At 42.1% G+C, this 103,870-nt stretch overlaps 2 protein-coding genes and 1 pseudogene across 12 annotated transcripts; 1 reads left to right on the top strand and 2 right to left on the bottom strand.

The window, feature by feature from the left end:
* Window positions 1-2,886: 2,886 nt before the first annotated feature.
* On the top strand, window positions 2,887-10,966 carry Tp53inp2 (tumor protein p53 inducible nuclear protein 2). 3 transcript variants are annotated; one of them, XM_028888908.2, is made up of 4 exons: window positions 2,887-3,072; window positions 6,296-6,470; window positions 6,999-7,167; window positions 7,524-10,966. In XM_028888908.2, the coding sequence occupies exons 2-4, from the start codon at window positions 6,347-6,349 to the stop codon at window positions 7,777-7,779; spliced, it is 549 nt and encodes a 182-aa protein (XP_028744741.1). In that variant the 5' UTR covers window positions 2,887-3,072; window positions 6,296-6,346; the 3' UTR covers window positions 7,780-10,966. The 3 variants fall into 3 exon arrangements, with proteins under 3 accessions (XP_028744741.1, XP_028744740.1, XP_037061235.1); XM_028888907.2 differs by having other exon boundaries at window positions 2,888-3,072; window positions 6,879-7,167; XM_037205340.1 differs by lacking the exon at window positions 2,887-3,072 and adding an exon at window positions 3,132-4,006 and having other exon boundaries at window positions 6,879-7,167.
* A 1,075-nt stretch (window positions 10,967-12,041) lies between these two features.
* Ncoa6 (nuclear receptor coactivator 6) lies at window positions 12,042-101,375 on the bottom strand. Of its 9 annotated transcripts, none has more exons than XM_028888976.2 (16): window positions 101,192-101,375; window positions 78,204-78,273; window positions 69,213-69,313; window positions 65,271-65,550; window positions 62,091-62,246; window positions 59,245-59,367; window positions 50,185-50,313; window positions 48,331-49,209; window positions 46,156-46,302; window positions 40,913-42,023; window positions 37,887-38,008; window positions 31,709-34,699; window positions 28,674-28,742; window positions 24,486-24,522; window positions 19,352-19,500; window positions 12,042-12,595 (listed from the first exon to the last, which is right to left on the bottom strand). In XM_028888976.2, the coding sequence occupies exons 4-16, from the start codon at window positions 65,503-65,505 to the stop codon at window positions 12,552-12,554; spliced, it is 6,192 nt and encodes a 2,063-aa protein (XP_028744809.1). In that variant the 5' UTR covers window positions 65,506-65,550; window positions 69,213-69,313; window positions 78,204-78,273; window positions 101,192-101,375; the 3' UTR covers window positions 12,042-12,551. The 9 variants fall into 9 exon arrangements, with proteins under 9 accessions (XP_028744809.1, XP_028744814.1, XP_028744813.1 ...); XM_028888981.2 differs by lacking the exon at window positions 101,192-101,375 and adding an exon at window positions 85,484-85,537 and having other exon boundaries at window positions 46,156-46,266; XM_028888980.2 differs by lacking the exon at window positions 101,192-101,375 and adding an exon at window positions 85,484-85,537 and having other exon boundaries at window positions 46,156-46,269.
* LOC114706538 lies at window positions 52,549-54,071 on the bottom strand (annotated as a pseudogene).
* Window positions 101,376-103,870: the final 2,495 nt, after the last annotated feature.

Here is a 103,870-nt window from a genome sequence, read left to right on the forward strand (position 1 = left end):
TCAGAAAGGTCATCAGATTCCCTGGAACTGGAGTTAAGATGGTTGTGAGTTGCCCCGTGGGGTTCTGGGAGTCAAACCTGGGTCCCCAGAAGACCAGTCAGTGAGCTTAACTTGTTGACCCAGATCTCCAGTCAGATTGAAAAAAATACTTAATGTATGTGGGTGCTTTGTCTGCATGTCTGTCTGTATACCAGAAGAGGGTATTACATACCACTATAGACAGTTGTGAGCCACTGTGTGGGTGCTGGGAATTGAACTCAGGACCTGTGGAAGAGCAGCCAGTGCTCTTAACCACAGAGCCATCTTTGCAGCCCATCCAGCTAGATGATTTTATTTTTAATTGGGTCTCTCTGAGTATGGTGACACGACACCTGTCTTTAATCTCAAAACTTGGGGGGCAGGGGCAGGTGGGTCTCTGTGAGACCAGGCCAGACTGATCTACAGAGTGAGTTCCAGGCCAGCCAGGGCTACATGGTGAGACCCTTTCTCAAAACTCTCTCTCTCTCTCTCTCTCTCTCTCTCTCTCTCTCTCTCTCTCTCTCTCTCTCACACACACACACACACACACACACACACAGAGCATATGTGTGTACTGAACTCACATCGTTGCCCAGGCTGTTCCTAGGCATTGAGTAGGTAGAATTACAGGTACAAGCTGCACACTCAGCTGCTTACCATTTATTGAACAAACAAATGAGACTGTCCATCAAAGTCGTCACTGACACATGAGTAGGGTAAGAGTGGCTTCCTCTGAGAAGCAGTAGAAGAATTTTGGGGGCAGGAAAGAATGTTAGAAGGCACGAAGAAGGCATTCCAGGAAGAGAAGAAAGCTTAAGCATAATCACGGAGGTGAGAGAGGTTTCAAAAGACAAAGGAGTTTTTCTAGCACATGGTACACTGAGAAGGAAGAAGAAGATGGTGCTGGAGAGAACCTGGTTTGGGTTATGAAGAGTCGTGAATGCTGTTGGGATTGTGGGGCATTGTGAGAATATAAGGTTTTGGAGCAAACAAGCAGTGTAACAGGAGGGACATGCTAGGGATTAGTTTGTCGCAAGGAGGTCAGTGGAGGGTGTGGGATTAGTGGGAAGTGGCTGTGCTAGGCAGAGGCTCAGGTTTGTACAAATGAGAGCATGTTGGAAACCCTAGTATAAGGAACACCGTGCTAATCGTCTGCCCTCAAGCCTCTGGGTATTATTTTCTGGCTCTGTCCTCTGCCTGGTAGGGCTCAGTCTTCTCTTAGGGCCTTCTGGCCAGGCTGGGGCAGGGTTCTTGAAGTCACCAGAGCATGGAGCTCTGGACTAGTTAGTTCCTGCTGGCCAAATGGGCAACTCTCAGAGCCTCATCTACCAGATCCGTTCTACTTAGAGATTCAGAAGCTCCAGCCTGGAAATCCCCGGGATGGGTGTTTGCAGTTTGTCTAAGTATCTCACAGGCCATTGCAAGAGCTGGGGCCTGGAGTATCAACTTGGCAGAATCTTGGGGATGAAAAATCTGGAAAACTCTGACTCTGCTAGCTCTAAGTTTGAATGTGTGTGTGTGTGTGTGTGTGTGTGTGTGTGTGTGTGTGTGAGAGAGAGAGAGAGAGAGAGAGAGAGAGAGAGAGAGAGAGAGAGGAGAGAGAGAGAGAGAGAGAGAGAGAGAGAGAGAGACAGAGAGAGAGAGAGAGAGAGAGAGAGAGCAGGACAGATAGACTAAGGCCCAGAGTAGTAAGGACTTACCAGGAATCACACAGTTGAGACACAGGACTAAAGCCAGATCTCACTGGAGAGACTTTAGAATCCCGAGTTCAGACCCTCTGGTGCAGATAGAGTGATCCTGTGAGTTAAACTCCTGACTCTGCCACGGACTATGGCTTAATTACTTTGGGAAGTTAGATTCCCAACAGTGAAAGGCGGATACGACCTCTTTTTTGGGGTTATTGTGAAGATTAAAAGGCAGCGGAGTGCTTGGCATATGGTAAGTGTTCGGTGTCAGCCGGAGACCTGGCAGAAGCAATAGTAGGTGCCCCTCCTCTCCCTGTTTCCAGAGTCTCCTGTAGCTCAGGCTGCCTTTCAACTCTCGAACCTCATGTCTGCACACCAAGTGCTGGGATAACAAGCGTGTGCCTGTATTCTCCTTTTCCACATGTAAATCAGGACCAACAATCCCTGTCCTGTCACTTCTCTGCCCTGTTCCGGTAGCAACGTGGACTGAATAAGGTGTGTAAACGTTCTAGGGCTGAGCGCTCTCCAGGTCAGTGTTTATTCAGCTTAGAGCAATTTCTTTCCAAGGCCTACTCTGGCCAGATTTCCTGTCAGCCCCACCAACTCCCGCACACTCGCAGGTGCTCTTTTGTAACTGCGGCAAGGGAAAGGTCCGCTCAAGCCCAGCGGAAAAAAGGAGAGCTGGGAAAATAGAAAACGTGTAGGGATGAGATGAGACAGAGGGAGAGCAGACCAGAGAGGCAGTGTGGGGAAGAGCAGCAAAGGACTAGGAGAGGGGTAAAAGGGACTTACAGATGGAGCGTAGTGGGGGTGGGGGTGGGGTCCTCCTGTACCTAAGGTGCAGGCGAAGGGATGTGCGGAGCACTGGGGCAAGTGAAAGAGCAAGGTTATGTGCAGAAAGAGCAGCGAGATCGGATCCTTGCAGAAGAACGGGGGTGGGGTGGGGTCGTCTTCGTTGCGAGGTCCTTGGGTGACTGGGGGCAGGGAATTTGGGCCGTCACCGTCACCTCCACTCGGCCCGAGGTTCGGAGCGCCGATCCCGGGCTGCAGCCACCCGCGGGCGAACCGCGGAGGGGCGGGGGAGAGAGGTGGGGGGAAAGAACATTCGACGCCTGCGATTGGCCGCCGCTCCGACGGCCGCTGACGCGAGCGGGCGGGCCCCTTTGTGACGTCACAATCAGCTGTTGGAGCGTTCGGATTTGTGCCCTGAGCCCCGGCGCAGCGGCCGCAGCAGCTCCGGGCGTCCGATCGCGAGCCCCGCCGTCTCCCGGCCAGTCCCCGGTATGCGGCGCCGGCTGTGAGCACCGGCGCCCCGGGGACGCCCGGCCGCACAACTACCTCAGCGCACCGGTTGCCGCAGCCGCCCCAGGTGAGTCCCGACCGCGGGGCTAGGGGCTCCGGGCGCCCCAGGACACGCCCTGCGCCCCCCTCTCCGGTTCTTTGTCTGTCTCCGCCGGCGGCCGCTGGAGCTGCGTTCTCGGCTCCCTATTGGTTGCCCCAAGCCGGTGGGCCATGACGTCGCTTATTTGCATATGACATTGAGACGTCACCAAGGCCAGCCCCGCCTTCCAGGCTTGCTTGGGTGCTTGTCCTCTGCTGACCCGGTGGGCTCGGTGTCGAGCCCGGCTGAGGGTTGAGAGACGTTGAAAGGCAAGCGGGACCCGAGGGGACTCGGCGGTTTCCGTGTTAATCTAGGGACTGGGGTCGGGCCTCTCATCCGCTTTTTTCTTGCGACCTGAGGAAGGGTCGGAGGGCATGCTCGATCTAAGTTGAGAGGGTGGTAGGTGGATGAAGGAGGCTTCAGACTCCAGGTCCCTGAGACAGCACCAGATGGCAGCGGATGCCCTCTGTCTTCAGGCTCCGCCCCCAACATAATAACATCCTTCTAATCCCCGACATGTGTGCAGAGCCTTAGTTGATGTCATTTTCAGCCTACAGATATTGAGGGTCTTAAACCCCACTTCATGGAAGGTGAAACTGAGACCCAGAGAGACATAGCTTACTGGAGATCTCAGCCAATTAGAGTCACACTCAATGAGTGACAGGACAGGTTCCTTAGCTGTGGGCAAACGCATAGTACAAGCTCAGTTCAAATAAAAAACTATATATCCATTTACTGGGGACCCTGTCTTGGGCTCAGCACCATACCAGTTTGACAGGGTGTTTCGGTCTTCTCGATTCTGGGCATTTTCCCAGGAGGTCTCTGAAGATTGGGTCCCTTTCAAGGCCCTGACCACCTCTGCATTCTCTCTACCTTAGAACCCAATAAATTGCTGTCTCCCAGCTGTTTTGACCACAGAAAGGTGAGTCACTAGTTGCCTGCCTCCAGGTGTCTCCAGGGCAGATGTTGTTGAGAATGAGTTGGGAGTTCCCTCTGTTAGCCTCTCATCACCTTGTAGATCCAAGCTGTCAGCTAAGAGGAACCCAGACCTCCCCTAGCACTGGTGATTGCAGAGTTTATGCAGCAGAAAGAATGTTTCTTACTTTCCAAGTGAGTAGATACGGAGGCTGGATCTGGAGCCTCTTCCCAGACTGGGGTTTGTTCAAGAATGGCCTGGGCTAGGGGTGGCTTAGGGCTCAAGTGCTATTCTGGGCACAGCTGCTGTAGTATTAAGGGAAGGTTCTTCTTGGAGCGGAGCCAGGAATCTGAGAACCAGGAAGCCAGCAGGCTAGAAAAGAAAACCCAGGAGACTCTCCTAGTGGTCAAGGGGGAGAGGGGTGGACTTGCCATAGCTGGCTGTCACCGACTCCTGTATGATCTCCACCAGGGAGCTTCTCTGCTGTGCCTCTCTTACCTCACTCAACATGTCCACAGCTGAGGCTCATTGCACGGTCTGATACAGTGGGAACTCTGGGAAATGCATGTTAAAGCTCGATGCCAGATCTCCGCATCTCTCTCTGGAAAGGCAGAAAGGTGATGGCTGTATCAAGGCACTTGTCTGGTCTCCCTGTCTCCTGTGTATCCTTATATTCTTGGATAGTCTCTTTTCTGATTATATATGTTCTGCACTGCCCCACCACCACTAAGCTGTAGCTTTTTGGATAGATTAATGTTATCACTTCAAGGTCTCCATTCCTAGAACAGGAGACTTCTTCCTTGTCTTGGTCAAAGGAAGGATTGTCTGAAGGCTTGGATCTCGGTTCAACCCTTGCATTTATGCTTAAGGGCTCCTTGGATCTGACTGCTTCCTTTTTCCATCATCATCTACCACTGATAGGTGGTTTTCCGAGGGCCAGGCGACCCAATATTCTCTGTTGTGGCCAGAGATGGCTGTCCTTGAACAAGAGTCTGGGGGAAGGGGGTTAGAGTCGGGAGGACCTGTGGACATAGGATCTTACACCTCATCTGGATTACCTATCTGTGGGTTGCCCAATCCCATGGTGAGGTTGTAGCAAGAACTGTGAGGTTCCTATTATCTAGCACTTTTCAAACCACACAGGGTCCTTATACTTCTTGGTCGCTGGGGTCAAAGATTGCTGCTTAGAAAATCTTGCTGAAATCCAAGATCATTTTCCTATAAAAATACACCTAGACACAGCCCTAGTTACCAAGTTTAACATGTCTAATCTAGGCAGATGCCCAGAAAAGACAGGAATGGACTGTAGTGATTATGGATGCCACTAGCTCTTTGGAGTCAAATACTACCTGTGTCTTTTACTAGCTGTGGGACTTTGGACTTACCTCTCTGAGCCTTGTTTTATTTCGTTCTTTACCAGAAAAAAAAAAGGAGTAGTTATTCCCCCCCCCCCCCCCCCCCCCCCCCCCCCCCCCCCCCCCCCCCCCCCCCCCCCCCCGCTCACGTTGTTCCTTTTGGCGGATCTCATATAGCCAAGGACTGTTTATTTATTTATTTTCTAGGTAGGGTCCCATGTAGCTCAGACTGGCCTTAAACTCCCTCTGTAGCCAAAGCAGGACTTGAATCCTCTTGCCTCCACCTTGCTAGGATCATCATGTCCGACTTTGAACTTTTTGATCCTCTTGTCTCTAGCTCCCAAGGCTTGCACCCTCATACCTTGCTCTGGTTCTGTTTTGTTGTGAGGACTACAGAAAGTAAAATAGATGAAGTTGCTTAGTATAGTACCTGGCACACGAGTGTTAATTTTATGATGATAATAGTAAGGGCAGGCTCTTCCCTCAATGGAAATTTCCTGTTTACTTTTCAAAGCCCAACTTGGCTGTTTCATCCTCTAGAGACCTTCCCTGGCAAAGCTTGGTCACAGATATCTCTTCTTCCATATCCCCGAAGTAACCTGTAGTAATGGCAAGTTTATTGACTTATTGGATGCTTACTGTGTGCCCAGGCACTGTTCTGGACACGTTTTAAGTGTTTAGCTCATTTAGTTTTTTATTAGGGTGTCACTGCTGTTGTTTGACAGATAAGAAAACAAAGACACAACAGTTTCCTAAATTCACACTGGAAAGCCTACTGAGTGCGGAGGGGCACACATCAGAGGCATGTTTCCCCATTATCACTGCTCTGGGTGCTGGGGGGCTGGAGCCCTCTGTCCCCCCCCCCCCCCGTCCCCCGTCCCCCCCCCCACCCAAGGGTAGACTTCAGTCTCTGGTTCTAATGGCTTTCTATGCTTCCCAGGTTTTTGCACTGCCATAGGGCGCCCCCTTGAGGTTGCTTCACCCGCTGACCATGTTCCAGCGCTTCACCAGCCTTTTCTTCAGCACCCCTTCGCCTCCTGAAGACTCCAACTGCCCCGAGGCCTTCGTCTCAGAGGAGGATGAAGTGGATGGCTGGCTCATCATTGACCTGCAGGGTGAGGCCTGACTCGGGGGCAAGCACTCTGATTCCTGAGCCTATGACGGCACCATAAGGACAGGAGGTCCTGCAATATGGAAGGGGATATTTGGGAATTGGAGTCCCCTAGGCCTCCTGGGCAGAGTGAAGTTGAGGTAGTGAGCCTTGAGGTGAGGTGACTTAGACCCTTCTCCTGAAAGCCCTGTCTCCTGATTTGTTGGGGCATACAGCTGGGACCCCTAGGGCGGCAGGGTAAGGACCCTGGCCCTCAGGTGCTCTCTGGGCACGATGGGCAGGGTTACAGGTCTGACTAACGATGCCCTTTCTCTCCCCATCCCCCGTGTCCGGTATGTGTGTATGTGTGACCCACCCCCGACCCCCGCTGCTCCCTTTCCTCCGCATGGCTCCCCACTCCCAAACCCTATAGATAGCTACGCAGCTCCCCCAAACCCTGGGGCCTCTCCAGCTCCTGCAGGCCGCCCTCCACCCGCGCCCTCCTTGATGGACGAGAGCTGGTTTGTTACCCCTCCCGCCTGTTTTACTGCAGAGGGGCCCGGTCTTGGGCCGGCCCGCCTCCAGAGCAACCCCCTGGAGGACCTCCTCATTGAGCATCCCAGCATGTCCGTTTATGTCACCGGCAGCACCATAGTGCTAGAGTCTGGGCCACCTTCCCCTCATCCGGACGCTGCCTTGCCCGATCAGGACCTCAGCGATGGGTGAGTGGATTGAGGGTAGAGACTGGAGGCTAGGGCTTAGGAGCCTGCAGGGCAGGGAGTGTCCTTGAGACAGGGTGGACCAGGTGGATAGTCACAGTGGTCTTGTGGCTAAGGTGGGGCTTGGGAGAGCGAGTCTTGGCTCGGAAGATTGGGACTAGCTTCAACTGCTAGGCCAGAGCGCAGAATGGGGCTTGTATTGAATGGCGGTTGGAGCTCCGGCCCTATCCTGTCTAGTTTAGCTGCCTCAGGGGCTGGAGTCTAAGAAACATCTCTAACTGGGATTGAGGGAAGAGTTGGTACCCATCAGAGAGCATCATGCACTCTGCCCCCCTGACGTTTGTACTCTGTCCCTGCAGAGAGTTGGCGCCTGCTCGCCGGGAGCCCAGGACCCTGCACCACGCAGCTGCTGCTGTGCCGGCGGCGCGAGCTGTGTTGCTGGAGAAGGCCGGCCAGGTACGGAGGCTGCAGAGGGCCCGGCAGCGGGTAGAGCGCCACGCCTTGAGTGCTAAAGTGCTACAGCGGCAGAATCGCGCTCGGGAGAGTCGTTCGCGCCGGCCCAAGCACCAGGGCAGCTTCATTTACCAGCCGTGCCAGCGCCAGTTCAACTACTGAGCGCCCCTGCTACACCTCCAGTCCCATGCAGACTCCCGGGCCCCATCTGCCTCCTCTGCAGCAGCCAGTGTGCTGCTCGAGGGGTGTCCAGGGTCCGCCTGCCTCCATCTGGATACCACAACCTCCCTCCTTCCTAAGTGTTTGAGGTGGGATGATGGCCCTCTACTCCCTGATTCCTCAGTTTCTTCTAACTCACCTGCTGACCTCTTTCACCGCGGGTCACCCTCCCCACCTGTTTCTGATTTCTCACCATCACACTCCCACTCCTGCTCTCCCATGCTTCCTTTCAGACCCCCTGTTCTTGTCTCTCACCCCTTCACTTTGTCCTCCTAGCCCACCGATTTCCAAGAGCCTCTCCCACCATGACCTGGCACCACGATTCCCCACTTTCAGCCCCTACTTTCCAAGACCTCCCTTCTTCATTCCCGGCAATTCCCTCCCAACCCTGACCAGGTACAACCTGCCAGGCCTGGGCCATTGTTCTTACAGCCCTGTGGTCAGGTGTCAGGCACGGGGTTTTGATTTCAGTCATCCCGCCCACCCACCCACCCGCCCGCCCGCCCTGGGGGTTGAGCTCCTTGGACTGCTTAGGCCTGGAAAGTTTAAGTATGTGGAGGAGGACAGTGAGTTGTAAGTTAGATAGGGTGAAGGGAATGGAAGGAAACAGGCAGCCTATCGGGATGCAGACAGGGACAGATGGGTTGAGAAACAGTTGGGAGCAGGGCATCGTGAGAGCTGGCACTGTGCTTGGTCAGAGGAGTTAGGCCTGGTCTTAGGCTTGAGCCTGGAGCCTGCCCCCATTTCCTTTTCCTATAATCCTGCCCTCCAGGACTTTTCCTGAAATCTGTCCCCCTTCAGGAGTAAAACCCCCCACCTCCCGGTGAGTCTAGAGTCCGAAGGGCTTGTACCTTGTCACCTTACCTTGACATGCCACCCCAGGAGTAGAAGCTGGGTAAGGCCTCCGACATTCTGGTCATCTTTGTTCATATGCCCAAGGTGCTAGAATTAGCTTAGGAGAGATGCCGGCCAGAGGGCTTCCAGGCAGGGAAAAGGGTACAAACCCCAAGGCAAGAATGCAGAGGGATGATGCTAAGGAGGACAAGTTTGGGGTAAAGCCATCCCTAGGCTGATAGCTCTGCCTTCATCTTGCCTCTGGCCTTATATTTCATACTTTGCTCAATATGTCTGGCTAATAAACACTCCTGGGTAGGAGGCCAGGAGCCTCACTGTTCCAATTCCCAAAATTTTTTCTTAGAGAAGTTCAGGGCCTTCAAGGGACTTCTTAATGTTCTCCCACAGGGCTCTTCCTTTCCGAGTGCCCTGTGGTCTCTCTTCCCTTTCTAGTTAAATATCTGGAGTAAGGAATTCTTGGGTAGAGCACAGGGATGGGGTAGCCAGCTTTTCCCTTCTTGTGGTGGGGCTCAGACACCAGCATCAGCCTCTTGGGATGCCCCAAGTTGTTTCCAATTCTTTCTAGCTGTCCTTTTTTAAGTGTGTGCTCTTCCTTCCTCAAAACTTTTAGATTTCCTGTTACATATTAACACAGGTCTTCCCTTTCACTCCAACTCCAGGTTTCCAGGCCTCAGAGCCACGTCGGGGTTGGAGAAAACTGCATTCCTATGAGGGTAAAAGTAGCTGCCCTCTCTGATCCTTTCTCACCAGGCTTTACGTGGGGATGGGAGAGGATGTCCCCAGGATGGGGACAGAGGAAGCCCTGCTAGGGTCTCCTAGCTCAAGGATAAGCCAAACGCAAACTATACGCTGATCAAAACCTCACACCAGCTTATCAGGGCCCTAGTAATTGATAACCTCGTTCCTGTCCCAAGCTCTTCAGTTATAACTTAGTAACTTACTCTTCCTGCTATCCTAAGGCCAGCTTAGGATCTTCAGCACTTCCAAGAGCTGAAACTCCTTCCAGCCCTTCTATCTAATCCTCACTGCCAGATGGGGGCCTAGGCTCAGTGCTGGGCAAGTGCCCATGATCCAGATGGGGGCCTAGGCTCAGTGCTGGGCAAGTGCCCATGATCCAGATGGGGGCCTAGGCTCAGTGCTGGGCAAGTGCCCATGATCCAGATGGGGGCCTAGGCTCAGTCCTGGGCAAGTGCCCATGATCCTGCTGCTGTGGGAAGTTTGATAGGGCATTTGGCTCAAATTTCAAAAGGCCTCACTCCTGACCTGTATTTCTAGAAGCTCCTGTAGTTCTAGAACCCTCCAATCTCTCATCTGACTGGTTGCAAGGCTTATTTTTCTTTTGTACTTTCCTATAGATTCTGTAGCATTTGAGTGTGGCAATATTTTAATTGTGTATAGATTTCTCAGTCTCCTGCTAGTCTGACTCCTGAAGCATCAGCCCCTGTCATACTGTATTGACTGTGTATGTGCCTTTCACCTTGAGCATGCTTCAGGATTTTTTTCTTAAACCACAGAACTTGAATACACAAGGGAACCAGAATTCACAAAGTCCTATGCAACCCTAGACAGGAGGAGGTTAGAGAGTCTGTCTTGAGTGATGATTTCAGAGACCCTGGAGAAATTTGTACCAGTTTGTATTAATGTCAGTACTACCAGCACTTTGCCAAAACTAAGGATGTCAGAGGGACCTGTTTCTAGAGTGAGTCTCCATTACATCAAAGGGCAATTTCCAGCTTTCTCCAATAAGTCTGAGTGGTTCTCTTGAGCTGGTGTCACTTTCTAACCTTTGCCAGTCTAGCCCCAGTAGGGCACTGTGTGTGTGTGAGTGCAGTTTGGTGCTGTTTTGGAGTATGCCTGCTCCCCAGCCTGGAACCCTCTGATCAACTTGCTGTGACCTATAATGTCTTAGGTGCAACAAGGACCCTACCAGAGCTCCTGGGCGGCTTTCAAGATCCATGTAGCTTTGTGTGAGGGGACTGAATGCAGACAAACCACAGCCTGCTCTAATAACTTCTTACCCTACCACCTAGTTCCAAATGGAACCAACAAGTTGAGTGCATCTTTGTTGGGTGTTTGTGTTGAGACTGGCTGAAATGAAAAATCTTTGACTGACCATGTTGTGATGTGTCGACAGACTCAAGGACACAACCACCTCGACCTGGTCATGTGGCATGCCTGTGTATGTGTGTAACAGGATTCTGAATGTTAGATTGTAATGCTATTCCTGTATGGGAGAAAAAATAATATAAACAAATAAAAATCTATTTAAAGCACATTATGCTTTCTGCCTGAGTTGAGCTAAAGTATAAGAAACACTATAATCTCAAGTATAGTCAGAGCGGAGGGTATTATTAGTAGATTGGCTTTGGCTCTGATTTGTCATACAAGAGAGGAAGAGGGTAAGTTTGTTCTTTGGAAAGAGACAATATAGGGTTTGACTCATAAACTATTTTTAGAAGATCCTTGTAAGACATGTATATGAAGATATCTGAAATATAGGAATGAGAATGGAAGCACAGTGGAGACACTGGGCCATTCTTTAGTCCCAGGCACTGGGTTATAGCAACGAGGAGGAGCTGCCCATTTAACTGCACAGCTGCGCTAAGACAGTCTGGCTGGCTAGTCTGAGCACCTCTGAATGGAGCAGTACAGGCATGAGGTGGGGGAAGTGCTATCTATGCTGCGGACAGCCTCTTGCCTCTAAAAGTCCTGGGTGCCTTTGATGAAAGGTTGATTCTACTTTCTGAGACAAGGTCTTAGGTAGTCCATCCTGGTCTCAAACTCTATGTAGCTGAAGATGACCTTGAACTCATGATTCTTTTTGGTTTTTCCAGACAGGGTTCTTTGTGTAACAGCCCAGGCTGTCCTGGAACTCACTTCATAGCCCAGGCTGTCCTCAAACTCAGAAATCCGCCTGCCTCTGCCTCCAGAGTGCTGGGATTAAAGGTGTGCGCCACCACTGCTTGGCTAACTCGTGATTCTAATGCCTCTACTTCCCAAGCACTATGATTACAAGTGTGTGGCACCATACTTGGTGATTATTTGCAAACAAATAAAATTAGACACATATGCATATACATATATATGCATATATGCACTATACATACACACATTCTCATATATATATGTGTATATACACACACATATATGAAATCTCCAGTATGTTGTTAAAACAGTTCTGGTTTGTTCAAAGCCAAAAATGAGTTGGGGGAGCAAGTGGATACATTTTCCTCATCTTGCTGGGTGGGCATTTCAGGTGGGAAGTATCTGAGTTACAAAGAAGGTTGTGTCTACTTATCTGTGACCAAAAAGAAAATCTTGCTTACCCTTCCCAATAACATACTTTTAAGTTCTATGACAAAGACATTTATTTAACACGTTCAGTATTTCACATTGTACAAAGCCTTAGATTCTCTTTATTCACTGGTCCGTTTCTACAACAAATACATCCAAAACACTATATAATAAAATTATTTACAACATTTCCAAACGACGGGATTGCTTTTGCCCCACTACTGCTATTCACACACAGTACTTCCACAGCACAATACATCATTAGAAGATCTACAAATGCTCACCCTGTACTCTAGGCTGCTTAAGAAATGTGAAACTAATAACATTTATAATGGCATTAGCTCCTTTCAATACATGGCAACATTTTAGAAGCCTTGAACTTCATTTTGCAACACCAAAAGGGCTGCCACCGTTGCACTTTATGAGACAGGTTTCAGGGACTAGGAAAAGGACTGAGTTATTAAAATGACTAACTGTACAGAAATAGATTTAAAAAGTCACAGCTGAAAATTGCTCTTTGTAAAATTCACACACATTTACAAGTATCAAGTCATCTTCCAGCTTGCTTACTTGGATTTTCTTCGCTTGGATTGCACTGCACCAGTTATATCTGTTGGGGAAAAGTAAGGACATGGTCAACGAAGGTGGCCGCGCCCTTTAGGTGTCCACACTGTCTGGAATTGACACAGTAGAGCCCTACGAGGCTCTAAATTCCTTTAAGGGACACATGGTCTGAAAACCGTCACAGCTTTGTCTGCTGACTTACGTGGTAAAAGAGTGTCCCTGTCTGTCAGGACCTGCCAACTGGGGAAGCGGGGTGAGGACCAGTAAGTGGCTCAGTGGGTAAAAGCACTGGCCACCAAACCTGACAGGTAACCCGAGTTCAGAGTTCACTCCACACGGGGGCAAGAGACGCGCACGATAAAGGAAGAGAAGATGCACCTGGCTAGAAAGACTGGCAGTGTTATGGTAGGGAAAGCCTTTATTTTATGTTTGTGTGTGTATGCCTTGGCATGTGGAGGTCAGAGGGCAACTTGGGAGTCAGTCCGTCCGTCCGTCATCCGTCATCCGTCCCCCCCCCCCCCCCCCCCCCCCCCCCCCCCCCCCCCCCCCCCCCCCGCTGGTTCAAAGGTTGTGTGGCAAGCACTTTCACCTGCTTTATCTCTACCCTGCCTCAACTACCTGATCCCTTACAAGCTGTACAATCAACTTCACAATCTCCCTCACCAATTCCCATCACTCACTGAAGTTAAATACACACTAACAGTGCTTCTGGTGAGAAGTCAGCGAGTGAGTGAACTGCACCAGAAACCAGTCTTTGGCTCTTTTGTAGCCAAGCCATTATTCTGCAGTAAGGAACTTGTCTTGGTATGCTACAGCTCAAGTCTCTAAACTACAGGACATGGATCTTAGTCAAGGGCTTCTGTGGCCCATGTATACCGATGCTTTGGAGGGCTGGGGTTACCAGCTCTATCAGCAGAACTCAATCTCAAGTACCACACTCCCCTCCCCCAAAACAAACCATTGGCACATAGACACATGGAAGCATTTCAGAACAGCTAACACCGTCCCTGAACCTGAAGGCTGCATAGGTGGCAATGAGTGATTGATCACAGTGACAGTGACACAAAAGGGAAAGACTGCTTTAATTTTCTAACTTCCCATATATATCAATGTCCTAAGTCAAGCTACTCTTACCTCAGACTTTAATCATGTTTATTCACAACTTTTCCAGTCTTCTATAGCAGAGTACAGTAATACTGAAGCTCTGCAAATGTAAATGTTTCTTTAAAGTCTAATTTAGCCGGGGGGTGGTGGTGGTGGTGGTGGTGGTGGTGGTGGTGGTGGTGGCGGCGGCGGCACATGCCTTTAAATCCCAGCACTTGGGAGGCAGAGCCAGGAGGATCTCTGTGAGTTCAAGGCCAGCCTGGTCTACAGAGCGAGATCCAGGACAGGCACCAAAACTACACGGAGAAACTCTGTCTTGAAAAACAAACAAAAAACCACAAACAAAAAAAGATAAAATCTAATTCGTTGTATTGACTTATTTTTCATGCTGCTACATGATATTTTAGCTTCAATACAAAATAGTATTTTATCTCCGTATTGTGGCACAGGCCTTGTAATTACACCTGCCCCTCAGTACTTGTAAGGTACAGCAGGCAAGGGGTCTTGAGGACAGCCTTGGGGCTATATAAGATGTTATAGATAACAAAAGCAAATTCCAAACCCAAACCATGTTTTAAATATCTTTATCGAGGTTAACAATTGTTTCTCATACATTAGTTCAAAAGATGAATCAGATTCAACTATTTCTGGATGGAATGAATTTTCTGATGCTACATTACCAGGTTCAGTGTTCTAAGCAAAACTGTGTTTCTTTCCTTTTAAATATTTTGAGAACCCAGGTCACCAGAAACAGATGAGAAAAGCAAAAATTTTACTGCTGTTACCTCTGGTCATTGTCACAGAGGCCTATATGATTTTCTAAGAGGGACCAATGAAGTAATTCCAGGCTTCTGTTAGTGACAACTCCAGTATGTTTTCTTTTTAGGTGGTCATATTGCTAGTGCCATGTGGGAGAGTATCTCCAAATATTTACAAACTAAGAAGGACTTTAATAATTGTGGTTTTTTTTTAATTTATATAAAAGAACTGAGTTTTACATAGCACAGACAACTCCTCATAATCAACTATTTATTAATTTATACAAGGTCACTCTGCAGTCTAGGCTGCGTGGAACTTACTACTAGTGCAGGCTAGCCTCAAATTTGTGGTCCATCCTCTTCCCTCAGCCCCTCAAGTGCTGGAATTTTAGGCAGGGTCACTCTCCTGTCCCTATAATCAACTCTTCATGTCCAATTCTCGTTTGATTCTCACTGCAGCAAGCTTGTTGTTTGGAGTGAAAACATACAGAGCCTTATCTTGACACTGTTCACCCTTAGAAAAGCACTTGGGCTGGGAAGGTGTTTCCGTGGTGAAGAGCTGGCTGGCAAGCATGAAGCGCTGAGTTAGATCCCAGCACCATGTGAAAAGTCAGGGCAGCAGTGCATGCATGTAATCCCTGGAGCTCGCTGGCCAGCTAGTCTGGAACAATTAGCAAGGTTCAAGTTCATTGAGAGAACACTGTCTCAAGAAAATAAGATGGAAGGGCTGGAGAGATGGCTCAGCAGTTAAGAATATAAGCTGCTCTTCCAGAGGACCCAGGTTCAATTCCCAGCTACCACATGGCAGCTCATAACTGCCTGTAACTTCAGTTTCAGGGGATCCAACACCTTCACACAGACGTATGTGCAGGCAAAACACAAATGTTCATGAAATAAAAATAAACTATTAAAAAAAATAAGGTAGAGAGTAGCTGATATTCAATATTGACATTTGGTTTCCATATGTATGCACATACACATGTACATACCTGAAAGAACATATATACATATATGAAAATGAAAAAAAAAATTTAAAAAAATCTATCAATTAAGTCAACTTTAGAAACATCTCCCTCATGTACAAAGAATCAAATGGTGGCTGGGTGAGGTGGTGCACATCTTTAATCCCAGCACTTAGGCAAAGGCAGGAGGATTTCTCTGAGTTTGAGGGCTGTATGGTCTATGTAGTAAGTTCCAGAACAGCCAGGACTACCAAAAAAGACCCTACCTCAAAAAAAAAAAAAAAAAAAAAAAAAAACAAACCAAAAACCAAAAAACGATGTATCTGAGACTTGGACAGACGTGGCTGGAAATTGAGGTGGTAGAGGAAGGTGAGCAATGTCAGGCTCCACCTCTTTTCATTCTCAAGTCAACATATTAGAAAACTGCCTTTAATTAATATATGATGCCTTCAGTAAAGGTGGTGATATATTTTTATAAAAATATCTTTTAGCCCCCCTTCACAAGACTGAACTTTTGGTAGACCTTACAGCAATACTAGTAATATCACTTGAAGCCATTTAAGACTATTTATTTATTTAGGTTTTTTGAGACAGGGTTTCTCTGTGTAGCCCTAGCTGTCCTGGAACTAGTTTGGTAGACCAGGCTGGCCTTGAACTCACAGAGATCCACCTGCCTCTGCCTCCTGAGTGCTGGGATTAAAGGCGTGTGCCACTTACTACCTTACTGTGTACTCAGCATATTTAACTTGCCTTTAAGAAAACAATGTAACCAGTTAGTCGGTGGTGGCCCATGCCTTTAATCCCCACTAAGGAGACAGAGGCAGGTGGAGCTCTGAGTTGGAGGCCAGCTGTTCTACAGAGCAAGTTTCAAGACAGCTAGGGCTACACAGAGAAACCTTGTCTTAGAAAACCAATATATATATATAAAAAAAAAAAGTTAAAAAAAAAAAAGAAAAAGAAAAGAAAACAATGTAACTCACCTTACTATGCCTTGGATTTCCCACGAAATCAGCTTTTGCAATCTAAGATAACTGCATAGCTTTAATCTTAAATTATGTGCTCTTCTGTGCCCTTGGTCCAGAATGTGTGTGTGTATGTTCATGGTGTGGTAATCATTGGCTGAAAACAACCTTAAAATAAATACCCACCATAAATGTTGCAAACGTGTGCTATAGGTCGACAATGTCTGTCTGCTGTGTGGAGTGCTATGTAGTGAGGTGCTGTCAGGAAGTTAGGTGACTTCTTCCCTGGTAAAAACCCGTCAAAGACTTGTGTAAAGAACCTCGTTCCTTTCCCATGCCGTGTTTCCTGTGCTTTTCAATAGATATGGAGCAAAGTCCTTTGTTAGGAACAAGGACAACTAACTGCTGGGGCACAGATTCCGACTCACACAGCAGACTGATTACGGATATGCCAGAGATACAGACAGACAAAAGACACGGGGAGACAAGTGGAAAATTCAAATTTGGCCTCACTCTTGGTCAAATTAATTCAAGAGGAAGTGGCTTCATGTCCACTCCTTAATAAGATATTAACACATTTGGTGTTCTTTGAGGTTATCTTTAATGCATTAACCGTGTAAGTAAACAAATGACTTAGGTTAGAAAGTGAAAACAATCTTTGAAGACTGGTGGATGATGAATGGTGTATCTTTATATTATCATAAGATATAAAATGTTTGTTTTTGGAAATGGAGTCTCCCTATGTAGTCCAGGTTGACCTAGAACTTGTCCTATGACCCAGTCAGGCCTTGAATGTATGATCTTTCTGCCTCAGCCTCCTAAGTGTTGGGATTACAAGTATGTACCAAAATGCCTGGCTAAAATTTTTTTTCTTTCCAGTATTGTGACACATGCTTTTAATCCTAGCACTTGGAAGGCAGAGGGAGGCAGGTGGATCTCTGTGAGTTTGTGGTTCCCTTGGTCTATATATAGCAAGTTTCAGGCCAGCTAGAGATACATAGTGAGGTCCTGTCTCAAACAACAAACAAACAAAACCCAAATATAAAATAAAATTTTCCTTTTTCTTTTATCAGATTTTGAAGTCCCTATCACATCCTCTGGAGGGGGTGGGGAACAACTATTCTGGACTATAGAGAAAAGTCATTTTCCATTTCTTTAAATATGTCAATTTGTACTCCCTCCAAATGTTACTATTTCTAGCACCCAACACAATGAGAATCTAGAGGCAAGTGCTGTATCACTGATCCACACTCCCAGACTTTCGTTATCAATTGTATGTGTATGGATGTTTTGATTACATGTATGTCTGTGTACCACATCCATGCAGTAACCATGTAAGCCAGAAGAGGGTATTAGATCTCCTGGGACTGGAGTTAGAGAGTTGCCATGTGGGTGCTGGGAATCAAACCTGGGTCCTCTGGAAGAACAGTCAGTGGTCTTAACCACTGAGCCATTTCTCCAGCTCCCCATTCAAAACTTTTAAGATGTATTGATTCTGCAGTAAGCTATTTCTACGATTCAGGTACCCAACATTATACATGCCTCCACAGCAAGTGGTGTTACATTTAAGGCCTCTGTCTTATCTATAGATAACTGGTAGGCCTGTGGCTTACTCTTCTAGGGACTCTTTGTGAGGCATTATGACATTCCTTGCCAGCCACAGCTGAGTCCTCCTATCAGTGTCTGATGTCAGTGCACCAGAATCTGCCCTTCTATTGGGATGGGTTTTGTTGGTTTATTTTTTGAGAAAGAGTGTCCTGTAGCCCAGGCTGGGCTCAAGCTTGCTCTGTAGCTGAGGATAAAATTAAACTACTGGTCATCTTTCCTCTGCCTCCTAAGGGCTGGGATTACAGACATGTGCCATTCGGCCTACCTTTCAAGACTGAACTATAAGGCCAGCATCTATGAAAACTAAGGAGTTTCCACAGAGGTAGCAGAACATGACTAAGAGTTCTGGATCACAGAAGTCAAGAACAATTAATTAAAAAAAAAATAAAGAGTAGGGTTGGGGGATTTAGCTCAGTTGGTAGAATCCTTGCCTTGCATCCATTAGGCTACAGGTTCAGTCCCCAACACAGGAGAAGAAAAAAAGAAAAGAACAGTAACTTGGATGGGTGGATTGTCAAATTCATGGACAACAACCTGGGCTACAGAGTGAGATTCTGACTTAAAACAATCTCCCCTTCCCAAATTACAGATAGTTTTCACAGAGAAAACTGGTGATGTAAAGCTGAGGTCATAGCAGAAGTTATTATGAGGCACGGATGGAGGTACTCGGCTTCAAGCTGAAGAGGAGTCACTGCTCTGTCATAGTAGTCTACTTAGATTAATATCTTGGTAGTGTAAATGGAGTGTCCTACTTTTTCTAAGAAGATGTGAGAGCCCCTACCAAGATAGAGCAGAGAATGTTGGGGTAGAGGTTTAAAAAGTATGGAGAAGTCAAGTGTAATAATGAATGCTCTAATCGCAGCACTCAGGAGGCTGAGGCATAGGTTTGAGAGTTAAGGACAACATGGCTAAATAAGAAGACCCTGTCACAAAGGGGGATAAAGGAGTAGACAGTATGTAGAAAAAAGTACTTGACTTCAAAAAGAGAAGCTGGGTCATATTCAGGATTTAACTGAAGTGAGTGATCATGAGCTTTCTAGTGTGTGTATGTATGTTTTTTGACACAGGACCTCATGTAACTACCTCAAACTCCCTATGTAGCTAAGGATCCTTAAACTCTCACCTCCACCTCACTAGTGCCACAATTACAGGTGTGTGCTGGCACACTTAGGTGCAAACATGAGCTTAAAATGAGACCAACCTAAGTCCCCCGTTCTTCCGGAACGGTCATTGCTCTTGTGTACACAGACAGGAACCACGATGCTAATGGACTGACAAGGAAGAGAGGACAAAGCCAGAGAAAGCAGACTGACCTGAGAGGAGGGGGGAGGCTCAAGCCCCTGCTGCTGTCATGAGGACCCTAGCTTTCACTCCCCCCCCCCCCCAAAGCATAAGCCCCACTGCTAACCTTTTGTAGAGCTGGAGGCTGAAGCAGGCCGAGAGGATCGTTTTCGATGTCCATTTTCCACGCTCTCAGAAGCCACAGTTGGCTCCTCAGTTCGAGAGTTTCTTCGGCTCGGGGTTTTGGACTTCTCAACTATCTCTTTTGGCTCACTGCTGACAGAGGGAAGTACCAAGTTTCCAAGAAGGTTAAGGGCATCAAGACACACAAAAGAGACACACCTTAAGTACAGTTTCATTCATAAAGTTGAAGGTAATTAGCAGCTAGTCAGGGCCAGGGATACACAGCTCAGTCTATCTAGCATGTACAAGTCCTGGGTTTGATCCCCAGCACTGAAAACAAAAAAAAAAAAACAAATCCGTCATTATAGATAGAAATGGGACAATGCTGTTGAGAACGTAAAAGTGAGTCTAGCTTGTTACATTAGAAAAATAAAATAGGCCAAGTGGCAGCGGTGCATGCCTTTCATCCCAGCACTCAGGAGGCAGAGGCAGGCAGATCTCTGTGAGTTCAAGGCCAACCTGGTCTACAGAGAGAGTTCCAGAACAGCCAGGGATACACAGAGAAACCTGTCTCAAAAAACCAAAAAAAGAAAAGAAAAGAAAAGAAAAGAAAGCACAGTGCTGGTGGGATTATGGAAAAGCAGGTGAGAGACATAAAGAACTGAAACAGCTCCCCTAAAAACCCTCACTTATTTTCCTAAGGCAATAAATAATATATCCCTTTAAATATTATTCTATAAAACTTCAGCTATAAAATGTTTTTAATGGATGTTTGAAAATTTATACTACCCCAAAACAGTATCTAAAAATCTAGATATGGTGGTTACCCCTCAATTCCAATATCTGAGGGGCAGAGGCAGGCTGATCTCCATTAGTTAGAGGCCAGCTTGGTCTACATAGTGAGTTCTGGTACAGCCAGAGCTATATAGAGAGACCCTGTCTCAAAAAGAAATTATTATTTGGGGGGGGGGTTACTAGGCAAATTTGAGCATATATTGATATTAGATAATGGAATAGTACATTATCATCTAAATAAGGGGAATACATTCATCATCCACTGCATGCATCCATGAATACATGCATCCAACCCTGGCATTTAGCAGGCAAATATTAAAAACTGGTAATACTGTTATTAAAGACACAGGGACAAACCATTTTCATATACTTCTGATAGAGTATAAATTGTGTAATCCAAAGACTCTCAATAAGGAGTCTTTGTGAACAGTAAGATACATTCCCAGCTTTGGACACATTTTTTTGATTGTTGTATTTGGGAAGTGTCCCACTGGCATCTTTGGGTAAGCATTCTATGATACAAAGGCAGGCTCTTATAATAATTATCTGATCCAGAAGTCAGTAATGTTGAGGTGGAAAAACTTGGTGTTATCCTCTACCTCATTTCTATTAACTCCATTTCTAGATGCCTAAAGAAATCAATCTTGCCAGGCGGTGGTGGCGCACGCCTTTAATCCCAGCACTCGGGAGGCAGAGCCAGGTGGATCTCTGTGAGTTCGAGGCCAGCCTGGGCTACCAAGTGAGTTCCAGGAAAGGCGCAAAGCTACACAGAGAAACCCTGTCTCGAAAAACCAAAAAAAAAAAAAAAAAAGAAAGAAAGAAAGAAATCAATCTTGAAACATACGTGTGTGTGTGTGTGTGTGTGTGTGTGTGTGTGTGTGTGAGAGAGAGAGAGAGAGAGAGAGAGGAGAGAGAGAGAGAGAGAGAGAGAGAGAGAGAGAGAGAGAGAGAGAGAACAGCCAGCCAGACTCTTTTTTTTTTTTTTTTTTTTTGGTTTTTCAAGACAGGGTTTCTCTGTGTAGCTTTGTGCCTTTCCTGGAACTCACTTGGTAGCCCAGGCTGGCCTTGAACTCACAGAGATCTGACTGGCTCTGCCTCCCGAGTGCTGGGATTAAAGGCGTGCGCCACCACCGCCCGGCTGCCAGCCAGACTCTTATTGTAGCTCAGACAGGCTTGGAACTTGGAATATGTAGCTGAGTCTGACTTTGGACTCAAGGCAACCCTCTTTTGTTTCCTAAGTGCTATGATTATAGCTATGAATTTCTACAACTCACTGTAAAGAAATCCTTTTATATAGCTTTGATTACAACCAACAAAGTTAAAAATTAATCTAAGTAATGGGAATATATTCATAATCCACTGCAAATATACTGAATGTCCCAACTCTAACCCTGGAACTTTGGTAGGAAAAGATTTAAGATTGGTAATAACTGTTTAAATAACAGACACAGGGACAAGTTTACAAAAGACATAGAAATGCCTAATGATAATAGTTAATTATGGCAGATCTACATGCAGTCTTAAAGAAATTCTGTGAAAGACTACTCTATGACAAACTGTCCATGCTACATGAGCAAACAGGTCTGACAGACACATCTGCAATAGGACCTCTCTATATATTCAGTGAAAAAGACTACAAGATGAGTTATTCTCTGCAATTCTCTGATGTTTCCTTTCTTTTCTTCCTTCCTTCCTTTCTTTTTTTTTTTTTTGTTTTTTTGTTTTTTGTTTTTTGTTTTTCGAGACAGGGTTTCTCTGTGTAGCTCTGCGCCTTTCCTGGAACTCACTCTGTAGCCCAGGCTGGCCTCAAACTCACAGAGATCCCTCTGCCTCTGCTTTCTTTCTTAAAGACAAGGTTTCATGTAGTCTAGCTTCAAACTTAATACATAGTTGAGGATGACCTTGAATTTTTTTTTTTTTTTTTTTGGTTTTTTGAGACAGGTGTCTGCCCTGGATCTCGCTCTGTAGATCAGGCTGGCCTCGAACTCAGAGAGATCCACCTGGCTCTGCCTCCCAAGTGCTGGGACTAAAGGTGTGTGCCACTGCTGCCCAGCTGACCTTGAACTCTTGATTCTTTGGCCTGTACCTCTCAAGTGCTAGGATTACAGGCATGTGCTACTATACCTAGATTTAATCCTGATATGTATCTGGAAATTTCTTTAATAAACTTTTTACTATATCCATGGTTCAGAAATGATTATTAAGATCATTTTAAAAATCTGATTAAATTTGATTGCAAGGCATAGAACTGAAAAATAATGCAACAGAACAAGTTAAAGCCTGCTTCTTCTGGGAAGACTTCCATGCCCTCTCTCCTCAGGGACTTGCCTTTTCTTCTCTTTGGTTCACAGTCTATATATATGATCTTCCAAAGAGTCAACTGAGCGTTCTATTATCTGAGGTGTTTAAAGATTTATTTATTTATTTATTTTAAAAGATTTATTTATTTATTATATATACAGTGTTCTGCCTGCATGAATGCCTGCAGGCCAGAAGAGGGCATCAGATCTCATTGTAGATGGTTTTGAGCCACCATGTAGTTGCTGGGAATTGAACTCAGGACCTCTGGAAGAACATTCAGTGTTCTTAACCTCTGAGCCATCTCTCCAACCCCCTAAAGATTTATTTATTTATGTGTATGGGCATTCTGCCTGTGTGTATGCCTATGCACATGTGCGTGCAATGAACTTGGAGGACAGAACAGGATGTTGGATCTTCTAGAACTGGAGTTACAGACAGTTGTAAGTCACCACGTGCTGGAAATTGAATCCAGGTCCTCTGGAAGGGCAGTCAGTGCCCTTAGCTGCTGAGCATTCTCTCCAGCTCTGGATGTTCTATCTTGTGCCTTTCATGAGACCATGAGCTCCTCTAAGGTATAAATCATGGTGTGACCATCACTACTCTCCTGTTGACTCCTGCCAGATAACTCTTTGCTGGTAACACTATGGTTGGGAACTGAGCCATAACTGTTCTTTCATTACCTCTGCTTTATAGAAAATAGCTATCCTGTATCACACCAAAATCCAAGCAAAGTCAGAGAGGCCAAACTGGAGCTAGGGTGGAATTACAAGTAAAGAGGTTGACATATCCTTCTAGGGGTTCTAAAGATAATTTTCTGTTTGAGCCCAGAAAATAGGCCAATTTTCTGAGGACAATGGTGGAACCCCTTTCTCTTGGCAAAACAAAACAAAACAGCCATAGCAACACGACCCTTGTGTTTGTGTGGTCAATGTATAGGCAGCTCTGCAAACAGATACCTATGAGGTATATCTGAACTCTATAGACCCTTTTTATAGACAGTTGGCATATATTTGGGAAATTCAAATATTAGTTCAATTCAAATAAAAACAGATGGGCAGAGTGGTAAATAGGAATAACAATGAATTTGGCATCAGATTATATGGGTCAGGGAGGAACTGTACATTTATCAGCTACAATATTGAACTCTTTATCCTCTAGAGTCTAGACTTTTATCTATACATCTCTAACTTGTCTACTGTAATACATAGGTCAAATGTAAGGGCCAAAAGATGGGTTTGAATCTCAATTTCACCATTTGCTGTATCTGTGACCTTAAGCAATTTAGTTAAAGCTCTCTGACCTTTAGTTTTCTCAACTATATAATTTATTATCATAATGGATATTGTGAAAAATCAAGAGAGGTAATACATCTAGAGTGCTTGTAGTCCAGAGTATGGCAAGGAGTAATATTCAAATAATGTTAGTTAATATGAAGAGCTGATATAAGGGTTTAATGAGAAAATGGTATTTTACAAGCTAAATTTCTACACAAATATGAGACATTCTTTAAAATATTATTGTATTCCTTCACTTAAAAAGGGAATGATTTTTAGCCTTTCTAGCGCTAATGAGGTTAAGCCACAGATGTACTTCATCTGTTTTGCTAGGATATCTAGGGTAGCACAGTTAACAGACAAAGCATGGGCTTGGGGTTACACTCTACCTACCTGGCTTTCTCTTTCACCTTTGAGGATCAAACAGCTATACTTAGAAGATATATTCAAAGACCATCAGTAAGGAAGGTGGTGCTTATACACAGAACACTTATTTCTTCACTTATGTTGAGTGCTGAATATGTTATCAGTTTTCAACAAGCATAATAGATAGAAACTTAATCATCAAGCTTTATTAAGTGAAATGTTACCCTGGAGGAGTGAGGGCTCATAGAAGCTCTCTATGTGAGCAGTCTCTATGTCTAGCAGACTGGTGCTAGAGTACAGAAGGACAAGGTGAGGAGATGTTTAAAGACAGGATGCTGATAACTTTCAAAGAAGCTCATGCCACAGATATGCTAAGTCTGAAGATAGGGTCATTCTTCTTACCTTTGTCCAGAGACTATGGCAGCATTTGCCTCAAGTTCTGTAAAAAATAAAAAGGGGAAAATGAGATATGGAAGCTAGAAGTCTACAGAATGCTGTATTTAGACAAACAAGTCTCCATGTCCTGCAGGAGTCTCACCCACTCTATGTGGTATGGAGACAAAATCGGCACTGACCCAATTTGGTTTGTTTGGGAATGTAAGATACTACTTGGTTTATTTTTATTTCTAGTTCACACTATGAATAATAATCCTGTTGGGACCAACAAAATGAAATTCACATTGCCTAGTTCATATTTCACCCAGCTAAAACTAGTAAAAGAAGCCTCTTCCTTTCATGTTGAAGAGACTGTTTTTATTCTTAAAATATCACCACCTCCTGCATTTTCTTTTCAAAGGCAATTATCTTTAAATATAATAGTGTCTATTAAAGATTCATTCCCCCCCCACAACATTCTCAATTTTAGAGGGCAGAGAGCTGTGCTTTGAGATACTACCCAAAGACTATATTATATCTGTTTCTGAGACACTTCATAGACGTCATCAGCCACCGAGCAACGTCCTACAAACAAGTAAAACAGTCTGTCTAGCAGGGCTGGGCCAGTGAGCCATTCCCTGGGCTTACCAGACACTTCTTTTCAGCACCAGCAAAAAACAAAACAAATTTTCTATTACTTGTCTCTAGGTAGCTCCATCTCTTACAAAGGCCGTTCCCTAATATACCAGACATACAACCGTGTCTCTTGTCACTGGCCTACCCCTGTACCCGTTTTCCCACGTGGAGAACCCAGTGCCTCATGCTTAATATCTAAGCTGCCCGAAGGCAGAGTACCTAGCTTAAATTTTTTTTTTTTTTTTTTTTTCAAAGACAGGGTTTCTCTGTGTAGCTTTGTGCCTTTCCTGGAACTCACTCTGTACCCCAGGCTGGCCTTGAACTCATAGAGATTCGCCTGCCTCTGCCTCCCGAGTGCTGGGATTAAAGGTGTACACCATCACTGGCTGGCTCTTAATTTTTTTTTTTTTAAATCTCAACTCTTCATCTTTCTTCCTTCTTCCTTCCTTCCTTCCCTCCCTCCTTTCCTCCTTTCCTTCCTTTTCAGTGTTATGGGAGCTTGTGACAAGATTCTCATTTCGTAGCCCATGCTGCTCTGGAACTCACTATGCAGCCTTGACTGGCCTAAAACTCAAGGCAATCCTCCTGCCTTAGCCTAAGTGCTAGGATTACAAGGAATGAACTACCATCCCTACCATATGTCATTTTTTTTTTATTATCCATGTGTTTATGTGCAAATTATTTGCCTTTTTAGGACTCAATGCCTCATATGTGAAGTACAGGTGACTGTATTATCTGCTTTAATGTTAAGATTAAATTTTAATAATACACATGAGTTTTAATATAGTACTTGGTACTTAATAATAAATCAATATTAGCTGTTATTATTTGTTGCTATGATGGTCACTTTGTACTTTTCCTGTGAGGAGGCTGGACTTCACTGCCTTCAATGCAAAATTCTGGCAGAGGGAATCTTTGCTTCCTGTCTTCTGCTTAGCTCCCAGAATCTCTCCTATTAGACCTGAAATACTGCCACGAGAAACAGACACTAACTCCTTCTTGGGTCTCTATTTCCTTGCTGGGTCAGCTGGAGCACAGAAATCCACCTAATATATGTTCAATAATAAAACTGGGTCAAACAAAAAGCCGTGTTAACCTTGAAGAGCTGCCACCCCCACCGGTCCCCAGCACCCTCCTCCATAGCACAAGCTGCCTGGAGCTCCATATGTAGCCTGCTTGGGCCTCATACTAGTAATCCTCCTGTCCCAGCTTCCCGAGTGCTGGGATTCTCTGTGTGTGCTACAGCAGGCTAGTCTGCTCTCTTAGTTTTAAATTAATTAATTCTGTTTGTGTTTGGGACAACATCTCTCTATGTAGCCGTGGCTGTTCTGGAACTTATTATTTGAGGAGGCTGACCTCAAACTCACAGAGATCTGCTTGCCTCGTGCTAGGATAAAGGCATGTGTGACTGCCCAGCTTGTGTGTTCTTTTGAAAGATGACACAGAAGTTGATTTTGAGAACTTTTCCACTAATTTATAGAAGTGGAAGGTTCTGGGGGTGTTATAGTTCTATGTTTTTGAGGCAGAGTTCCATGAAGCCCAGGTGGCATCAACCTTATTTTGTAGCTAAGGATGATTTTTGAATTCCTAATCTTCCTATCTCTGCCTCTTGAGTGCTGGGATTAGAAGTATATGCTACCACACATGGCTTCTGAGGTGATTTTAAAGAGATTAATATAAATTAAATTTTAAAAAGGAATAGGGTTCCCTAGCCAACCACTCTGATAAGAAAGAAAAACAGTAATATCCCATTTTCTGGGGTAAAGAGTCAGGGCAACATCATGGATTAGGGAGGTGCTCATGAGGCTCCACCTCTACCTGAGGAGCTATTGACAGATTATGGCTGCTGGTGGGCTGTGGGGGTCAGTTTAATTCAATGGTGTAGTCACTGGTAAGCTATTCATGTTTCAGTAAATAACGACACAACCGTGCTTATAGCAAGAAGCCCAAATTAAACTCAGTGGGTCATTAAAACAAAGGTTCATGAGAGTAGGAAGAGGGCCTGTGGGAAGAGGGGAGTTGGGTAAGAGAAGGGAGGGTGTAAGTATGATCAAAATACATTATAAGCATATATAACGAACTGTTAAAGAAGAATATTTAAAAACATTTGCGGCAGGAAGTGGAATTTCTTTCCCATTTCTAATTGGCCTTTTTGCTAGAAAAAAAAAAAAAGAATATTACTACAGAACCCCTTTTCTTAACAATTTCTCTGTTCCAAAACGCACAGTACAATGTTAGTTATCATGTAGGTGGTTAGGAGCAAGGGAAATAAAATGTGGTGGCTGACATGTGTTTTGCACATTTATTCTTTTCACAGTATGCAGGAAAGCCATTCATATAGGGCATAGAAACGTGAGGCAAGTTTTAAAATACAAATTATACCTTATTTTTATTGGCTTACACTCACAAAGTAATTTTTCTTAAAAATTTGGTCATGTGTATACTTTCATTTTTGATTTTTTTTCCCCCCGAGACAGGGTTTCTCTGTGTAGCGTTAGAGCCTGTCCTGTAACTCACTCTGTAGACCAGGCTGGCCCTGAACTCACAGAGATCTGTCTGCCTCTGCCTCCCGAGTGCTGGGATTAAAGGCGTGCGCCACCACTGCCTGGCATGTGTATATTTTCAATAAAAAGTTTTACTTGTTTTATTTTTTATTTAAGTGTGTGTGTGTGCATGCGACATGTGTGATATGCATGAGGGTATCCAAAGAGGAGGCCAAGGAGACCTCAGATCCCTTGGAGCTGGAGTTATAGGCACTTATGAACCACCAGATGTGGGTACTGGGACCTGAACTCTGGTCTTCTGAAAGAACATTAAGTGCTCTTACCTACTGAGCCATCAGCCCAAGTTTATACTGCCAATGATATTCTAAATTTCTTTGGGAACCAGCCATACTTTCTTTTTTGTACCCTTCAACAACTTGTGTGACTAAGAACCAAGTAAACTAAACACATCCCATGATACTTATCTGCTCTGGTGGTCTAAGGCAGAAGTGTTCTTATTGCCATCAAGATACTTGTGTGTTCAGAGCTGATCCAGCATGTCACAGCAGCTATCTGTTAGATTACAACTGACTCCTCCTTCCAGAAACACCACTCCTAGTACTATTTACTAGGGCTACTTACAATATCTTGGCCACAGGGAGCAATTTAAAGCCATCCAGAGATGGCTGGAATGAGTCACTGTGAGCAGAGGGGCTCTACATCTGCCATGATAATCCAGCTATATTTTGGTGCATTCATGCTTGCCACCCCAGCAAGCAACCATATGCCAACTAGTTGGCTGCCAGCCATGGATAGCAGGGCCATGGAACAGAGGAAACAACTCAGGGTTGGATGGCAGACAATGAGTACAGATATGCCCTTCTTGAGCTCTCTGGCTAACACAACAAATGTGAAAAAGAACAGGTTGGTTGGGAAAAGTGCTACACAAGTTCCCCCACTCAACTCAAATTGGCTTGGAAACAAGTAGGTAGACAGTCCCAGGTACTTACTGGCATGAGAACACGAGACAGTGAGGACAGCACTGACTCCTTCCCATGTAATCCACTCCAAGAAGATATTCTAGATGGCGCCTTACCTGGTCTGGCAACAGGCCCCTGCAGTGCTGTGGCTGCAATCTCCTTTGGGACTAAAGTCTGTGAAGGGGCTGAGGCAAGAAACAAACAAACAGGTCTTTTACTTTTTTTTCTAACTAAACCAGAAAGCATTAACCAAGCAACTAAGTCACTGCTGAGCCACCACGTTCTTAGACAGCAGTGCTTGAAACTGACCTTCACTATGCCCTTAACAAAGCAGCCGATCTAACCCTCAGCAGCAAGGACTCCCACTCCACGGTTTGTTCCTTCTTTGTGCAGATATAAAGAAGCAGTGAGGGAAGGGCACGAGAACAATAGTAATCACAATTTTAGGGCCAATTTCAGGTCATGACTCCTTTTCTTTTTGTTTGGTTTTCAGACAGGGTCTTACTCAGTTTCCTCAGAGTGGTCTTAAACTCTTGATCCTTCTGCCTCAGCCTCCACAGTACTGGGATTATAACATGTGCCACCACACTAGGCCTGACTGCTGTTTTCTTAGTAAGCAACCTAGCTACTTTTAGAATACACCAATCCCTCAACATTTAAAAACTTCTGACTTATCCCTCTAGAGACTAAACATACTTCTTGATTACTAAAACACACCATTCTGTACTTTTCTATAGCATCTAGCAAGAGTGATGGGCATAAAACAGACAATAAATTTATACCTAAATGAATAAATCAATATGGTATTATTTACTTTTCTAACAAATAGTTTTAAGAACTTTCTAGAGGCAAGACACTGTGCCAGGCATCCTCAGAGATTCCGTCTTTTTGCATATCAGAAATTCAGCCTAGTATTGAAGATAAGATAAATACATGTGGTACACTGCACTATGATGTCACATGGAAAGAGATACATAAAGTGTAAAGTGCCATGGGAGTACAAAGCAAAAAAATATGCTAGGCTGAAAATGTAAAGGAACATTAAAGATAGAAATTAGTCTTTGAAAGGCAGAAAGAACTTAAGATCCTTGAGAACAAGAATACACGTACACTCTAGAACAGAACCTTCCTAGATCATTCAGTAAAGATTTAAGGCTCGTCTGCCAGAGCTGTCAAGGGTGTGTCCTCTCATCTTAACACTTCAGCCTCAAATTTGTGGCAAACTACAAGAATAAGTTTTATCCTTTGGTGGAAACTGAATTTTGTAGATTTCTCTCTGTGCTTAGTAATCAAAGAGTTTATTCTGGATGCTTCTCTGATGAAGCATAAAATTATATCTTAATATCTACTTAACTTCAGATTGGTTTCTCACATTTTTCAAGATAAAAGCACAGACGTCCCTTGGAAAAGAGTAGAACCAACTACAGCAGAGTAGGTGGTCTTAACTAGAACGGAACCCTTTCTAATTGCCAGCTTATCTCCCGAAAGCTTACATGTTCATTATTATCTGTGACCCAAATAGAAACATTTTCTAATTACTTCATCATTATTCTCTTCGTATCAAAGGGAAAAGTTCCCTGAAAGGAAACGGAAATGGAAATATTTAGCAGCAGAGAACATGGTCTCATGTAGCTTAGCTTGGCCTCAAACTCAGTATGTAGCTGAGGATGGCCCTGCTCTTGATCTCCCTACATCCTCCTCCCAAGTGCTATGATTATAAGCGTGCATCGTTATGCTCAGCTTTCTTTTAAATTCTTATAGTTACCTACATCAACAAAATTCAAACTTGAAACACAGAGCCCTCTCTAGCAAAGTCCCTCTCTCCTATAAGGACAATGAACTCTTTGCAGGCCTTACCCCTCCCTGCATCTCTAACACTGAGGTAAGCAGGAGAAAGAAGGGAAGGAACCTTTCCAGATCTCTATCTGAGGCAGTAGGCTGGCACTCGATATTCAAGTTCTCACTGAATCCTACATATTCTGGGAGGTAGAATTACAATCTCCACTTTACAAGTCAAGTACAAGGAACTCACTAGACTGTAACTGGCAACCAGTGGAACTAAAATTTGAGCTCTGATCATAACCTAAAGCTTGTATTTCTGTTCCTTCTCCTAATTAGTAGGCACTCAAAGTATTTTAACTGCATAAATACAAGTGGTATTATTAGCTGGCTTAGATATGATAGAGGCCTCTTAAGTATGGGCACCATTAAGACTGACTAGTAGTCTCTTAGAACATGCATGGCGCTTCTGCATCATTTGAGCCTCAAAGGAGTAAGGAGCTGTAGGGACAACTAGGCTTCCAGTATTAACTCCCTCTGCAGTACACAGGAAATGACCTGAACTGGATATCCATTGATGGAAATTACAAAGAGACCATGTCCAAAGGAAATGGGCAATAACACTTAAACCATGGATGATCAATTACCATATTTTAGGTCCTATGCTAAGCATATCACATGCATTACCTCATTGAAATCTTGTAACTCTTATTGTCTCCACACTACAAAGGAGGAAAGTAAAACTTGCCCCAGCCCATCGAGCTGGCAAATGCTGGTACAGTCATCAACTCAAGCCTATCTGACTCTTCCCGACTTGGATCTTTTTTTATTTATCATGAAACCTGGTTTTCTGGTAAGATTTTCTGGAGCAGCCCAATCAGAAAGGTCCCTGAGTTAGTACACTATGAGGACAGGCAAAGAGAACAAGTAAGTCTTCATGATGGGAAAGGGTATAGAGAAGTCTTTGTTCATACCCAAGGGACCACGCCAGGCTGGAGACTTACAGTATAGGCTCAACAAATATTAAGCATTTCTGAGCTTCAACCTTTTCACCCATAAGAAGGAGTAAGACTACATGACATGGTTGGTATAAAGATGATGTGAGACAGTGTGTATGAAAATGCTTCATATATATATATATATATGGAAATGAAACATGTCATCAGTTTAGAAGCCAGGAAAGAACCATGTTAATGAATATAAACAGAACACGGGATTTAAAAGTATATTTTTCAATGTCCTTTCAGTTAGTAAGTCTACGACTATGGCCATTTTTCTTCCTTTAAGTAGAAAAAGGGCTCATGCTTTCTCTCTTGTGGGACAGGCCAGCAAAAACTGACACGAGGAGCTGATGCCAAGCTCAAGTACATACCTATGCTGGGTAGAAGCTCTGGATGAGATCCCACCTTCTCCTCCACTAGGCCACCTGCAAGTGGCTCAGATGCTACGCCACCAGGATTGCCTTTTGTGGTTGGCGCTGTGGAGATGAGCTCAGAGGGTACCAGTGTGGTTACTATTGAGCGTACACTGGTGGAGAGAGCACCGCCAGGTAAGATGGGTCCTGTTGAGGTGGAGCTTGGGCCCATGGGGCTAGAGGTCATTTTTAGTAGCGTGGGTGCAGAGGGTGTTGGGGTTTTACTGTCCAGCTCCGTGGAGCACTGTTCTGTTCCCATTAGCCCAGGAGTTGTGGTCTCTAGCCCTGGGCCTTCAGACTCTCCATCTGCACCATACTGTTCTTCCCCTTTCTCCAGAGAGCCTGTAACTTTCTTACAAGCCTTGGTCAGCAAAATCTGGCCAATTTTGTCCACTTTTCCTTTGCCCTTACTGGATGAGACTGGGCTTCGCCGATTGGCAGAGGAGCCTGGACTATTGGTCAAAAGGGGAGAAACTACTGTGGTTGACTGTGAAGAGAGCAGAGTGCTCTGATCTGCTGAGGTGTTCATCTGAGGACTAGCCTCATCTGGATTTAATTCTTTTACTTGCTGGATAGGATTAGGAGCGACGACTGAAGAGGATGTACAAGGAGGGGAAGGCAGCTGAACAGGAGTGGCTCGGGAGCTAAGGACCAACGGCCGGCCTGTCTGTATGTTTGAAGCAGGGCTACTGGAGGGGACACTGGGGGCCACAGGAGCTGAAGAGAATTTTATGTTCTGAGGTATGTGTAAAGGTCCAACAACTGCGACGGAGGGAGGCATCAGGCCACTGTTGGTTGTCAATGGGGTTGCAGGAATTGTGCTTGGCTGTGATCCTTTCATAACCTGAATTATTGAAGATGAATTAATAAAGACAGGTGTAATGAACTGAGGCCGGGCGTTAGACTGAGCAGCAGACTGTCCCTCAGAAACCATAACTTTGTTACCCACGTTGGGCATTGTGACGACTGTTGACATCAATGCAGAATGCAAGTTTGTTGGCAGGGCTGCTGATGTGTTAGATGAAGTGGTTATGGGATTGGAAGTAACAAATACAGTTATTTGGTTTGGGGGCAAAGGAGTAGAAATGGAGGAAGAGCTGACAGGTCTTGACATTACTGGAGGGATGCTTGGTGCAGCACTAGAGCTGACCTCACTCAATTCTGGATGCGGAAGGGTTGAGCACGGCTCATTACTGTGAGGTAAATTTAAGGAATTAGAGGGTTCTTTAGAAGACGGATCCTGCAGTGTGGGAATGACAGATGCTTTTTTGAGGTCCTCCCCTGAAACTACTGGAGGTGCTACTTCCAGGTCTGTAAGCCCAGGGGGTTTAATGGTCACATTAGGAGCTCCAGAGTTGTCAAGAAGTTGGCTTAATGATGTTGGTGCTTCTCTCATGGCAGGAGACATCAAAGTTTTATTCTCTTCAACACTGGGGAGTTTGTTAGGATCCAAAGGTTGCCCGTCCTTTTTTGATTGATCTTCAGGAACAACCATTTTAGCTTCTTGGGTAGGGACTACTTTCAGCTCAACGTTTACCTGCTCTTTCCTGCCCTGGGAACTCTGGCAATCACTGTCCTGAGGAAGGTTCAAGCTCTCCTTGTTATCCTCAAGTACAGCTCCCACTGCAGGCGCAGGCACGGCAGGATTCTGGGGATTAAGCCCACTACTGTTAGGAAAGCTTCCAGACACAGGGGGAGTGGTAATCGGAGTGGGACTGACCAACACATTTCTAGGCAGCTCCATGTTCTGCAACAGGGTTGTGCTTGGTTGAGAAGCCAGAGTAAGTTTAGGGGCTTTTGAATTTTGCCTTCCAGGACTTGGGGTAGTTTTCCTACTGGACCCAGGACTAGACCTGCGACTGTTGCTTGGGCTTGCCCGTTTTGTTGTCCCAGGATTAGACTGTTTTCCAGAATTCACCGCTACAGAATCTACTTTATGAGACTGTGGGGCAGCAAAGTTAGGAGGATTATTTATGGTAAGATTTGAAGGTGCTTGCCCAATGGCCTTCAGAGTGGTTGGATTCAAGCCCTGTTGATCAAAGCCCCTATTTAAATTTGGCCTGGGAGGTAAAGGAATATTAATCTGTGGAGGGAAGAGTCCTGCTATGGAGGCATTGAGTCTTTCTGGTGACAGACTTATTTCTGAAGGTTCTGTACTGGGAGGGCGGTTGTTGGGTGTCTGAGGATAATAGGGTCTGGGGCTGGCTCTGTTTGGAGTTTTAGGCCTAGATGTCTGGGTTGGAGCAGCAACGTTTGGAAAGTGGTGGCCATGGGAGCTGGGCAAGGAATTTACAGGAGGTTGCTGGGGAGTTGCACCTTGAGTTGCTGAAAGGGGAGATGGTCCAGATTTGGGCCCTGTCATCATTAATTGATTCTGAGAAACTACTAAGTGTGAGGGTATGTTATTTGGGCCTCCTGAAACAGATGGCACTTCACTGCCACTAGCTTCAGGAAGTGAGGACATCTCTCCTAGTGGTGAGCTAGAAGAATTCTGTGGGTTCTCCTGGTATACCATTTTCCTTGAATTACTTCCCAAGGGAGTATTCACAGACATTGGCATTCTTTGTTTATCAGGTGATGGTGGCACAGAAGCAGGTCCTTGCAAACTAACCATGACAGGTACATTGCCACTCTGCTGCATGGGCATTCTCTGGGAGTCTGGGTTTAGAGGACCCCGTGGAGGATGGACATTTTGGGAGACTGGAAGCCTAATGGATTTAGGATCTTGCTGCATCATGAGCATCATCATCATTTGTTGTTGTTGTTGTTGTTGCTGTTGCTGCTGCTGTTGAGACTGTGGCTGACTAGGTGGTGGTGGCTGCTGCTGCTGCTGAGGCAGTTGTGGTTGTGGCTGCTGCTGTGGTGGCTGTGGTGGGGGTGCCACATGCTGCATGAGTTGAGGAGGCATCTGCTGCAGTGGCCTCTGTTCAACTGGTTGAGTAGGATAACCTAAAACAAGCCCCCCAAAAATCAGGGAAGTTAGATTTTTCAGCAAGAAAACTTTGCTACCTTTAGAGTATAGCTAAGCAGTACTCATAGGTAGCAGACTGTGCACAAACAGCTCAGGCATGCTGCTCCCAGGACAGCCCCTTATTATCTGACACAAGCAAGGGGGCACACTGCTTAAGGAAGCAAAAAGCAAAGCATTAAGAACATGAAGCCCCTTGGGGTTTAGGCTGCAAATGAAGCATTACTGTATTAAGACTGTGTTATGCACTATAAATGGTTGAATCTACAAGGTGAACATGAAAAGAAAAAAACTCTATCAACAGCAAATGGGTGGCTGCCCAGTATTTAGGTCTCATGTAGAAATAATCAGTATTTCATTGTGCATGGGAAATAAAATATTTAGAAATCACTTTCTTTTCATAGCAGAGGACTTGTTTTTCTCAAGACTTGGTTTTGATGAAAACAGCCTTTTTATTCCTTCAATATAAGTAAAAGACATAATTCTAGGATTGAGTTCTTTGAAATGGGATTTCAATTACTCTGGTTCATGGTCTCCTATGGACTATGCTGTATCCTCTGGGTTCCATCCTTTGGGGAAAGGTGAATGTACTGTATTGGCCCTAGGTTGCATCAGTTTAATAAACAGAGAACAATTATGTTGAAATAAAATGAAGTACTAAACTTTTTATGCATATTCATCTCTATTTACTTTTGTATATTGAAATCTTTATTTGGAAAAGTATTATCTATGAATCCACAATTGGAGAATAAATAAGCCAGGAGAACAGACCTTAGGAATAAAACATAATTTGAGGACAAAAACTTTGAGGAACAATGCCTTCCAGATCTGAAGAAGACAACCTCTATATGATTCCCTCTTTCGTAATGATTTACTTGAAATTTCTGAATAAAAACCATATACAATCAGCTTAAAGAGAAGGAAGATTCAAATTAAACCAAGAATAAAGGTGGTTCAGTGTAGGAAAGTGGGGATGTGATTCCATTATTATATTATATTATATTTATTTCACTGTTGCATGAAAAATAATTTGGAAGGTTTCCAGAAAGTGCAAGAACATGAATAACTGGCTCTGGCAGCTGGAAGAAATTCTGGGTCAAGATTTTCTCAGAGCGGCTACCAACGCTTTGGTTAGACTCTGTGCTCAACAGAGTTACTGTCTTCTGGAAAGATCTCCACGGTACCAACGAGCAGAGTCCAGTTCTGAAGTTGTTTTTATTTGTTTGTTTGTCTTTGTTTTTCGGTGACAGGGGGTCCCAAGTATCCCAGGATGGCCTTAAACTCATTATGTAGCTGAAGATGGTCTTGAATTGCTAACCTTCCTGCCTCCACCCTGCAAATGCTGGGAATATAGATAGGCCTGTGCCACCACACCTGGCTCAGTCTTGAAGATTTTCTTTAAAATCCTTTGTTTTGTTTTGTTTTGTTTTAGGCCCAAGTAACTTTTTGACATTTATAAATCTGGCATTCCAATAGGTCAAACACAACGGGTTCTTATATAGTCTGGGGTTCCTACATTAAGACAATTGTAATTTCTGAAAAAGTTTGTTTGGGTCAGGGCTATAAGACAGATACTTTTCATCTTTAAAGTGAGTTTATCAGACAGCACAGTAAATACCAAAGACAGTAATAGAGATGACACAGCAGCCTCTCAAAAGTCAGAGCTAAAGGCTTAAAGGGTCCAGAAGCTAGAGGAAACAGTCCCAGTGGGCTCAATGATAGGAAGACAGATTGGGGTCGAGAGGGAAAGCCAGGTATATACAATGTCTCATAACACAATCAATAACTACATTTATTAGTCAAGGGATACAAAGCCTTGAAGCCTTTAGGGGCCAGGCAGAAGTAAAGAAGAGAAGTTAGGCTGCATAAACCAGCAGGGTTCTGTGGACACTGCCCAACTGCAGAGCAATCGCTTATTTCTAAAGTCAATTAAACTCAGGTATTTGTTTAGACACCAATAGCAATTCAAATCCATTAAAGGCCAAATTCAGCCTGCAGGTTCCCAGTTTGCAGAAAAGAGGCAATAATGTTTGAAGTAATTCTGGAATCCACACAAGAATTAAGATATGCCTGAGGTAAGAAGGACCTACCTTCCTGCTCACAATGTCTTCTGAACATACTCACCAAGGACTAGGGACTACCTAGCTTCACTAGTGCTGCTGTGACTCACTAGTGACAACTATAGTATACTAAGCAATTTGTAATAAGGAACATCAAGTCTTGACATCATAATGAATGAACTTTTGAAATATATAAATTAAAGGTAGACTAAAGGTTAGCCCTAAAAATAGTATCACTTTTACTATGCCAAAAAGGAGGTGAAATTACTCAGGAGGAAGAAATAAAGCATTAACTCTTCCCCCCTTCGGTTTTTTGAGACAGGGTTTCTCTGTGTATCCCTGGCTGTCCTGGAACTTACTCTGTAGACCAGGCTGGCCCAATTAACTCTTTATATCCATAGGAGAGGGCTTGGGAAACTTTGACTGTCATTCTGGAATAAAGTTATAAGTCATTGTTTAGGCCAAGAAAAAACAGGTGTAGATATATTGTGGTATCTGGTTTTGGTTCCATTATACCTGAATGAATTTTAGATTTTCATAAACCTACGTCCTTCAACATTTTAAAGAAAACATTCTACAATCAAAGAAGGGGCTCCAATACTATTGGCACTGTTCATTATGAGCTACTAAGCTGACAGTGGTCACATGGGCATGCATTTTGTTACTTTTCATATCCTACTTATGTCTTAAAGAATCACAAGCCGTCATCTTGTTTTGAATCCTAGTAGTAGTTCTCTGCTTTGAGAAAGTCTATGGAAGAAAGAACTGCAGGCAAGCAGGATACAATGAAAAGTTCTCTATATTATTATATTTTATTCTGATGCCAACTAGAACTACCATGCTGACCAAAAAAAGCCCCTTTCCATTCAGTTTGATTTGCGGACTTCTAATGAAGCCAATTAAGCAGGTGTGCAAGTGTGAATTTACATGTATGTCTACAGAAGTTAAACTTGAAGGATTTACTTAAATATCAGTGCAGAGCTGACACATTCAACGTCTGAAGCAGACTAGTTAGCAGACAAAGCATTATCGCTTTCTTGAAGAGAAAGAAGCCTGGTAAAGTGTATATGCAATGCAAAGGATGTAATTTTAGATAGTATTTTATTACCTGGTGGCCGGTTTGAAAATTCTGGCAGTTTAGGGCCTGTGTTGTCCAAGTTGATTCCTTGTTCTCCAGGTAATGACTGTTGGTCAGCCTCCTCTAGACCAGCTGTACGATTATCTGGGGTGCTAAAAGATAAGTAGTACCAACCGAGTAAGTTGTATAAGAAACACATGAACCTACTCAATCTCTTCCCTCCTACAACTACAATATGTTTACATATCATTCTCATCATTATTTATATCTTTCTAGTGTGGACACTCAATATTGACATAAGAGTAAACTGGCCATCTCATTAAGCCTTAAAATTCACTTAATCCTAGCATTGTACTTACTGATTGTCTCCTTCTAATTCCTGATACAATGTTTTATATAATGACACACTCCTTAGGTGTTTTAAAGACTGATGCGGATTTTGAGCTACCACTATTTTGAAGTGCTATTCCTGAAAAACAAGTATTCAGTGTGGCTAGTAAATTAAAATCAGGTACCAATGACTCAACAATTATAAGGTAGAGATAGTATTGAGAGGAAAGGTGGAGACTACCACAACAAAGTTCCTTAACACTACTACAGAATAAAGACTGGAGACATAACCATTGGCCTTAGGATTCTTTTTGTAACTTATTAGTAGGAAAGTAAAAAAATGAAAACTTTCTTTTTTCCTACTAACATACATTTTTGTTTAGCTTTTTGAGACATTTCTCTGTGTAGCTCTGGCTGTCCTGGAAATTGCTCCATAGACCAGGCTGGCCTCAAACTCACAGATCCATCTGCCTCTGCCTCCCAAGTGCTGGGATTAAAGTTGTGCTCCACCACTGCCTGGCTTAACATGCACATTTTTGAGAAACCATGGTGCTTACATTCCTTATTTGGTGTGTTTCTTATTCCCAGTTGTACCTTTCTTTCCTACCATCGTTTCCCTTTGATCTGATTACAGTCATCCACTTTTAGATAGTATTTTGTCCCATTATACTCTATGTAGTTTTATAAACCACATACATTCCTTTTAAAGAAAAACACCAGCAGTAGCACAGGGCTGGAGAGATGGCTCAGAGGTCACGAGCACTGGCTGTTCTTCTAGAGGATCCAGGTTCAATTCCCAGTATACCCATGGTGGCAGCTCCCAACTGTGTCACTCCAGATTCAGGAAACAAGACACCCTTTTCTGGCCTCTTGTGGCACCAGATACACATGCATTTGTGCACAGACATACTCACAGCCAAACTACCCATACACATAAAAACTAGAGAGGGAAAAACCCCAAACTCCCTGCACATAACAGCTCCTAAAGCACAACCCAATCACTGTGCCACTTTGTTCCTTATATAACTACCTACTTACTTCAAAGCACAAACGAGGAGTCTGTGCTATCTTTCACTTAAAAAAAAAAAAAACAAATTTATAACTAAAAGAGAGAAAGAGAGAAAGGAAGGAAGGAAGGAAGGAAGGAAGGAAGGAAGGAAGGAAGGAAGGAAGGAAGGAAGGAAGGAAGGAAGGAAGGAAGTCCACCAAAATTCAGTTATCTGCCCCCTTGGTTATGGATGAGAAAACAAAAGCCCTAATTGTATAAAACAGGCTTCACAGTAAGCTAACAGCAGAACTGGAGGCAGGTTATCTTCCAATTCAGCCTGCTGTCTCTTCTTCCTAGGAACCCGGATGTTGTACAGGTACTTTTAAAAGTCTGAATGAACAGTTACGATCTCTCAGAAGGCTGGTGACATCAGCACAAAAGCATAATCATGGAAAATGAGTAACTGCAAGTTTACTTGCAGCCTATGTGAGGGAAACTATCACCAGAAAAACATTAATCAGACAGGCTGATAACAGTAGGAATTGAACTGAGGACCAGGACTAAGAAAATGAGGTAGTGTTTAAGTCTGAATTCACAAAAATATATGTTGTTAATATACAAGGATTGGCTTTTAATATTTAATAATCAAGAAGTAGCAGATACTATAGTAGGTTAAAACCAAAGAACATTGTAGGTTTGGATGAAGGAGCTGGCTTTATATTTAAGCTTATTTCAACAAAGCTCCCTTGTTTGAGTTTTCTGTTTCTGGTCTACATCCTCAGCCTTTCCCCCTTCTCTCCAAGGTCTCACTATGTAGCCCAAGCTAGCCTCCTATCTTAGCTTTTCTTCAGTATTGAGATGAAAACTTCAAGTCACCATACTTGGCCTAGCAATTTGTCAAAAACTGTTTTATGTTCATTAGTCTCTGTTAATAACGTCCCTGAACTCCAGCTTTATGATTAAAAGGCTGAAAATCCACCTCAAACAATATTCCTTCAAGAAACATTTAGTCAAAAGTCAGAAACATAACTGAGTATGTAGTTTTAGGGTATGAAATGTAGTTGTTAATTACCTTTCCTGTTGTATCTTATGAAAGAGCTCCTCTGGGGAACTTTTACTGAAAGGGAAACTGATTATAAAAGAACTATCTTTATCATTTAGAGTGGCACTGACATCTTTACAAAGCAAATTTACCTTAAAATAAACAAAAAGACAACGGGAAAGAGGACAGATGAAGACAAGATAAACTATGAACTGAGAATTGTACTATCCTAAATTTAGAGAAAAGGTTTCATGGAGCACAGGCTGACTTCAAATTTTTGGAGGATGGCCTTGAACCCTTGATTCTCCTGCTACCACATGCTGTTGGAGTTACAGGAGTCTACCACCACACCTGTTTTATGTCCAGACCTTGTGCATGGTGGATAGGCACTCTGCAGAGCCACATTTCCAGCCCTAATTTTAAATATGATTAAAGATTTCTTTTTTTTTTTTTTTTTTTTTTTTTTTTTTTGGTTTTTCGAGACAGGGTTTCTCTGTGTAGCTTTGCGCCTTTCCTGGAACTCACTTGGTAGCCCAGGCTGGCCTCGAACTCACAGAGATCCGCCTGGCTCTGCCTCCTGAGTGCTGGGATTAAAGGCGTGCGCCACCACCGCCCGGCATGATTAAAAATTTCTATTAACAAATGTCTACACAGAAGCAAATGAGCAATATTTGAGGTTAACTGATTATAACCTACTTTAGATCTTGCTGACAGTTTTTCTTTTTCCGAGGTGGCTTCTTCTTCTTCGGTTTATTTGCATTGGTATTATTTTGTTTATTGTTTACACCAAAATGGCCTGCAGAAATGTCACTTTGCAATAAGTTGACCAACAATGGGCTTGTTAATGTTACATCCTTATTGACTGGGAAGCCTGGATTTTGACCACAAGACATCTGGTTTCCATTGGGTGTACCACTGAATGGTGCATTGAAAGACATCGCATGGCCTGAGAAGTGGTTTCCTGAAGCACTGTTTCCCTGCATGGTCTGTACATGTGGGGCAACCATGTTGGCTTGTTGCATGCTAACATCAGGCATCATCTGAGACAAGTTGACATCACTGTTTGCTGTAGTAGCAGGATCACCATGCTGCTGGGCCATATGTGGGCTGGGCCCTGGTGGCCGCAGAACCTGCCCCTGAATCCCCATAACCTGAGATGGACTGTTGTTTACAGGCCCTTGCTGAGGCAGCATCTGTCCTGACATCTGTCCTGTAAATTGCACCATGTTTCCTTGCATGTTCGGAGTTGGTCCCCTCATTATCTGTGCTGGTCCCGGCATGACATTGGATTGGTTCTGAGTGTTAAATTGCTGCTTATTCCCCTGCATCTGATTGGTCATTATTTGCTCTATCATTGGGTTCTGCTGGAGCAAAACTTGCCCCTGAGGCCCCATCATCTGGTTATGTGGTGCCATCATTTGTTGGCCCTGCTGGGGAAGCATCTGCTTGGGTGGGGTCATCCTTTGGGGTGAAGGCCCAAGATTTTGGTTCTGAGGGTTCACCATCATCTGGCTCTGTGGCATAAGCTGGGCCCTTGAAAGGATCATAGAGTTTTGAGGGTTCAAAGTTCCTTGTTGCTGGACCATTTGGCCCTGAGAGGGTACAATCTGTTGGTGCATGCCCATCAGCTGAGATGGTGGGCCCTGCTGTGGCTGGCCTTGCATGTTGCCCAGGGTCACCTGAGGAACTCCAGAGCTACCAGCCTGCTGGTTGTTTATGTTGCCATGAATTCCCATGAGGCTGGGTTGCATCATGTTTGGTGGCCCATGAGACATCGGGTTTTGAGGAGGACCAGCTCCTTGACCACCTTAAGAAATAAAAACCAAGAATGAAAAATTATCATATTATTAAGATACTCAAATTACCTTGAAAGACACTCATCATCCATGTACCTAATAACCAACATAAATGTGTTTGACACTCTTTCTGTGAGTATTTTAGACTCTGGAGGTATGATATAGAATGGGGTAACTGCTTTTATTTTCCATGATCATACGGCAGGAGAAACATATCTTTACTCTTATATAGTAACTTAAAGATAACATTAAAAAATAAAGTTTACTTTCAGATTAAATGAAGCATTACCACTGTTATAACAAAGCTTAACTATCTTATTGTGAATAAAAATTAACAAAAAATACCATGGGCTAGAAAATGAGCTTTATTATGACTAAGTGAGGGAAACAAAGAATGTACCAATGTCCTCTAGAAAAAATTCAGAAATACTATAAAGATATTTTAAAAAATGCTTCTTGGTAAAGTAATTGTGCCTTTCAAAAACTCTGTGTGTGAAATCTGGATGATGCACTTTAAAGAAGATAATATACAATATTTCATAAGAAGAGGGTTCCTCTGAAGTAACCTAAAAACGACAAACTTCTGATGTGGAAGCTGTGAACAGGAGGATCCTAAAAGTTTAGTGATCCTACTCTGTGGCAGTCCCTCATGGACCACAGGGGACATGCTCTAAGTCCTCTTTAAACCAAAGGTACTGTCTTGGCCTGCTGCATTGTTTGTTGTTGGGTCCTTGGAATTTTCCTATAGCTACCTGCTTTATTCCCAAATCTCACTGTGGTGCTGGAGACTACCTAGCATGTATTCTATTACACTCCCAATCTACCCAACCTGATTCACTGAGTAACCCTCCAGCTTACTGTTTGTTCTGTTGAGATGGAACCTCACTATACAGCAGGCTGCTCTGAAACAATGTGATCCACCCTGCCTTTATCTGCATTACTGTGTTTGGCTTTAAAAAATCTCAGCTGGGCATAGTGGCTCATGCCTGTAATCCTAGCACCTGGAAGACTGAAGTCAGAACTGCCATAAGTTCAAGGCTAGCCTGGGTTACATAGTGAGATCTTATCTCAAAACACCAAAAAAAAAAAAAAAAAAAAAAACCAATGAACCTAAGATATCTTAACTGCTGGGCAATAACTGTATTACTGTGCTATATATCCGTTGAGCTCATGCAATTTAGTTTATCCTTGTCATTTTTGTTCTATGTATGTACGTGTGCACAGCAGCTATAGGTAGGTAGCTGTCACACTCATTCAGCTTTTATGTGGGTTCTTGGGATTCAAAGTGTGGTTCTCATGCTTCTACAGCAAGCTCTTTACCAAATGAATTATGCCCTATCTCTGTTACTTATTTATCTATTTATTTGTCTATCTATCTATCTACCTACCTATCTATCTAACTTTAAATAGGCACTATTAAGTGGCAATCTATTTGTCTGTCTGTCTGTCTGTCTATCTATCTATCTATCTATCTATCTATCTATCTATCTATCTTTAAATAGGCACTATTAAGTGGCAATCTATTTATTTGTCTGTCTATCTATCTATCTATCTATCTATCTATCTATCTATCTATCTATCTATCTATCTATCTAACTTTAAATAGGCACTATTAAGTGGCAATCTATTTATTTGTCTGTCTATCTATCTATCTATCTATCTATCTATCTATCTATCTATCTATCTAACTTTAATAGGCACTAGTAAGTGGCAATCTAATGAAGTTACAAAGCCAGTCCACACTCTAGCTTGAGGGGTAAGCATAAACTGCCCATTCACTGTATCACAATTTCTCCTGAATTTCAGAAGGCTTTCTTTCTTTCTTTCTTTCTTTCTTTTTTTTTTGTTTTTTTTTTTTTTGTTTTTCGAGACAGGGTTTCTCTGTGTAGCTTTGCGCCTTTTCCTGAAACTCACTTGGTAGTCCAGGCTGGCCTCGAACTCACAGAGATCCGCCTGGCTCTGCCTCCCGAGTACTGGGATTAAAGGTGTGCACCACCACCGCCCAGCTCAGGAAGGCTTTCTAATCCAGCCTCATAAATTCAAACTTGAACTTCACAACCATTGTATATGTCATATGCAAGTATATAGTTATCCAAGCAATAATTATTTATTGAGTACTTTCAGTGCTGATTTAGTATCAATAAACAGGATAGGTAAGACCTTCGCTTCTTTAGAGCATAGTTAGCAAGAGACAAAATATAAAAAGACAACTTTTCAGTAAATAATAAAAGTTAACACAAAAATATAACAGGGTAATAAACTAGAAAATGGCAGAAAAGAGGATGCTGCTTTAGTCAGACTCAATGGAGAAACCAAAACAACAGGGAAATATGAAAGTCTTCATTTAAAAAGATAATAGCTGTGCCAGGGTGGAAGAATTATAAATTTAAAAAAAAAATTCACTTTGATTCTATGTGTATGGGTGTTTTGCATATATATATATATATATATATATATATATATATATATATATATATATATATATATGCACATCTATGCTTGGTGCCTCACAGGCCAGAAGAGGAATTCAGATTCCCTGGCATTGGAGTGAGCTACCATTCAGATGCTGGGAAGCAAACCCTGGTCCTCTAGAAGAGCACCCAGTACTCTTAACCACTGAACCATTTCTCTGGCCCTAAGACTTATAAATTTTATACATTTTAAAATCTCCTATAAAACATTAACTTACATAACTCAGAAATGCAGTTTTATATTAGCAGATAGTAAAAATCAAATAGTTTGTTCTACTCTTCTCTCATCTTTCAGGGGACAATAAGAACTTTTTACTTATCAAGTCAAAATTTTTCTCATTCTTTCTTTTTTGAGACAGGAACTCTCTATGGAGTCCTGGCTGTTCTGGAACTATGTTGGCTAGGCTGGCCTTGAACTCAGAGATCCTCCCACCTTTGCCTCCCAAGTGCTAAAATTAAAGGCATGTGCCACCATGCCCAGTCTCATTCTTTTAAAAAACTTTAAAAATTTTTATTTAGTGTGTATCTGTGTAAATGCATGCCACATGTGTATGAGTGCCCATGGAGCCAGAGGAGAGTATCAGATCTCTTGAAGCCAGAAGTGAAGGAGGTTGTGAGTCACTGATATAGATACTGAGAACTAAATGTAGGTTCTCTGGGAGTAGAAAGCCTTTTTAAACACTGAGTCATCACTCTAGCCCCTCATTCTTTTTTATTCCTTAAAAAATTAAATTTTTATCTATCTATTTATTATTATTATTATTGTATGTGTGTATAGGCATATATATGTCCATTGGCTAGGAAGGCCAGAATAAGCACTTTAACCTGCTGAGACATCTTGCAGGCCCTAGAATTTTTCTCATTCTTGAAGCAGTTTACAATGAAAGTTGGAGTTCAAAAAAATTTAAGCTAACTTAGTCCAAACTACTTCAATGAGAAACAGCAAAAAATTACTTAGTTCCTAAGCAACCAGAAGAAACCCAGAAACGTGAAAATTGGGCTTACAAAACTGCTTCAAGGTGTACTTATTAGCCAATCCACTTTATGTTATTTCCTCTCCAAACTTTCTTTTATATATTATACTACTGGTACTGATTGAACTGGAAAAGTGCCACACTGCTTACCAGAATTTAGATATTCTTCATAAATGAAGCTAATATGTACTATCCAGAGATTTTAAAAGTTGCAGATGTTCAAACATGCCACATACCCATGTAACTGTGAATTTATGGTTTCTTTTCCCAGAAATGCCTTTTGCCTGAGCAAGTTCTAATCCAAGCAAGGATCAGCAAATCAGGCCTATGGTTGGTTTGAAAACAGGCAAGGATTTGGAACACTGTTGTCCTCACTGAGTAGAGTTGAATAGTTGCAATACAGACTAAATGACCTAAGCTATTTACCATTTAGTCCTTTATAGAAAGAAAAGGAAGTGTGTATTTGTGCGCACACGTGTGTTCATGCATGTGTATGACTCCTGCTCTAACTGGTTTCATTTCTTTCCTAAGGTGTTTCCTGGTTCTTGAAAAAAAAAAAAAACTTATCTTCCATATTTCCCAGAGATTATCTATATGTGAGAAATTAAAGGACTTGTTCATTTGTATATGTCTATTGTCTATCAAGGCATTTACCACATGCTCAATAAATGTGGCTAATTAAATCCAAGTAAACAAACCTGCATGCTGGACATTTTGATTTGCTTGCAGTTGAAGGGCTCCTGAATTCCCAGGGGTGGTTGCTGTAGTGGAAGGCACCTGACCTTGCATAAAGTTCGGATTGGCCTGTCCTGCTGAGAAGCCAGGTGGGAGGCGTTTAGGCATTCCTTAATAGAAAACAATGAGTAAGGCAGTTACCTAGCAAATTTATACTCTTGCTGAGATATGGAATGAATAAGGAAGGATGAGCTGCATGAAGTTTCCACTGGCTTAGCTCTTTCTGTCACACTGGTAGGATCTTTAATAATAAGGTTGGGAAAGATGGTTAAAAAAATCAATACAATCCCTTACATGAGCATTGTCAAAATGAAAAAGAAATACTAAAAAATTTACACTTAAAACATGCCAAGGAAAAGATGGCAATCTGCTCCCTACATGTAATCTGAGGCCATCCCATAGCAAGGTTTGTGGGCTCACTTTCCTCTGTAATACAATGGACTCCCAATATTTATATACTGTAACACAGGCACCAAAGGAATATGCTGAATTCTCTCATGTTCAAACAAATTGATATGAAATACTATAAAAGAAAGAGTTGGGTCCTGATTAAGGATAGATGGGTGATATTTTTTTTCCCTTTGAGAGAAATGGATGACAATCTTTGCAGAAAAATCCCCCTCCCCCACCAGTGTTGTGCTTATCTCTTTGGAAGAGACAAGAATTCACAGGAGCTTCAAAGTGAGGCTGTATTAAACTTATGCCTTTCTCTTATAAGGTTTGCAGTGATTCTGATAGCTTTGGTACCAAAAATCATGCTCTAATGTAATCTTACTCAAGTTTACAACCTTTAGGAAGGCCTAATTTCAGAAAACAAGTTTGCAGTAAAGAGAATCTCAGATCCACTCATGTGCATACCACAGGTCTTGATGTGGTGAGACCACCTAGGCAAGCATATCAACTGCTCTTTCATAGAGCAACAATACCTAAAAAGCTCTCTTAAAATTTATTAGGGCCAAATTTTCAACGCCCTGAAAAACTCTGTGTAGACAAATATACATTTGTCCTTCTGTTAGCAGCAACAAGTCCCCATTTTCATGCTTTTGTTGTAATTAAATCAGTAATCATCTCTGCAGAAGGGACTACCCAGATTCCACTGATCTAGGGCTAGATGCCCGGAATAGTGAAGTTTGGAGCAGAAACATTCTTACATTCCTAAAAGTGTTTTAGAATTAAAATATTAGAGCCTGTATTTCAGCAAAATCAAGTATAAGAGAGTGAAAGGACTGATGAGCGACTTAATTTTACCAGGAACCATGGAAGCATGCCTTTGTTATGCTGCATTGAAGATGCAAGGGTTTTTTCTGGGTAGGCAATGGGTGTCTTTTGGTGGAGGATATTCTTATCAAATGAGTTTTACTGACACTCTCTATGCCTTACTGAAAAGCTCCAAGCACAGTCATGTGCACTAGATCAATGATTAATAAGAATAAATAATAAACATGGAGATGAATAAGTTTTACTGTAATCGTTTTACCTCTCACACATTAAGCTCCATTGCTTTTTCTTCATACAAGAGGCACCTTACAAAATAAATAAATAAATCTCCTTTAGGTATAACTAGTGGAATTCCCTCTCTAAGGAGTAGGCATTGGCATTATAAAACTATAAAAGTAATGATTTTTGAACTTAGTCCCCTTTAATACTTTAATCAAACTTAACAAATACCATGCTTACTATTTTACTAACTAGGATTATCAAAATTGGTAAGTAGAAGGGTATTTTCCCCAATAAAACCTTGTACTTATCTTTTCATTTTTGTTCAACTGTATAATCTTAATCCTTCAACAAATGAGAAGTTTAAATTATTAATAAAATACATGTTTGGTCTGGACATTTTAATTTACCAGTACAAGATTAAGCAAAAATAGTTTGAAACAAAGCAAAAATCTCTATTTTGAATTTCACCTGCATTTTTATCCAGAGAGCTAGCTTATATTTAACCAGTAAGATGTTACATGGTAATCAACATAAAAATACATCAAGTTAATAACTAAGTATCAAGTGTCATCACCATATCACAAAAACCAAACAATTACATCCTTATTTCACTCCCACCATTAACACTAAAACCTGACATTCTACTCAAGTCTATCTCCAGCAAATTTACCAACACAAGCAGCTTTAGTGTTCCTCACCTCCTAGGCCTGGGTGTAAACTCTGTGGCCCCTGGTTTGGTGGCTGATGCTGCATCACCATGAAGTTAGGTGGCACATTTCCCTGTTGAACCATGGGACTCCGACCTGGAGAGCTGACAGGCTGCTGAAATCCCTGGGGAAGTGGGTTATTTTGAGGTGGCCTTGGTCCCATTTGCTGTTGAGTTTGGTTAACCGTTGGGGAGGATGCAGGGGATCCCTGCTGGAAGGAGGAGGGTGAGGAGGCAGGAGACTTGTTGGTGAGGTGGGGTTGTTGCAGGGGGGTTGGGACCCTGGAGGGCCCTCCCTGCAAACTCTTCATCTGAGGAGCTGTGAACTGGCCTGGGTTGCTCATTTGAGGAAAGTTTGTATGGGCTTGTGAGGCTTGCTGGCTGCCAAAGGGATAAGGAGGGGGAGGGTGAGAAGGTGTCTGTACCGTGGCTAAGGAAGGTCTTGCCTGAAGTTGTTGTTGCATTGGGCTAGGCAAGGGAGCCTTCTTCCACCCTTGATTTGCAGTCATTGTGCCCAAAGAGCCCTGGGCTGGCGGAGGCTGTAGGGCTCCAGAAGGCAACTGGTTCCAGCCTGGAGGAACAGGCACCTGAGTTGGAGCAGTAAACTGTGGACGAATCCCCTGTGGCTGTTGCTGCTGATGTTGCTGTGGAGGTCTTGTCTGCAACTGCTGCTGCTGCTGCTGCTGTTGTTGTTGTTGTTGCTGCTGCTGCTGCTGTTGCTGCTGCTGTTGCTGCAGCTGGGGAAAATTAGCTGGATTCATTTGCCTATTCACAGGAACAGGCTGCATTGGGTGATGGGCTGGAGGTAAAGATCCTGAGGGATGACTCTGTTGCTGTATATGGAGTCCAGAGAGAAGTGGATCCATTGCATCTGTTTAAAGATAGTGAACAATAATTAACCTATTACAACCCACATCATAGCACACTGGCGTGGATTTGCTGGTACCACTGATATTACCATGTTCTTGACTGAGTATGTTCTAAGAACAAACAGCATACCAACAGATATAAAGATGAATCCTGCCTTAAAGACAGCTTGTGGTTCAGTGGTGGTGAGACGCACCAAACTTAAAACAGACAACACGATTTTCAAAATTGTATTCTGGGCAATTAATGTTAAAGGAAAACAAAATAAAATAGTCAACTAGGTTTGGGAAATGCTAGACCTGATGATTTCAAACAACTTTCTTCTTTACTGTAGGAAGCTTAGTGCTGCTAACATGTTAACTTATGAAACATTTACCAAATTTGTATGACTTCAAAATTCTGTCACGATATATCTTAGAGAACTAAAAGGTATATGTGGTGGTTTGAATGAAAACGGCCCTCAAGGCTCAAAGGGAGTGGCACAATTAGGGATGTGGCCTTGTTGGTGGAAGGGTGTCACTGGGGGTGGGCTTTGAGGTTTCAAGTGCTCAAGCCAGGTCCAGTGTCACTCTCTCTTCCTGCTGCCTGCTGATTCAGATGTAGAACTCTCAGCTACTTCTCTAGCACCCTGTCTACCTGCCATGATGACAGTGGACTAAACCTCTGAACCTGTAAGCAAGCCCCAATTAAATGCCTTCCTTTATAGCAATTGCTTTGGTCATGGTGTCTCTTCAGAGCAATAGGAATCCTAAATAAGAATGTACTTTTTGTGAATATTGGGGCACAGATGATAAGAAAATAGTACATTCTGAGAAGAAATGTTGACATTTAGCTGTGAAAATTCATAGTAGATTTTGTAAAGAAGGTAAACACTAGAACTAAGTGGTTAGAAATTTAGCATCAGTGACTAAATCTCAATGATATCTGTAAGTAGTTCCAGCCTCTTTAAATCCCAATGAGTGTAAGTGGAAGTCACTACCTGAATGAGAAGCAGGGCGAGGAGTCCTGGGCTGCAGTTCTGGATTGGGGCCTGGTGCCATCATGGAAGATGACATGTTCCCACCCTGGGGCATCATAACTGTGGCAGGGCTCGTCATCCTTATTAATCCTAGAAGAAAAAAAAAGTATCTACGTATGTTGGCATATTGTGTGTGTGTGTGTGTGTGTGTGTGTGTGTGTGTGTGTGTGTGTGTGTGTGTGGTGTTTGCTTTTTGAGATGAGATCTTACTCTAATGACCACACTGGTCTGCAACTCATGGTAATTGCTTCTGGAAGGGCTGAGATTACAGGTGAGCCACCACACTCAGCTTACACTTTTTATTTTTGGTGACATATTTTAGAAATTCTGAAAGTTATAAAAAACTTTCTTTTAATGACTTTTTAGATTTTAAAATTTTATGTCTATGAATGTTTTGCCTACATGTATATGTGTGTGCACCACACATATGCCTGGTATTTGCCTGCATGTACACGTGTGTGCACTACATACATGCCTGATGTTTGTGGAGACCAGAAGAGGTGTTGGATCTCCTGGAACTAGAGTTATAGATGGTTGTAAGACAGGGTCTCATTCTATAGCTTTGGCTGGCCTAGAACTTGCTTTATAGACCAGGCTGGCCTCAAACTCAATAGAGATCCACCTGCTTGCCTTCTAAGTGCTAGGATTAAAGGCATGCACCTCATCTAGCCCTTTTTCTCAATTCTTAAGTCAAACTCTTAGATCATTAATTTTCCATTGATGTTCACCACTGATACCTGAGAGCTTTCCTTCCAACTTCTTTAATGGACATATTTCACAAAATTTGATTGATACATAATATTCCCACCCTAAAATTCTAAACACTTCTCAATTTCCATCTGATTATCCTTTAAAATCATAAGGCATTTAGAATATATTTCTAAATTTTAAAAAACATGGGGTATTTTGGTTATATATTATTTATTTATTTTGCCAGTCACTTAAGTACACTATAGCTAGACATAGAATCTATAGGATATTTAACGTTCCATAGTATTTACTAAAACTTGCTTTTAAAAACATTCATAGTCAACTCATATAAATACTCCATTTATTCTTGAAAAGATTAAGAACTCTGGAATTAGGATTACATATTTTCTATACATATTCATTCACATAAAGCCTTTTTTTTTTTTTTTTTTTTTTTTTGGTTTTTTGAGACAGGGTTTCTCTGTGTAGCTTTGTGCCTTTCCTGGAACTCACTTGGTAGCCCAGGCTGGCCTCGAACTCACAGAGATCTGCCTGCCTCTGCCTGGGATTAAAGGCATGCGCCGCCACCGCCACCGCCACCGCCACCGCCACCGCCACCACCACCCGGCCTTTTTTTTTTTTTTTTTTTTTGAGATAATCTATGTTGCAATGACTGACAGGCCTCACAGAGATCCACCTACTTCCTAAGAACTGAAATTAAAGGTGTATGCCACCAGGCCTGGCTCATTATATAAAACTTTCATCATGTCATTCAAACTTTCTTTATACTTATTGTTTTTTATAAGTTTGATTCATCAATTACTAATGGATGTTAAAATCTCCAAGACTTGGCATCTCAGTGTTATTTTTATATATTCAGAGGCTAGGTTATTAGGTATGCAAAAATTTAGCAATTGCTTTTGATGATTTTTTTTCTGTTATATAGAGTGGACTTTTTCATTCGCATGATTATCTTTTATTATTGTTACTTGTGGTACGAGGGATGGAACTCAACTCTACATATGCTAGACAAGCACTCTAGTACCAAGCTACATGTGTAACTCTTTTACATTTTGTGACAGAGTATAAACTGCTCCAGCATGTTTTCAATTTGGTATGTAGTCCACCTAGGCCTTGAGCTTAAGGTCCTCCTAAGCAGGTACTATACAGGCAGAATGACAGGCAAATACCACCATGCCCAGATTGTTTGTGTACACACACACACACACACACACACACACACACACACACACACACACACACTTTGTCTTCTTTTCTTTTTTGAGACAGGGTCTCATTATGTATTCCTTGCTGTCCTGGAACTTGCTTTGTAGACCAGGCTAACTTCAAAGTCATAGAGACGCACCTGCCTGCCTCAGCTTCCCCAGTGCAAGAATTAAAGGCATGTACCACCATGTACAGTTTTATCCTTTTCATCTTAGCATCTGTCTTGTCTGATTAAAAAAAAAATTATCGCCGGGCGGTGGTGGCGCACGCCTTTAATCCCAGCACTCGGGAGGCAGAGGCAGGCGGATCTCTGTGAGTTCGAGGCCAGCCTGGGCTACCAAGTGAGTTCCAGGAAAGGCGCAAAGCTACATAGAGAAACCCTGTCTCGAAAAACCAAAAAAAAAAAAAAAAATTATCCTTTTTCTTGTTAGTATTTACCTGGCTTAATCTTATTTTGGACTTAGAATTTTATGTGTTCTTATATTTTCTACAGTTTTCCAAACAGTACAGACTAAATCTGAGATTATTATTCTAAGTAATACTTCCATATTATTAGTGTTCCCAATCTAGTTACCCTTACTGTCAGCTTCTGCCTGGTATATTCTGATTTATCATTCATTCTATGGCTTATATTTACATTACTTTTCTCCCTATGCTATACTGTCCTATTTTCCCTAAATTTTACTGGATTTTTTTCATCATACCTTTCCTTTCTACCAATCTAAACAACATCTGATCATCATTACTATTAAGCAGTCTTGCATAGGTTTTCCAATCAGGAGCTCACCGTTTCTTCTTAGACCTTATTTCTTCCATGTTAGATTCAACTTTCTTCTTCCTAAAGTACATCCTTTAGCAGTTCAATTAGCAAAGGTGTGTTAAAGACAGATAAATGGTTTGTTTCGTTTTGTTTTGTTTTTTGCCAAAGGACAAACTTTATTGGGCTCATGAGCCAAACTTTCTCTTACAGTTTTGGTTCCATGCAACCACCCAGTCCAGCAGGAGCAAGACCCACTTTGCACCCAGCAGGGGGCATCTCTTCAGATATTGGAGGGTTTGCCAATGTGTTGGTGGCTACAACCTCCAAAGGGATGCTCCAAAGGACTTATGGCTGCACCCCATATACACGGCCAGCAGTTCTTTGCCTTTTACTTATGGTATGCACAGCTTGCCTTTAAAGATAGGTTTGTCAATTCTATCTCCACTGGCCACCACACCAACAACAGCTTTGTTGGTCTCGAAAATGACCTTTTTGGACCCTGAAGGCAAGTTCACTTGGGTCCTGGTTTCAGGGTTGTAGGGGATAACTGTTATATAGTTCCCAGGAGCTAGTGCCAGCTTGCCTGTTCCCAGGCTTCTCCAGAAAACACACAATAGTACTCTCAGGCATGGTGCCCACAGGCAAAACATTGCCAATATTGAGGTGGACCTTCTTGTCACAATACAGGCTGCCTGGTGTGGATGCCCTCTGCAGCGATGCTTTTTCCATCAGTAGTGATCACGAAAGACAACTTTCACAAGAGGAGTGCTGTGGACAAGGTCATGTATGATCTTTGTGGTGCCCTTAATAGAGCCGTACTGCTCAGCAAAGTCCACAGTGTGCAAGCATGAGGCACAAGGAAACAGGGCCTTTCCTCTGCCCTCTGTCTTCAGCCCATGGCAGCAGGGCTGCGGGCAAGCACAGCTGGCAATGCTCTTGTCTCTTTGAAAATGTTTTGTTCTACTTCTCTCAACAGCACAACTAGGTTCAGAATTCTAGGCTCTAATGATTTCCTTAGCATTTTGGAAATACTCTATTCTAAGATTCTGGCTTCCAATGTTCCAGTTGAGAAACCAGCTGTGAATCTGACAGTCTTTCCTTTGTAAGCAATGGCACTTTTCCAGTGTGTGTGCATGGAGGAGGGGGGTACCTTTACCATTCTGTTTTCCATGTTCTATGTTTGCAGTATGGTTTAGATGTGAATTTATCTGTGATGCTCAACATTTCTGGTCTTCTGATATGAAGGAATTGTGTCATTTTGAAAAATCAGTTCTGGAAATTTTTCAGTATTCTTTAATGCTTGTCCCTCAGTTTCTTCATCTTCTGGAACTCTTTAACATGGTAAACTTTCTCATTTTATCCTTCAAGTCTCTTGACTGCTTTCATATTTCCATTATTTCTCTCTCCTGTATTCTGGGTGATTTCTTCAAATTCTCCTTCAAGTCCAGCTATTTCTTTTTTTTTTTTTTTTTCAAAGATTTATGTATGTATGTATGTATGTATGTATGTATGTATGTATTATGTATACAGGAGAGGGTGCCAGCTCTCATTACAGATGGTTGTGAGCCACCATGTAGGTGCTGGGAATTGAACTCAGGACCTCTGGAAGAACAGTTGGTGCTCTTAACCTCTGAGCCATCTCTCCAGCCCAAGTCCAGCTATTTCTAATTTGCTGACTAAATCATTCATTTGCTACCTTTAAATTTTGTACAAGTTCGGTTCCCCTTCCAAACATATTTATACTGTTAATTTTTTTGTTTTTCACCCAAGACAGGGTTTCTCTGTGTAACAGTCCTGGTTGTCTTGGAACTTGCTTTGTAGATCAGGCTGGCATAGAACTCATAGAGATTAGCCTGCCTCTGCCTCCTAAGTGCTGGGAGTAAAGGTGTGCACCACCACCACATGGCCTATTAATATCTTTTTTATTATCGTTTTCATAATTTTAAACATGCTGATATTCCTATTACCTAAAATTTCAAAAAATGGAAGTTTAACCCTAAAATTCATTAATTTAGCACACACTTGTTTATTATAATAAGTTTTAACTGAGAGTCCATAATGGCCTGGGCTGAGAATGTGCTCCTCCATAGCATCAGTGGTTTACCAGTCTAGAACCACTTAATATTAATGACAGGTTAGCTGTTCCAGGCCATTTTATTAACATACGTTCAACATGCAAATGATTAGAGAAGACATTCCCCAAACCACCATCCTCCAAAGAGAGTCCATGTCAAGAAAGGCAAATATCCATGTACTCCCTGTGTCAAAGGTAACTAACGTTTTTAGAATCTACCTTTCACTGAAAAATCTGTCCTCATGAAGGATTTTGAATTCTGACTGCATTCTTCATGCAGCCTTCCTGGCAACCTAAGTCACTTGGCTCTTCAGACTCTCCACCATTTTTTATGCTGTCTCCCTTCTTTCTTCCCCCCTTTAAAGATATGGTCTTAATATGTAACGCAGACAAGTCCTGACATGGTCCTGACTGTTGAGATTATAAAGTCTTGTGCTTCGACACCAATTGTTCATCGCTATTTAAATTTTCATTTTTAACTGATTGTTCTCTGAGTTCACTTGCTTGCTTAAAATCTCAGCTATGCATTACATGTTGTACCTTATGTAGAACTTTTAGGAGTTTTCTAGTTAGAAAACACAACCAGATAAAGAGTTATCTGTTAAAACTAGATCTACTTCTGTGGAATCCCACATTTTCAAAGATAGCAATTAGAATACTCTCATGACTGGAGGAATCAGATGAGGATATGGGATTTGGTCTCTTTGACTAATCCCCTCAAAACAACCAACTCAGCCAGCTTAATTTGAGAAACATGGAAATAAATAAAAGCTACTTCTGTTTAAAAAAAAAAAAAAAAGAATACTCTCATGAAACAGGTATGGTAGTGCACACTTGAAACCCCAACACTCAGAAGACAAAGGCAGAAAGATAGCTGCAAGTTCAAGGCTAGCCTGCTCTACATAGCAAGTCTCAGGTTAGTGAGAGCTATACAGTGAGAATCTGACTAAAAACAAGGCAAGCAACAAGAGAACATCTCATGCCATGAAGAACAGATCTTCTTGGCTCACAATGAGCTTCTTGTTTCCAGTATACACTGACTATCTGCTCAGTAGTAACATGTTAACATGCATTTCTGGTACTAGGTGGGAATTTGAACTAGATCTGTGGTTCTCACTGCAGGTAATATCCAGGGGATACTGAGTCAAATCCAGAGATGGCTTTAGTTGGCACAGTTAGAAGAAAGAGATGCACAGTGGTAAAAGCCCAGGAGGGTACTAAATATACCCCTATGTACAAGATAGCAACTCACAGTAAAGAACCACTGGCCCCAAATACCAACAGCCAAGAATAAAAACCTTTGATTAAATGATCATTATGCTATACCCAAAAATCTTGGGATTCTCTAAGGGCATGAAAAAAAAGGGGCTATAAATTTAGGTTTAGTTGCTTTCTATGGTCAATGCTAAGAGAAAAAAGTAGTGCTAAGATTAATTGATAAATTAAGACGTTCTAGATACATAATTCTAAAGTTACTTACTATTGTTTCAGAGGAAATGTAAGGTTTCTATCCCTAGGAAGATTTCTCTACTTAATTTAACCTACTATTAAACTTCTTTGCATCCATTAAGGTCCAATAGACATGTAAGAAAAGGAATCTTAAAATACAGTTGGTGTAAAGAAATACCTGGAGGTTAAAATGTCATGATGACTACAGGTTATCACTAACTAGTTAGTCCTGGTACTCTGTGTCATAAATGATCACAATCACTATCTTCCACTAAATACCAATTTAACCTGATTTCACTAGCTTCAAGGTTTTCTGTGTGCTAATGAACTTATGGCACTGTAACACTAGCCAGATACTAGATGTTGGAATCAGTGTGCTGGCTGGCCTCAGTTTAACAAGAATCTTGATAATTCAAGACTTGATGGGATCTCTAACATTGTTTCCAGGATATAATTAAAGATATTTATGGCCACCTAAGACCAGAAGATATTGGTGCCTGTGGGCAGGAGTTGAGATACAAACCAGATCCCCTAGGTTTCGTGCCAGGTCTTCTCACCTCTTCACTGACATGGATGGTGGCCAGGCTCTTCCTGCTGCACCTCCCACCTTCACTCTTTAAGCAATGGCAACAAGACCACCTATGACTTTTTTGTTTTTTTTTAAGACAGAGTCTCTCTGTGTAGCCTTGGCTGGTCTGGAACTCACTCTGTAGACCAGGCTGTCCTCAAACTCACAGAGATCTACCTGCCTCTGCCTCCCAAGTGCTGGGATTAAAGGCATGTGCCACCACTACCTGGTCATCTATGACTTATTATCAAGCTACCTTAACACTTGCTCAGAGCTGTATGGGGGACCAGGTCAATATATAACTCACCAGGTTAGATGTTTACCATTAATTATATGACACTTTACATCAGTCCAACAGCACAGACCTTGACAGATGAATAAAACAGTGAGGGCTGTGAATACAGATGGAGTTTAACAGTAGATAGCTGATAAGCAACAGTAGATGCATGTGTGAGGAAATTAAGGAACACTTGCTTTAGGAGAGTGCTCATCTACTATTAAGCATATGCTCCAATGATTGCAGGTCTTATGACATTTTTAAAAATAAAGATGAAATATACTTACTATATTTCAGGGAAATAAAAATATATATTATATTTCACTGAAATATAGTAAATAGCTTGAGGTACACAGAAAATGCACAGGCAGTATAAAAACCCAATTCCAATTCTATGCCAAGTTCTTTGTTTTTTAATTTTGGTATTTTGAGATAGGGTCTCTCTAGATAGCCCTGGTTATCCTGAAACTTACTACATAGACCAGGCTGGCCTCAAACTCACTGAGATCTACCTGTCTTTGCTTCCAAAGTGCTGGCATTAAAGGCAAGCACCATTATGCCTGGTTGTGCCAAGTTTTTGCTTACAGTTCAGAACAGCAGTTTATAAACAGGGTTCCTCCATTTTCCTACATTAAAAAAAAAAAAAAAAAAAAGATGTCTTTTATGTGTATGAATGTTTTGTTTGTGTACATGTCTGTGCATCAAGTGTGTGTCCGGTGCCTGTGGAAGTCAGAAGAGGGCATAAGATCCCCTGAAACTGGAGTTACAGATAACTGCAAGCCACCATGTGGTTGCTGAGAACCAAACCCAATATCTCTGCAAGAACAAGTGCTCTTAACCACTGAGACACCCCTCCAGTCCCTCCTGCTGCATTCTTTTAAACAATACTATGGTCGTCAGGGATGAAGCAACTGGCTGTATACAGCCTCAGGCTCCTACTCTTCTTCAACCATGCAGCTGTGACTTTCCATTTTATCTGAACAGACTCCTGAAGCTTCAAAGGTTTCAAGCCACCAGTGCAGTGAGGATATCTGGAATATTAGTTCACTGCTACTCGACCTGGGACAAATCGTTTCCTTTCCATAAATCCAACTTTCCAGCTTTAAAAGTGAGAGCCAACTCAATTCTAATGTCTTGTAAATCATAGAATATCGAGTTTCATCTCTGAAGAAGAAATTTCAGGATTACTAGGAGTGAACTATTTGCACCTCTTGTAAATTCTTTCCTCCCCCTTGAAACATGTGATCATTCTGCCTTAGACTCTTGAGTGATGAGACAGCACAGACATGTCCACCACTTCTAGCCAATCTCAAGTCTAAATACATAAAAACACATTATTCCACTGACATGAAGATTCCACATAAGACACAAGAACTCTGTTTATAGATCCTCAGACTCAGAGAAAGTACAAGGTGGAAAGCCACATTCTCTACTATACTATAAACATTTTGTAGAAAATGTTTTACTTGTTTCTATTTCCAATACTTAACATAGGTCCTGTCATACACTAGGTACTTAATAAATGCTTACTCCATGATTCAAGTGTTCATCAGATTTTAAGTCAAATACCATAGCCTTATACTTTGTAATTATAACCTTCCTGGGATTAATTCCTGTCTCACTTTCCTGACTGAGTCAATAAGTGGTTATGCTATATAACCCATCTAGACGGCAAGACTTACACATTAAGAAGTCAAGCCCATGCCTGGTGGTGAGGAGCACGCCTTTAATCCTTGTACTTGAGAGGTAGAGGCAGGCAGATCTCTGTGAATTCAAGGCCAGCTGGTCTACAAAGTGAGTTCTAGGATAGCCAGAGCTACACAGAGAAACCCTCTCTCAAAAGACAAAAAACAAACGAGAGAGAGAGAGAGAGAGAGAGAGAGAGAGAGAGAGAGAGAGAGAGAGAGAGAGAAAGAAATATCAAGCCCAAATAAGGAAAGTGGTAAAATGTCATACAAGTGAGTAGGGGGCCTCACCTGGACCACTTGCCATGGGAAATCCTGCCTCCATCCTAACAGAATTTCCAGATGCCATGGGTCCATTCATTCTCACATCTTGGCTCCGGTTCTGACCCAAAGCCAGGTTGATAGCACCTTCCCCTGGAAACGACAGTAAAATTAAAAATGGAAACAGTCAGAGTAAAATGTACATTCTGTTTAAAGACAGTTACAGAAGAACTATTTTTTTTCTGTTTTTGAAGAATATTAAGTTTACTACTACAAAAAGGAATAGCTCAGTATTACAATCCTGACCTTAACTGCTCATTATATAGCCTAGACTGGCTCTAAATTCATGACTTTCCAGTCTCTACCTCCCGAATGCTGGAATTACAGGAAACTAAAATCCTAGCCTATGCAGATTGTTGCACCTGAGCATGTACAAGGAGAGCATGATCAGTTCTCACATCATTAATGAAGTTGCTTAGTGTCAGAGGGCTTCAAAGACTGAATATTTATTTTCAACTAGACCACAAATTGTATGTGGGCTTGGAGGGATGGAGGGAAGGAAGGAGAGAGGAAGAAACTGTCAGAAACTCAAAATTCTTCATTTCCTTCTGAGAGTTTATAATCAGAAGATAAGAGATATGAAATTTAATGGGAAAGGAGGCAGGGTAGTATGGGGACACTGTTATACTTCGGTGTAGAGACTCTATAGCACTTGTGAGAAAATCACCAATTTTCTTTCAATAACTGCACTGTAAAATGGTTTCCAAATGTTGAGGATGTAACTCAGTTGGCAGAGTCCTTGCCCAGTATGCCCAGAGCACTGGGTTCTATTCCCAGCACTGCACAAACCTAGTGTGGCAGAACATGCCTGTTACCCCAGCACCCCAGAGGTAGAAGGAGGAAGACAGAAGCTCAAGGCTGTACTCAGCTACATGGTGTGATGGAGGTCATGGCTACACAAGATCCTATTTCAAAAACAAAACATCAAACAACAAAATGATCCCTACAGGTTTGTGGTAGAGATGTAATAACAAGTAGAGAAGTCTCTTCTAAGTACCTCTGTGATACAAGATAAGACCAATATGTAAATAGGTTTGTAATAGGCAATGGTGGGGATTGAATCCAGGGCCTTCCGCATGGTAAGTATGTGTTGCACCTGATATATTACATCTTCTGCACTGTTGTGTTTTTTTTTGTTGTTGTTGTTTGTTGTTTTGTTTTGTTCTAGCAACCCACCTGGCTCAGCCTCTTGAGTGCTCAGAATTATGGGTGTGCGCTACTTAACTCTGCTTCCCAAGCAGAAGAGTTCTTGAAATAACATCAAGTAATATCACTTGTTTAAAAGTTCTCCACTGCCAGGAGGCTAGGGAAATACCTCAGTTGGTAAAGTGATTGCTCAGGACCTGAATTTAGTTCCTAACACCCATTTAAAAGACCCTGGCATGGCACTGTGGACCACACCTGTAATCTCAACACAGGGGAGGCAGAGACAGGAGGATCAGGCTAGTTAGCCTGGCCTAATTGGCATGTCCTGGGTCCAAGTGAAAGACTTTGTCTCAAAAACACAAGGTAGAGCCAGTGAGATGGCTCAGAGGATAAAGACACTTGCTTTCAAGCCTGATGACTTGAATTTTATCCCCAGGACCCACATGATGGAGCAAGATAACTGCCCTGCTTCCCATGGGTTGTCTACATGTACGTACACACACACACACACACACACACACACACACACACACACACTATAAAAATTATTTGTAAAAAGAAGAAATTCTTGTATATTTGTCCACAGTTGGTATTACATCAATTATAGATATAATTCACATCAATCATAGAGTTGTCCTTCTTATTAAGATCATGGATTCATTTGAGTTTATAACAGTAAGGAGCGTATTTTATTTATAATTATATACCAGGTGCTAAAGTAAAGTAATGCTATTATATCCTTTCCTTGCTTTTATCCAACTTGTTTACTAAAGACACTAATGTGTACCAGGCAATTCAGAAATACAACAGTGAACCAAACCAGACATGATCCCTTTCCTACTAGAGCTTACAGTACATGGAGGAATAAACAGTAACCAAATACCTGCCTTAAGGAAAGTGGGAGATAGACGATCTGAGAGAAAGGAACTTTTGTTAGAACATAGTAACAGACTCTGAGTCAGCCAGAGACTTAAGGCTGCAAGAATTAACTTGAAGAACAGGAATGGTATGAGACAGTACTCCATATACAGAAGGCAACAGTGCAGAAGATCTGTGGCAGAAGGGAGAACTGTGTGTTCAAAAAACCACATGAAAACTGGAGACTGGAAACAGAGCTGTCAGGGGTGGGGCTGGGGTGGAATTTAACTAGCATAAGTCTACATGAGGAAGGTAGTTGTCAGACTATGCAAGCCCTATGGTCATGGTAGAGAATTTGGCCTATAGACTGTGAACAGCAGCAAACAACAGAAGGGCTTTAAGCTGCATATTATGTGTATACTAGGCTAGCATATTTTTACATTCAAGAGGGTCACTCCATTGATAAACACTTGTAAAAGAACCATTCTGGACTCCCTAATCTGCTACATAAACAAAGGAAATATTAATGTTATTCAGTAAAGGAAAGCAATTAAGATGAGATATTCTTCAAAAGGACACCAGTTCCTTAAACCAAAGTTTGAGACTGAAGGCCAAAGAGCCAAAGAAATGATGCGTAAGGCTGCAGTAATACCTCAATGCCTCTTTATTCTAAGGTACTGCAACACGAAGCACAGCTGCTTGAGAGTCTCAAACGTAAGAGCAGAGGAATAGACAGAGCAGCATCAGAAACTATGCTGGCTACCACTGTTACTTTATTTTGGTTCAGATGGGTGCACGGAAAAGTAAAGGACCTTCAATCTGAACGGAGAGAATCCCCAGATCCCGAAGCTGCTGGTTGTTGCTCTGAGCCAGGATCCGTAACCGCTCCGCTGCTTCCCGGGGGATGTTGAATGTGACACGCACACTGTTCCAGGGCTCCACTTTCTGCACCTTTAGCTTGCTGGATTCTTGGTCATGAAGAAAAGAGAATAACATGATCAATTTTGTAGGCACTAGAGGATGTGCAACTAAAAAACAAAACAAAAATCCCTACTTTAGGTAACAGTAGAGCTCCCACTGAAGCACAACAACCCCGGACATACATTCCACTGGTAAGCTTCCTTTAGGACAGAAAAACATCAGCACTCTGCAATTCTGAAACTGACACACACTTCCAGACGTATTTTTAGGAATACACAAAAGCTAACTAATTTATGGGGAAAGTATGTGTACACGTGCTACGGAGTGAAGTTAACCGAATATCATATACAAAAATTAACTGAAAATGGAACAAACACTTAAATATAGACCTAAAAGTCTTAGGAGAAAATATGTGGCAAACCTTCACCACCTTGGATTTGGCAGTGATTTCTTGGATAAAGCAGCAAAGGGACAAGCAACAAAAGGAAAAGGAATACTGGACTTCTTAAGGATTCCGTGTACCCAAAACCACTATCAAGCAGCTAGATATCATATCACATAAGGAAAGCTATTATAAAAATAGAATACAGCAAATGTTGGTAATGATAGGGAAAAATTGGGGACCCCTGTGCACTAATGGTACAATCTGCTAAGAGAATTATATGGTAAGAAGTTTTAAAAAAATTATATGATGTAACACTTTCTTAATTCTAGGTATCCAGCCCAAAGACTTGAAAGCAGGATATGGAAGAGTATATCCATGTTCACGGCATTATTCATAACAGCTAAACCATGGAAATAATCCAAGTGTCCAGCAACAGATAAACATTAGTAAGTAAAATGTGGTATATATAGACATTCTGTGGACTATTCAGCCTGAAATGGGAAGGAAAGCCCATCATATGCTACAGCATGGGCAAATGATGAGAATACTATGCTAAATTAAATAAAGCAGTCACAAAGAGACAAGCACTACATGATTCTGGTTATATGAGGTAGGTAATAGTTAAAATCATAGGAAAGGGGCTGGAGAGATGGCTCAGTGGTTTAGAGAGCTGGCTGCTCTTCCAGAGGATTGTGGTTCAATTCCCAACAATCACACAGTTCCCAACTAGCTATAGCTCTAGTTCCAGCAGATCTGGTACACTCTTCTGGCCTCTGTGGGCACTGCATGCATGTGAGGTATTTATATACATGCAGGAAAAATACCCATATGCATAATTAAATAAATCTAATTTTTTTAAATTAAAAAATCATAGGAAGTACAAGGTACTTATTAAGGGCTAGAATAGGAAAGGAATGGGGAATTATTATATGATAGGTATAGATTTTAATTTTTTTTTCCCCCCAAGACAGGGTTTCTCTGTGTAGCTTTGCGCCTTTCCTGGAACTCACTTGGTAGCCCAGGCTGGCCTCGAACTCACAGAGATCCGCCTGCCTCTGCCTCCCGAGTGCTGGGATTAAAGGCGTGCGCCACCACCGCCCAGCTTAGATTTTAATTTTATAAGATAAGAATTACAGAAATGGAGCCAGACAGTGGTGGCGCACGCCTTTAATCCCAGCACTCGGGAGGCAGAGGCAGGCGGATCTCTGTGAGTTCGAGGCCAGCCTGGGCTACCAAGTGAGTTCCAGGAAAGGCACAAAGCTACACAGAGAAACCCTGTCTTGAAAAACCAAAAAAAAAGGCTGCTAGTGATTGTTGTAAAATACTTTAATTGTATTTAAGTACCATTGGACCAGATATAAAAATGGTTAATATGGCAAATTTTGTTATATGTATTTTACAATCAAAGATTTAAAAAATTAGCTGAGGCAGTAATATTGTTTATAATTACATTTCACAGACAAGGAAGCAAATAAAAGCTATCCGGCAGTTTCCCTTTTGTTAGTAATTCAGATCAACTAAATGGTTTATGTGCTTTATTTAATTACATCTTTCAATATTAATAAAATGGCCATGCAGGAATATGTTTTCTCAAAATCCAGATACCTATGAAGAGTTCCTTCATGTCATTTAACCCTCCTCTAGCTCTTAAACCATTAGCTACTAAATACTAACACAGAATTCACTTGCTCTAATGTAGGACAACAAAACTGGTTGATCACTTGCTAAGGGCAATGGGATTAATATACTCACAAGATTTAAAAATGGTTAGACAATGTTTAGTCAAAGTTCTCTTATAGCTAAGGAACTTGGGGCCTGGAGAGAGGCTAAGGGATCCAGAAAGCTGTAGCTACCTAGTGAAATCAGAGAAGGCATTAAAATCCATCTCTAAGGTTTAAACCTATTGCCTTTCCATGACATTTGAAGACATGTCTCCAAACACTGAAAAACTTTGGATCCTGGTTCCACAGGATAGAGACACTAAGTTTCTTCTCAATCTTCTGATTACTGGAAACTTATCCATGTTCTACATACACATCAGATGTCTTTATAGTAGTCTTAATGTTAATACAGTTGAAAAATGTTTAATTCCAATACAGTTAAACTCTACTAGCAACTTTTAAAACTAGGCAAGATAGCCTACACTTGTAATCCTAGAATCAGCATTTCAGGAAGATCACTATGCCAAAGGACTACATTCCTGTTTTAGGAAGAAAATAAAGGCCTTTAAAGTTTCCATCATACTGGAGAATATCTGACAAAGTGTTTTTGAGTCAAGAATATGATCTGGGCCAGTGAGATGGCTTAGTGGGTAGTTACCAACACTATGCCTGATGACCTGAATATGACCCTTGGTTCCTGCATGGTAGGACACATGTACTATGGCACATACCCACCCTACATATACAAAATAAATAGGTATAATGTAATAAAAGACTATAACCTCAGTCCTAAGCAATACAATCTGCCTCCTTTCTAAAACACAAACTAAAAAATAAATAAAATAAAAATGATGGTGACAACAAGACAGGCAGACATGGAAGGGGAAGAGGGCAGGGTAATTCCTTAAGTTCTACCTTTGCACTTAAAGTCAGCTGCACATGTACTTTGCAGAACTGACAGTGACCATGAAAGGGCAAACACTCAAAAAGAGTAACCAGAAGGAAGCAAAAATTAAAGCAATTACCCATGTGTAACAAGTTAGGCACATTCTTTAATATTGCATCCAGTTTCCATTTGAAGTCTTTATCATCTATATTTCCTTTGAAGGCTACAAAAATTGTGGAATCCTCCAAAAAACTATCACTTTTTGTGTCATCATCTTCTAGTCCAGAGTCAAAGTCCACCTCTGAGTCTTCCATTGTTGATGAACACAGGGAAGTATAGATGTCTTCAAAGTTTGGAAGGTCATCCAAAACCATGGTGTATTATTCCAGAAGTATATGCAAAGTGAACAATAAGAAAACCTTCAAAAAAAAAAAAAGAGGGGATGCAGAGTGTTATAACATATTATTTAACATTATCATCCACACTTCTGTAAGAGGTATAATTTATCCACTAATTAAAATTTCCTTTTATAATACTATATGCTACTTTTTTTTTGGTAAGAATAGTATACTGAAGCCGGGTGGTGGTGGTGGCGGCGGCGGCGCACGTCTTTAATCCCAGCACTCAGGGGGCAGAGGCAGGTGGATCTCTGTGAGTTCGAGGCCAGCCTGGTCTACAAAGCAAGTTCCAGGAGAGGCTCCAAAAGCTACACAGAGAATCCCTGTCTCAAAACAAAACAAAAAAATAGGATATTGGGAGAAATATACAAAGAGTAATAGGGAAATAAAAGAAGTGGAGTGTGACAGTGAATATCTGTAATTTCAGCAGGAGAATCACAAGTTTGAGCCCACCCTAGGCTGCATAGTTAAGATCTTGTCTCAAACAAACAAAACAACAGCATTCAGAAAATCCTTCGTAAAACAACTATATTTTACTTTCCAGCTACATTTTAAAAATTCTAATAAACAGCTGGGCAGTGGTGGCACATGCCTTTAATCCCAGCACTAAGGAGGGAGAGGCAGGCAGATTTCTGAGTTTGATGACAGCCTGGTCTACACCAGAGAAACCTTCTCTCAAAAAGCAAAACAACAACAAAAAAGTTCTAATAAACATTAGAAATAAATAAATAAAACTAATATAGGTTTTTAAAGCTTAAAAGCAGAAGCTTGGCCGGAAAAAAGACTGAGTCTTGAAACTGCCTAAATTCTGTAACTATTTAGCAGGTATTTCAAAGTAGGAACTGCAAGGAAAATAACCTAATGATATATGTCAAGGCCTTAGTAAAACAAGAACAACCTGGAGGGAACAGGAGGAGAGGAGGGATGGGAAACTGTGGTTGGTATGCAAAACAAATAAATAAAAATTTTAATAATAATAGGGAAAAAACCCACAAAAAAACAAGAACAAGCCAAACTCAAAAGCCATAACACGGGCTGATGAGATGGCTGAACAAGTAAATGCATTACTGCTAAGCCTGTGAACCACAGGCTGGTGAGGTGGACTTAGCAGGTAACTGCAATTGCTGCCAAGCCTGATGATGAGTTTGGTTTCTGGGATCCATGTGGTGGAAGGAAAGAATCAAACTACAAGTGTCTCTAACCCCTCTCCCACACACCAAAGCCACCTACAGAGACAAACAGTAAATAAAACTGTTTTAACATTTTTTTTCCATAAAAGGAAAGGTGCTGGGGATGTCTTTCTGTATGCTGTGAATGTGTGTTGCTCTGATTTGGTTGATAAATAAAACGCTGATTGGCCAGTAACCAGGCAGGAGGTATAGTATAGGTGGGATAAACAGAGAGGAAAATTCTGGGAAGAGGAAGGCTGAGTCAGGAGTCACCAGCCAGACACAGAGGAAGCGAGATGTGAAGGCAGAACTGAGAAAAGGTACCAAGCCATGGCTAAACATAAAGGCTAAACATAAATAAGAATTATGGGTTAGTTTAAATGTAAGAGCTAGTCAGTGGTAGGGCAGAGCTAATGGCCGAGCAGTTTTAATTAATGTAAGCCTCTGTGTGTTTACTTGGGTCCAGCGGCTGTAGGACTGGCAGGTGAGAGAGATTTGTCCTGGCCATGGGCCAGGTGGGACACAGGAAAACTTCAGCACAGAAAGGCAAAATAAATGCCAGTTCAGGTGTTAATGAAATGAATTAAAACAAAAATATAAGGTGACTGAACAAAGAGTTAGTTCTTTGATAAGATAACCAAACTAAACAAAATAAGTAGACATGAGTGAAGAAAATTAAATGGCTAGAGATGTAGGTCAGTTGATGAGTGCTCACTTAACTTGCACAAAGCTCTGGATTTGGTGCCCAGCATTACATAAACTGGGCATGGTGATACACACCTATGATTCCAGCACATGGAAGGTGGAAGCAGGAGGATCTGGCCACCAAGGGAGTTCAAGGCCAGCCTGGGGTACAATAGGCTTCCTCTCAAAAAAAAAAAAAAACAGTAAGTATACATATACATACATACATACATACATACATACATACATACATACATACATTCGTACATACTTACACAGACTGAAAAGGAGTTATAAAAGCAGTGAAATTCAGATCATTAAGGAATATTTTGAAAACTTGCAGTAAGTTATAAAATCTAGAAGGAATGGGTATTTTTCTCAATACATGAATTACCCAAACTGAACCAAGAGGACACAATCTAAAAGGATGGCTAACACACAGTGAGGGCTGGTGAGATGGTTCAGTGGGTAGAAGCACTTGCAGCCAAACCTGTTTACTGCCCAGAAACTACATGGAGGAAGGAGAGAACTGCCTCTTGCATGTTTGCTCACTTCTACACCTCTTGTGGAACATATACACACACAAATAGGAATAAGATATAGAGGCTGGAGAGGTAGCTTAGCAGTTAAGAGGCATTCTGCTCTTATAGAGGACCCGATGGTTTTGAGCCAACATGTGGGTGCAGGGAGCTGAACCTGGCTTCTCTGCAAGAACAGCCAGTGCTCTTAACCCCTGAGCTAACTCTCCAGCCCTACTCTACCTTCCACCACTCTTACTGAATATAGCGCTTGAATTCTCTGTGGTGTGTTTGTATTTTTTTGAGGCAGGGTCTCTCTATATAGCTCTGGCTGTGCTGGAACCTACTATATAGACCAGGCTGGCCTCGAACTCACAAAAATCCATCTGCCTCTGCCTCTGCCTCTGCCTCTAGAATGCTGAAATTAAAGGTGTGTGCAAAATACAAAACAAAATCAAAGTGTGTTGTACCACTCCTAGATAGTGCTTGAATTCTTTAAAAGGAGGTAAATAAAAGCCATAGAAGAAAGAAAGGAAGGGTCAGACCACTCCTGCTTACAAATACAATCATATACTTAAAAGACCCTAAGGACTTCACCAGAAAGTTCTTAGAGCTGGAAAAAACTTTCAACAAAGTATTGGATATACAAAATCAACAAAAAAGCCAGTAGCAGGCCTAGTGAGATGGCTCAGCAGTTATGTGTTCTTGCAGAGGACTGGAGCTTGGTTCCCATGTCAGATGGCTCATAACCTTGCCTATAAATCCAGTTCTAGGGGCTCTGATGTCTTCTTCAGGATTCCCTGGGTACCCACAAACATGCATGCAAATAAAATACATCAGCAGGTTCTCTATATACCGATAACACGTTGTGAAAGAAATCAAAGAGATGGCTCAGTAGTTAAGAGCACTGACTCGGGCCGGGCGGTGGTGGCGCACGCCTTTAATCCCAGGCAGAGGCAGGCAGATCTCTGTGAGTTCAAGGCCAGCCTGGACTACCAAGTGAGTTCCAGGAAAGGCGCAAAGCTACACAAGAGAAACCCTGTCTCAAAAACCAAAAAAAAAAAAAAAAAAAAAAAAAAAAGAGCACTGACTCAAATCCAGGTTCAATTCCTAGAACCTACAAGGAGGCTCTCAACTGTCTGTAACTTCAGTTCCAGGGCATCTGTCAACCTCTTCTGGACTCCATGGGAACTGCATGAATGTGGTGCACAGACATACATGAAGGCAAAACACACACAATACATTATAAAATAATGAAATTTAAAATAAAAGAAAAATCAAAATGATAGACTTTACATAAAGTTTCACTTACCAAAATGTCTTAATTTTTATCACTTATCCAGGTCATCCTCTAAGTCCAAACAAGGTGGCATCTTTAGGGCTTGTATTTCAAAATAGCAGCCAAATAGAATTCTTGTAGAAAGGAAAGAAGAAAAAAAAAAAAAGAAAGAAAAAGAAAAAAGAGGAAATTAAAACCACAGTATTATAAAGAAATTAGGGCAAAAAATACAAACACTGTAAGTTATAAAGTCAATATGGAAACTCTAGAAATTAATAACTCAGAATTTTCATTAGAAATCTTAAAACATGCCCCATCACTCATATAGAATGTAGAAGCAAAACTCAGGAACCCAAACCAGCTTCATATAAAATCACAGAACTGGAAACTCTGGCTTTCTAGCACTCTCTAGGCTTTCATTCCTAAACTTGCCAAATTAAACAAGGAAGCTGCCTACAGATATTTGGAGCCAAATATTTTCCTTTGCATAAGTTCTAAAAGATTTGTTTATTTTGTGTGTATGGGTGTTTCGCTTACATTTATATATGTACACCAGATGTGTGCCTGGTGCCTATAGAGGCCAGAAGACAGCGCTGGATCCCTTGGAACTGGAGTTACAGACAGTTGTAAGTTATCACGTGGGTGCTGGGAACTGAACCCAGGTCCTCTGGAAGAGCAGCCAGAGCTCTTAACTACCGAGCATCTGCCCAGCCCCACAGAATTATTTTCTATTCACATTGAATACAAGACTCATATCATCTAACAGAGTATCAAATTTATTTTTAAACTCCATAAAGTATTTTTTCCTATTTTATTCACAATATCATATTTTAATTAAAATTTTAGTTTAAATTCTAAAGCATTCTTTATGGCAAACATACAAATTATACATGGAAAATTTATTATTTTGGCATACTTCAGAAAAACATTACCTATCTTAACAAGATAGTATTAGACTACAACATATTAACTTGGGCGCTATAACTTTGTTATTGCCACACACTGATGAAATCCTTTAAAACATCTACTTGTGTGTATGCACACATGTATACATGTGTCACTGTGCAGAGAGCAGAGGACAACTTGTGAGAATCAGCTCTGCTCTTCTACCATCCTGGGGACTGAACTTAGGTCATCAGGCTGGGTGGCCAAGTATCTCTACCCTCAGAAACCATCTTGCCAGCTCAATACTGATTTTATAATCTTGAAATTTTAGATGGATATGTACTAGTAGTTAGTTAATAATTAACAAAAACTATTGTTTAATTGCTTCTTTCATTCAAGAAAAAGGTACTTTTAAGACCATAAGGAAAAATCTCAATACATCTAAGCAACAATAAAGTACTCAAATACTCTAGTAACAGTACACTAAAATGACTAACTCAAAATAAAACCAGCAGACAGAAATCTTTCTATCTTAAAAGAACAGCAAAACTATGGACTCAGGTTAAGAAAAAAATATCAAGCACAAATTCAAAATTTTTAGAAAACTATAAATCAATACTACATATAGGAACCAAAGAATACAGGCAAGTTAGTGAGGAAGAAAAATCATAGTTATAAAATATCTACATGAGGGGTAAGGGGAAATAATAAATGACTTAAATAGCTGACTCAAAGTTAGAAAAAAATCATTACAATGAGCTAAGTAGCTAATAGGGAGCAAAAATGAATATATCAATGAAACAGAACTCAATTAGAAAATAGAGAAGAACAGATGCCGGGAGGTGGTGGCACAAGCCTTTAATCCCAGCACTTGGGAGGCAGAAGCAAGTGGATCTTTGTGAGTTTGAGGCCAGTCTGGGCTACAGAGTGAATTCCAGGAAAGACGCAAAGCTACACAGAGAAACGCTGGGGGGATGGATAGAGAAGAACAGACATCGATGGGGCACATCTGCAATCAGTCCAAAGGAGGCAGAGGCAAGAGTGGCTCAAATTAAAGGCCATTCTAGACTATATATCAAGAGACTATATAGTCTGTGAGACTATATACCCTATCTCACAAAACTCAAGAAGGAAGCCAGGCGGAGGTAGTGGCACACACCTTTAATCCCAGCACTCAGGAGGCAAAGGCAGGTAGATTGCAGCAGGTGGATCTCTGAGTTCAAGGTCAGCCTGGTCTACAAAGTGAGTTCCAGGACAGCCAAGGCTACATACAGAGGAAACCCTTGTCTTGAAAAACAAAACAAACCAACCAACCTCAGGAAGGGACAGATCCAGCTGCTCAAACTGGAAATCTCAGCACTAGGGAGGGGAGGGAGTACTCGGGCTGGAAAATCAAGAGTTCAAGGCCAGCCTTGAACAAGAGAGTCTGAAGCCTGCATTGTACGAGATTCTATCCTAAGTAAATAAAATAAAACAAAAATAAATAGATAAATTAACAGTTTTTAAAAATGGGAGTCAGGTAGTTACTCTGCAGCCAACTCTGACCTTGCATTCTTGGCAATCCTCTGGTCTCACCTTCTTAGGTGCTGTGATGACAGGCAGGGGATGTCAAACCCAGCTTAGATATTTTTATATTAGGAGAATATTTTCTAAATAGTTATATAACTAGTTGATTTAAGAAAGTAGAGAAAGAGAACAACAAGCTGGGTGGTGGTGGCACACAACTTTAATCCTAGCACTTGGATTAATAAAGCACTGAGGCAGGTGGATCTTTGTGAGTTTGAGGTCAGCATGGTCTACAGAGTAAGTTCCAGGACAGCCAGGGCTACACAGAGAAACCCTGTCTTGAAAATAATAATTAAAAAAAAAAAAAAGAAAGAAAAGGAAAGCACAAACAAGACATAGAAATTGAAAAGGATTGATGATTACTTTTGGAGAGAGAGAGAGAGAGGTTTCTCTGCATAGCCCTGACTATTCTGAAAAAATATCAAGCACAAATTCAAAATTTTTAGAAAACTATAAATCAATACTACATATAGGAACCAAAGAATATAGGCAAGTTAGGAAGAAAAATCATAGTTATAAAATATCTACATGAGGGGTAAGGGGAAATAATAAATGACTTAAATAGTTAACTCAAAGTTAGAAAAAAATCATTACAATGAGCTAAGGAGCTAATAGGGAGCAAAATGAATATATCAATGAACTCAGAGATTCACCTGTAAAGGCATATATCAATGAACTCAGAGATTCACCTGTAAAGGCATTCACCATTACGCCAGCTAGAGCACAACAGAAAGGTCCTTGTGCCCAAAGATCTCCAGGGAGACCAGGAATGTTAAGTACATGGGATTGTCTTTCCAATGGGAAAGAGGTAAAACCTATTTTTTCCATCTAGAAAGTGTTAATAGCCTGGTAATCTGCATTATCTGTTGGGCCAGGTCATATCAACTCCTCCTGAACTGGAGTTGGCTAGTAATCTAAATGACCTTCACAGCTAGGGGCTCCCCAAGTTTCCACAGTCAGGACCAGAGACACCAAGTAGTCTAAATGACCCTTATATTATCTGCATAGCCAGGGGCTCCCCCAAGCTCCCACAACCAGGACCAGGTGGTTAATAGCCTGAGTGACCTCTGTTATCTGTATGACTAAAAGGAGGCCAGACCCTTAGGCTAATACAGACAGGTAGCCTATCTCTAGAACCCATCTTCTTGGAAGAAATGACATACCCAGAGTTGAGTTTCGATGTAATTATGCTTCCTTGTGCGCCAGGGATTGATTGTATTACACCAGGAAACATTCCTCCAAATTATACTGTTTAAATTTGTTGGGAATAAACTATACCTGGTGTTGTATGATATTTTATTTTGTGTTCTGACAAATAAAGCTTGCCTGGAGATCAGAGGGCCAGGCCAGCCACTAGGTAACCTTTGAGGTCAGGGGGTGGTGGCTCACAGCTTTAATCCCAGTACTTGGGAGGCTCACACCTTTAATCCCAGCACAAGCAGGAGGTGGACACAGGAATATGAGTTGAGGAGAGACAGGATCTCGGCCCCCTTTCGGTCTGAGGATTTGAAGAGGTAAGAAGTCACTAGTGGCTGCTCCTTTGTTTCTCTTCTTTCAGATTACCCTGATATTTGACTCCTGGTTTGTATTGATAAGACTAATAAGGATCATGCTTCAACCTGGCATCAGACTCCCCAAAGTCTTCATCCAGGTGGATGAAATCAATCTGAACTGGATTTCTCATTCTCACCTCTTCACAGTTCGGTTTCCCATCATGAGCACCTGCAGGGTCCCATTCACCCCTAAGCACCGTATACAAACTTAATGAAAAACAAAGCAATCCTTTAAAGAGCACAGAAGTCTAATGGCCTGAAGCTGTTCCAGAGCACACAGTATACAGTAAAACCTTTCTTTTTAAAATTACACTTATTTTATTTTGCATGTATGTGGGCATACTCCTGCCACAGCACTCACATGCAGATCAGAGGACAACTTCCAAGTCAATTCTCTCCTTCCACTTTGTGGGTTCCAGTGACTGAATGCAGGTAATCAGGCTTGGCAGCAAGCACATTTATTGAATAAGTAATCTTGCCAGCCTCTCAATTCATTTTATGAAGTTAATATAAATTCTCAAAGCCAACACAATTCATAGGCAGAAAGCTACAGATCAATCTTTCTTACATTGTTTGATCTTACACCAGTGTGTGAGATTCTAAGCCAATTCTAAATAGACTCTGATAGTACTTTAAAAGAATAATGCATCATAACCAAGTGAAGTTTGTTACTGGAATTCAAAGCCAACTTGGTATCAGGAAACTGAGGGGAAATGTTATGTGGTCATCTCCACTGATGTAACTTACTCCTTGTCCCCAGTACTGGGTACTGAATGCAAGGTTTAATACATGCATTTTATTTTGCCACTAAGCTATTTCCCTGGTGCTCCCCTTCCTTTTCTTTTTGAGACAGGCACTAACTATTAAGGTGGCAATTTATTTACTTATTTAGAGACAGGGTCTCACTATGTTGCCTTGGTTGGCCTGGAACTCACTATGTATACCACAGCCTGGCCTCATACAAACAGATCCACCTGCCTCTACCTCCTGAATGCTGGGATTAAAGGTATGCTAGGCTGGGCTAGCAATGTGTAACTCAGGCTGGCCTTGAAGTCTTGATCCTGTTGCCGTAGCCTCCAGTATATCTGGATTATATGTCTACCTCATCTGGCTGACTTAACCATTCATTCTTGATGATAATTTTTCTAAATTTCAAAAAAATATACAAATAGCTAGGCAGTGGTGGCACACACCTTTAATCCCAGCACTAGGGAGGCAGAGGCAGGGGTATCTCTGTGAGTTTGAGGCCACCCTGGTCTACAGAGCGAGATCCAGGACAGCCAGGGCTACACATAGAAACCCTGTCTTGAAAACAAAACAAAATAAAACAAAAAACAAATGCGCTCTTAACATGACAAATTCTATTTTCTCAGCACAAAAGTGAGGGCTAGTATGGAACTCGGGGAGTACTTGTAATGCACCACACAGAAAACAAGTACGAGTCAGCAGCAGCTTCAAGAGGAGAATAGGGGTCTATCAGTGAAGTCAGGAGCACAGATGTATAAAAGTCAGTAAAATGAAGCAAGAAAAACAAAGGTTTAAAAAATCAGAAAGAATGTAAAACTAATGAAAACAACAGACTTGTATTCTTGAAAGCCAAGCAAAGGACAGATAATAAAATTTTGCAAAGCAGCATGGTGCAAAATTAATATACAGAAAAAACTGCATTTATTACCTATGTAATCATCAACACGAGGGGTAAGATCTCATTTTTTTTTTGTTTTTTGTTTTTTGTTTTTCGAGACAGGGTTTCTCTGTGTAGCTTTGCACCTTTCCCGGAACTCACTCTGTAGTCCAGGCTGGCCTCGAACTCACAGAGATCCACCTGGCTCTGCCTCCCAGTGCTGGGATTAAAGGCGTGCACCACCACTGCCCGGCCACGATCTCATTTTTAATAGTGACAAGAAAGTTAAAATCTTTAAGAATTAACTAAAGAGAAAGGTCAAGATATAAAAGAAAACCTAAAAGTACTTGTACCAGGGTTTTGAGGGACAGCTCACTGGTAAGAGCACCTGTGGCTCTTGCAGGGGTCTTGGGTTCGATTCCAAGCACTCACATGGTGGCTTGCAGCCATCCACAACTCTAGTTCCAGGGGATCTGAAGCCCACTTCTGATTTCTTTGGGCACCAGGCATATACATGGTATACTTACATACATAAAATACATGCAGGCAAAATATTTGTATTCATAAAACAGTTTTTAAAATACTTATAAAGGACAAAATATTTTAAAGTCATGGATAAAATAATACCCTCATTGGTAAAGATTCACATGTGTCAGTTCTCCCTAACTTACAATTTAATAAGACAATCTGACTATAAGGTTTGTAGGAAAACTCTGAAAAATCAGATTAGAGAAAGGGATTAAGTCCTATGAGATAAAAACATGTTATTAGAAGCTGGGGAAATGGCTGAGTGAGTGAGAGTGGTTGCTGTGTGCTGTGGATAGCGCTCTGTATAAATAAAATGCTGACTGACCAGTAGCCAGGCAGGAAGTATAGGCAGCACAAGCAGAGAAGAGAATCCTGGGAACAGGAAGGCAGAGGAAGAAGACGCTGCCAACCACCACCATGAGTTCCAGTGAGCCACGAGCCACGTGGCAAAGTATAGATTAATAGAATTTTTTTTTTTTTTCTCGAGACAGGGTTTCTCTGTGTAGCTTTGCGCCTTTCCTGGAACTCACTTTGGAGACCAGGCTGGCCTCGAACTCACAGAGATCCACCTGCCTCTGCCTCCCGAGTGCTGGGATTAAAAGCGTGTGCCACCACCGCCGGGCAGAAATGGGTTAATTTTAGAAGAACTAGATAACAAGAAGCCTGCCACGACCATACAGTTTGTAAGCAATGTAAGTCTCTGTGTGTTTACTCGGTTGGGTCTGAGCGGCTGCGGGACTGGCAGGTGAGAGAGATTTGTCCTGACTGTGGGCCAGGCAGGACTGGAGAAAACTTCAGCTACAACTATGCAAGCATGAACATTGGAATCCAAATCCCCAGCACCCACATAAAAAGCTGGGCATGTCCATATGTGCACCTCTAACTCTAGCACTGCAGGGTGGACACAGGAGGATCACTGTGGCTTGCTGGCTACCAGTCAAGCTCCAGGGTCTGAGAGACTTTTTCTCAAAGGAATGAGGTGGAGAGTGACAGAGCAGGACATCCCAAGTCCTCTCTGACTTCTAGGAGAGAATGGTTCTGTGCTCTGCCTTCCACATGCATATACAACACGCATGTAATACACACATTAACAAACACTGACACACACATTATATTCTCAATAGTTAAAACTACTATGACAACTTATATAAGTGGATGGGAGAGTAACTGAATTTTGGAATTTTAATATCTCATAAAGGTGAAGAAAAATGATTTCCTTATATGATATTGGAACAAGGTAGTCATCTAGAAGAATAATAAAATTAGATCCATTTCTCCTGCTACACAATAAGATAATTCCAAACAGACCAAAAACTTCAAATATAATAGATGAATGTCTACATTTTAATATTATAGAAGCACAGAACAAATATTTGTAACCTTCGAGTGAGAAAGTTTTTGTTTGTTTTTTTTAATGACTCAAAATCTAAAGCCCTGTAAGACTGCTCAAATACAAACAAATATCTGGTCATGGTAGCTGATACCTTTAATTCCAGCACTTGGGAGGCAAAGGCAAATGGACATCTGTGAGTTCAAGGCCAGCCTGATCTACACAGCAAGTTCCAGGCCAGCCAAGGCTACATAGTAAAATCTCGTCTCAAAAAAACAAAAAACAAAACAAAACAAAAAAATAAAATTCTGCAAGAAAGAAAAGTTGGTGGGGGACATCAAAACAAATGACAATAGAAGAGGGGAAAACCCACCTGCTATCATTACCACCAAAAGAAAAGCGAATCTCAGGCTGAGGGAGCTCTCTTACCCAGCATAAGCACAGCCCTGCCTTCAAACCCCAGCACCACAACAAAAGAAAAAGCAAATGACAGGGGTAGGGTAGGGTTGAGGGGAGGTATGTGTAGGCATGTAAATTATATGTACATGTATTTACATATAAAATGATCAACAATTTGAACCAATTACTGTGTCTAAAAATGGGCACGGGTAATGATTAAAAATTCAAGAATACCAGGTGATTCCAATGAAAAGACAAGTTGAGTTTGTATCTGCATAATAATAAAGCTGATTGGTAATGAAGACACCAGACCTTCTGAGATCTGTAAGGCAGCCTGTTGTTGGGAATTCTAAGAACACCAGAATGGGTCAAATAAATAATTTACTTTGGAGGTTTTATCTATGCTTCTATTCCCTTCCAAAACCACCAACAGCTGAGAAATTCACCCCTTCATTAATTTTGGTTCCTCCTATGGAACCAATAAAAAGTTCATCCATATTTCACATATTTGACACAACTGACAAAGACATGACTCATGGTGGTGACTTTTTGTGACAGTCTTCCTATGTAGTACAGACTGGCTCTGGACTCAATAAGTGCCCAGGCTCATGATCCTCCTGCCTCAGCCAAGTGCTGGTATTACAGGCTGACCCCCTACATGGCCAAATGCTTTTCTATCAAACAGATCATTAGCTAACCTACATGCCAAATGCAGCTTGCCAAAGCAAAATATCTTGTTGTAAACTGAGCTCAAGATAACTTCTTTTAAAGTAAAAGCTTGGCCAGTGAGAGGACACAGCAGGTAAGGGCACTTGCTGCCAAGCCTGGTGACCTGAGTTCAATCTCCTCACATGGTAGAAGAGTACTAACTCTCTCCTCCAGCCTCCATACACACACCATGGCACTCACACGTCCACATACACACACATCATAAATGTTTAAAATTTTTAAGTAAAGTTTATGGACTCAGGGATAGCACAGTGGTTTAGTGCTTGCCTAAAACATATGAGGTACTAGGTTCAATTCCAGTACTGCCAAAAAAAATTTAAAAGAAGTTTATTTCTAATTCAGTCCTTCTAGTTGAAACTAAGTCTTTCAAAAAACCCAACTTTTATTTGTATTCTGTAGAATCAACAGACCTGTTTAAGAACTCTCTGACCACTTTCAGAAAAGGTAGTCAATAGGACCCCTCTCCATTCCTCCCAGGACCTGGACAAAAAGGGAAAAGAACAAAGAAGAAGAAGAAGAGAAACATCAGAAAACACTATATAAACCCAGTAAATAAACAGATTCTAAATAAATGTTGATGACTGGCCAAATTCCATCTATTATTATTTCTGTTAATTTATTCTAGAAAAAGGTGTAAGAAATGACATAGTCTCTTAGTACAGTGGTTTTTTAGCAAATAAACTTTATTATCACCAAGAATGTTCAAGGTGTTTTCTTTTTTTTTTTTTTAAAGATTTAATTATTTATTTATTTATTATGTATACAGTATTCTGTCTGCATGTATACCTGCAGGTCATAAGAGGGTGCCAGATCTCATTATAGATGGTTGTGAGCCACCATGTGGTTGCTGGGATTGAACTCAGGACCTCTGGAAGAACAGTCAGTGCTCTTAACCACTGAGCCATCTCTCCAGCCCAACATACTTAAAATACAGACATATGATGGGAATGTCTTTCTGTATGCTGTGAATATATGTGGCTCTGATTGGTTGATAAATAGAATGCTGATTGGCCAGTAGCCAAGCAGGAAGTATAGGTGGGATAAACAGACAAGAATTCTAGGAAAAGGAAGGCTGAGGAGGAGATGCCAGCCAGCCAGGGAGCAGCATGTAATGGCACACAAGTAAAGCCATGGAAAATGTGGCGACATACAGATTAACAGAAATGGGCTGAGTTTCAGTGTAAGAGCTAGTCAGTGGTAGGCCTGAGCTAATGGCCAAGCAGTTTTAATTAATATAAGCTTCTGCGTGTTTACTGGGGGGACTCAAGTAGGAAAGATTTCTCCCTGACCACAGGCCAGGCAGGACACAGAAAAACTTGAGCTACAGACATACTGAGGACAGTCTGGGCTATACAATGTATTCTAGGCTGGTCTGTGAACTGCTTTGAGACTGTCTCAAAAGAAAGAGAGAAAGAAGAAGGGCACAGGAGAAGGGAAAGGGAGAGAAGGGTAAAGGAAAAAAGAGGGAGAGAGAAAGGCAGTATGTATTTGTCCAATGTAGAAATCTTAAAAGATTTATAGTATGCATTGGAGTTTCATAGGTTAGCTGATTTATCCCAGCTTGCCCATACAGCCCCTATCAGTGTTCTTGTTTTAAACTATAAATATGTTGATAACGTCATACATTTTAATTTAGCATTTACTTTATATTCTGAAATAATTATTTTATGACAACTGTAAAAACTAACAAATTAACAAATAAGAGAAACACAGATGTCCCAAAACCACAATTGTGCTCTAGTACAGTACTTTACCATCCATACATGGAAATGAAATAAAGCCTAGAACCAATGCAAACATTTCCTAACCTTAGTAACCATTTTTCAAATACTAGGATCAGCTGGTGTACATATTCAGAATAACATAGCTTTATTTACTTTTTATTTATTTAGACAGAACCTAGCTGTGTAGCCCAGGCTAGCCTAAAGCTCTTATCCTTCCCACCTCAGCCTTCCAAGTATTAGGGTTACAGGTGTGTGCCACCACGTCTGACTTTGACTAGCACCAGCTAAACTAACACATAATGTGATATGGAAAGAGAGAAGCTGACCATGCCAGGGTGGCTCTTCCTTGAGTTCTCCCTGTGGACTTCCCATAAAGGTATATGAGCTGAGGCAAGATAATTTATATGAACCAATGATTCTTTAAAGTTATATCATATAATGAGAGGCCTGATCATCAGCTATAGCTAAACAGGTTTTCAGGTTCCTTTTAGGTTTTAAAACATTCAAGGACTATAAACAAAAAAATTTATTCTTTACCAGTGTGAGTGTGTATGGAACTATGATAAACTTTGTCAAAAAATTAACTCACAGTTCAAAATAAAACTGAAATATACATTTGAGGATTTATAGAAGGAAAAATTCTACTTTTAAAAATATACATATATACATAAACAATACTGTAAGATTATTTATAATGGTAAGACTCAGAAATATCCACTGAAGTACATAAACAGATTATGCAGTTAATAAAAATTAATTAGATATTATTTTATGATTTGGAAAGAAATGTATGATATCCTAAAAGGAAAAAATTAAAAAAAAAAAAATAGAAGTTGTAGGCTGGATGGTGGTGGCACATGCCTTTAGTCCTAGCACTTGGGAGGCACAGCAGATCTCTGAGTTCATGGCCAGCCTGGTTTATAGAGCTAGTTCCAGGATAGCCAGGGCTACACAGAGAAACCCTGTCCCAAAAAAGAAAAGAAGTTTTTAACTCCAGAGCTTTATGTTTTACAGATTTGTCTACTCAAAAAAAAAATTCCCTCCCCCTCTCTTTCCCTCCCTCCCTCTTTCTTGGCAGATACGGAGTTGGGGATATGGCTCAGTTGTTGGGTGCTTGCTATTTCTCCAGTAGACTAGAGTCCAGTTCCCAGCACCCAGGTCAGACAGCTCACAGCTTCCTATAACTCCAGCTCCAGGGATCCAGTGCCCTCTTGTGGTGTCTGCAGACAGACAGGTAGGCAGGCAGGCAGACATACAGAAACAGACACATACACACACACACACACACACACACACACACACACACACACACGGAAAAAGAAGCATACATAAGCCATCATAAAATCCTGTGGAAAAAGCCGGGTGGTGGTGGTGGTGGCGCACGCCTTTAATCCCAGCACTCGGGAGGCAGAGGCAGGCGGATCTCTGTGAGTTCGAGGCCAGCCTGGGCTACCAAGTGAGTCCCAGGAAAGGCGCAAAGCTACACAGAGAAACCCTGTCTCAAAAAACAAACAAACAAACAAAAAATCCTGTGGAAAAAAAAAAATGCCTCCCGTTTTCATGTGCTGTATGTAACCTCCTCACCCCAGTTCTGCTTTTAGCTATCTCCTGACACTGAAGTTTATCCGTAATAACAGTCTACCAGTTTTGGTTATACTAAATATAACTTTATGTGCATTTTATATATATGGAAAGTATCAAGTCATACTGAACAAATGACCAAATAAGATGAAAAGTAAGTGAGGCAAGATGAGCTAAATAATGATATATTCTCTCAGATACACATTTCTAAGTAATCACAAAAGAAAAAAAACACACAACTTTACAACATAAAGACCCAGCAATTACTACCTTAGTCCTTTGATCACTCAAATAACAGCAATGTGGCAAACAGGAAGGTATCAGGAGAGTCAAGTATTGCAGGACCAAGTATTAAATAGTATCACATATTTTAAAAATATGGAGGTGAGACAGTTGATTGGCTTGATCAGTTTGGGAGGCAACTAGGCAGTGGGACCAAGTCCTGTGCTCATTGCATGAGTTGGCTGTTTGAAACCTGGAGCTTATGCAGGGACACTTGGCTCAGTCTGGGAGGAGGGGACTGGACCTGCCTGGACTGAGTCTACCAGGTTGATCGCAGTCCTCGGGGGAGGACTTGTCCTGGAGGAGGTGGGAATGGGGGGTAGGCTGGGGGTAAGGGGAGGGGGTGGGAGGGGGAAGAATAGGGGAACCCATGGCTGATATGTAGAACTGAATGGTATTGTAAAATAAAATATATATATATATATATATATATATATATATATATATATATATATATATATATATATATATGGATGAGAGGCTGGAGAGATGGCTCAGCAATAAAGAGTATTTGCTGTTTTTGCCAAGTACTTAGGTTCAGTTCCCAGCACATACATGGTATGGTGGCTCACAACCAACTGTAACTCCAGTTCCAGAGAATTCCATCACCTCTTCTGGCCTTCATGAGTATCAAGCACACATATATACATACATGTAGGCAAACACTCATACACACAAAATAAAAATAAACACTTCTGAAAGAAATAAGCAATGAGAAGGTCATGAAAGAACAGAGGAAATTCTTTCTTTTTTCTCTTCAGACAGGGAAAAAAAGGGCTACACAGGGCTGCTCTCTATGTAGCCCTAGCTGGCCTGGAACTCACTATGTAGTTCAGGCTAGTTTTGAACTCAGAGACCCACCTGCCTCTGCCTCCCAAGTGCCAGGATTAAACACGTGTGCCACTATGCCTGGCTGGGAAATTCTTAAAAGGTGAATTAAGCTCATTTAATTTCACAACAGAGTATGTTCTCTTCAAGGCAAGAAGAAAACTTAGACTGATGTGCCACTTTTTTGTTATAGTAAATGAAGCCTGATAAACTGTTCTTGCACAATGGAGGACCAAAATTTTGTCTTTTCCACCCCCCAGAGCTGAGGACCGAACCCAGGGCCTTGAGGACCAAAATTTAAGCCTAACAGCCTGACACGTACATTAAAGTTGTTGGAATACTTCATAAAAGACTATGTTGACCCAAACTGTATCAGTCTAATTGAAAAAGCTGTAACTAAAAGAACTGAAAAACTAACTGAATTCTCTGGAAAATAACATCTTTTTAAAAAGCTAGAAATATGACCTTCCATGGAGAACCATTTCTCTATAATCCCTTAAATGACTATGCAAACCCAAAACATATTCCTAGACACATAAGTAGAAAAGTTCTAATCATCTTACTACTTGTAATCCACTATTAGTTATGATCTAATCACTAAGATTAGTGTCTGTTACTGCACCATCTGCTGAAATTTAGGTTTGTACCATACTTTGATGGCACAGACCACACTGTTTTAGAGGAAACCCATTTAAAAAAAAAAAAGTGCTAACACATAATGGTTGTCCTTTTCCTTAAGGTTCAAATGCTCACTTAGTGGTATAGGATTTCCTCAGCACATTGCTTCTTTGTCTGACCAAGTTGCAAAATCCCTTTTCAGCCTGGCACATTAGGTAACAGTACCGAGCCCAGGCTTGTGAGGAGGCTATTTCTTCCCACAAAGTTAAGTATGTGAGCTTCTTGTTGAATATAAATATGTGGCCTTACTTTGGTGCTTATACCTCATTTGGTATATATTAATAATAGTGGCTGTTATCAATTTCCTTTGGATGCCTTTCAAGAAATTGCCCTAGATGAAAATAAAGGATAACGATTTTGTATGATTGTCCGGGAACTGAAAGATCAGCAACATGGCCATGTTTTCATGATGTGCCAAAATCTTTTCTGTGTGGAATCTGATGTCTTTCCAGTGTTGCCATGGCTATATTAGTAAGATCCCAATTTATTTAGGCATTTGATTCTAGCGTGTAATATACAATGCATGCATTAAAAAAGATTTACACATCATATAAACAAACTCAAAGAAAAAAAACCACATGATCATCTCACTAGATGCAGAAAAGGCATTTGAAAAAATCCAACACCCCTTCATGATAAAAGTCTTGGAGCGATCAGGAATACAGGGAACATACCTAAACATAATAAAGGCAATTTAGAGCAAGCCAACAGCCAACATCAAATTAAATGGAGAGAAACTCAAAGCAATTCCACTAAAATCAGGAACAAGGCAAGGCTGTCTGCTCTCCCCATACTTATTCAATATAGTACTTGAAGTGCTAGCCAGAGCAATAAGACAACATAAGGAGATTAAGGGGATACAAATTGGAAAGGAAGAAGTCAAGCTTTCCCTATTTGCAGATGACATGATAGTATACTTGAGCGACCCCAAAGATTCCACCAAGGAACTGATAAAGCTTATAAACACCTTCAGCAACATAGCAGGATACAATATCAACTCAAAAAAATCAGTAGCCCTCCTACATACAATGGACAAAGAAGCTGAGAAAGAAATCAGAGATACATCACCCTTTACAATAGCCACAAATGACATAAAATACCTTGGGGTAACACTAACCAAGCAAGTGAAGGACCTATATGACAAGAACTTTAAGTCCCTGAAAAAAGAAATTGAAGAAGATGCCAGAAAATGGAAAGATCTCCCATGATAGGCAGGACCAACATAGTAAAAATGGCAATTTTACGAAAAGCAATCTACAGATTCAATGCAATTCCCATCAAAATACCAACACAATTCTTCACAGACCTGGAAAGAATAATACTCAACTTCATATGAAAAAACAAAAAACCCAGGATAGCCAAAAGAATCCTGTACAATAAAACAACCTCTGGAGGCATCACGATCCCTGACTTCAAGCTCTACTATAGAGCTACAGTAATAAAAACAGCTTGGTATTGACATAAAAACCGACATGTGGACCAATGGAATTGAATTGAAGACCCTGACATTAACCCGCACACCTATGAACATATAATTTTTGACAAAGAAGCCAAAAGTGTACAGTGGAAAAAAGAAAGCATCTTCAACAAATGGTGCTGGCATAACTGGATATCAACGTGTAGAAGGCTGAAAATAGATCCATATCTGTCACCGTGCACAAAACTTAAGTCTAAGTGGATCAAGGACCTCAACATAAATCCAGCTACTCTGAACCTGCTAGAAGAGAAAGTAGGAAGTAGTCTTGAACGCATTAGCATAGGAGATCACTTCCTAAATATAACACCAGCAGCACAGACACTGAGAGAAACAATCAATCAATGGGACCTCTTGAAACTGAGAAGCTTTTGTAGAGCAAAGGATACGGTCAACAAGGCAAAGTGACAGCCTACAGAATGGGAAAAGGTCTTCACCAACCCCACATCTGACAGAGGACTGATATCCAGAATATATAAGGAACTCAAGAAATTAGACATCAAAACGACCAACAGTCCAATTAAGAAATGGGCTATAGAACTAAACAGAGAATTCTCAACAGAGGAAACTCAAATGGCTGAAAGACATTTAAGGAATTGCTCAACATCCCTAATCATCAGGGAAATGCAAATCAAACAACTCTGAGATACCACCTTACGCCTGTCAGAATGGCTAAGATCAAAAACACTGAAGACACTTTATGCTGGAGAGGATGTGGAACTAGGGGAACTCTCCTCCACTGCTGGTGGGAATGCAAGCTTGTACAACCACTTTGGAAATCAATATGGCGCTTTCTTAGAAAATTGGGAATCAATCTCCCCCAAGATCCAGCTATACCACTCTTGGGCATATACCCAAGAAATGCTCAATCATACCACAAGAGCACTTGCTTAGCTATGTTCATATCAGCATTGTTTGTAATAGCCAAAACCTGGAAACAACCTAGATGCCCTTCAACTGAAGAATGGATAAATAAATTGTGGCACATATACACAATGGAATACTACTCAGCAAAGAAAAACAATGACATCATGAGGTTTTCAGGCAAATGGATGGATCTAGAAAAAAATCATCCTGAGTGAGGTAACCCAAACTCAGAAAGACAAATATGGTATGTACTCACTCATAGGAGGATACTAGAGGTGGAACATGGATGACTGGACTGCTACTCACATCACCAGGGAGGCTACCTGGAAAACAGGACCCCAAGAAAGACATAAGGATCACCCAATGACGGAGAAATGGCTGAGATCTACATGAACAACCTGGACATGAGTGGGAGTAATGAAGGGCGAGGGTCGAGGGAAAGAGAGCCTGTGGGAGCGGGAGATCCCAGCTGGATCAAGAACAGAGAGGGAGAACAAGGAATAGGTGACCATGGTAAATGAAGACCACATGAAAAAGGAAGAAACAAAGTGCTAAAGAGGCCCACAGAAATCCACAAAGATACCCCAACAATAGACTGCTGGCAATGGTCGAGAGACAGCCGAAACTGACCTACTCTGGTGATGGGATGGCCAAACACCCTAATAGTTGTTCCAGAAACCCCATCCAAGGACTGAGGAATCTGGATGCAGAGATCCATGGCTAGGCCCCAGGTGGAGCGCTGGGAGTCTAATTATCGAGAAAGAGGAGGGTTTATATGAGCGAGAATTGTTGAAACCATGGTTGGATAAAGCACAGGGACAGATAGCCAAATGAATGGAAACACATGAACTATGAACCAAAGGCTGAGGGGCCAACTGGAGCAGGCCCTTTGAATAGGTGAGACAGTTGATTAGCTTGATCTGTTTGGGAGGCAACTAGGCAGTGGTGCCAGGTCCTGTGCTCATTGCATGAGTTGGCTGTTTGAAACCTGGGACTTATGCAGGGACGCTTGGCTCAATCTGGGAGGAGGGGACTGGACCTGCCTGGACTGAGTCTACCAGGTCGATCTCAGTCTTTGGGGGAGGCTTTGCCCTGGAGGAGGTGGGAATGGGAGGTGAGGTGGGAATGGGAGGTGAGGTGGGGGGAAGGGGAGGGGGCAGGAGGGGGAAGAACAAGGGAATCTGTGGCTGATATGTAGAACTGAATGGTATTGTAAAATAAAAAAGGAAAAAAAAAAGATTATGCTAATAAAAAAAAAAGAGATTTACAACTGGACGTGGTGCTGCACACCTTTAATCCCAGCACTTGGGAGGCAGAGGCAGGTGGATCACCAGGACAGCCAGAGCTACACAAAGAAACCCTCTCTCAAAAGACAAAAAACAAAAACAAAAACAAAACAGAACAAAAACCAAAAAGATATTTACAACTGTAAGCAGTTTTTATTTTTGTTTTTTTGTTTTTTTCCGAGACAGGGTTTCTCTGTGTAGCTTTGCGCCTTTCCTGGAACTCACTCTGTACCCCAGAGATCCACCTACCTCTGCCTCCCAAGTGCTGGGATTAAAGGCGTGTGCCATCACCGCCCAGCCTAGCAATTTTTAAAATTTTATTTATTACATTTGTGGGCATACACACAAAAACGGGAGTCAAACACAGCTTCTTGGTAACTGCCTTTTCTCTGGTAGGCTCGGTGCTAGCGGCAAACACAGGAGCGGCTCTTTTAACAGGCCCTGCTACCCAACACTTAAATGGGGTTTATGAGCAGCAGGCGGCATACTACTCGGTGGCAGTGTGTATCAAAAAACTTCCCAGAGTTGGGGCAGTAAATGTGGCCCCCTGGTACCTCCGCCTTGAGGCTAAGATCTCAGGGGACTAAGGGAGAAGGAGGCAGCCGCCAACCGCTATGCACCAGCACCATTTACTAAGCTGAGCGGTGCCAGGGTCAGACAGCAGTTTAAGATTCATCTCATGTGATCAAAAAACAATACAGACGCTCAGTAAAGACAGATCCAGACAAATAAAACCTCTAGGCGCGTTACAGTGTGTTTAAAAATATACACAGGCTTGGGAGAAAAAAGAAAAAGTCATAGGCTAAAAAACAGTTTAAAAATAATAAAGTCCAGCCGGGCGGTGGTGGCGCACACCTTTAATCCCAGCACTCGGGACGCAGAGGCAGGCGTATCTCTGTGAGTTCGAGGCCAGCCTGGGCTACCAAGTGAGTTCCAGGAAAGGTGCAAAGCTACACAGAGAAACCCTGTCTCGAAAAAAAACCAAAAAAAAAAAAAAACAAAAACAAAAAACAAACAAAAAAAATAATAATAATAAAGTCCTTAAAAAGGTAAAATAAAAAACAATAAGTATGTAAAGATGGAAAATACACAGAGAGTCTGAATCCTGTATATTATTGTGTTACCTTTAAATTTTTTGATTGTTGATGAAAGAGCTGCTACAAGACATTAGATTATGAAAGTTGCTAGATTAAACCAACCTATATATTTTAAAAACATCTTGACTTCAAAGCGGAAGTCAAAAGGTGTGTTGCTTTGGGAGAGAGGTTATGATTTTATTTCTACAGGAAATGAGAGGCTGTGGATTTATTCCAGGTTGATACGGATCAGGTTTGATTAGGGAAGATGCCCTGAAAATCCAGGCTACCGACATAAAGAAATAAACGTAGAAAAACTACAAAACACATAACATATATTTTATCTGTGAGTTCAAACCCAGTCTAGTCTGGTCTACAGAGTGAGTTCCAGGAAAGACTCCAAAGCTACACAGAGAAACCCTGTTTTGAAAAAATCAACAACAAAACAAAACTATGTGTTTGCAATAAACACAATTTTTAAAAATTTCATAGGGATAATTGTTCTTAAACACAAAATCAAGAAGAATTGCCTTGATACAACTAAGGAGAAGCACCTGAAGACCATTATTGATCATAATTTGAATGAGTATTCACAATTTGAATACAGTCCTATTGTGGACAAAGCCAATAAGCTTTCATGAAAGAGAAAAGAAGCCAGTAGATGACTCAGTAAGTAAAGTGCTTTCTGTGCCAGTTTAAGGACTGAATTTGGATCTCTAGGACCCTTGTAAAAAGTTTGGTATAAGGGATGGAGAAATGGCTTATGGTTAAAGAGCACTTGTTTCTCTTGCAGAGGAACTAGGTTCAGTTTCCAACACTCACACAGTGGCTCACAACCATCTGTAACTCCAGTTCCAGGTGATCTAATGCTTTCTTCTGACCTGCAAAGGTACCAGGCAGGCAAAATACTCATGCACATAAAAACAAAAATAAAACCATGAGCACACACCTACTGTGGTTTGAACAAGACTGTCTCTCACAAGTCTCATCAGGTCCTCAGTTGGGAGCTGTTTGTGGAGGATTAGGAGGTATGGCTTTGATGAAGGAAGTATGTCACTGGGGGCAGGCTTTGAGGTTTCAAAAGACTCATACCATTTAGAGCTTGCTTCCTTTGCCTCCTACTTTGGGTTCAAGGTGTGAGACTCAGCTGTTCCTGCTGCGATGCCTTTGCTCTGATAACACGGACTCTAACCCTCTGGAACCCTAAGCTCAATGAAATGCTTTCTTTTACAAATTGCCTTGGCCATGGTGAAATTAGAACAACAGAAAAGTAATACACCTATAACCCCAGTGCTATGAGGGAGAAAGAAAAGGATTCCCTGGGGTTCACTGGCCAGCTGGTCTAGCCAATCTGTGAGCTTCACATTAGATTAGACACCCTGTCTCAAAATAGTAGTAGTAGAAAAAGTGGAGAGCAATCAAAGATGACACCCAATTTGACCTCCGGCCTCCACATTGGCACATACACTTGCATGTACTACATGTGCATTTACATGCTCATGAGCACACACATGGCACACACAAGCATTCATGCATGTGCATGCACACACACTCACACAGGGAGAGGGGGATCTATCATTACCTTGAATAGTACACAGCTTTTTTTTTACATGTTTCCAGATATATTTTTCAAATTTATGTGTTTGAGTGTTTTGCCTACATGTTATTCATGTGCAGGATGTGTGTGCCTGATGCCAATGGAGAGAGAAGAGGCTATCAGAGTTCCTGAAACTGGAGTTATGAACAGTTGTGAACCTAGGTCCTCTGCAAGAGCAGCAAGAGAGCTCTTAAAACCACCAAGCCATTGCTCTAGCTCACATCAGAGCTTTTAAAGAATATGGAAAAGCTGAACAGGTTTAGAGAAAAAAACAAGAAATAAAGGACAGCAAAGAGAAGTTTGAAGAAAAGTCTGTAAGAAAATGAAAGCAATATGATTATCAAAAAAGCTACTTGCCAGTGCCCACAGATGACTGACCAAGAAGAAAGGCTTCATAAAATCCTCAAGGCTTACTGGGCTATAGCTTGCTGGGCGCCAGATGTAGCACGAATCTTAAAAGGTCTTATTAATAAAAACAAACCTGGGCCGGGCAGTGGTGGCACACGCCTTTAATCCCAGCACTCGGGAGGCAGAGGCAGGCGGATCTCTGTGAGTTTGAGGCCAGCCTGGGCTACCAAGTGAGTTCCAGGAAAAGGCGCAAAGCTACACAAAGAAACCCTGTCTTGAAAAACCAAAAAAAAACAAAAAAAAAAAAACAACAAACAAACCTGGAGCCGGGTGTTGGGGTGAATGCTGGAAGATCAGAGACAGAACAGGCCACAGCTACCTCACCTCGCCAACTTCTCAGCCGATCCTGTTTCCTCAACTGGAAGCCTCTGTGTCCTCATCCAAATGGATTTCAGCTGAACTACTGCTAAAAGCCTAAAAGCCTAACAAGACTCTAGTTCCTGGTCCTTACGCCTTATATACCTTTCTGCTTCCTGCCATCACTTCCTGGGATTAAAAGCATGTGTCGGGGCTGGAGAGATGGCTCGGCGGTTGAGAGCACTGGCTGCTCTTCCAAAGGTCCTGAGTTCAATTCCCAGCAACCACATGGTGGCTCACAACCATCTATAATGGGATATGGTGCCCTCTTCTGGCCTGCAGGCATACATATAGGCAGAACACTGTATACATAATAAATAAATAAAAATTTAAAAAAAAAAAAAAAGCATGTGTCACCGTGGTTGGCTGTTTCCAATGTGGCTTTGAACTCACAGAGATCCAGACGGATCTCTGCCTCCTACATGCTAGGATTAAAGGTGTGTGCTACCACTGCCTAACCGCTTTGTTTAATATAGTGACTATTCTGTTCTCTGACCCCCAGATAAGTTTATTGGGGTGCACAATATATCAACCACAATTGTTCTTCTTAAGAAGGGCTTCTTTTTGACTGTCCTAATGAAGAATTACTGGCATGAGCAAATGACAGATGCATTAAATCACTGACCCTCTATTTTAATTCAGGGTGTTTACTTATCCATGATCTCCTGATAACTGCCCCTAAAACTTGAATCAGTTACCCAAACCTTGAATCATTGCCCACTATTTAAAAATTCTGCAGTGACATCGTACTCCCAAACACTGTCCAGCCACCAACATGGAAATGTCCTGAACCTGGTGCCCATGCCACCAACAAACTGCTCTGGCTTCATCTCTCCACAACGCAACATACCAGCGATCAAACACCTCACCATTCAATTACCTAAACATGCTTTAACCTTTTTATGTCCAGCATTCCCTCGATTCACCTCCCCACTTCTCCCAATCTTCCTCTTTATTCATTTATTTAGTAAATTTTTTGATTGTGTATATGTGTTCATGGTGTGTGTGGGACATATGTGTCATGGTGTGAATGTGGAGGTCAGAGGACAACTCTGTGGAAAGCAGCAAGCACCTTTCCCTACTGAGCTGTCTTGCTGGCCTACTTAGTACATTTTAATGTACTAGCTCTGTGCCATCTCAAGTGCTACCTATTAAGAGATGAATTGTGTCCTCCGATCTGTTTAAGCCTTGATTTTCAGAAAGGGATTTCATTCGGAATAGGAAACTAGTTAAGATGAGGTGGTATCAGAGAAGGCTCTTAATCCAATGACTCTTATCTTTCTAAGAAGGACATTTGGACATAGAGACACTGGGCTAGCTCCACGTGACAACAAAGGAAGAGACTAGAATGATCTGTGGCAAAGAAGCATTGAAAACTGATGCGAGCTGTGCAGGGCAGCTCAGGTCTCAAACTTAGTCCTGGCGTTCAGAGACTAAAGCAGAAAGATAGAAGGAGTTTACCGAAGTCTGAGGAACTATGAACTTGCTGGCACCCTGAGTTCGGAGTCTAGCCTAGGTCTGGGCCTCCGAGCTGTGAGAGAATAAACTTCAGCTGTTTTAAGTCACTGAGTTTGCTTCTCTGTAACTGAATCCCAAGAAAACCAACCCACCACCTTCTCCACAAAGCCTTCTCTTAACTTTCCAAGAAGTAATCTATTTTCCGAATTCCCACAGCACTGTGCTGTTCTGCATCCAGAGATGGTCTTGTGATGTAGTCCAGCTGAACTGGAACTCACTACATGGCCTACAATAGCTTCAAACTTGTGATCCTTCCTTCTCCTGCCTTAGTCTACCGAGTGCTGTGACTCTTTCCCTCCTTTATGTTCACAGGACCTTTCTAGATGAACTGTTTCTGGAAAGGAGAAATTATTGATGGCCCTCTGTACCTGAGGGGACTGCATTAAAAAGTAGAAAATTACATTTGTACTGATTTTTTCTTTTTATAACTCTCTAAACAATACATTATAACTAATTACATAGTATTTATACTGTATTAGGCATTATAAATAATCTAGAGAAAATTCCAAGAATACAGGAGGATACAGAGGTTAAAAGCAAATAGGACAGCATTTTTATAGGGGAATGAGCATCTCTGAGTTTTGGTATCCAAAAGGATCTGAAATAAATCCTCCATGGAAACTGAAGCCCAGACATACTCATACCCTGTTCATGGCTCTCAACACTGGCATGCATTCAATATATACTGACTACCAGTCACATTCCCCACCCCCAACACACTTATTTTCATCTGAATAGTTCTGAATGCATCATCTCCACATATGCTGACAAGTTAAACACAACACGAAAATTTTCTACTGAAAATTCTTATTTTTTGTTTTCTTGGTGCTGGGTACCCAAGCCAGGCCCTTGAACATTCACAACAACCACTCTACCGCTGAGCTACATATCCAGTCCAGTGACACTATTTCTTACGAAACATTCCTAGATTCATAGCTACTACTTGTTATGTCAATACACATAATATTGATATGTACACATATTGTTCTTAGCTAATGTCCACAATGGAAAAAGATGTTTAAAAATAACTTACTTGGGAGCTACTTGATTTGCCTTACTCTCTTCTCACTATCTAGGCCAGGCTTGGTAGGAAATAGAAATCCTCCTACCTCAGGCTCCTGAGTGTTAGGATTATAGGCATGTGTCACGGTACCTAGTCTTGATTTTTCTCTTAGTCTAGTAAAATGTAGTTTACCTAGAAATCTTTCCTGCTTTGCTGACACTTGGTGGGTAATGACGGTACTTTTTAATTTCTCCAACTGCTTAATTCTTTAAGTCTATATTTTATAGAAAGACCACAGAGTTACTTTCATAAAACATTAAATAAATATGGAAAAAGAGATGGTGAAATGCTCAACAGTTAAAGACAATTGTTACCAAGCCCAACAACTTAAGTTCAACCCCTGAGAGCTGCATGGTAAGAGAAAACAGACTCCCACAAGTTGTCCTCTGACCTCTACATGCCCCCACACACAACAAAATTAATAAATAAATGTAATTTTTAAAAATTAATAATATAGGAAGGGACTTAATCTAATAAATAATTTCCCAAATAATTATCTGATTCACAAATTCACCACTATTTCTTCCCATGAGACCCCTGTTTGATCTTTAAAAAATGTAAATAAATGGGCAGTGTGGGATAAATACTCAACAGGTTTAATATTAGTAAAGGAGACTGCTAATGAGAACTTGTTGCCTTTTTGTGTGCATACTGGGGATGCTGATGTTAGACATTGATATATACAGCTGATGTTAGACATTGATATATACAGAACATAAATACCTATTTATAGTCTAAGTGCCCTTCAAATTTGGTGATCACTAGTATTATTAACTGACACTAATATTATTGGTTGATCATTATTATCCTAAATGATACAGAACAGAAAATCCCTCACAATTATGTGTTCTAGTTTGTATATAAAAACACAGCATATCAAGCTGTATGGCTGCCATTTATCCTTCCACCAATAAGGCTTATTTCCTTTATGTACTTATCCATTTATGGCTGTAGACATTTATTAAATAGTTCACTAGTTATCTGTGAGTGTGTGTGTGTGTGTGTGTGTGTGTGTGTGTGTGTGTGTGTCTGTGTCTGTGTCTGTCTGTCTGAGGAGCACAAAGGGCTGTCAGATCTCCTGGAAATGGAGTTACAGGTAGTTATGAGCTGCCTGATATGGGTGCTGGAAATCAAACTCAGGTCCTTTGCAAGAACAATATACATTCTTCCTTGCTGAGACATTGTTCCAGGCCTAGAAATTAATTAATTAACCAACTCAGCAAATATTTGTTGAGCTCCTAGGCACCCACCATATGTATTTTTTTTAGAATAAATTAAAGTAGAAAAAGATCAAATATTTAAAAGATCAATATGCTAGATTACACAGTAGGTAGAATTTGGAGTCAATGGCAAGGAAAGGAGAATATAGGAGCAACCCCTGGCCCAACCCTCAAGAAGTACCCAATCTACTGAGCAGGGAGGGAATACATCAGCTCCATCGCTTCCCACTCTCCCTGTGTTGATCCAGTACTTCACAAAAGGGCTTCTTTTCCTAACAGACAGCTTTCATTACAACACTAGAAACTTTTGATGACTTCCTACTGTTTAATCAATCAAGTCAAACTCTCCATCCTAAAACAAGAAGAAATAGAACATTCAAAGTCTTCCACAAACCAGGTGTGTGGCATAAACCTGTAATCCCAGCACTCTGGAAAGAAAGCAGGAGTATCTCAAATTCAACACTAACCTGGGCTCCATAGAGAGAAGCTGTCTTAAAACAAAGCAAAACAACAACAACAACAAACAACCAAAAAAATCAACCACGGTCCGTTAGCAAATGCACAAATTAGGAAGACAGGCTTTGCAACTAGACTGCCTGAATGCCAATTTATTATCAACTGTTACCTACATTTCTTGCTTAGTCTATAAAAAGGAATTTTAAAAAGCAGCGGCTTCGCCGGGCGGTGGTGGTGCACGCCTTTAATCCCAGCACCCGGGAGGCAGAGGCAGGCAGATCTCTGTGAGTTCGAGGCCAGCCTGGTCTCCAAAGCAAGTTCCAGGAAAGGCGCAAAGCTACACAGAGAAACCCTGTCTCGAAAAAAAAAGCAGAGGCTTCTTCACTAAGTTATTATGAAGATCAAATAAAATATAACTTGTGAAATGCTCAGCACCTATTTAGCAAATCGTAGACATGCAAAATATGACCACTCCTTTTAAAAGTTTTATCTATCATTGTTGCTGCCATACAATCTTCATTTTGAGCCTTATCTCCAAAAACACTGTGTAACAACCTGTTTTCCAGGCAAATTGAACTCGTGTGTGTGTGTGTGTGTGTGTGTGTGTGTGTGTGTGTGTGTGTGTGTGTGTGTATACAAGTCAGAGGACAACTTTGTTAAGTCAGTTTTCCCCTACTTTAAGGTGGCTTCTGGCAATCAAACTCAGGCAAGTGCCTTTATCTGCTAAGCTGTCTCACAAGCCCTGAACTAGATAGATTCTTACCCCTCAGCACACACCACTATACTCATGACTCACCAGTCTGTAAAATAGTGTATCATCTTCAAGTATTAAGTCTCACCATTCTTGAGGCTCTAGCTCAGCTCCACAATACATTACAGACACTCATCACACAAACTCTGCTATATTCATCTTGGTATCCTGTCGACTCTGCAGTGTGAGTTCTAGCCAGTTTGTGGCATACATGATAGTTCTTAATAAAACAAATGTTCAAAGAATGAATTCCTGTTTCCTCTCTCTTGTGGAACTGTTAAGACAGCAGCTCTATATCACAAGTATAAAGACCTCTTTTGCAATGTTTTGTAAAGCTGGCTAGCAAGTTCTCTATCACCAGTGTGGTAATTTCTAATGTAGCGCAGTACCCAATGCACAGTTGAAATGAATTTCACTTCATCTTACAAATTAAATTCTCACTTTATTCACTGTGTTCAAGTAAGTATAGCTCAGCTTTTTAAATATATTTTAGTATTTAACCTGCCCATAAACCCATGTCTATTTTCAGTCATTCCAACCTTATCCCATTTGCTATTTCTTAGAAGAGACAATATTCAAAACTCCAAAAAAGAAAGAATCAGAAAATCAAATGTCTACAAAACCATAAAACCATAAGTAAGAGTACTGCAGAGCACGAAGAACTAGAAAATGCATCTGCCTACAAGTTTTGCTGAGTTTTTCTATGAAAGAATAGGAGTTTGGTGTTGACAGATCTTCCAAGTTTTCAGGACAAGTCAGAAATTCAGAAGTTTGTGTAAAATTTTAAAGACACGACCAAGAAATTCCTTCCAGTTGTCTCCACCTAGCTCTCAATCATTCTGAATTAACCTGAGAGCCAAATATATGTAACTATTTAACTATGATGAGTCCCTACTCTGTGCCAGGTGCTGGAGAATGAGACATGAACAGTAGCTATAAATAGCAGCTAACATTTATTGAACATTTTGTAGGTGCTAGGCACTGTTCTATGTTACAGGAATTAATATAACCCTTTTAACAACTCTACAAAGTAAGTACTATTATCTTTATTTTAAAGATGAAAAAGCTAAGACACAAATGTTATATAAATCTGTTCCAGGTCATGCAATTATTAAACAGCAAAGCTGAAATTAGGACCTCAGATTCCACCAAAAAAGCTTACAATTTGAAAGCAAGTACTATTCAGTATTTGGTATTGAGATCACTGATTATACATAGATGAAATAATGAAATTGCACCTATCCTCATCCCACACACAAAGTGGATCAGAGATCTAAAAATTAAAGGCAAAACAGTTGAAATTCTAGAAGATAATGTACACAGTAACTTAAAAATCTTGGGGGAGGAAAAGATTGATAAAATTGACAGTAAAATTCCAAACTTTTAGCAACCTTAAGTAGATTTATTTTAATTTATTAATTTAAATACTTATATTTTATGTGTATGAGCACTTTGTCTAAATGAATGTATGTGTACCACATGTATGCAGTATCCATGGAGACCAGAAGAGGGCATTGGACCCCCTGAAATTAGACTGCTGCAAATTGCAAAGCAGGTGTGGGAAACTGAACCCGGGTCATGTACAAGAGCACTGAGTGCTCTTAACCACTGAGCCACCCCTCCAGCCCCTCCCAGTTTTTTTTTTCTTCCATCGCTAAGGTTCAAGTCCAAGGCACTGAGCGTGCCAGGCAAATTCTGTCATTCAGCTATGAATTTTCAACTTTCAGAGTTTTAAAATATGTAACAAATTGGGAAATGACATCTATAATGCATATATACAAGGGTTAATAATTAGAATATGTAAAAGAACTCTTAAAAAAATAATAGGAAAATATATAATCTAACAGAAAAAGCCCCAGCTGGGTGTAAATTGTGTAAACCTAACACTATCACAGTAACCCACTCAGCAGACTCCGGAACAGTCGATTTGCTATCACTGAACAATAAAAAATATTCAGGGGTCTATGTCATGTTGCAGGCACACTGAGCAGGGAGGGGAATCCAGCCAGAAAAGCAAAAGCAAGATGGCAATTCTTCGAAGTATAGAAACTGGATCACAAAGTAGAAGTTGAACATCTAACACATCAAAAGTAAATCAAGGTTTAACAAACATTTGTAAAAGGGTATTTTCAACTGTGTGAGCTGATATAAATTCTCTGTCATAACTGCTCAATTCTGGAACACTCAGAGCCATAGATGCTACATAAATGAGTGTGGTTGTACTCCAATGAAACATTCTTTACAAAAACAGGTGGTTGACAAGATTTGACCTGTGATCTAGTTGGTGAATCTTAACGTAGGAAGCTGTAATTCCTACACTCTAGGAATACTTTCTGTATCTTATCCTACTTTTTATGTCAGTGACACCTCGAATTTTTCTAAGCAAAAATTATACTACACTTAACAGCTTTGAAATGGTAAAAAACAAAAACAAACAACAAAAAAACTTTCTAACTTATTATCTGTGACAATTTTCCATTCATCTTTATTTCACTGAAAAAAAATGTTTTTTGACAATCATCATCCAAACTAAAGTTTAAAAATGCTCCCTTATCACTCATAGTATCAGTTATCAACACCTGGAATGTCTAACTCTGCTCAATGTCCATCTCTGAACCTTAATTTAGGTCCTTATTATTTCTTTACTTTCTCTTCAGTCTATCCTCAATAACTCAAAAGAACATCTATTGTGCTGGGAAGCTAGCACAGTCCTTAAAGTTCTTGTCTTCCAGGCATGAGGACCTAAGCTCCATCCCAGGAATCAATTAAAACAAAAGAAAACAAACAAACAACAAGAAAACAGGCACAGTGGCATATACTTGCAATCCCAGTGCTGAAGAGGCAGTGACAGGCAGAATCCTGGGGTTTGCTGGGCAGCTAGCCAACCCTACTTGGCAAATTCCAGGCCATCAAGAGACCCAGCTGATGGATGGATGGACAGATGGATGGACGGACAGACGGACAGAGAGAGGTGTGGGTGAGTGGATGATATAGATGTATGCCAAGTTAAACAGTGTCTGAGAAATGATAAATGGAGATTGAACTCTGTGTTCTATATGAGCACACGTTTACACACACATACAAGAACATCCATTCATCTTTTAAAAAGCAAACCTTGTCATATATTCAAAAGTCTTGTCTCCTCCTCACCTGAGGAGGACTCAGGCTAAACTCCTCAGTCAAGTCTTTAATAACCTTCAACCTTCCTCATCTTGTCTCTGACCATACTTGCACATATACTGTGCTCCACCTTATTCAAGGTACATGTCTTTGAAATTAAAGTTATCAGATCCATCACTTGTGCTGGTAACGGAGTATATACAAGGCTTGGAGGATGGCTCAGGTCGTAAAGTGCTTGTCCCACAGGGGCATACAGACCTGAGTTCGGAACCCTAGTCCTTACATAAAGGTAGGTTCAGTGCATATCTGTGACCCCATTGCTGGAGGGTAAAGACTGGCAGATCCTGGAGCTCCCTGGCTAGTCAGTCTAGCTGAATCAATAAGCTCCAGGTTTAGTGGAAGGCCCTGTCTCAAAAAAAATAAAATGGTTGGGATGGTAAAATGGCTCAGGGGGTAAAGGCACTGCTGTCACATAAGTGGAAAAAGAGAAGTGATCCCCACAAGTCCTCAGATTTCCACACACATGGCCCCACACTTACACACATACACAAATAACCAAAGAACAGAGAATAAAATGTCAAGGTAAAAAAAGAATAGGGTAGAGAAGCAATCAAGAAAGACACCCAAACTCAACCTCTGGTCTCCACATGCATATACACTTACTCGATTAAGGACTGCACATGCACACACTCACACACACTCACACACAGTGCAAAGGGGATAGTTCAGTGTTACAGTGTTTATCTAGCTTGAGCAAGGCCCTGAATTCAATCCCTACCACCACATTCCCAAATAGGTAAGTATACAGGATACATCAGCCTAAACAATTTTTACACTTAGTAACTATTTTAATGTAATTGGTTTTCTTTGTAATCAATGTAGTTTATTTTATACAATTAAAAATATTATTTTGAGAGATCCATGCTACAAGGGCCATAGCACACATAAGATCCACCTCTCTGCATTAGAAAGACTCAGAAAACATACATGAATATACATGTGGTGTTGAAAATCCTTACAAATTCTTTTAATTAAAAGTCCCTCCCCATCCCTTTTGTGCTGGGGATAAAACTAAGCACCTTATGTTGTATCCTAGGCAGATACTCTACCATCTAACTACAATGCCAACCTCTTTTCCTCTATAGCCCTGGCTGGATTCAAATTTGAAGCTCTCCTGCCTCAAGCCTCCTGTGTGCTGAGATTATAGATGTGAGCTACCATATCTAGTTTCTAAGGTTTGTTTGTTTGGTTTCTTTCAATTATGTGGAGTCCTGTATTGTCTGTCATTCCTTGGTATATCCATGGACAATGGATTCTCAGGACCTCCTAGGATATCAAAATCATTATATAAAGTGGTATAGTACTTACATATCCCCTATACCTATAATACCCAATATAATGTAAATGTCATGTAAACAGATGTTAGGCTGTCTAGTTTAGGGAATAATAATAAGAAAAAATAATAGTGACAAGAAAAAAACCTGTATGTTTAGCACAATACAATTTTTTTTAATGAATGTTTCCAATCCTTGATTGGTTGAAGCTGTAGATGCAAAACTCAGGGGCATTAAAAATCAACTATATATACTGGCTGATTTATCTCACAGTCCATTTGAACTCTGAATTCCCTATTATAACAGAACTTCAATTAAAGTGACATGATAGGGACCCTATGTCTCCATCATCGCTCTTTTTTCCTTTCAGGTTTCTTTGTGTTCTTTTGCTGTGCAATAAACATCTAGAAGGGAGCAGCCTCTTTTTAAACTCTAGAAACGTTTTTTCTTAATGCTTTTTTTTTTTGGTACCAATGGAGATCTAGAAAATATCTAATAACTGATTATCTATACTTTTTTTTAATATCTCGCTCAGTCTCTGTACTGACCAACTTGTTCAAACAAAAATTATTGACTCTCTAGAATGTGGTGCTGTCTGAGTTAGCAAACCCCTTTAATGTGTTGAATGAGGAAGCAGTAGGCCGTATCCAGGAGCCCCTGTCACCAACTCGGACTATCTTGGGAAATCAACGACCTTTCTATGTCTCAGGCTAAAATCACTACTTGATCTGAAACCATGACATGATCTCTAAAGCCACCGTAGTTTTTACATACTCGTTCTTCACCCTTCTAACTAGTTTCAACAAGACCTTTCAGATGACCTCCCCAGGTGACCCTGCTCTTTAAGTAGCGGCTGTCCCCTTCCAGGAAACACACTTTGGGTCACCGCCCCCAAACAGCCGGGTCCCTCCTTTTAAAGACAACTACTTAAGTTGATGGAGGTTCTCTCCATTCCTAACCAGTTCCACTCTGTACCTTCTGCTGTCCAGCTCCTACATCCAACCCCGGCCACCCTTTCTTTCCTCATCAAGCTTTTCCCTTTTCCTGTTGCTGCCTCCAACAGGACTAGGGGCTCCTTGGGGCTCCTGGGTCCTGAGACCCTTGGGAGTCATAACGACTGGCCATTCAGCGCCAGGACCTTTCCAGTCCGATTCCCGCGTCAGTACCCCACTCGGATACCAGCGTTCGCAACCCCCATTTCTAAGCAATCGCCTCCTGTGCATGCAAAAACTACTCCAGCCCTGACAGCCGGGACTTAGCCCCCAAGCCGCCTCCCCTACCCCCGGGTGCTACTCCGGGGTTCGGAACACTGCGCACGGCCTAACCCAACTCCACGGCCCGCCACCCCCTCAGCCCACCAACCCCAACGCCGGTCCCGTTCGCTCCGGGGGGGGGGAGGGTCTTTTCTCCGCGCCCCCAGCCCCGACCTCACGCCCCGCTGGTAACCGGCTCCAGGGCCGCAGCGCCACCCGGCGCAACCCCCGGCCGCCCTGCACTCCCGCAGAGCCCCGACCCCGCACCCTCCCCACCGCCGCTCCCGCCCGCGCCCCGCCCGCAGGCCCCGGGCCCGCTCCCCAACATGGCGACGGGGACACGAGCGCGGCGGCGGGTGGGGCGGCTGCGGGCCCGGGCCGCACTCGGGCCGAGCTGCACGGCCGCCCGGCGCCATCTTCGCGCGCCAGGCCCGGGCGGCGCCTCCTCCCCACGGAGCCAGCCGGGCCCGGCCCGGGACGCTCCGCAGGCCCACCCCTTACGGGCCAGCGTCGCCGTCGCCTCACCTGAGCGCGGCCCCGGCCCTCCCGGGCGGGCCTCGCAGCGCCGGCCCGGGCCGTGCGTGCCCGGCGCCCTCGGCGCGTCCGTCCACCCGTCCTCGCGTGCGCCCGTCCGTCCGGCCGTCGGCGCCCGGCCGCCCGCAGCCCGACCCGGCAGGGCCTCAGGGAACCGGTGGGGAGGGGGGGATGGGCCGGACCGGGCCGGGGAGGGAGGGGAGGGAAGGAGAGAGGGAGGGAGCGCGGCGGGGGCGGGGCGGGCCCGAGGGGCGGGGCCCTGCCCACGTGACCGGGCGTCCCCTGGCGCGCAAGGTGGAGCGCGCGAGCTGAGGAGCTGGCGTGCCGAGCGCGCGGGCGTGCGAGCTCCGGTGCTGGGTCCGATCGCGGTCCGGTTAGGTGTTCGGCGCTATCGCAGCGGAGGGCTGTGTGTGTGTGTGTGCAGGCTAACGCTCCACGCCTCAGTTTGCTCATCCCAGCTATGGGGATAGCAGTATTTCCTTGCGCAGAGGAAATGAGGGAAAGGCTTGGACAGCGCTCGACACATCCATCTAATAATGCCATTATTAGCGTAGTGTCTAATAACAGGGGCGGTAAGGATAGCCTTGGTTATTCTCCCGTCAATGTTCTCCTACTTCGTCCCACCACCCTAGCACACTCAGTGGGTGCTCACAAAATAGAATTGTTGAGTGAGCAAGTGTAGGCGGGTCTCTGGCTTCCTCGCTTCCCAAAGTAGGGAAGCGTCTCCAGCCCGGGGCTGAGCCTGGAGTCACTTAAATCAGTTCTCACCCCCTTAGATGCATGATTTTCTTTACCCCTCCGTATCTCAGCTTCTTCCCCTGTAAGGGACGGTTGGGGCCGGTGGATTCTTAGCAACTCGGTTGTACTGTGTCATTTTAAGAGAGGGAGTCTGGAACTCTTTCTTTTCACAGATCTTTATTGAGCACGCACTGTGTCCTGTGTGCGGGAGCCACGCTCACCACCACCGCCAGCGTGCCCCTCTTGCTAGTAATATTCCTCAGTCGGAAATCTGAGCGTGCCACTCATACAAAAAATGATTCAACAGAATCTAGGGGTGTGTGTGTGTGTGTGTGTGTGTGTGTGTGTGTGTGTGTGATGGAAGCAGCAGAGTGAGAACTATTCGAGTGGAGAAAGGGCATGGGGTAAAGGTAAGGCAGGGTGAATATAAACGTGATATGCATGTATTAAAATCTCGTAATGAAACCTATTAATAATTATTTAAGGATTTATTTTCATGTGTGTGAGTGTATTGCCTGCGTGTATGTGGCACATTTGTACATATGTTCATCACACGTGTATGTATGTGCACCACACACTTGTGCCCAGTACCTGTGGAGATCAGAAGTGTCAGATCCCCTGGAACTGGAGTTACAGAGTTGTGAGCTGTCATGTGGGTGCTGGGACTCCCTGGGTCCTCTGGAAGAGTGGTGAGTGCTCTTAACTACTGAGTCCCCTCTCTAGTCCCTAAAATCATTTTTTAAAATTAAAAAAACTCAGGCAGGCAAGATGGATTAATGGGTGAATGCACTTGCTTACCAAGCCTGACAACCTGAGTTCCCTCAGAAACCCACATGATGGAAGGAGAGAAATGACTTCCACAAGTTGTCTTCTGGCCTCACACATGTCTACACCCATGTGTACATGCATACACACACATTAAATTTTTTAAAATGTCTTGTTAATGCATATGAGTATTTTGCCTGCGTGTATGTGTGTGTACCATGTGTGTGTGTACCTGGTGCCTGTGGAGACCAGAAGAGGGCATTGGATCCCTTGGGACTGCAGTTAGAGATGTTTGTAAGCCGCCATGTGGATGCTGGGAACTAAACCGTTGAATGCCATGCAGCCATTTTTTTTTTTTAACGTAATAAAAATTTTTAAACCCATTTGATGTCTCTTCACTGATCTTAAGCTAAAGGACAAACGAATCTCTCCCTGGTGCGGTCACTGCGTCACCAGGCTTATTTCGGGTCCTTCTCTCTGGCTCCCTGTACATGCTGATCCCACTGCCTGGGATTCTCTCCCACACAGAGAACCTTCACATCCCAAGTCAAGCATGGCTACCTCACGGATATGATCTCTCCTTACACAGGTTCTCTTGGCAGCATGGACTTACCAACATGGAAACAGGATTGTCTATTATCTCTGCCACTAGGCTGGACTCATTAAGCTGGCTGCTGTGTCCTCTGTAAGTAGAACAGTGTCTGGTAGAAAGTAGATACTAAGTGAGTATTTATGTGGGTCCTATGTGCCGTTCTATGTTCCAGGCTATTGATCTTAAAAAGATGGAGGACCAAGGGTGAGCCACAAAGGTATCACCATGTAGCCCTGTCTGGCCTTGAACTCAGAGATCCACCTGCCTCTGCCACCTGAGTGTCGGGATTAAAAAGCATGTACAATCACTCCCCAAGCCTTTTCTTTTTTAAAATAACTTTTTATTATGGTATATTAACCGTCATACAACACAATAGGTTTCATTATGACATTTTCATATTCATGTATGTTATACTTGGATCCTATTTACTCCATTATGTGCTCTTCTGTACATCCTCCTTCCTCCCCCTGGTCCCTTCCTCTTCCCAAATAGTCCCTTTTCTACTTCTGTGTCCTTTTTAAAAAAAACATCTAAATTCCACATGTGAGAGAAACATGCAATATTTGTATATTCTG

The sequence above is a fragment of the Peromyscus leucopus genome, chromosome 4, assembly GCF_004664715.2.
Source record: "Peromyscus leucopus breed LL Stock chromosome 4, UCI_PerLeu_2.1, whole genome shotgun sequence".
Classification (NCBI taxonomy): domain Eukaryota; kingdom Metazoa; phylum Chordata; class Mammalia; order Rodentia; family Cricetidae; genus Peromyscus; species Peromyscus leucopus.

Excerpts from the sequence above, each read along its gene's own strand:
- Tp53inp2 (XM_028888907.2), top strand. The coding sequence starts at position 6,347 with ATGTTCCAGCGCTTCACCAGCCTTTTCTTCAGCACCCCTTCGCCTCCT. Across the intron at positions 6,471-6,878 it reads GCTCATCATTGACCTGCAGG|ATAGCTACGCAGCTCCCCCA; the intron begins GTGAGGCCTGAC and ends CAAACCCTATAG. Across the intron at positions 7,168-7,523 it reads GATCAGGACCTCAGCGATGG|AGAGTTGGCGCCTGCTCGCC; the intron begins GTGAGTGGATTG and ends CTGTCCCTGCAG.
- Ncoa6 (XM_028888978.2), bottom strand. The coding sequence starts at position 65,505 with ATGGTTTTGGATGACCTTCCAAACTTTGAAGACATCTATACTTCCCTG. Across the intron at positions 49,210-50,184 it reads TCGCCCTGCTTCTCATTCAG|ATGCAATGGATCCACTTCTC; the intron begins GTAGTGACTTCC and ends ATCTTTAAACAG. Across the intron at positions 19,501-24,485 it reads GCCATAGTCTCTGGACAAAG|CAGTGAGCCAAAAGAGATAG; the intron begins GTAAGAAGAATG and ends TCCCTCTGTCAG.